We start from the raw sequence: 144,179 nt of genomic DNA on the forward strand, positions 1-144,179 counted from the left end.
TTGTGGACTGCGTTAGAAGCAAAGTATCAAGCGGAGACTGCAGGGAGCAAGAAATTTTTGGTGGCGAAGTTTATGGACTTCAAGATGACGAATGATAAACCTGTTGTTGATCAATTTCTTGAATTTCAACAGATCATTAATGAGATTCTTGTTGAAGGTATGGTCATTGATGAGACGTTTCAAGTATCTGCGGTAATTGAGAAGTTACCATCTTCTTGGTCTGAATACAAGAAAAAGCTAAGACATGAAACTGGCGAGATCAACATGGTTGAATTAGGAAAGAAAATTCAAGTGGAAGAGATGATGTGCACCAAGGATAAGAACGTGTCTTCTGCAAGGGACATGAGTAACAAAGCTCATATGACTGAACACAGATCTTCCAAAGCTGGAAAAGGTGAGAGTAACAATCGTAACTCTAAGCGTGGTCCTCCCAAGAAAGGTATGTTTCTAAAACCAGAGTCTAGCATTACTAAAATTAAGGATGCTTGTTATGCGTGTGGAGTTACTGGCCATATGGCAGTTCACTGTAGATATCGTAAGGACAAAAAGGATAGTGCTAACTTGGTTGAAAAGAACAATGACGAGTTTTATGCAGTAGTGTCTGAAGTTAATTTGGTGACCAATGTGATGGACTGGTGGGTAGACTCTGGATCTACCAAGCATGTTTGTGGGAACAGAGATATGTTCACCTCCTACCAGAGGGTTAGGAGAAGGCGAGAAACTCTATATGGGTAACTCATCTGCATCAGAGGTTGCAGGAAAAGGAAAGGTCGGTCTGAAACTCACATCTGGAAAGACTCTCACATTGAATGAAGTTCTTCATGTTCCAGACATCTGCAAAAATATTGTTTCTTGTTCTATTTTAGATGATAAGGGTTTTAAAGTTTCAATTGAGTCTGGAAAACTTATAGTAACTAAGGGCAATGATTATGTGGGCAAGGGTTATAAGACTGGGGGTCTTTATAAACTTAATGTAACCTGTCCTGAAGTGAAATTGAATGACTCTTCTTGTTACATGTGTGTGTCATCGAATGTTTGGCATGGTAGACTTGGTCATGTAAATTACAAATCAATGCATAAACTGGCTAGCGTAGGCTGCATACCTAAATTCACTTTAGATAAAAGTCATAAGTGTGATATTTGCGTAGAATCTAAGCATGCTAAGAAATCATTCAGTAAGAATGTCCAGAGAAACACTAAACCCTTAGAGTTAATCCATTCAGACCTAGTTGACATGAAGTCAGTTCAAACTTGTAAATAACTATTAGGGCCAAATATTCGCAAAACCTGCTGTGTTCATGGACCTTAAACATCAGGTTGTACCCTGGGTACTGGCATGAAACCCTGCAAATGATCGAATAAGTAAGAAACATATAATTGTTGGAGAAAATGAGTTTTAATTAAAAGATTTTATGGTCTTGGTATGGTTTGATCTAATGACCTAAGGGTCTAAGGATACTCACTCATTTTTGGGTGAATGAAGTGGAACCTTTAGTCCCACATTGTGGAAAACTAAAGAGGAGCTCCACTATATAATCATACACTTATGTATGAATTGTAAAACGTGGGTGGAGCGGGTGAGCAAAAATACATATTTTGACCCATGCGATATGCGCGTATACCATGCACCAAGTCCCTTTCCTACACGGATTTATTTTTGGGAGAATTTTTTCTTTAGGAATTTAATTTCAAAATTATTTTTTAAGAGTTTTATTTGTGGGAAATTCCTTTTACGAGTTTTACTTGTTTTTGAAGAAAACAAAAACCTAACTTGATTTGCAAGTATCTCATCCTATAAATATGACTCGAAATTCTGTTTTAAAAACACACACAAGCAGCGACTATCTTTAGGTCAACTTTTCTTTTTCTTCTTATATTTTGTGCGGCGTTTTACTTCCATCCCTGTTGCTGAGTTCAAGAGTGGGTAACTTGCGTTGTGCTAACTCAAGTTATATCGGGCAGTCTTATCCTGGACACATCTTCGCACGTTGGGGTTTAGCATTACTTCAGAGTATACCCGCGAACTAATGTGCTAAGGACAGCTTGTTGAACCTGTGATTCTGACCTCATCAATTTGTTCGTGGTAGAGTTGTTTGATACTGTTCTTTATATTTATTGTTTGATACATCTGACGTTTCTTCTATTGTTGCAATATTCCAACAATAATTTCATGTCATCTAAACCTCAGGTAAATAAAAATTACCTTTTATATTCTATGTCAACCACACCATAAGCCATCAGATGTTGTGCCATATTAGGACTAGCCAACTGGGTGAAGCCTCGAGGGCTAAGAATGAAGTCAGTATGATCACCCTCACCGTGATCGGTGACTACAATCGTCATACCGGCCGTGGTGCATAGCTGCGGTATGGTGCATCTTACCTAATTCATTTGTAAAAGAAACAATTTGAAGCTGATTATATCGTATTTCGATTTGGATCCGACTGTTTGATCCCCCAGTCCCCAGCCAGGGATGTTCAAGTTAATACAGTACCTGATAACAAGCACCACAGCGGCTGCCGTTTCTGTACAAGTTAGATAATATTTTAAGAGACAAGCGAGACAGTATGTGTTTTACAAATCCTATGGGTTAGAAAATCAGTCTTTCGCAATTGTTACTACATCAAAATTTGGAGCGAAAATGGAAGTATAGGCCGAGTAACTATTTTTCAAAATTTTGCGGTAATTTAGTTCATGCATACACTAACTACTAAGGGGTAAAAAGATGAAACAGAGAGTGAGATGATCACGTACTTGGAGTTCCTAAGCAATCAGGGCTACCATAATAAGTTGCCCTAGAACAAGTGAAGGTATCTTGGGAGATACACGGTGAAGGTAAAAGTATCATCATCACTATAGTAATAAACAAAACGAAGGAAGCGAAAGTAAAACTAATTGGCTGAGCCATGGCTAGTGGACGGTGAATGTGATGAGCTAATTATAGAAACAATGAAGACGTAAGAGATGGATAGCTTGAGAGAATTAAGAGAGGAATGGTGTGAGGAAGAGAAGACATGACAAAACCCATATTTATAAGTGACAGAAAAAGAGGGATGGAAGTGATGACTGATGAGTATGAGTATGATACATTGATACCTACCAACCTTTTCTTCCACTAAGGTTTGATTCCACGAGAGAACTGAAAGTGAGGTGGAGTTGTGAATGAACATGAACACATCCTTGTTTGACTCTTTTTGAATGTAAGCAGCCTTGGGACAATTTGACATGTTTAGGATTGTTTATATTTATTTATTTTTTTGGTTGGAATAAATAAAATATTTGAGGTTTTAGTGGAACATTCTAAGGTAATTAATAGCAAATAAAATATCTGAGATTTTAGTGGTAGAATTAAAGTTCTTTTAGTGTATTGCATTTTTCTTTTTTCGTCACAAGGGACGAATAACCAACCAAGCCGGACATGTAACAAGGAACTGGTTTAAGAGAGGGCGCCAAATTTTCTTGCCGTTGTGAACTCTTGTTATGTGTACCGTACATGCAAAAATCCATGGTCTACCGTACATGCAGTCCCAAATCCCAATACCTAGTTTTTGTGACAACTGACACGTATGTCTTGGTCACATTCCATTATATTTTCGTACTAGTATTTTACTTTATTTTCCTGTGGGTCTTTGGTTGTCAAAACAAATGTCTTATACAAGAGAATAAGAAGATATTATGAATGGGATAAAGAGAAGAGTTTGGTGAGATTTCATTAAAACACTTTATCATAAACCTTAATCAAATAAGTCATGAAAATTAAGATAAGAAGAAGATTCAAGATTCAATGTAAGGAGGCACCGGAGGTAGGGATATATTTGGTTGTACCCATGGACGTCGCAAGAAGAAGAGAGCATCAAGGAACGGTGCCACGTCAAGACATCTAAGATCACACATCACCAACAGCCACGTGTTGGACCAAAGGCTTATCCGACAACGCAAGAGCTAGGGAGTACTCAACGAGGAGATGTACGGGGAGCACAATAGCAACTCAGAAAAGCACTTTATCAGATCTCGAGACAGATCAGAATCGGACGAACGAGAGAAAGCATAGCTAACACCGAGGCTACGCCTACATTAACATCTATCTAGAGCGTGCAGGTTGCCCCAACCACCCGCATTAAATGCTACACGCATAGAATACGTGTCAACACTTCTATAGGGAAGGCTAGGGCAAACGATCGTCACATTAGAGTACCGTTAGACATCATCGGGACGTGACAAAGATAACCATCGGGATCGGCACATTAACCAAGACGATAGGGAATTGCAATCCCATAGAGGAAGGTCCCATGCAAGGAGCCTATAAATACCCAAGTCCACCAAGGGAGAGGGGGTCGACCAAATTTTAGGAGAGAGAACTATTGTAAGAAAAGAAAGAAATTGTAAGAGTAAGTATGAGTTTTATCTACATTCCCCTATCATCGTTCCCTACTCAGAGTCATTCGACTATCATTTGTAACCTTACCTGATACATAGTGAAAAGCCATACCACCGTGGATGTAGTGTTGAACCACGTAAATTATCGTCTCTTTTACATTCCACATTTACTGTTTTAATATATCTTTTTTATGCATCGTTTGAATCATAATAGATACATCAATGGTGCGAAACGAGGACGAGCCCAAAGGCTCAGAGTTTCCAATATAAGTTTTAAACACTGTTTCATATTTAATTTAAGCATTATAGTAAACTGCAAACTTCGATTATGGACACGATGCTATCATCGTTACATCTGTGTTCACAATTTGGCGCTAGAAACAGGGACTCTTCCATCCCGGTAAAAGATTTATCTTTCCCTGTGAACTCTTTTTATCACTCAACACTGTTTTTCAATACAGACTTTGGGTGAGAAACCAGCAAGAAAGACCGATTTAAAAGAATTTGGAGCGAAACAAAACTTTTTCATCATAAAAACCTGCAAAGTTGAGAGATCGGCTCAAAATGCAAAAGTAGTTGGATTTATCACCGACAAAAACCTTCGAATCCAGTTTTTTGTTTACAGAAACCCTTGGATCTATTTTCTCTTGCAAAATATCTTTAGATCTATTCCCAGATCAGTGTGTTGAAAAAATCGTCAGACTTATGTTTTCAAAATGACCTTCACTTTGGCAGATCCGTGATATGGTTGTGTTTTGGATCAGCCCAACAAAAAAATATAATTTCGTTCTTTCTTACATCACCATTATCCTTATGACTAACAAAACTCTTGTGGATATGTCTTCTCTGCCAACAATTTATTTTTGCAGAACATGGACAAAACAAAGGATGTAGGAAAAGTTAAAGCAGCGTCAAAGGAAACCCCGAGGACCACACCGGTTGTAACCCGCAACAAGCAAAAGGGTGAAAAGCTCAAAGCAACAAGCAAAATACTGGATGGAGCGGAAAGTACCACACCTCTAGATGCCAATGCAATAGCAGCGGTGACCTTCAAAGTTGCAGCAACCAAAGCCGGTGCTGCAAAAGTAGTAGCAGCAACCCGAACGAACAACGAGAGGGAGTTGCGGAATCAACGATGCAACAACCTATATATGGGATGCCACTCACTGATGAGCAGAACCAACCGCTACTGACTGTCCAACCCCTGTTAATGGCGAACCAGCCGACACCACAACTTATGGAGATTCATACCTTACCCACCAATCCGCAGATCCCTCTGATCCAGACTGTAGATGGAGATCATACTATAGCCGCTGGCGGACAAGCGCAGATAGAGACCCCGAACCAAGGATCAAACCATTCCATCCAGCTAGTAGCAGAGCTCGAAGAGTTGAAAAGGAATAAGAAGATATATGCGGATGTTGTAGCGCAGCTTGCACGAGAGAATCAATAACTCAAGGATAAGATCTCTCATAGTGCAGAAGTAGAAAACCAACATGATAAGGCGAATTCCAAAGAACCACTGCCAAATCGTAACCGAAGGATGATAGTGGCCAACATCAACAACCCCAAGCCACTGAATCGACGTGTTGCAGGAGGGAATAGATTGACCGACCCCGATTATGTGCCCAAAGATTTAGGCTACTTCGATAGTGAAACCCGAAGATCAGGACGGTCGGCTATGAGGAATGAGCATTTTTTTTTCGCAATGGAGAGTCTTCGTGCAAAAATGATGGCGGAGATCAAGAAGTTGAAGATGAAGCAAAGAGGAGGAAGGTTAGAAGAAGTAATTAGAGAAGCCGTTACTACAGCACTGACCGCACATCTGGCGAGAGCCCTCATCCCTCCAAAGTGCCTGATCCCAGCATTTGAATGTTACGATGGAGATAGCGACCCCACTGCTCACCTTCGTTACTATAATCGGATTATGGCCCGATGGTATCGAGACGACGTGGTCCTATGAAGATATTTCCCCTCTAGCCTGAAAGGGCCAGCATTATCTTGGTTTGGTAACTTAACGCCCAATTCCATCGGTTCCTACAGTCGACTTACATAGGTATTCTTGGAGACTTACATGTACAACAAGACTGTCAACGCAGGAATGGACAAACTCTTCTCACTAGCGGTCGCTTTCAAAGAGACGATCAGAGAATACACAGATAGGTGGCACAAGATCTGTCAAGCAATAGGGAACGTAGATCCGGTAGTTAGCATCAATTGTTACAAGTGGGGACTGGATAGGATGAGACCATTGTTCGTTGAGATTCATGGAAGTATTCCAACAACCGAAGGAAATCTTCGGGTGATGATAGGTGTCTAAAACACCTTAATTTTTATCTATTGTTTATGCTTTCTTTGCAAAGGTTTCTTGTAAATTATGTATTTTATGTTTAATTTTGAGTTTTAGGTACTTTGGAGCAAAAGAAAAAGAAAAGTCGCTTAAAAGGGGCTAAAGTGTCATTTCATGTGCAACTGCTGTTGGAGGCGACCTATTTCTCATTATTTACTTTTATTTCTTCATCTCTATCTGAAAGGCATGTCGGATTTAGTGATTCAAGTTTTGTCTGAAAAGTATGGTAACCTTAGTGATGCATAAAAATTGAAAAAAAGAAGTGAATATGAGAGGTAAGTTATGGCTGCTCGACAAACTACTAAAAGCACCCAGAAAAGTATTAAGGGCACCCCCAGAAGTGGTCCAGGGGAGTTGATAAAGGCACCCCAGGAGTTTTCACTATTTACACCCCAAAAGTCATCTTTGTACCCCACAAATTGTTATTTGCTCCCAGGAGCAAAAAAAGTGAATATGGGTGATTTCTTCAACGCAGTTGGGATGGATAATCACCGAAGATAAAAACAGAGTCGGAAATACACTTTGGGTTCTGTTGAGAAGATTTGGACCTTTGCACTGAGATTCAACCGGTCAAATGGATTACAGTTATCCGGCAACGACTTAACAGGAATGGTATGTGTGTTGGAATTGATTGGATTTGGCTACAATGTGGATTTGAACAAAACAGGGGAAGAAATATCCACGGGTCTCCGTTAGTTCGAGTTTGGAAAATTACGTGGAGAGTTTCCAGGGTTCTACGTTCTGATTACATTGTTATCTAATTAACAAGGAAGAATGACGTGTATTGGATCTACAAGAAGAGCAAATCTCGGTATAATTGGAATGTTTCCATGAAACAGGAAGGTGGAGATAATCCAATAGTTAGATTTTTGGAAGTTCATGGTGAAGTAAGGAGAGAATATCTTCTCAAAGGATTTGAAGAATTTTAGTTGAAAAGAAGAAATACGCGTGAAGAAAAGAGAGGAAAATTATGTGACTTGGCCAAGAAAAAAGAAGAAGATATTTTTGGAGATTACTAGCCCTAAAGGGTGTTGTTGTGTATAAAAAGGAGTTGTTCGAGTCCCAAAGGAGATACAGAGAGCCTAGGAGAGAATGGATACTGCAAAATCGAAAAATTACAAGTTTCAAAAATATTTCCTACTGCTGCAAAAACTCAAGAACACGAAGAATATATCATGTCCGAAACAGCCGCAGAACAATATAGTTTTTCAACCACAGAAGGGGTATATCGTTCTTCAGTCAGTAAAGAAAGATCTTCAGCCATTGTGCCGTGTAATAGCTAAGCTGCTCAATTCAGTAGATGAGTACCTTTAGCGACTGAGAATCATTGTAAGAAGATTTCTATTATTTTTAATACAATGAATAATCAACTTTTCTCCAAATTTCGATCCATGAGTAGCTAAATCTCTTTTCTAGGGTTTTGGAAGAAGCTATTTTTGATGCGTAATTTTTAGTAATTATTTTCTTTGAAAAAAATACTCCAATATTGTGCTTTTTAAATTATTAAAAATTTTCTCTTCTTTATATGCTTCGTGAAAATTTTTTTGGGTAGTTTAGATACCGTTCTTTTATAAGCGAAGGAAAATTTGGCCTTAGAATAGCGACGAAAGTCATAAAAAAAAAGTTTGTATTGTTATATCTTCCAAAGTATGAGATTGGATTCTAAACTGTTTTGAGTAAAATAGGAGTATTTTGTCAAAGAAATTGTTATTGAATTTACAAATAGTGGAAGTAGTGGAATCCAAAACTCTAGAATCATCTCTCCTTGACAAACCAAAAATCAATTTTAATTAGTTTGTCTTAGTATTTTCTTTAGTTAATCTTAAACCAAATCTTCAAAAGAGTTCGAGAATCGAATCCTTTTCTTACCACTTGTAAAACTATATCAGTTTTTGGCGCCGTCGACGCGGACTTGCCTTTAGGTTAGGTTTTAGACTTTTATTATTTTTTCTTCTTTATAGTTTAGTTTTTATTTAATTTTATTTGATTTTACTTGGGTATTTTTTTGTTTTTATTATGCAGGTAATATTCTATATTTATTGTGGAATTGCCTACTAAAAGAGGTAAGTAACAAAACCCAAATTTTATTACTTTTTTTTAAGTTTTATTTCCTTTTTGTGTATACCTATTTTATTCTATTTTTGAAAAACAAAAAAAAAAATACACGTGCACACACCAATTGCATTATTCGTGTGGCACCGATTCTAGGAAAACACGTTGTTTAGTACGGTGAACCCTTTGGGCGTTATCATCTGAAACACCACAAACCTCATCCCAGTACCTGTCACCAGTCTTTAACTGTAGGTATATTTTGCTGTAGGTAACCCAAGCTTACCTAAATTAGTGAACCCCAGCATTTTCATGTGCACGATTTTCTTGCTTCACTAGTATTTTTGCTTGTGTATGCGCCGTTGGAAACGAGTAGGAAATAGACTTAAGGAAAATGACCTTTTTAATTTGACTCCGACCCAATACACGGATATAGGTGGTAATTCTATTTTTATCGACATGGTTAGTGATGATGAAGCTCCACCGACCAAAACCCTTAGAGAAAGGATGAACCCATCTAGAGTGGTATGTGACCCAGGAGTTGTTTTACCGGCCATTACCGTTAAGTTTTACATTAAACCTGGGACATTTAGCATGCTTAGAAAATTTAGGGGAATAGAGAATGAAAACCCATATACCCATATAAGAGACTTCAAGATGATTTGTGACACAATGAATTATACGAACGTCACCAAAGATGGGCTTAGGTTGCGTTTGTTTTCTTTTTCCCTAGAATATAGAGCCAATGAGTGGTACCATTTGATTCCCTCTAAAACAATCACCACCTGGGATGGTCTCATAGAGGCGTTTGTTAAGAAGTTCTACCCACACCACAAGACTGCTGCTGTTAGGCAATCTATCCAAACCTTTAAGCAGAAAATAGGTGAGAGCCTACACAATTATGTAGAAAGGTTTAATGATTTGTTATACCAATGCCCACATCATGGATTTGAGAAAGGCTACATGGCCCAAATTTTATATGAGGGCCTTGATAGTGAAACCCGAATGCAGGTAGAAACAATGAATGGTGGAGAATTTACCCATCAAGACCCAGATGAATGTTTTGACGAGTTCATCAAGTTAGATGAAAAGACTCGTCAATGGGATTCAATGAGGGAGCCTGAAATAACTAGTAACCCTATCCATAGGGTCAATAGAGTTGATAATGGGTCTGATATCCTTAGGGGTCTAGAGGCCTTAGAAATGAACCAAAGGTCCAACCAAACTATGAGATGTAATAGTGAGCCCAGAAACTATCCATGTACTATTTGTGGTGATCAAAGTCATATTGGACCTCATTGTCCCCTGTTTTACCCTGGTGAAACTACCCGTGACCAGGTTAGTGTCCTACATGGTGGCATGAACTCTAAATATGAGGGTCGACCTAAGTTTGATCCCTATTCTAGTACCTATAACCCAGGTTGGAGACATAACACTAATTTCTCGTGGTCTAAAGGTGCCCAACAGGGTGTCCCTTCAGGCAACCTACCACCAGGTTTTGCTAGGAACCAAGCTCAAGTCCAAGATCCGAGTCCAGTTGATAAAAAGGTGTCATCTCTAGAGGAATTTGAATCTCTTTATTGAACAAAGTGTTATAAACAATGCTGAGGCTACCAAAAATATTAACCTTTTAAGTCAGAGGTTTGATAACTTTGGTATGAATTTTGATGACTTTGTCCTGACGAGTCAACGGTACCAACAAAATAGCGACCGAGCAATTAGTAACTTAGAGACACAGATAAGTCAACTTTCAAGTAGGCTAAATGATAGGGAGAATGGGATATTTCCTAGCCAACCGACTCCGAATCCGAAAGGAGTTAACCAGGTTAATAGGTCAGGTAGTTCTAACCACAACGAACATGTCAAAGCAGTTATCACCCTTAGGAGTGGTAAAATATTATAGAACTCGGTAGAACCACCTAAGGACAAGAGTCCAGCTGAAAAAGATACTGAAGATGATCAACTTCTTCTAAAGACCCTAATGAGCCTGAGAGTGCCAAGAGTCCATGTGAGAAAGCTACCCCTGAGAGAGTGTATATACCACCTGCACCATTTCCTCAGAGACTCGCTAAGAAAAAGCCTAGTACTTATGTTGAAATCCTAGACATCTTTAAGCAAGTTAAGATCAACCTGCCCTTGTTAGATGCAATTAAACATGTACCAGCTATGGCCAAGTTCTTAAAAGAGATGTGCACCGCCAAGAGAGACGCGAGTCTCCATAAAAAGGCGTTTTTGACCCAACAAGTTAATTCTATAATTTCACAAAAGTACCCGGTCAAATTTAAAGATCCTGGTTGTCCTACTTTCACAAGTGTTATAGGTAGCCAGAAGATAGAAAATGCTCTTTTAGATCTTGGGGCTAGTGTGAATCTTTTATGTTCTCGGTATATGAACAACTTGGACTAGGTGAGATGAAACCAACTAGGATAACACTACAGTTAGCCGATAGGTCAGTCAAAATCCTACGTGGAATTATTGAAGATGTTTTGGTTCATGTAGAAAACTTTATCTATCCAGTTGACTTTGTGATTTTGGACACTCAACCTGTCTCTAGTCAAGATATCAATATCCCAATCATCCTAGGTCATCCGTTTCTAGCCACTACAAATGCAATCATACATTGTAAAACTGGCCTAGTGGAATTTTCCTTTGGGAATCAGAAAATCTCGGTGAACGTTTTTAAGGCGTTACAAGCCGCACCGAACCCGAACACTATGAGTTTATTTGCATGAATGATTCTCTAGTTGAGAATACCTTTACCACCAACAGTTTTAGCGATCCTTTAGAGGCGTGCTTGGCCCACTTTGGAGCCTACTATGGTGAGGATAGTCATTTTGAAGAAGTTAATGTGTTGTTAGATTCTGCGCCAGTAATGAATTATAGTAAATGGCAGCGTAAACCAGAACCTCTTCCGCCGACCATAGATAAACCCCTTTCATCATCAGTTAAGACCCCCACCCTTGAATTAAAGACTCTACCAGATACACTGAAATATGTATTTCTTGGTAGTGAAAATACTCTTCCTTCCATAATTGCCTCTGACTTAGAGCCCGATCAGGAAAGTAGACTAGTTAGTGTTCTTCGTGAGCACAAGACTGCAATAGGGTGGACTATAGCAGATTTGAAAGGAATTATTCATGCTGATTGTATGCACCACATCTACCTAGAAGAAGGTTCCAAAACCTCAAGAGAAATACATAGACGTTTGAATCCTAATATGAAGGAAGTTGGTCGCACTGAGGTTCTCAAGTTGTTAGATGCGGGTATCATATACCCTATTTCTGATAGTAAATGGGTCAGCCATGTCCAGGTTGTCCCAAAGAAGTCTGGGATTATGGTGGTTGCGAATGAGAACAATGAATTGATACCTACCCATGTTACCACCGGGTGGAGAGTATGTATATACTACCGTAAGATGAACTCAGCCTCTAGGAAAGACCACTTTACACTACCATTCATCAACCAGATGTTAGAAAGATTAGCTGGACACAACCATTATTGTTTCTTAGATGGATACTCTGGTTATAACCAAATCCTTATAGCACCGGAGGACCAAGAGAAAACAACCTTCACATGTCCATTTGGTACTTTTGCTTACAGGCGTATGCCTTTTGGGTTGTGTAATGCACCCGCAACATTCCAATGTTGCATGCTAAGTATCTTTTCGGACATGTTCGAGCGATTTCTTGAGGTCTTTATGGACGATTTTTCGGTTTTTGGTTCCTCATTCGTTGAGTGCTTGCACCACCTTAAACTAGTTCTAGAACGTTGTAAAGAAAATAACTTAGTCCTTAATTGGGAAAAGTGTCATTTTATGGTTAAATCTGGAATAGTGTTAGCACATGTGGTGTCCTCTTAGGGAATAGAAGTTGATAAACCCAAGGTTGACCTAATTTCAAAATTAAGACCACCTAAGAATATAATAGATGTTAGATCTTTCCTTGGCCATGCTGGATTTTATCGTCGTTTCATCAAAGACTTTAGCAAGATTGCCTTACCTTTGTCGAACCTACTTGATAAAGATACTTCCTTTGTGTTTGATGAAGCATGTGTTTCAGCTTTTGAGAAGCTTAAATTATTATTGACTTCTGCCCCTATCATCCAACCACCCGATTGGAACCTCCCATTTGAACTCATGTGGGATGCGTCCGATTATGTGGTTGGTGCTGTCCTTGGCCAACGACGTGATAAAGCACCTAGTGTGATTTATTATGCTAGTAGGACCCTAAACGATGCCCAGTTGAATTACACAACCACTAAGAAAGAAATGTTAGCCATCGTTTTTGCTTTGGAGAAATTTAGATCATATCTCCTAGGGTCTAAGGTCATAGTTTATTCTGATCATGCCGCACTCAAATATCTCCTTTCAAAGAAGGACTCGAAACCACAGCTGATTAGATGGGTATTGTTGTTCCAAGAATTTACTCTAGATATTCGTGATAAGAAAGGGTCTGAAAATGTAGTAGCTGACCAGTTATTCGTATCCTTGATGAGACTAGAGATGATGAGAGACCGATCCATGACACGTTCCCTGTTGAACAGTTATTTTCCATCTCTGTGTTACCCTGGTTTGCTGATATTGTCAATCATTTGGTAACTGGTCAAATGCACGACCATTGGTCTAACTAGGATAGAGCTAAATTCTTGTCTGAGGTAAAATACTTTTCCTGGGATGATCCGTACTTATTCAAATATTGCCCTGATCATATCATCCGTCGTTGTATTCTTGACAACGAAATATCCAGTGTCCTGACTTTTTGTCATTCTAGAGCTTGTGGGGGTCACTTTAGTTCTAAGAAAACATGTTCGAAGGTTTTTCAATTCGGTCTTTATTTGTCAACATTGTTTAAGGACTCCCACCTATTTTGTCAAAGTTGTGAAAGATGTCAAAAGTTAGGAAAGATGATCCGACGTTATATGATGCCACTTAGTACTATATTAATAATAGAAATATTTGATGTGTGGGGTATAGATTTTATGGGTCCTTTTGTCAATTCTTATGGCAACTTTACATCTTATTAGCTGTTGACTATGTGTCTAAGTGGGTAGAAGCAATCGCTACCCAGACAAATGATCGCCACGTTGTGATCAAGTTTGTTAGAGACAATATTTTTTCTCGATTTGGTATGCCTAGAGCAATCATTAGTGATGGAGGTTCCCATTTTTGTAATCGGTCTTTTGAGGCGCTCATGAAGAAATGCTCCATTACCCATAAGGTTTCCATACCTTACCACCCACAAACTTGTGGCCAAGTTGAAGTGTCTAATAGGCAGATTAAACAGATTTTAGAAAAGACCGTAAACCCTATCCGAAAGGATTGATCTTTGCGCTTAGTAGAAGCATTGTGGGCTTACCGAACCGCTTTTAAGGCTCCACTTGGGATGTCTCCGTATAGACTTGTCTTCGGCAAAGCCTGCCACTTGCCTGTAGAATTAGAACACAGATCTTATTGGGCCATTAAACGGCTAAACTTTGACCTATCTACTGCTGGTGATCACCGTAGACTGCAACTCAATGAGTTAGAAGAAACTCGTAATGATTTTTACCAGAGTGCGAAAATTTACAAGGAGAAAACAAAAATATTTCATGATAAATCAATTATTCGATTGAAATTTGAACAAGGTCAAAAAGTTCTCCTTTACAATTCTCGTTTACATCTTTTCCCTGGTAAATTGAGGTCTAGGTGGACCGAACCATACTTTGTCAAAATTGTTTCTCCTCATGGTGCAGTTGAAGTTGAAAATCCTAAGAACAGAGAAACTTTCAAGGTTAACGGTCTACGGTTGAAACCATCCTTGGAGTTACCCAGTCATGCAATAGAAGAATCGGAGTTGAGAGATCCTGTCTACCAGGATTAATTTTTACGGGTAACAAAGTCTGGCTGAAGACAATAAACTTAGCGTTGTAGGGAGGCAACCCATACATGGTGATGTTAAGGTCCCTCTGGAGGACCCTGCTGTTGTTGTACATTAGTTTTGTTTTTGCTTTTATTTTTGTCTTATTCCCCATTGAAGGATTGCTACGCTTCATCCAGGTACTATCTTTCTGACTTCTCTGTTTACTGTTTCCTCTTGTTACTTATATTTTTTGGTACTACACTTTCATTTTGAAACATTGAGGACAATGTTAGATTTAAGTTTGGGGTTGAGGGAAAAACTTTGAGTTAGTTTTTAATAATTTTTAAAAATAAAATTAAACTCCAGAGCCTAGAAGTTTATGCCTATTAAGGATGGCACTAACCAATCTAAGTGGATGGAAGCATCTTGGTTGTAGGAGTTGAGGAACCAATTTGAGTAGATGGAAAAATCTAAAAAGTCTATTCATAAAAGCACAGAGCTCAGGTGTTAGAAAAACAAACATGGTAGTTACGCCATATGTCGTTGAATCCTTTTCACTTCTGATTTTTGTTTTCTTTTGAAAATATGTTTCTCTAATTGATTGGGTGGGGCTCATGAATCAAGTTGTTACCACTGCTAGGGCGAAATAGAGTAATTTAGATACAAAAAAAAAAATGAGACCAGACCATCAGACCAACCGGAATAAATTCAATAAAGTCGACCACTGGTACCCGTGTATATGCCAGCTGAGTTGACCTAGAGTTAGGATTATCGACCACTGGTTCCCTTGTATATGCCAGTATGTTGATATTAGTCCAGACCAGTATCTCAGTCCATTAGGATAGGTTCGTTTTGGCAGTGGCCTTCAGACAGATATGGGAAACACCGTTCACCTTAGTCAACATCAGATCCATCTACGTTTTTCTTTACATCCATCTTATTAATCTATCCATGTGATTGGTTGACTCCGGTTATGATGTCCAGAAACTATCTGAGTAGAGCTCTGTCACTTATATATGAATTTTAGTATGCTTGAGTGCAAACTCGTGTACGTCAATTGAAATTTCGTATCAGGGTACTTCCTCCTGTATCCAATGAGAGTATGCCAACCAAGGATATTCTTTAATGCCTTCCAAGGTTCTGTGTAGATAGCTAGGGTCTGGAGTAAAGGTTTGTGGGTAAACCTCTTGTAAACCCACCCGAGACTATAACTCGGCCACTAGGGCCACCTGGGGGTTTAAAGGCTTGTTATACGTGCTAAATGTGACCGTATCCTCAACGAGATGGAGTTTTATATTTTGAAATTAGTTTAGTTTGATTTTATTGAGGACTAACAAAGTCTAAGTGTGGGCGAATTTGATAGGTGTCTAAAACACCCTAATTTTTATCTATTGTTTATGCTTCCTTTGCAAAGTTTTCTTGTAAATTATGTATGTTATGTTTAATTTTGAGTTTTAGGTACTTTGGAGAAAAAGAAGAAGAAATGTCTCTTAAAATGGGCTAGAGGTGACCTATTTCTCATTATTTACTTTTATTTCTTCATCTCTATCTGAAAGGCATGTCGGCTTTAGTGATGCATGGCAACCTTAGTGATGTATAAAAATTGAAGAAAAGAAGTGAATATGAGAGGTAAGAGATGGTTGCTCGAGAAACTACTAAAAGCACCCATAAAGTATTAAAAGCACCCTCAGAAGTGGCCCAGAGGAGTTGATAAAGGCACCCCAGGAGTTTTCACTATTTACATCCCAAAAGTCATATTTGTACACCACAAATTGCTATTCACACCCCCAGGAACAGCTAAATGTACCCCAAATTGCTAAAGGGACACCATAGTCGGATAGGGGGCATTCACTTTCTTCCTCGTTTGAACCTGAAAATTGGCGGGAAAATCAAATCTCAACTGGCAGAATTAGGGTTCATGATCTGGAGGAGTAATAGTGAGACTAAATCGCTGAAAATCATTGGGTATCTTCCTTTGGGCTAAACAGGGTTGGTAATAACTTTTTATCTGTCTAGAATTGGTTGTTTGATCGGGAAATTTTGTTACTGTCATTGGCAGAGTTGAGTTCGAATTTTGGCCGAGAGCTAATGAGATTCAATCGCAAGATTTAGTTTAATTGGGTCTGTTAAGGTTAAACAGGGAGGATATGGGTGATTTCTTCAATGCAGTTGGGATGGATAATCACCAAAGATAAAAATAGAGTCGGAAATACACTATGGATTATTCGAGAAGATTTGGACCTTTGCACTGAGATTCAACCGGTCAAATGGATTACAGTTATCCTGTAACAACTTAACAGGAATGGTATGTGTGCTGGAATTGATTGGATTTGGCTACAATGTGGATTTGAACAAAACAGGGGAAGAAATATCCACGGTTCTCCGTTAGTTCGAGTTTGGAAAGTTACGTGGAGAGTTTCTAAGGTTCTACAATATGATTACATTGTTATCTAATTAACAAGGAAGAATGACGTGTATTGGAGCAAAAAGAAGAGCAAATCTCGGTATAATTGGAATGTTTCCATGAAACAGGAAGGTGGAGATAGTCCGGTATTTGGATTTTTGGAAGTTCGTGGTGAAGTAAGGAGAGAATATCTTCTCAAAGGATTTGAAGAATTTTAGTTAAAAAGAAGAAATACGCGTGAAGAAAAGAGAGGAAAATTATGTGACTTGGCCGGGAAAAAAAGAAGAAGATATTTTTGGAGATTACTTGCCCTAAAGGGTGTTGCTGTGTATAAAAAGGAGTTGTTCGAGTCCCAAAGGAGATACGGAGATCCTAGGAGAGAATGGATACTGCAGAATCGAAAAATCACAAGTTTCAGAAATATTTCCTACTGCTGCAAAACTCAAGAACACGAAGAACATAGCCTGTCCGAAACAGTCGCAGAACAATATCGTTTTTCAACCACATAAGGGGTATATCGTTCTTCAGTCAGTAAAGAAAGATCTTCAGCCACTATGTCGTGTAATAGCTAAGCTGCTCAATTCAGTAGCTGAATACCTTTAGCGACTGGGAATCATTGTAAGCAGATTTCTATTATTTTTAATACAATGAATAATCAATTTTTCTCCAAATTTCGATCCATGAGTAGCTAAATCTCTTTTCTAGGGTTTTGGAAGAAGCTATTTTTGATGCGTAATTTTTTGTAATTATTTTCTTTGACAAAAATATTCCAATACTGTGCTTTTTAAATTATTAAAAATTTTCTCTTCTTTATATGCTTCGTGAAAATTGTTTTGGGTAGTTTAGATACCGTTCTTTTATAAGCGAAGGAAAATTAGGCCTTAGAATAGCGACGAAAGTCATAAAAAAAGAGTTTGTATTGTTATATCTTCCAAAGCATGAGATTGGGTTCGAAACTGTTTTGAGTAAAATATGAGTATTTTGTCAAAGAAATTGTTATTGAATTTACAAATAGTGGACGTAGTGGAATCCAAAACCCTAGAATCATCTCTCCTTGATAAACCAAAAATCAATTTTAATTAGTTTGTCTTAGTATTTTCTTTAGTTAACCTTAAACCAAATCTTCAAAACAGTCCGAGAATCGAATCATTTTCTTACCACTTGTAATACTATATCAGGTGATCATCGAAAAGCACGCCAGGTTGGAGGAAATCCAGCGAGACAATCATAGAGCGCAGATGCAAAAGTCTCATCGTACAAACTCAGTGGAGCAAGCCAGCGGGTCAAAGAGAACCAATTCGACCGAACGCTTCAACGAAGATAAAAGAGGACGAAAAGATGATCATCGGCGCAACAATCAGAAGTTTGAAAATCAGGTTTACACGAAGATTAACAACATCTACGCTCGCATCTTAAGGGAGATCAAGGACCGAACCAATATCGAATGGCCATGGTCCAACGGAAAGTAACCACCAAGATCCGAGAAATCAAGGGACTATTGCGAGTACCACTGCTTCAACGGTCACCCAACAGAAAAGTGCAAGAATCTCAAGATAATAATCCAGAAGTTGATTGACGCTGGAGATCTCAAGCAATATGTTCAAAAGCCAGAACCCGAAGAAAGGACCATAGAAGCAAGCAAGTCCACTTGCCTGAGAATGACCAAACAATCAACACAATATCTTGCTCAGAGCCTAGCGGTCCATCACTAACTGATCAAATAGGAAATAGATTGAGAAAAAAATTTGATTACTATTGTGAATTATACAAGATCGATGGATAATAAGTAGATGGACACGAGGATTGGGTGAATGCACCGCTGACTTTCTCTGCTGACGATGTTGAGGAAGACATGGAAGACCATAATGATCCTCTGGTGCTCACGCTACCCGTCTCAGTATGGACCATAAAGAAGATCTTTATCGATGGAGGGAATTCAGTCAATTTCTTATTCTATGATAACTTCAAACGAATGAAGTTGAACGATGAGCACCTGATGTCTTCTTACTACACTATTTATGGGTTCAACGGAGCAGCTACAAAGCCTCTAGAGGATATTGTCTTGGAAGTCAAGGCTGGACCGATGAAGGTCAGCACCATATTCAGTGTAGTATATGCACCTTCCCCCTATAATGCCATCATCGGGTGAAGATGGGTGTACAATATCAAAGGAGAGGCTGCAACGTATCACCAATACCTTATATTTCCAACACCCGAAGGGGAAATGGAAATCAAAGGCGATCAAGTTACATCACAGGAATGCCAGGCTCTCCAAAATCAACTCAACAATGAGCAGGAAGAGCAACGCAATGCCCGAAGGGGCAAAAACAAAGCAACAACGAAAGACAAGGCGATTGACCTGTATCTTGAAGAAATTTTAGGAAAAAGCCTAACAAAGAGTAGCATAGTTCTAGCTACCGAAGAAGGTGCCTCGGGGGAAAAGAAGGCCGAAGAATCCACCAAATAGCAATTAAAGAACGTCCCTCTCCTAGGGGAACCGAAGCCTACATTCACACCGGTGTAACTCACCAAGGAGATCAACATAGGAATAGAAAAGGATCCTAAGATGATCAAGATAGGGACTTTGATGGATAAAGATCGAGAAGAAGCACTAATCAAACTACTCAAGTAGTACGCGGACATTTTCGCATGGAAACTAGGAGATATGCCACGAATCGATCCAAAAATCATACAACACGAACTTCTAATAAAGCCGGGCACAAACCCCTTCAGGAAGAAGTTGTGCAAGGTAGCACCAGAATATCATTAAGCATTTGAGAAAGAGCTTAACAAACTTATGGAAGAAGATTCATAAAGGAAGTTAGGTATCCCACCTGGATCTCGAACATGGTCATCGTACCAAAGAAGAACGGTGGGGTAAGGATATGCATCGACTTCACCAATCTCAACAAAGCGATCCCAAAGGATATCTATCAGCTCCCAAGCATCGACCAATTGGTGGAAGCCGTAGAAGGACACGAAGAACTGTCGTTCATGGATGGATACTCTAGTTACAATCATATAGCCCTGGCAGAAGAAGATCAACAACACACATCATTCTTCACTCCACACGGACTCTACTGCTACACTCGCATGCCCTTAGGACTGAGGAATGCAGGGGAAACATACTATAGGATGGTTGATGCAATCTTCAAACCATGGATCGGGAAAACCTTATAGGTTTATGTTGATAATATGCTCGTAAAAATTAAGCTGCGATAGGATCACCTTCAGGACTTGAGAGATATCTTCAATGCAATGAGGAAATATAGCATGAAAGTGAACCAGGAAAAGTACACCTTCGGTGTCACATTGATGAGTGCCAAATAATGTATATATTTGCACCTTTTTATTGGCATTTAACTCATCATTTGTGCACTAACGCTCCATTTTATCCCATATTCTGTGTTTTCGTTGTTTTAAAGAATAAATACTTTTCTCAATTAATTTTGCATTTTTAGGTACTAAATAAAGCCTGGTTAACTCACGGAGCGAAAAGAGCACAGAAACGGCAAAGACTCCCGCAGAAAAGCAGCGAAGATTGATGTTTGCAAGAGCCGAATCAATTAAAAGTGGGCTTGAAGAGGAAGAATTGTTCTTAAAGAAGATATGGGCTTGGCATACCTAAGGCCCAAAACCCTTACCCAAATCCATTTCCATTATCCATACCCATTTCCATGAGAGCCGTCAGATTGGATCCATCTCATCATCCAACGGCCACCTCATCATTGTGCATCAAAATCCAAAGCTCCTGTCAAACACCATAGTACCTAACTCCATCTGAAGCCGTCAGTTTTGTTGTATCTCATAATCCAACGGTCGCTACATACCTCTCCATCGTAGCCGTTCGATTCAATCTATATGGGATCATCCAACGCTCTTTACTCGCTGTGCATCAAAATTCGCTACTCCCGCTCAACACGCAAACGCCAAACACCTACACCACAAAACAAACAGCCCCTAACCCATTCTTCATCGACCTCTTCTCCTCTTCTCCCCAAATTCCTATCTTCCCTATCACCTGCAACTTTCGCGACCACCATCTCCTGCCATCACTGCCACCACCAGACCTCGAACCACACCACCACCACAACCACCCGACAACTCCACCATATCTCTACCTAGCCTAGGTGTTTCATCAAATTCACATCCCACTGACCTAGGGTGTGGAGTTGATGAGACGACTCGAGCTAGGGTTCACAGTTCACAAAGAAGAGCAGCAAAAGCAGCAGAACAAGTGGGAAGAACGGAAGAAGGTATGGGTCGAGGTGAAATCGCAAGTGGGTACGTCAATTTAAAATCCCCAAATCAAATTTTAGGTTTTCAAAAATTAGGGTTTAGAAATTTGGGGATTCTGCACTATAAATAGAACATGGTGTTTGTAATGTTAGTGGTATGCCTGGGCTAGCCAGAGCACCAATAGTGTTAGTTTTAGGTTTTTACTTTTTTTTTTTGTTTCAGTTCTAATTTTAATTCACAGTTCATATTCTAAGTTGTTCTGCTAGGGTTAGATGAAACCCTAATTTGCTATTTGTTGTTCATGTTCATGATAATAACCTTGTTATGCTTAATTGTTTAGGATGGAATTTAGTCTTAGGACTTCAACACTTAAATTTCACAGTGTATATAATGCATCCATTGTAGTTAGATTTATTCGGTGTTGTAGAACTGCAACTCATACTTAACAGTATATATGAACCTTTTGATTAGTTGTACCTTGAAAAGACAGTTAATGCTTAGGAGGATTATCTTAGTTGTGATTGAATCATCCATATCAGATTGACCTTAGATATATAGAGGATTGGCATCCCTTTCATTATCAGTAATAAGGACAAGGTTAGTGTTAGGATCAGAACAAGTAATGTAAATTAGTGGTGGACTCAAAGGCCCTAGTATAATTCCCATTGTTTAGCTCTTGTCACTGCCACTTTAGGAAATTAGTTAGGAAAACACAAAGAAATAGCATTACACCCTCCTTGTCCCTGAGGACAAACCCCTTCTTACCTCACTCACTACAACTGATCCTGTATACTTGCAGGTCTAATTTGTAGGTTCTTTTAAAACCACACCAAGTTTTTGGCGCCGCTGCCGGGGACTTGGCTGCTGTGTGGTTGAAGCTTTGTGTATCTTGCTTTGTTGTTTTCTGTTTTCCTTGCTTTTCATCTTAGTTTTTCTTTACTTAGCTAACTTACTGTGCATTTAGTGTAAGCATATTTGCTGTTTTTCCTGTAACTGCATTTTAGTTTCTCATCTGTAGCTGCACCTGCATCTCATATTCTTAGCTGCATAGTCTTGATGTTTCTTGCATATTATTTGCATTATATCATCTTGCAGTCTTCACTACATCATTTTCTTGCATCTATTCATCCCATGCTTCTATTGCATTCTGGTAGCATATTCTTTGTTGTTTACAAAAAATAATTTCATTTCATTTAGCATAACTTTTAAATACATTTGCATCATTCCTTCATAACCTGCTGTTTCTTTCACCTTCATCTCACTTGCTCCATCTCACTCCTGTCACTGATTGCATCTTCTTTATCCTTGCTCTATTGTTCACTGCATAATTGTCACTACTTGCATCTTCTTTTGTTGTTGCATTTTGCTCTACTTGCATCCTGTTACATCTTGCATCCCCTTCATTACATACTCTTCATCTGTCATTTGCACTGTCAACTTGTTCTTGCACTGTTTTTCACTCCATCTTAGCAGTGCATCTCCATTCTTAACTCTTAAGCTGATCTTGGTCCTTCTCTTCTGCTGTTGGGCCAAAGACCATGACCTGTTGCTGTTGTGGGCTGTGAGCTAGCTTACTGCCACTGAAGAGGTGATCCTGCTGCTGTTGGAGTTGAAAGATTGAACAACGCCCAACTTGGCTGTGCAACAAAAGAAAAGGGGATAAAAGCCCAACTGGGCTTCCCTCCAAAAACAAGTAAGACTGAACCCATTAGCAAAGCCCAAATGGGCCTTCTTTATTGTCTGTTGGGTTTATATTTTTTCTGGGCTTGTAATATTATTTTAAACCCAACAGTGGGCTTGTGTTTTTGGACTTTTGGGCTTGTAATTTTAATTGGACTGTGGGCTTATAACTTTGAACATTAACTAGGCCTTGTATCCAAAACATCAACTTTGGAACTTTGAGAACAGTGGGCTTAAAATCTTTGAAAATCTACCAAGTCCTATCAAGTTTTCCAATTTCAAAAACTCTTGTTGGGCTCCTCACTTTCCAAATAACCTGTTGGGCCTCCTGAAGACTACTGGGCTATGCTTGGGGACCTGTTAAAATACCAACTGAGCCTGTTCAAACTTCATCCAAATTCACAGCTGTAGGCTGTTTTTCAAACTTCTAGTGGGTTGTGCATTCTCCCACCAATGTGGGCTTGCTCCCAATTTTAAAACCAAATTTGCTCCCAATAACCAAAAATTTTCTCCCACATTCAAACCAATTTTTCTTTTCAAAACCCAACAAATCCAAAAAATTTCAAAACCCATCAAAACCAAATTTTTCTGAAAACAATGGGCGAGTATGTGAATAAACCCCGTAGTCTCCATGAATACATGTACTCTAACAGAATAAGTCAGTTATCATGTATCGTCTTACCCCAGTTTGATGGCCCATTTGAACTAAACGCAAGCATGATACAAATACTTCCTATATTTCGAGGGTTCGATTCTGAGAATCCCTATAATCATGTAAGAGAGTTTGAACAAATTGTCCGGGCTATACAACCTGACTATATGTTTGAAGACTCTTTGAAATTGCGTTTTTTTACATTTTCTTTAAAGGAAAGGGCTAAAACATGGTTTTACAGTTTGAGACCGCAGTCAATCACCACTTGGGACCAACTCACAAATCAATTTGTCAAAAAGTTCTTTCCCCATCATAGGACCATCTCTATTCGTCAAAGTATTAATTGTTTTGTCCAGTTAGATGGAGAGACGCTTTTTGATTATTTTGAACGGTTTAATGATTTGTTGTTTGAGTGTCCTCACCATGGCCTTGAGAAGTGGAGACTGGTCGCCATTCTTTATGAGGGACTAGACTTTAAGTCTCGAGCCTTGGTTGAATCTATGTGTAATGGTGAGTTCATTGATAAAACTGTGGACGATGCATGGTCATTTCTAGCTGAAGTTGCAGAGAAAACCCATCAGTGGAAAACCTATAGGGAAACTAGGACCATGCCACATGATATGGGTAATCACCATGAGTCAGATGTTGATTTTCCCAATGAGCTTAATTATGGATATAGCGTTTCATACCCTATTGCTGAAAATGTCAATCCATATTCACCTATTTTAGAGGCAGATGTATGGACGAAAAACACTAATGATTTTGACAAAGTAGGATTTTTATGTATTTGTGATGATGATGGTGATGATGATGTTATGTTAGAAGAACATGTCTATGCTGAAAATGTTATGGAACCTTTGGGTTCAAATACATTAGGCTTTTCTACCCCGACCTTCATGAATGATGTTTCTTCTAGTATTTCATATACATGTGATGAGGCTACTGATTTAGATATTGTGCAGTTATCCTGTGAAGAGCATGACTTAGGTAATGTTGAACCTTCTGTTGACACTAATGATCCTATGCATGAAAATATAGTTGATGTGTCTGATTCCATACTTAAGCCACAATATATTGCTTCTTTTGATGCTGATTTGGATATTTCGGATAACCATGATTCTGAATTTGGACTTGTGCAATTGTTTTGTGATGATAAGCATGCTACACAACTTGATTATGACTTAGAAAATGCTGATGTGACTGATAATATTGGTACTCTTGATCTCATGCATGTGAGAAACTTAGATGTCACCTTCCTACTTAAGTCACAATCTGATAGCCTTCCACCCAACCTAGATTTGGTTTGTAACAATATTGTAAAACCAACTTTTCTGAGAATACCTAATCTAGGCCTGGAACTGTGTGCCTTCCAAGTCCTCTTGGACTATTTTGCATCTAAATACAATACCTTTAAGGAGCCACAGTTGGAATACGCATGTTTGCCCGTCCCTAGCAAAGTCCATTTCGAGTTAGAACTTGTGCATGATGAACCCCCAAAACTGCGAGATTTTGTATCCAATAGTATATCTAGTATAAAATCCAGATTTAGGGGTAGCTCATTTGGTTTTTCACTCTCACTCGCATTTCAGTCCAACTATAGTTGTTTGAAACTGTCTATGTTTCAACACTTTGTCTTTTGGGTTGATCCTCAACTCTTTAGACTTTATGTATATAGTGAATTTTTTGCATATAATCCGGTAGGTAGTTTTTAGTGGAATTTTATGTTTCTTTTTCTTTATATTTTGCTACTCCATGGTGATCGCGGCTGAAATATGTTGGATTCTAACCATGAATAATGGAGTTCGGTTATTTCTTTCGTCAAATCGGGTATTCTCTTTCCTTTCTCTCAAAACTCAACATGTTCTTCTGATATGTCCAAGTTATAAATATGTTTATCTTTAGAAACATTGAGGACAGTGTTTAGTTTAGGTTTGGGGGTGAAAAGTAGATACTTTGATAACATGCTATAATTGAAAACAGAACTCTTTCTTTTTGAAAAAAAAAATGAAAAAATCAAAAAATCAAAATAAAAAATTAAAAAATTCGAAAAAAAAACATAAAAATGGAGCTCATTTACCTTGAAATGTTGACTCTTGTGCATATATGTAAACATAAGGATTCTTAGTCTAGATATTTAGGCACCCCGATTCTAGCACAATTCACATAGTGATAAGAAACTTGCACGCGCACGATCTACCAATACATGTATAGCCTCATCCTTGAGGTGTTTTATCGGAAGTCACGATTGCTAATCACTTGAGAATACTGAACCAAACTTGACTAGCTTGTTCTTTGGTTGGTTGGTTGGGATAGAAGGTGGAGGTTACATTAATAAAGACAACCATCGAATTTAACTGGGTGCATCAAAAAGGGCTACCTCTTGCAAAGTGTCATGTAATTTTTTGTTTCTTTTTGCTTATGTATCAAAAGAGTTACCATGTTGTAAATATTATTTTTTTTTCAAAAAAAAAAAAAACGATGTTTATATTCAGAAAAATATCAAAAAAAATCAAGTATTTATCAATTCCATCCTCTCTTGTTCCAAAAATAAAAGAGAGTAGTCAATGTAAATAAGAGTCATGTAAAGAGTCATCTTTTGTGTTTTTGTGTTATAAGCAAGGAAGGGTGTATGCCATTGATGTACAACGCGAGTGATTGTGAAATACCTCCAACTCATTCACAATTCTCGTAAAGTCCGGACAGCTAGCTAGATTTCGACCTCGGTTCTTAGCTTGAGAAACTATCTCTTGGTGATTAGTAGTCATAACATCCGATCTTTCTTTACACATGTGTAGATACACTTTACACTCTTATGACATGTCTTTATTTGTTATCAGTGCTAGGATTGTGCCTTTGATAGCTAGATTGACATCTCAATTTTGTTGTGAGCTTCTACTGTCTTGCACATGTCACATTTCATGGAATCTAAGCTTATATTTTGTCCTAGAACTTTGTAGGTACGTTCTAAGCAAACCTTCACGAGACTTCAACTCGTCCACTAGGGACACTTAGTGGTTTAAAAGGCTTATTGCATTCGCTAAATGCAATCGAGAGACCAGCGACAATGGTATAGGTAGGATTTCCTTAGTTTTGTTTTACTTGAGGACAAGTAAAATTCAGGTTTGGGGGTATTTGATGAGTGCCAAATATTGTATATATTTGCACCTTTTTATTGGCATTTAACTCATCATTTGTGCACTAACGCTCCATTTTATCCCATATTCTGTGTTTTCGTTGTTTTCAAGAATAAATACTTTTCTCAATTAATTTTGCATTTTTAGGTACTAAATAAAGCCTGGTTAACTCACGGAGCGAAAAGAGCAAAGAAACGGCAAAGACTCCCGCAGAAAGGCAGCGAAGATTGATGTTTGCAAGAGCCGGATCAATTAAAAGTGGGCTTGAAGAGGAAGAATTGTTCTTAAAGAAGATATGGGCTTGGCATACCCAAGGCCCAAAACCCTTACCCAAATCCATTTCCATTATCCATACCCATTTCCATGAGAGCCGTCAGATTGGATCCATCTCATCATCCAACGGCCACCTCATCATTGTGCATCAAAATCCGAAGTTCCTGTCAAACACCATAGTACCTAACTCCATCTGAAGCCGTCAGTTTTGTTGTATCTCATAATCCAACGGTCGCTACATACCTCTCCATCGTAGCCGTTCGATTCAATGTATATGGGATCATCCAACGCTCTTTCTTCGTTGTGCATCAAAGTTCGCTACTCCCGCTCAACACCCAAATGCCAAACACCTACGCCACAAACCAAACATCCCCTAACCCATTCTTCATCGACCTCTTCTCCTCTTCTCCCCAAATTCCTCTCTTCCCTATCACCTGCAACTTCCGCGACCACCATCTCCTGCCATCACTGCCACCACCAGACCTCGAACCACACCACCACAACAACCACCCGACAACTCCACCATCTCTCTACCTAGCCTAGGTGTTTTCACATCCCACTGACCTAGGGTGTGGAGTTGATGAGACGACTCGAGCTAGGGTTCACAGTTCACAAAGAAGAGCAGCAAAAGCAGCATAACAAGTGGTAAGAACAGAAGAAGGTATGGGTCGAGGTGAAATCGCAAGTGGGTACGTCAAATTGAAAATCCCCAAATCAAATTTTAGGTTTTCAAAAATTAGGGTTTAGAAATTTGGGGATTCTGCACTATAAATAGAACATGGTGTTTGTAATGTTAGGGGTATGCCTGGGCTAGCCAGAGCACCAATAGTGTTAGTTTTAGGTTTTTACTTTTTTTTTTGTTTCAGTTCTAATTTTAATTCACAGTTCATGTTCTAAGTTGTTCTGCTAGGGTTAGATGAAACCCTAATTTTCTATTTGTTGTTCATGTTCATGATAATAACCTTGTTATGCTTAATTGTTTAGGACGGAATTTAGTCTTAGGACTTCAACACTTAACTTTCACAGTGTATGTAATGCATCCATTGTAGTTAGATTTATTCGGTGTTGTAGAACTGCAACTCATACTTAACAGTATATATGAACCTTTTGATTAGATGTACCTTGAAAAGACAGTTAATGCTTAGGAGGACTATCTTAGTTGTGATTGAATCATCCATATCAGATTGACCTTAGATATGTAGAGGATTGACATCCCTTTCATTATCAGTTGTAAGGACAAGGTTAGTGTTAGGATCAGAACAAGTAATGTAAATTAGTGGTGGACTCAAAGGCCCTAGTATACTTCCCATTGTTTAGCTCTTGTCACTGCCACTTTAGGAAATTAGTTAGGAAAACACAAAGAAATAGCATTACACCCTCCTTGTCCCTGAGGACAAACCCCTTCTTACCTCACTCACTACAACTGACCATGTATACTTGCAGGTCTAAGTTGTAGGTTCTTTTAAAACCACACCACACATCAGGAAAGTTCCTCAGATATTTGGTGATGAAGAGGGGCATCAAAGTCGATCCCGCTAAAATACAGACCATTGTGGAAATGTCATCCCCAAAATTTTTGAAGGAAGTCCAAAAACTCAACGGATCCATAGCGACACTCGGGAGATTCATTGCTAGATCATCGGACAAATACAAGGATTTCTTCAACATCCTCAAGAAAGAAAACAAGTTCGCTACTCCCGCTCAACACCCAAATGCCAAACACCTACGCCACAAACCAAACAGCCCCTAACCCATTCTTCATCGACCTCTTCTCCTCTTCTCCCCAAATTCCTCTCTTCCCTATCACCTGCAACTTCCGCGACCACCATCTCCTGCCATCACTGCCACCACCAGACCTCGAACCACACCACCACAACAACCACCCGACAACTCCACCATCTCTCTACCTAGCCTAGGTGTTTTCACATCCCACTGACCTAGGGTGTGGAGTTGATGAGACGACTCGAGCTAGGGTTCACAGTTCACAAAGAAGAGCAGCAAAAGCAGCATAACAAGTGGAAAGAACAGAAGAAGGTATGGGTCGAGGTGAAATCGCAAGTGGGTACGTCAAATTGAAATTCCCCAAATCAAATTTTAGGTTTTCAAAAATTAGGTTTTAGAAATTTGGGGATTCTGCACTATAAATAGAACATGGTGTTTGTAATGTTAGGGGTATGCCTGGGCTAGCCAGAGCACCAATAGTGTTAGTTTTAGGTTTTTACTTTTTTTTTGTTTCAGTTCTAATTTTAATTCACAGTTCATGTTCTAAGTTGTTCTGCTAGGGTTAGATGAAACCCTAATTTTCTATTTGTTGTTCATGTTCATGATAATAACCTTGTTATGCTTAATTGTTTAGGATGGAATTTAGTCTTAGGACTTCAACACTTAACTTTCACAGTGTATGTAATGCATCCATTGTAGTTAGATTTATTCGGTGTTGTAGAACTGCAACTCATACTTAACAGTATATATGAACCTTTTGATTAGATGTACCTTGAAAAGACAGTTAATGCTTAGGAGGACTATCTTACTTGTGATTGAATCATCCATATCAGATTGACCTTAGATATGTAAAGGATTGACATCCCTTTCATTATCAGTTGTAAGGACAAGGTTAGTGTTAGGATCAGAACAAGTAATGTAAATTAGTGGTGGACTCAAAGGCCCTAGTATACTTCCCATTGTTTAGCTCTTGTCACTGCCACTTTAGGAAATTAGTTAGGAAAACACAAAGAAATAGCATTACACCCTCCTTGTCCCTGAGGACAAACCCCTTCTTACCTCACTCACTACAACTGACCATGTATACTTGCAGGTCTAAGTTGTAGGTTCTTTTAAAACCACACCACACATCAGGAAAGTTCCTCAGATATTTGGTGATGAAGAGGGGCATCAAAGTCGATCCCGCTAAAATCCAGGCCATTGTGGAAATGTCATCCCCAAAATTTTTGAAGGAAGTCCAAAAACTCAACGGATCCATAGCGACACTCGGGAGATTCATTGCTAGATCATCGGACAAATACAAGGATTTCTTCAACATCCTCAAGAAAGAAAACAAGTTCGCTACTCCCGCTCAACACCCAAATGCCAAACACCTACGCCACAAACCAAACAGCCCCTAACCCATTCTTCATCGACCTCTTCTCCTCTTCTCCCCAAATTCCTCTCTTCCCTATCACCTGCAACTTCCGCGACCACCATCTCCTGCCATCACTGCCACCACCAGACCTCGAACCACACCACCACAACAACCACCCGACAACTCCACCATCTCTCTACCTAGCCTAGGTGTTTTCACATCCCACTGACCTAGGGTGTGGAGTTGATGAGACGACTCGAGCTAGGGTTCACAGTTCACAAAGAAGAGCAGCAAAAGCAGCATAACAAGTGGGAAGAACAGAAGAAGGTATGGGTCGAGGTGAAATAGCAAGTGGGTACGTCAAATTGAAAATCCCCAAATCAAATTTTAGGTTTTCAAAAATTAGGGTTTAGAAATTTGGGGATTCTGCACTATAAATAGAACATGGTGTTTGTAATGTTAGGGGTATGCCTGGGCTAGCCAGAGCACCAATAGTGTTAGTTTTAGGTTTTTACTTTTTTTTTTTGTTTCAGTTCTAATTTTAATTCACAGTTCATGTTCTAAGTTGTTCTGCTAGGGTTAGATGAAACCCTAATTTTCTATTTGTTGTTCATGTTCATGATAATAACCTTGTTATGCTTAATTGTTTAGGATGGAATTTAGTCTTAGGACTTCAACACTTAACTTTCACAGTGTATGTAATGCATCCATTGTAGTTAGATTTATTCGGTGTTGTAGAACTGCAACTCATACTTAACAGTATATATGAACCTTTTGATTAGATGTACCTTGAAAAGACAGTTAATGCTTAGGAGGACTATCTTAGTTGTGATTGAATCATCCATATCAGATTGACCTTAGATATGTAGAGGATTGACATCCCTTTCATTATCAGTTGTAAGGACAAGGTTAGTTTTAGGATCAGAACAAGTAATGTAAATTAGTGGTGGACTCAAAGGCCCTAGTATACTTCCCATTGTTTAGCTCTTGTCACTGCCACTTTAGGAAATTAGTTAGGAAAACACAAAGAAATAGCATTACACCCTCCTTGTCCCTGAGGACAAACCCCTTCTTACCTCACTCACTACAACTGACCATGTATACTTGCAGGTCTAAGTTGTAGGTTCTTTTAAAACCACACCACACATCAGGAAAGTTCCTCAGATATTTGGTGATGAAGAGGGGCATCAAAGTCGATCCCGCTAAAATACAGACCATTGTGGAAATGTCATCCCCAAAATTTTTGAAGGAAGTCCAAAAACTCAACGGATCCATAGCGACACTCGGGAGATTCATTGCTAGATCATCGGACAAATACAAGGATTTCTTCAACATCCTCAAGAAAGAAAACAAGTTCGCTACTCCCGCTCAACACCCAAATGCCAAACACCTACGCCACAAACCAAACAGCCCCTAACCCATTCTTCATCGACCTCTTCTCCTCTTCTCCCCAAATTCCTCTCTTCCCTATCACCTGCAACTTCCGCGACCACCATCTCCTGCCATCACTGCCACCACCAGACCTCGAACCACACCACCACAACAACCACCCGACAACTCCACCATCTCTCTACCTAGCCTAGGTGTTTTCACATCCCACTGACCTAGGGTGTGGAGTTGATGAGACGACTCGAGCTAGGGTTCACAGTTCACAAAGAAGAGCAGCAAAAGCAGCATAACAAGTGGGAAGAACAGAAGAAGGTATGGGTCGAGGTGAAATAGCAAGTGGGTACGTCAAATTGAAAATCCCCAAATCAAATTTTAGGTTTTCAAAAATTAGGGTTTAGAAATTTGGGGATTCTGCACTATAAATAGAACATGGTGTTTGTAATGTTAGGGGTATGCCTGGGCTAGCCAGAGCACCAATAGTGTTAGTTTTAGGTTTTTACTTTTTTGTTTCAGTTCTAATTTTAATTCACAGTTCATGTTCTAAGTTGTTCTGCTAGGGTTAGATGAAACCCTAATTTTCTATTTGTTGTTCATGTTCATGATAATAACCTTGTTATGCTTAATTGTTTAGGATGGAATTTAGTCTTAGGACTTCAACACTTAACTTTCACAGTGTATGTAATGCATCCATTGTAGTTAGATTTATTCGGTGTTGTAGAACTGCAACTCATACTTAACAGTATATATGAACCTTTTGATTAGATGTACCTTGAAAAGACAGTTAATGCTTAGGAGGACTATCTTAGTTGTGATTGAATCATCCATATCAGATTGACCTTAGATATGTAGAGGATTGACATCCCTTTCATTATCAGTTGTAAGGACAAGGTTAGTTTTAGGATCAGAACAAGTAATGTAAATTAGTGGTGGACTCAAAGGCCCTAGTATACTTCCCATTGTTTAGCTCTTGTCACTGCCACTTTAGGAAATTAGTTAGGAAAACACAAAGAAATAGCATTACACCCTCCTTGTCCCTGAGGACAAACCCCTTCTTACCTCACTCACTACAACTGACCATGTATACTTGCAGGTCTAAGTTGTAGGTTCTTTTAAAACCACACCACACATCAGGAAAGTTCCTCGGATATTTGGTAATGAAGAGGGGCATCAAAGTCGATCCCTCTAAAATCCAGGCCATTGTGGAAATGTCATCCCCAAAATTTTTGAAGGAAGTCCAAAAACTCAACGGATCCATAGCGACACTCGGGAGATTCATTGCTAGATCATCGGACAAATACAAGGATTTCTTCAACATCCTCAAGAAAGAAAACAAGTTTGCATGGACCGCTGAGTGTGAAGAATCTTTCCAGAAGATCAAAGAATATTTGGCAACGATCCCGATCCTCCAAAAACCTGAACCCGATGAGGTGTTGGAACTATATATAGATGCAACCGAAGATGCAGTCAATGTTGTACTGGTCAGAACCAACACGAAGGTGGAGCAGCCGATATATTACGTCATCAAAACTCTCAATGCATCAGAGAGAAACTACACCAAGATAGATCAACTTATACTAGCATTAGTATGAGCGACGTAGAAGCTAAGAACCTACTTCTTGACTCACTATGTTCGTATCCCAAGCAAAGCCCCGCTAGAATCTGTTCTCAAAAACGAAGGAAAGGTGGGAAGAATAGCAAAGTGGAATACGCAGTTACAACAATTTGACATCATACACGAGATTCAAACCGCCCAAAAGTCACAAGTTTTCGCAGACTTCCTAGCAGATCTACCTCTAGATAACGGCGAAGAAGTGAAGGGCATACCAGGGGTAGACGAAGATGGAAAGGACCCGATCGATGTGCTCGAACCTTGCAGCCAACGAAGGTGGGAAGTCTTCGTCGATGGATCCAGGAACAAGGAAGGTGCAGGGATAGGGATCGTTATCACAACACCCACTGGTGATAGTATGGTGTATACGCTGAGGCTGGAATTTGAAGGACATACCAACAACATTGTTGAATATGAGGTTGTGGTACATGCTCTCCGATTAATAATGGAGTTGGGAATAACAGACGTGCGCTTAACAAGCGATTCACAACTGGTCATCCGACAGATAGAGATGGAGTACAACACCTATGATGAGACTCTCTCAACGTACATGGCTCTGGTCCAAACTATAGCATCGCAAGTTCCAAACATTAAGTTCCGACATCTGTGTAGGAAGAACAATATACATGACGATGCCTTATCTTACATATCGTCAATGCTGAGAGACAAGAATATTAAATCCATCAGAATAGCAAGAGAATATACCAGCCTTCGATCACTTCATTCCAAACCGTCGCTGCAACAAACCATGAAGGCGGTGTAGGATAAGATATTGTTGAAGACGACGTAGGGGAAGATATTTCCGAAGACTTCGTCGAAGATGATGTCCTAACAAGAGAGAACGAGGACGAAGATTTTAGCAGCGAAGAAGATTGGAGAAACGATGCCCGCTGACGTGAAGCAAGCTATAAAAGTGCAATCAAAGGCAGGAAGATACGAGCTTCGTGGTGGAACCCTGTACAAGAAATCATTCCTCGGACCCCTACTACGCTGCTTATCCAGGGAGGAGGGTCATCGTATCCTGAAGGACATTCGTTATGGAGACGCAGGCAATCATAGCGGGATGAGATCGTTTGTCGACAAAGCTAAAACGCAAGGATATTACTGGCCGCAGATGATATAATACGCTGCTAGGATGTCTAGACAATGCGAAGAATGTCAGCGGTTCGCCAAAAGGATTCACGCCCCAGCAACGGAGTTAAATTCAGTAGGAAGCCCCTGTCCCTTTGCAAAGTGGGGAATCAACATCGTCGGACCATTGGTCGAAGGGACATGAAAAAGGCGATTCTTAATAGTAGCTACAGACTACTTCAGCAAATGGGTAGAAGCCAAAGCTCTAGCCAGAATCAAAGATGTAGATGTATTCACTTTTATCTTTCAGAATATCATTTGCAGGTTTGGCATTCCCGCAGAAATTATTTCCGACAACGGCAAGAAGCTACAAGGAAAGAACATTGACATGCTCTTTGATACATTCAAGATCAGGAAGAACAAGTCTACTTTCATCTACCCTCAGAATAATGGACAAGCCGAAGCTACAAACAAGACCATCACCCTCTTTTCAAGAAAACGTTGGATGAACATAAAGGCCGATGGTGCGAGCAACTACACAATAGCTTGTGGTCATACCGGACCACAAGAAGATCAGCAACCATAGAATCTCCTTTTCTTATCACCCACGGAGCAGAAGCAGTCATCCCAACAGAGATAATCATACCTACGACAAACACTGAAGCATGGAAAAAGAACCTCACAGCGGATATGATGTTATAAAGGCTCGATGACCTAGAAGAAAGAAGGGAAACAGCATTGCAAAGAATGGAGAACTATCAGCGTAGGCTAGAAAGGGAATACAATAAAAAGGTTAAACTTAGGAATTTTATAGAAGGACAGTATGTGTTACGGACTATACCGCAATATCAACGAGAGAAGAAATAGGGTAAGTTAGCACCAACATGGGGAGGGACATTTATAATACATGATATCGCAGGGAAGGGATCGTACTACTTGCAAAATACCTCAAGCCGTACTATCCTTGAAGCAACGCAGCTCTGAACCTGCGTGAAGAATACCAGAAGAAGAAGACAGCAAACCCGCTCGACATGGTTCTATCTCTGGCCGAGGAATAACAGACCTCATCATATCAATCAAACAAGAACTCTTTTTACCATACTATTCGCAAAAAACGAAGAGATCGATAACGATCCCTTATTTACATTTATATTGGGGAAAGTACCCACATACAATCTCTTAGGACTCCCCTATCAGCGTCTATAAGTGTATGACCATGGGGAAAGATTCCAGTAGAAAGAGATACCCAACCTAACACAAGGCAGCGGTTCGGTGGAATGGGTGTATGGAAATATTTCAATAACACACCACATATCCGAGAACGTTGCATGAGCCCCCACCGTTAGGTAATCCTCTGATCCAGGATTGGACGACGGGGTGACAAGTCCCAAAAAAAATAATGAAGGTACATACCTTCGTTATTTCACAACACACTCATCGTCAATTTTCATTGTCATATTTTGATAAGTAAATCAAAATATATAAAGTAATGATGCAGGAAAACCGAAGTTGTACATAACTAAGAAAAACTGATGATCCATTTCATAAAAATTGACTACAAGTTCGGGGAGATGAGCAAGAAATACAAGAAACATACAAAAAATAGCCCGAAGCTACATAATCAACAATGATCAAATTTATACCCCAGCATCAAGGATCTAACTTTTTCCCGAAGGCTCATCACGATCAGGGGGTCGTTCTTTTTGAGAAGAAGGAACTCTCCCCCAGAGGATGGATCATAGGTAGATTTAAAAGGTTCGGGTACAGGATGGCACTTATACCTCTTGGTGATACCATGCTCTTTCAAAAGACTCTGCTATATCTGAGCCAACGTCTTGTTAATTTCCAAAGCCAGTTGACGACGAGCCTCGTGCGTGATAAAAGTGGTCATAAGCTCGGACTGAGTCAATAATGATGTCAACCGCTCCACTTCCTTTGCTGACTCCTTCACGGACACATCCCGAGACCCAACTAACCATTCAAAGTACTTGGTTTTCCCTTGTTGTTTAACTAGCTTAGATTGAGTCTTTTCAAACTTCTCATTTGCAAGGCCAAGTTGTCTCTCGAGCTCTGAAACAAAAGAAAACAAACGGTCAGATAAACGAAATAAGCAGCTATCCACGACCAAACGAACATATATCAGCCGAAGTCATTTCAAATTCATTTCCTACTGCATCCCGAGCCTTGTCAAGAAAATTGTACCCATCGGAAAGTTTCTTATAATTGAGCCGAAGGTTTTCGAGTTCATATTGGAACTGATCTAACTCTACATGCTTCATGGAATCCAAATAATGAAGACGATTGACTTCATTATTCATCTCTTCGATCCCTTTGGTAATTCTATACATATTAACTTCTAAGTCCTTCTCTGACTCCACCAAACGAGCAACGTCGACACGAGAAGTAGTTAAAGCTTTGCTAAGAGCATGCACCTCCGCTCTAGCATCGTCCTTTTCTCGAATAATCCGTTGTATATAATCTCGAACTTCGGGGTCATGGGACGAACGTGTTTGACGAAGCTCTACTTCTAAATCTGTTACTTTGGCTTCTAACCGAGAAGCAGTATCACGAGCCTCATAGAGATTTTTACGAGTTCACAACAAAGCACCGTTGAACTACGACGATCGGCGGTGATTGTATTTTGCATTTCGACCATCTGCTCACGTTGTTCTCGATACCGATCTGACATCTGATTATACTCTTCGGCCCGAGAATTCCACTTGTTAGATGCTTCTAATATTTGCGCTACTAACTCCTTAATACATGAAGACTGACGAGACCTATCACTCCGAAGCCACACTACCTCTTCGGTACCACCCACTGAAGACAGGTCCGACTAACTCAAAAAGAACACTAAGAATGCGAAGGTGGAAGAAAAGAGAAAGGACAAACCTTTAGATGATGAAGTGTTAGCACGATACTTCTCCAAGTATCCACGAAGAAAAGCCACCTCTTGACGAAGAAGTTCCTCAACAGCACCATCATGCTGCTTCCCGTTCAGTTGTTCCTTCAGCTCCAATATCTCTTTGTCCTTGCCCACGAGAGATTCCTGAGCATTGAACATCTCATCATCCCTCTGACGTAGCTTCGCCTCCATCTTGAGTGCCTTAGCTCTGAAGAGCTGGTATAAAGTGTGGTTGCAATGCTCGCTCCGTGCCAACTACCACAATTAGGGGAAAAGTAAGAATTATTAACAACGGGAAAACTGTACTACTTCGACATGGGACGAGAACGACATCTTACCTCGAGAATACGCTACTGAGGAAAGCCATATTGATATCTATCAGCTATGACCATCATCTCAGAGATAGAAGAAGGAGGAGTGGTCAAGAAACCAGACGGGACCTCGCATCTAAGTTTTGCTGCCAAACTTCGTTGACCTTATCCAGGGAAGATAGCTCCATGTTACGACGGGTGAAAGCATCAGAATCCCTCTCACCAGGAACGACAGGGGAAGGGCAAGGCACCTTCATAGACCTTTCTTTTTTAACCAGTCGAAGGTCTCATCATCTCCGCCACGTATAACAGCATTCACAAATCCTTCGGAAGATGTACCAACAGTGGTTTCCTCACCAAGGGAGGCGCCATTACCTGCAGAGATGCCTCCACCCGCAGCGGTATCCTATCCCTTTGCTTCCTTAGTAGCACGAAGTTCGGCATCCTCGCCATCAGAACTCTCCTCCTCTTCGACTACTTTTTCCCCATCGTCCTCGGACACAACCTCCCAATCATCCTAGAAAACAACAATGAAAAATTCGAAGCTATCCCGATAACAACACCAATATCAACCTGACCACCAGCGGAGTGGATCTTACCGAAGGAGAACTCCTGGTTCGGCTCCGAGATATTCATCGGCTCGGGAATTGCTGATTGGAGATCACATTCTTCATTTCTTCGACGAAGGGAAGGACCGCCCTCGGGATCATCCATGAAATCATCATTATGCCCCATAGGAGCAACCTCTTCTTCAGTGTCCTCATTATTATCAAGAGTAGTCTTAGTTAGTTCTTCATCATCGTTCTCTTCCTCATATTCATCATCAAAGTCTTCTTCGTTACCCACCGGACTGGTAACTTCAGGAATCCCCGTCTCTTCAACCTCCACAATGGAAGATTCAACGGGACCAATCTTCTTCTTCCTCGAAGACTACAAGCAAGCACACATCAATCTATGATTAGGGGAAAACACATACACCACGTTATGTTAAATCATACCTTGACAGTAGTGGTACCCTTCGAGGGAAGAACAGTCTCGGAACCTTCTTCATCACCAACATCATCGGACTCAACAGCTTCAAAGGTATAATCAAAGTTCATACCGGTGGATCCCAAGGACAAAACTCACCGTAGCGGGATGGGGCACCGTCACGAGGTTTAATTTGTGGAGTAGGTTTCCACCCATGCTGACCAGGGATCCAACCATGGGCCCAAGGACCGATAACTTCAATAGGCGTAGCATGCCACTCATAGTCATGATCACGATGATGGCGCTCCTTAGGGAGGAAGAGCTCTGGCTTATCAGTCTTCTCAGTTCCAGGAACGAAGTGTAGCTTTGAGTCACTCACTTCACTCAGAAGACGAACCTCGCCATGGGGAGCAGCCATCGTGGAAGACCAACACTCCACCGCTTTCGATTCCTACTATTAACATTGTCTCCAAAAGAAGCATTAAAATTCTCCGGGGTGTACCAACTCTTATCCTCGGGGTCAGGTGTATAGCACTTCATCATCGTCTCACCCTTGCTCTGAAGATAACACTCACGAAGGGTTTGTAGATAGTTCCCACTCAACTGAACCACTGAGCGGCAGTGGATATGAGAAGTAGAACCCTCACGACGTGTCAGAACATCGTACTAGAACGAATCTCCTCACTTATACAACAGAAGCATCAAACCCTCTTAAAAAGTCCCGACGTTCGTCAACAGATGCTGGGATTCATACTTGTAATTCTTTATCATGTCATAAGTGAGATCGTCACCTTGATTGTAGAAATGAACATCAAAATGCTCATAATTGTGCCTCAATTTAAACTCTTCGAGGTCAATATGACTAAATAAACAGGATCTCGCTTCTTCTTCTTCGGAGCAGAAGCAGTTCGTACCAAAGGGGCAACCCAGAATACGTTGCCTTACTCGATGATGGTTTCTTCAGGGGACTCATATCCGAAGACTTTCTCTTCGTTGCAGGTTTCCTAGACAGGTCCAGATATTTCTTCGACGAAGGAACCTTTAACGAAGCCTTGGATTTCTGAAAAGATGAAGGGTTAGGAGGAGCAATGGAGCGGATAGGTTGAGCCTCCAGCTGTTCCGAACGTTATGAAGAGGACCTGCCCGCTGGACGATCAACTGCATAATGAGAGCATCTTGATTGACCCCCCCTCTTTTGAGAAGCATCCTTCGGATCAGATGACGATGAGTTTTTACGAGGACGAAAATCCGATTAAGAAGATCTTTGCGGCGGACCTTTAGGCAGAGATATATAAGGACTTCTAGTTGATGGAGATCTATAAGGACTCAACGGCGGAGATCTGAAAGGGCTATTTCTACGATCATTACCTGCCACGGTTACCTGATAGGGGCATCAAAGAGAAACGAAGATCAGAAAATAAATTTGTGATCATCATTTTGCATCAAGAACACTATTAAAGCATATGAAAAGCAAAACCCAGAAATAATCAAATCACATGACTCCAGATTTTGTGATGAAGAACAGGGGAAAGTATATAATATCATGTTCTCCATCAAAAAACCTAGAAGCATCGAAAATAGAAGCGAAGTAGATTAAATCATGAAAATAACAGTAAAGATCAGCCTACCTTCAATAATGGCGAAATCAGGGGATTAAAGAAAGGAATCACCGATCAAACACACTCAGATATAAGAATGTTCTCAGGAAATGATCAGTACGAGGTAAGATTAATATGAGCAGAAGTGAAGAACAAAAGGAGAAATCACTTATGCGCTCAGTAATGAAGTCAAGATAAATGCTTCTCGGAGGACAAAAGGAAAGACAGAATGAGAATGAGAAAGGGGATAGAATTTGTTTCACCTATACCTTCTCTCATATTTATAACCGCAATAAATAGGGATGAAAACCTCCCCGAAACTCGAGGAGAAGTTATTGCTAGGAGTGAAAAACGTGCCCCAAAATCTAGGGGAAGTTATTGCGGAAAAATGTGGAGAAAAGGGGCAAATTGTATACACATAAAAACAGACATGTGCTGGTAATTGTATATGTGGACGTCGCAAGAAGAAGAGATAATCAAGGAATGATTCCACGTCAAGACATCTAAGATCACACATCACTAACAGCCATGTGTTTGACCAAAGGCTTATCCGACGAAGCAACGGCTATGGAGTACTCAACGAGGAGATGTACGAGGAGCACAATAGCAACTCAGAAAGACACTTTATCAGATCCCGAGGCGGATTCTAATCGGACGAACGAGAGAAAGCATAGCTGACACTGAGATGACACCTGCATTAACAGCTGTCTAGAGCGTGCAGATTGCCCTAACCACCCGCATTAAATACTACACGCATAGAGTACGTGTTAACACTTTTATAGGGAAGGATAGGGCAAACGATCGTCACACTAGGGTATCGTTGGACATCGTCGCGCTGTGACAAAGATAAACATCGGGATCTGCACATTAACCAAGACGATAAGGAACAACAGTTCCATAGAGGAGGGTCCCATGCAAGGAGCCTATAAATACCCAACTCCACCAAGGGAGAAGGGGTCGACCAAATTTTAGGATAAATAACTATTGTAAGAAAAGAGAGAAATTGTAAGAGTAAGTATGAGTTTTATCTACATTCTCATATCATCGTTCCCTACTCAGAGTCATTCGACTATCATTTGTAACCTTACCTGATACATAGTGAAAAACCATACCCCCGTGGATATAGGCCTTAGTGCTGAACCACGTAAATCATCGTCTCTTTTACATTCCGCATTTACTGTTTTAATATATCTTTGTTATGCATCGTTTGAATCGTCATAGATACATCAATGGTGTGAAACGAGGACGAGCCCGTAATTTTAAACACCATTTCATATTTAATTTAAGCATTATATTAATTTTATTAACACTGCGAACTTTGATTATGGACACGATGTTATCATCGTTACATCTGTGTTCATAGTGTTAATTGCCACATTTGTTAAGTGATTTTGAGGCTTCCCTCGGTGATCTTATATCTATATACCTTAACCTTAAACCTCTACCCGCCTGTTTGTTTGGAGGAAATTGGATCACTTTCCTATGAATATAATTTTATTCTCATGTTTGGTAAATAACAATCAAGGGTGTCTAGGAATATGATTCTTAAAAAGTAAGGAACGAAACATGCCATAAAAGTTATTTTCCCTGACTTAACCATTGATCCTCTCACTACTCAAAATTAAGATTCTTATTCTAATTTTATGCACGTATTTGGAGGAAAAAAATTGTATGCAATAATTTTAATACCGATTAAAATCTCGTAAAAATCCAGCGAGCATATCCAAGAATTAAAAATAAAAAAATAGATTCTATCATTCGGTGTCTTTCATTAAAATCTTATTTCACGTGTCCAAAGAAGCTACATGGGATGTCTTATGGGGTTTTCCATAGTTGGTGTATTATAACCACGACCAATTGTATATTCTTTTTGTCATAATTGGCTTGTTGGTAAAAATTAGATACATAGGGGAAAATCTTAAATTATTATTCACTAGTTTTCTTTTGAGTTCGGAGACGATGGATTTAGATTCTAGAGTTTAAGAACGATGGTTATTTGGTATTACATCTGATGATGTGTTATTTTTTACTAAGTGATGAAAAGTGAAGCTCATGTGGACTTTTAGCTTTTGTTTTGGTCGAGTATTAAAGAAAACACTGCACATATATATTACCATCCCTATTTATTCCATTTTTTAATTCTAGCTACTTAATATTACTAATTTGATAATAGCAGTTTGCAGATCACATTATTATCTTGAGATTTGAGACACTTTGAGTGTTTAGGAAGAATAATCTTTTGTTCTCTTAATAGACTACTAATTTAATTCAAGTATTTCAGTTATGATTTCATTTAAACATTCTCTACGAAATCATTTGTAGAGTCTAGTGAGCAAAAGATTTAGTAGCAATTTCAGAGAATGAGTCGAGACTTCAGCAAAAATATTAATACAACAACAAGTTCACTATTTAATTAAAAAACTCACTAAAAAATCTGGATTCACATCTAACTCTAGTCACAATTGTTGTGGTATGTATTTTAAAATATAATATCGTAGCACTATGTAAAATTAAACAAGTTGGTGTGCCGGTAAAGTTTTGGACCTCCATACTTGTGAGCAACGTTCAAGTCTCACCCATATCTACTATTCAATTCCCATATTATACAATTAAATAGGGTGCGAGCTGGTCTTGAGAAGTCACACGATTCCGGAACTTATTTATTTTTGTTGTTTGCCAACTTAGAACTTTGAACTCAGAACCATTGTTCTCTAACCAATACTATTAATTTTAGTTTTTATTGTGAATGTATTTTTATCTGTTGGGAATAATTTTATACATGCAATTAATCAAAAATAATTTTTTCATTGATCTTATTTAATTTCCTTACTGTAAAAATGGTTTTCTGGAAGATATGAATATACAATGTTTTGAACCATTTTGTATGATTCTGTGCAAGTGTAAAAAGAGTAAAAGTTGGTTCTATTTCTCATGGTGCAGATAAATGAACAACAGAGCGGTTACTTTATCCCATATAGTTCCTAGTAAAATTTATGCTAGCACAATATTTAGAGACAAAATCGGGAGACACCTTAAAAAGAGTGACCTGATACATGATTTTTATGTTTGAAATTTGTACTGAGTGATATTTGACTTGTTTTATTTGTTTCCAATAATTTTAAGGTGTTTGTTTCTATTATGGAGAACGAAATGAAGCATGTTACTGATACCAACGAACCCTTCAAGTTCGAAGCGATTCATTTCATAAGATGTTCACTCACAATGATGTAGTTGCACTTGATTGTGTCATATGTTCATCCTGGATCTGTAACTGCCAATGATACTAATACCTTTGTTGCTGGTTCTGTTGCTAATGATCCTTCTTGTGCAGGTAATGCTAAATAAAACCCATATTGCTAAGGGAAACCAGAAAGTGATTGACAAAAGGATCGATTATGATTTTGGATGAAGAGATTCTATCTTTAATGTTTTATCTGATGATTTGTATGAATATTACTATGCTTTTGAAATTTCTAAAGATGTTTGAATGCTCTACAGAGGAAAAAGAAATGATGTCGATGAAGAAGCTGGGTATATGAAAATAAACTGTAAGCATATGAACTTTCAGATGTTAAATGATAAATCTGTTGTTGCATAGGCTCATGAGCTACAGAAAATTGCTCTGAAATTTTTACCAAGGTATAAAAATTCAAGTAGATGTAATGATTGATATATTGCCACCAAAACCTATAAAAACCTTTGTAATATTCTACGTCATAAATGTAAAGAATTTTCTCTTGGAAGTTTGATTATCTAGCTCAGGGTTGAAGAAGAAGCCAGGAAAAAGATAAAAAGATAAAGATTCTTATTGTTTCCAACTATAAAAGTTAGACTCGGATAATTTTAAAAAAACCAAAGGAAAAAAAATGAAGCCTCACCAAAACCACAAGAATTGAAAATAATCAAAACAAGAACCAAATACCCATCAAGAAAAGAACAAAATTCTAATTCTGATTTTATTTGTTATACCTGTCATAAATCAAGCCATAGTTGGCATTTCGAAATTCGAAAAACGTACGAGTACTATTCAGATTCGTAAAAGTCAAATCCGGTCAACGTCTCATGATTCGGCTATAAATCAGAACGACATACGTATATGTACAATTTGTTTTTGAGACATGAATTCAGAACACAAAATCCGGCGCATACTAAATGATGAGAAAACACATTTTAATACGAGCTTATAGATTGGGTGACAAGATGTTATGATTTTATTGTCTATATATATGATATCTACACAAATATACGATAATTAAGGCGTGGAGTTGTGGTGTGATATAAGGATATAAACAAAGAGCTTGTGGTTCTTTGAATCTCCTTGGTACTAGTTTTTGGAAAATTTGGAATAAACAAAGGAATGGAATGTTTGGGCTTATAGTTGGATTAATAAGGCATTTGGAATATGCACCTAAGAGCTTGTTGGAGTTCAAATGATATCCAAATGTGTCCGGATTAATACGATGAATTCTTACACGGAACGCACAATTCACGTATGATTCGAAAACTTCAAAAAATACATGTATTAGGTTCGGAGTTGCATTTGGATGAAAGTATTATCTGGGACCGATTGATATAGAAAAATTTGTGAATAGTTCGGAGAATTGCTAACTAGGCTCCAGGAGTAACAAAGGAAAATATAGTGTACAAGCTAATGTTGCAGGAGGTTAATATCCATGGTTTAATTCCTAAAGATTTTTATGGTTGGTGGTGGATTGACAGTTCTGCTTCCTAATATGCTTTGTAAATAATGGTAAATAAATTCATTCACTCGGACTTATTAAGATTTGATTTAGATCTAATTCTAGTTTAACTAGAAAATATGTAAAGGATGATAACAATATTAGGAGAAATTAATGCCCAGGATTCCACCATTAATCATATTCAATTGGCGCATATCATGATTTTTAACAATTCTTGCTCTTTTATTGACTTTATTTCTTTACCAAGGGTAGATTTTTAAAATATTATTTGTATATAATAATCATGGCGCATCAAAAACTCTAAGTCTAAGCATACACCATCAAATAAAATCACAATTAATTAAGTGAAAATCATAAATCAACTAAAATAAGTGCAAAAAGTCATAACGAATCAAACATAGTTACCAACTAATTGTGAAATATGGTTTCCTCCATTGTCCCAGTGATGGGGTTAAGCTCATCATTCTCAAAACACTTCCAAAGATTGATACATGGCTCAAAAATTGTTTAAAAGATGAAAAGAAAATAAAAAATCAATAAAACAAAGTAACTGCAACGTTTATAAGCGTTGCAAATGAACTATTACAGAGAAAATAAGACAGTGACATAAATGACGGTCTTATGTTGCCGTTGTTTCAACCACGGTTTCTTTGACAGACTGTTGTCGTAAAATGTTCTTTGTGTTGTTCACTGCAGCAGTAGAGAAAAAATTCTGCAACTTCCTCTGCAGCGATTTTCTTCGCTCTACAGCTCCCCCAAACTCCCGATGATCATTTTGTGAGCCCACAATACCTATTTATACACCACATCCTTCAATTAATACGAGAATATCTTTGATTTACCTCATATTTTCCTCCGCTTCGAAGCGACGGAATATTCTTTTATCTTCTCTGTTTTACGCGTTTGGGTTGTCAAAACTTTCTCAAAAGATATATTGGGGTATAAGGAAAACATGTTCTGTCTATCTCTCCACGTAACATCCATATTTAGAATCAATAGAATATTCTCGCTCTTGTTTCATCGAAATAAGCTCTTTCGGACCCAATCCAATTACCAATCACGTTCTGATTTAACATGTCAAAACCAATCCAATTCCTAAAAAAAATATGCGAAATATCTCTCAAGTCTAAGCCAAAAAAGTTTGCAGGTTAGAAATATAGTTTCCTGCCAATTTTAAGTTTCAAACAAAGAAGAAGGGTGCCCCTATCAATTCTCGGGGTGTCTTTAGCGCGGTTGGGTCCGTTAGTAAATTTTGGGGTGCATTTAGTAACTTTTTCCGAGTATCTTTAACAATTTTTTAGCCAATTTTTCACACACGTTTATTTCTTGAAAATACCTACAAATACACAAAGTAGCAAAATAAGTACAAAACACGCTGACAATATAGATAATTGAGATCAAAGTATCACTTCATATCAATATTGTTTCCAAAGGTCATTTTCGTGGAACTGGTATGACGGAATTGAAGCTTCCTTCTGATAGGATACTCATACTGAAAAGATGTTCTTCACATGCCAAAAATGAGAACAAACCTGTTTATGGTTATCTTCTCAGCAAGGTTTGGTTGTATCAAAATGTTGGGTTTGATAGTTGACATTATAACCAAAAATAATATATTGTAGGAAAGAGTTATGTTACTTATGGTTTTTAACTTGAATATTAAAATGAATAATATTGATTCGTTTGCGTATATGGCCAGCAATTTTAATGTTCCGCATAGTAGGCGCTTTGTCATATAAAAAAGAAGACAAAACTAGTGAAAGAAATGAGCATGCTTGGTTTCTTTCCTAATTTTTCATTGGATCTTTTAGAGAAATGTAAATTTTTTAAAGAAAAAATAACCAACACTTTGCATAAATCTGTTATTAAAAAATATGGACCTCTTAGATTTATAATACACCCTTATTTATGTGGAATATGATGGTATCCCAACCAAAATTAAAAAAGATATATCATGACGTTCGTTGGTGATTACTCTAATTTAAAAATATATTTATTTGTTGAATGAAGCTATTGAAAAGTTTACAGTTTTTATTGCTGAAGTTGAAAATCAATTTGTTAGGAAAATTAAGAGATTTCGTGGTGATAAATGTTTTGAATATGATTATGCCCTTTTACTAAAATATATCAAAGAAATAAGCTCCTTATAATCCTAAGATGGGTGGAAAATCTAAAAGAAAGAGCCGTACTCTTACGAAATAAATTGTTGCTTGCCTGTTTAGTTCTGGTGTTGTTTCTCATTGGTGGGACGAATGTTTGTTTGTTAAATATTTATTATTTTGAATCATATTCTAAGTTCAAAGACCAGAAATTCTCCTTACGAAATTTGAAGAAATAGAAAATTTATCTATCATTTTAGAATATGAGATTGTATAGCTTATGTTAAACCTGATCCTAAAAAGAGACGAGTTTGAAAATAGAGGGTATGAATATATTTTTGTTGGTTATGCTCAAAATAATAAAACTTATTGATTTTTTCGATATTCATAATAAAGTTATTAAATATATTGATCTTGATTTATGTGGAAAAGAATTTACTTTTAAATCTAGAAACTGTGGGGGTTATTTTAATTCTATTGAATCCAATGTTGAACTCAAATTATAAAAGCATAAAAATGAAGCGTTAAAGGATACTGAACTCAAATTGTGGGTGTAGCAAAAGAGGTAGCTAGGACTGAGAGAGATGTCAGTTCTGACTTTTATTTTTTTACTGTATAGGAAAAACCTTTTGGTTTACAAGAGGTACAGATTTGTTGTCAGGGTAGGATAGGAAGAACCTCTTTTTTTTTTTTATACTATAAAGGATAAATGAGAGATAATCTAGGAAGCACTGACATGCCACTTCTCTAGTAACCGATACGCATGCGACGCTCTATGGAAATGGATCATACAGTCAATCCTTACTACAGTATTTGTTTCTTTAAATCTTTTACAAAAAACGCTTGTGCTAGAATTCGAAAGAAACTTGAACCTATCGCATGATTCCACTCTTACCTTGCCACTAAACCATGTGCCTTTTTTGTGTTTGTTGGTGTGTACTTGATACATATAATAATTATACTATAAACTAATCATACACTTTTATCATGTCACAGTTAGCATAATCCAAAATTTTTATATGTATATACGTGTTTGTGTCTTGGTATTTTAAGATATTGACGATCCTCGCGTGCGTGTCATGTTGTGTCCGTGTCGGTGCTTCCCAGGAGATAATAGACTTCTTTAATACTTATTATCTTGTTATATATTAACTTTAGTTTGTGTTTTAATTGTTGTTGATCATAATCTTCTCACGGACAAAATGGATTTAAAACGTTTTTTTTTGTATGGTGAATAAGAAAAGAAAGTTTATATGGACCAACATGAAGGTTTTGTAATTCATGGATAAAAACACAAAGCACGTAAGCTAGATAAGTACATTTATGATCTAAAACAAGCTTATAAACAATGACATGAAAAATTTAATAGTTCAACGATTTCAAATAGTTTCAGAATTAATGAAGGTGTAAAATGCATCTACAATAAAACTGAGAATGGTACGTCTACTATTATTTGCTTATGCGTAGATGATTTGTATATATTTGGTTTCAATTTATCAGCCGAAAGCATTTTGAATCAAATTTTGACTTAATAGACTTAATTGAAGCTGGTGTAACTTGCGAATCAGTATTACTAAAACTGATAATGGGTTGTTTATTTTTGGATCAATCTCACTACATTGATATTATTATAAAGAAGTAAACTTATTTTTGATTGTAAACTTTTTTGTACTTCTTTTTATTCTAGTGTTAAATTATTTAAGAATACTGGAGATGAAATTAGACAATCTGATTACGTTAGTATTATTTGGTAGTCTTTGTTATGCAATTGATTATACTAGACCAGACATTGCATATGTTGTTGTATTTCTTCGATGATAAAAAAGACTTCCGGCGGGAATTGGACTTTGCTTTCAGTCTTCGATGATAAAAAAGACTTCTGGCGGGAATTGGACTTTGCTTTCATTCCTCTCTTCACCGAAAATAGAGAAATGGGGGTTGTGCAGGTTCTCCGATAATATTCCTTGCGTGGTACATTATGTTATCATTGAAAGGGTTATTGGTTACACTACCAAATGAAGGTTGAGTTTGTAACTTATAATGAATATAGCTCTTAATTTAAAAACGAGAGATTTAGCTATATGAATATTGTGAAGGCATGACTATCTTCTTTAAGAAGTAAACAATATTTTAGCAATTAATAACTAATTTTTCAATTATATAAGTCACAATATATTATTAAACTCTGATGGTCTGAAGTATTGTATGTTGTTCAAATTAATAATCATTGTTGTTCTTTCTCCCAATGCATCCACTGAGTGTCTGCCCGAATGATTTGTCTTCGGTGCTCGTGCTTCCCTTACCTTAATTGGTTTGAGTTGTTAGTTCTATTTGAGACGGTTACTGAGTGTTCGGCAACACATGATGACGTATGAATGGTGTTTGGTTCTTATGTGGTGGCTGGCTCTCCACTTTATGTGGCAAAAGGTAAGCCCCGAATACCTCCTCCCGGAACCGCCACAACATGTGAACCCACGCCGGTTGGGGAGTTGGCTAACATACTTTCCCCATGTCGAAAAAAGTAAACCCATATCTCATAAAACGGCAAGGATTAACTGTGCTTGTGTCCTGCACAGCCTGTACTTATCCAGCATAAAAGAAGAAGTTGTGACAGAAGCCAACGTAAAAACTTAGCCATATCATCATGAGATGAAACCCAAAAGATACTATGATAGGCGTTATCCTCTTTACGTCGCGTAATGCTGGGGAAAAAAAACGGAGGCGATCGATCCTCTTGTGCATGTTGGTTTTCATTTCTAGCCTACCCAACATGTTTGGGGCAAAAAGGTCGCATTTTCCATTTTCCGGGTTCTACTCCCATCAGGCCAACCTAACGCAGGCAACAAGTAGGTTCAAGTTTCCAACTAAATTTCAAATACGTGTACACCGCATATTGAAACACATTTACTTTCATATCTCTCCCTTATTTTGGATTTTGGTAAGGTAGAGAGGGAGACAATTAGTGGTGGGGTTAAAAGTTAAAACTTATCATAACACTACCAGTAAACAGCAACAACCAAAACACCATGAGAAGGGGTTTTCGTTTTCATCATCTCCAAAACCCAACAACAACACTATGGCCAAAAAAGGGCAGTGCAAAGGTGTAATGAGAAGTAAACCCGAAGCAGTAGAAACCAACCACTACACTCATCACTAATAAACAGATGTCACTTTGCCCTTGTTTTTGCGGCAAAATTCTACTTCAATAACTGATTGGGGAGAGTCATCATAGCCATAAAAAGCACATTCGTAAGATATTTAACTCTCAAGATGCTGCTGGATATCACAATGAACGATCCGGGTTAGCTAAGAAGAAGCAAAAAAGGAAGTAGCAAGTAATGGGAGCCAAATGATTAAGAAATTAAGATTGATGTCAAAGTTCATTCAAAATATGAAACATGTCAGCTAGTTACCATATCTTTCTCGGACACGACACGCTTTAATGATTATATATGTAGTGAGCACACATTGCATTCAAAACTTCCATACAAAATATCGTTGAAACTAGAAAGATATAGAAATGGACAATTTTTCTAAACATACGTTGGTTTATTGGAATGTAACATCTCATCGCGAGGTAGTATAAACTTTATCATACATGGAAACAATTTTTACCCTTTGAATCAATTTCACAATGAGGACTATAGAGCACAACATCAACCACCTTGCTACTCATCAACACTATCACCTCGCTGAGTTGTGTGAACACTTAATAAGCAGTTCACGTTCTAGGTGAGACATCAGTCAACAGTATCCATGGTCTATTTTCTGGTAACGTAATACCCTTAAATAAGCTGAGCCTTTTTTAGGTCAGAAATGACTCCACGGTCTTCGCGGCCTCTTTCGTTGTACAACACCTGCAGGGAACAAGGATACAGAATGTCATTGGATTTTACAACCACAGCAAACTAAGTGTTTTTTTGTTTTGTTTTGTTTTGTTTTTTTTGGACACAATCAGCTGGACACAGCAACTTAAGTTTATTGTCCCTCCTAATACCTTATCGATGAGACCGTACTCAACGGCTTCAGTGGGACTGAAATATTTTGGTCGCTGGATATCCTCTTCAATCTGTTCAGCTGTTTTGCCTGTATGTCTTGCATAGAGTTTGACCTGAAAAATGAAGATGAAAACAAAATAAGTTGGGGGAAAACAACTACATATACGAATCTATATCGAGGTTTATTGAATTGGCTACCATCGTAAACCAAGGTTTCCTATTGGTGTCTGAGAGCAGAACTGTTGAGTCATTCTTTCTAGATTGACTAAAATGGGAGTAGACATTCATGTAAAATCTCATATTGTGATTATTCTCAAATGTTTGTAGATAGAACTACAATGTTTATAGATTGCTTTCCCTAACTGTCAGTTTGTTGAGAAGTTTGGTGCATGGGTTCAATCAGCATAAGAAGATGCATCAATGGATGATATCGTTCAACAGAATCAGAGAAAAGAAATATATAGCTTAGCTGACCAAAAATACAAAGAGTGAGGACGAGGCTTGAAAGAGGCAGCAATTGTGATGATCCGGCTAATATCGAAAAAGATTCAATTTAACTCGTGTCTTTCCAATGTTTATCGAATATAGCAAGCAGATTACAAAAGATAAAAAAGATGAGTAAAATACGCCCCAATCAATCTATGTAGCCCTGTAAAGAATGTCCGTTACTAAAAAGATAAGCTCAAAAGTAAACTTATCTAAATCTATCTATCTAAACTGTAGAGCACTTTTCAGATCAAAGTGCTCAGAATTTCTGAACTGTAAACTTATCTAACCATAACTGATTTTAATACCCGGACCTCAGAATTTCTAAAGATGTTCATTGGTTTTATTGCACTGCTCAATAGAATTTTTCTGCCTTGAGAAAACCGGGATCCAAACAAAGAGCGTTGATACTAGCTATGGACCCTTTATCTGCTTGGGATCTGCTAGAATATCCTCTTGATTGATAAGATTCAATGGCAGGGAAGATGTTGGTGATCAAGTGATATTCATTCAAGTAAGACACCAGCCATTATTGCTGCATTTCTAATGATGATGACAAATGAGTATGGTCCACTTCCTCTCTCATTCAGATCTCTAGATGTTTCCGGGGTACATCTGAGAATCTATTAAACGTCGGACGTACCAGCTTACTAAAGTAAAAGAGTAGTGCTTTTACGTGCACTTGTATCCATCTATTCCTTCTGCGGGTATTAACTAGGGCTGGCTTGAACTTTCCTTTGTTTCTGATTGTAAGCTTTCTAGCTTGACAAATGTATGTAGAGGTGGCATTCATAAATTTCTACAGGATAACTAAAGGGTGTAATAATAAGATCTTCCGGAAAGATTGGTGTATCCAGAAAAAATCATATCTAGAAATCAGTGGCCAGTAAATAAGCTGTGATTATATAAGTGATGTGGATGTCTTACCAACTCTGTCTTAACGTTTTTTACTTCCTTTCTTGCAAGCTCAATGTCTGACGCCTGACCTTGAAACCTTGCAATTGGCTGAAAAAAAAAAGGATGTTACAATTAATAACAGATTGTTAAGTAGGAACAGAACTTAAATTATCTGTTAATATGCAATCGCAAAGACCAAAGACATGCAAGAATTTAGGATTTTAACAGGTAATAGATAGAAGAGACCTGTTTCATCATAATTGTTGATGAAGGAAGAGCAGAACGGTTTCCTTTGGCACCTGCAGCTAAAAGCAGTGCAGCTTCTCCCCATGCATTACCAACACAAAGTGTGAAAATAGGTGGTTTAACATATCTGAAAAGTGGAACACGATCAGTCTCCATCGCAGATCGGTGTATAACAAAAAGAAAGAAAAAAACACAAAAAGTAGGCATATCCTAGAGGACCTAGACAAACTATTAATCTGAGTAATTTCACATAAAACTTCTCAAGGAAGTTGTAAGCAGAGAGTTTAGTGGAAAATATTTCATTGTACCACATAGATAAAAAAAGTTCTCGAGCACAATTATCAAGAGCTAAGGCAAAGTGAATGATTAAAAAGAACAAAGGGCAAGCTGGTATTGACCTCATAACATCGTAGATTGCAAATGCCTCTGTCTCATAACCTAACTTTTCTCCCCCCTGGATTAAAATGAAGAAAAGAACATAAATAACTGTCCAGAATACTAACACTAACTATATAAAATCGAATAACAAATGATGTCACATAGCATCTCACACTTACTGAAGCAATATGTAGGAAATGTAAAAGAAGTGATCCAGTGAAACTAACTAATATTTTTCTCAGGAATTTAAGCATTTCTAATAAAAACACCAACTTCGTACCACTGACTTGTAAAAGGGTAGTTTAGAAAAAGCTTATTCTAGTAGTTCATAAAACGACATACGGTTTCAAAATGACTAAATCATGTTTAGAGAGCTTGAATCATGATGCTTCAATTGGCACATAAAACCTCATTTGAGTTTTAGATATAGGTAGTTACTGCAAAAGAATGAGCACATAAGTACAAGTTACGGTTAATTTGTTCCACAGATACCGAAAAGCTTTCTGATCTTCAACACTTGCCATTTCTCTATCCAAAATGCATACTTGAACTCTACTACAACACAGAAAACTCTAATGTTAAGTAGACAAGAATACCTTGGTTGTACCAGTTGAGTTTATGTAAAGGTATATTGGCTTCTTATCATCCTCATACTGAAGATACAGAAATTCTGCAAGAATCAACTCAGTCACAGAAGGAACAAGCGACATGCCCATGTACACAATTCGATTCTTGTACAAGTACGATGCTAGATCTGGAGGTGGTTGTTCCCATGCATTTCCTCTAAGAAATGGAATAACCTGTTAAAAGGATAACAAAGAAAAAAGCCTGTGTAAGATTACAGTAACTACTGGCTAATTTTAAAGCTGTTATAGCTTCTGTGTTCAGAAACGCATATAGCTGGAGGTTATTATCATCATTGCTTACGCTTCATCGATATAGAAGCCGTCAAGTCATAAATCCCATGGAAAATAAATACCCCCACAAAGTAATAGGGAAAGCAGATTCTTAAGACTAATCACTAAGGGCCCATACATACATAAATATATGTGCTTAAAGTCCCCAATTACAAGACACGAGCATAATCGTGTGAAATAGCTTTGCAGCTTCATACAAGCTCAAATTATTGTACATACATCGGAAAAAAAAATATTTCATTTTCTATCTATACACTTAGATTCAGGGCTCAGAAAAGTAGAGAGCTAAAAGCTACGATCATTCTTTCAGTTGGAGGTACACTATGTTGTCTATGAATCTTCCACATACAAACCACAACCGAGAAAGTCCTAAGACTAGTTGCTCATGGCTTAAACATAACCAGGAGAAATTGCTGTCAAGTTTCACATTGGTATTCTCTGATTCACTAACAAGAGTTATATCGTACATCCAAGAAAATCATTTGTATACTAAACATTAGCTAAGATGCAAAAGCAATACCTCATTAACAAATTCAAAACCCTAGAAAAAACAATTATATATCAAAACAAATGATTGTTATTACCATGGTGACAACACCTCTTTTCCCACGAGAACCAGTAGATAATGGATTAAGAGAAACAGGACGAATTTTCTGACCAGAGAAATCAGTAGATATACTTCCTCCAACAAATGGGACACTGAAATTGCTCTTTAAAGAAGTAGCTTTTGCTGAGATTCTGTTAGAGAAATTTAGGCTTCTTTTTGTTGAAATGGGTTTTACTACCGTTCGTGTATCAATCACAAATCTTGAAGAAGACATTGTTGAAATCTCCATGGCTGAGAGAAGAAAGGATTTTACAGCATCAGCTAAAAAAACAAACTGAATAGAGTTTGGAGGGTGAAGGATAAGAAGAGGAGGGCCAGTTTCCTAACTTGCACTTTCACCAGACCTGGTTGCCTTGGGCAATTTTGTCATTTTGTGGTGCCCTTTATAATAACGGGGTGTACTTAGAAAGGTCCCAGCACAGGGTTCTCCGACCTTCATATACCCTTTGCATTGGGCGCACACGCTACTTTTAAGTATAGACGAATAAAGTAAACCAGAGAGGGAAGCAGAATTTAGGGTGACAAGGATGGAAGCTCTGATAGCAAGCTATGGCGATGATTCATCTTCATCGTCGGACCAGGATATCTCACCTCCAACAAGCCCTAGTTCTCTTCATAATTCAAATTCTGAAGAATTACAAGCAAAATCGGAACCAGTGCGTCTTCCACCACCTCCACTAGCTCTACTCAACTCTCCAAACCCTCTAGGTAAACCCCAGATTTATTAATCAGTCATACCCATTGTTTTTATGGACCTAATTAGTGTTTTTTTTCCTTTTATGTGTTAATTTATCTGAAATTTTGTTTATTGATTTTCAGATTATATGGAGATTGGTCAAGGAAGTCGAGTTAGGAATTTTCCACATATTGAAGGGAATTATGTTCTTCATGTTTTTATCCCAGGTTTTCTTTCTTTACTGCTTAAACTTATCATTCTTGTCTTTAGTACTGTTCTTGATTCAATTCTAGTCAAAATGTACACCTGTTTTAACAATGTATGATTTTTTTTTAAAGGCTATATATGGTGCCATCCAATTCGATTCGGAAAAACTGTTGATACATAAGGATTCCACTGTTTACTTGGTCTTTTAATTAACCTTGGATTCTTCAGTAGGCGGAGTTATTCAGTTTATTGTTGAATCTTGTTGTTTTCCTAGTAACCTATTATTTGTTGTTGTGGAGGTGTTGTTGATGTTATTAACCATGCTATGTCTTGTTTGAGCTCGGCTTTCTGATGAAGTCCTCTACTATCCTGATTCTGACTTTAATAATAGATAAAAATACCGTGCTAAAACCGTCCCCAAACTAAAAAAATAAAAAATGCATCATAGGGTTTGAATTATGTTGATATCAGTTCACACTCTGTAGGATTATATGCTGCATTGAGTGTACCAATTTTTCGTTTTAATGGGATGAAAGAGCTTACTTAGATGCATCTTTAACGAGTATAGGATAAACTGCAGCAAACATGACCTACTGCTGACCTTAGACTTTCTTTCTGCCCTTGAGCTCTTATAAACAAAGTTTTCCTGGCTGGGGTATACTTTAAACTACAGAGATATCATATTGCTTTTTACCTAAATTATTGGTGTACTTTTTACCTCTGACACCTGCATGCTGTATAATTCTTTCAAACTCATTACTTTTACCTTTATCATGTATTCAGTAACCTAAATTATTGGTTTTGCAGTATATATACCACCTACACCAATGAAAAACCTCGCACTATTCCTGAAGAGAATTGCGAAAGTGGTTCCTGACCTCCATGTTGTTGACGTTGACATCCCACTTAGCAACCTATGCAAAGACGATCAAAAGCTTGAACAGGTTGCTCTTGGAAGGGAGTTCCACATAAGTTTGGGAAGAACTGTTCCTGTCCGAGTTCACCAAATAGATTCCATTTTGACAATGCTGCGTCAGAAATTTTCATTGCCAAAGCAGTAAGGTCCTCGCTTGCATGTTATTTCAATTTTGTAGGTCTATACCACTTGTACTGGTTCTATAGCATGGTTTCTTTATTTTTAATTGTTTTAACATGTATTGGATAGATTTTAGCAAGTGGGAGGTTTTTGTCAATGACGAACAAACAAGGTCCTTTCTTGCAATGGAAGTCGTTGCAGGAGGTTTAGCCGAGGTATGGAGTACAATTAGTGCATTTAAATATTCCTTTTTTACCCTATTTAAGCGGTAACTTACAAGTTTCAGTTGCTTTCAGGTAACTAGGCAAATTCAGTCCGTCAATGAGATTTATAGGTTTCACAATCTTCCAGAATTCTTTAAGGTTAAGACTTTTCTATCATCTTTTCTTCTTCATGAACCTGGTCTGCAGAACCTTATTCTCATGAAATCACAAATAGTCAATATTTTCGTGCTTGATTTGTCTGCTTTGATTGTAACAAATAAATAAAGTATTGATTGTTGATTGCAGGATCCTCGCCCACGTATCTCACTGTTATGGGCTTCAGGTAATGTCAGTGATCTACTCAAGAGAAGGGTAACGGAAGTTCTCTCTGCAGGTACAATGTCCCAAAGTAAACGTATATTTACTTGCAAATTCAAAGGTATCAAATGTAGGATTGGTCATAAGCAGTATAAAATTTGTAATGGAAAACCCTAAATTCTAGACTTCTGTAACATCAAACTTGCATTATATTTCAGTATATTTGCATTATATTTCAGTATATTATTCGTGTCCATACTACTTTCAGTTTGGGCCATGACTTTCAAAGCTCATTGTAGGCAAATTTTGGAGAAAAAAAAAACAATAGAAAGCACATACAGTAAATCCGTGTTTGTGGTTAAAAGGGGACATTGTGTGGCTGGATTTAGAACAAATAGTAAGTGTTGAAAAATTGCGGTCTTTGCTGATTTGTATGTTTTAGCTTTGATATGCAATGCATCTTTATATCTGTGATCCAAATGAATTCGTATTCACTGTCACACGAAACGAAGGACAAAAACTTATCTCTCTATTTCTCCGCGTTCATTTTGAAAACATAGTTTCCGAGTGCAATCTTTGACATCGCTTCGGTATCCTAAAAGAACCGGTGATTTGCATGGTTCTTAGAGAAATGACTTTTCTAGATTGGTCATTCCATCTTTCAATGAAGTTTTTCTGGAAAATAAAAATTCAAGACTTTTCCAAGAAAATTTTAACATATGTACCTTTTACTTTGAGTTTGATTTTCCCTAACAAATACAGTATAAAATAAAAACATAATTTAGTGATTAATCTGAAAGTTCTCAGAATATAGTGAGAACATTTTAGTATCGACATATCTGTATAATCACAGAACTTTGAGCTTATAAACACTATGACCTGAATACGTAGTTTCAGAGGATGGTACATTACTACATAACGTAAAGTTAAAATGAAAAAAGACATGTATATTCATGGTGTCATCTGGTTTGAACCTCGTCCTGGACTGCATTATTCGGCCTGAATGAATGAGATGCTATGAATTGAACAATCCGCTGAAAATAGTTCCCGTTCTCTGAGTTGTTTAACCTTCTCAGAGCAACTAACGCAATTTTTTCAATCCACCAATAATACCAACCAAGAACAGCACTACAGAAGAACAGTAAAAGAAATATCTTTATACACCCGCTAAATGATGCAATAAAGCACACACCACACCCAAAGGCGGTTGCCATTGATATAACAGCGAGTCGAAGCCAAGCTTTGAGAGGAAATCTACTCGTGAGCAGTGAAATTATGATTAGAGAAGTAAAAAACCCTACTGTGTTGAACACCATGAACAATATGAAGCAAAGATGCTCATACACCATAACGGCTTTTCCTGCGTGGTGCATCGTATATCCCAAGGCAGTACTGTTTGCAGTAATAGTGCTATTATTGTCATGTTTGTGATCTTGCCAAACACCACCTGGTGGGTTAATTCCACCTTGGTAAGTGATAGTGGCTATGAGAACAGCAACAACCATTAAAGCATTTCGTGTTTCACTGGTCGAGTTTTCAATTTCTCCAAAGATCTCCTTGGAGAAATCTTTCAGTACTTTTGTTGCCCGAGACATAATCGGTTCTTGTATAGGAATGGTAACATGATCTTGATGAACTGTGGGTACATCTTGACTGGAAATTACCGGCGTCGGAGGTATGGCTCCACCAACTTGTTGATCATTAGGGATAATGTCTCTGGATCTCTCAGCACCGGCGTTACGAAGAGTTTCTCTGATTTCTATATCATGTATCTCACATGAACTGCTAAGCAAGAGATCAAATATATCCGAGGCCGTCAGGTTGAGGGAGTTTTTTGCATTGACTTGGAGCCGATTAACAGTTGCTTGGTTTAGCAACAAATATTCTATGATCTGAAACATATCGTTTGAAACCCATGTCAGGTTAAAAAGAACTCCTGATGAAAAAGAATTACCAAGTGTTATTATAGCAGGTGGTACTATACCTGATAATGCCTCTTAGAGATAGCCAAATGCAACAAAGTGTTACCACCCCGATCTTTGGCGTTCAAGAGTTCATCATCATCGACACTCTCCAACAAGACTTTCAGTGCTTCGAACTGGTTGTTCTTTATGCAAAGATGAAGAACAGTTTCGTTTCTTGCAGTCACTTGTCGAACACAATCAGAAGAACAAGCAGAATTTATCAGCTCACGGATAACACCAATTCTCCCTTTGATGACTGCACAATGAAGAGCAGTTCTTCCTTCTATATCTTTATGACAACATAAATTACAAGAGCCAACAACTTGATTATTTGTTAACATTAACAGTTCTTTTACAATCTCAACGTATCCATTAGCTGAAGCTACATGAATCGGACTAGACCCGTCTTTATTGACTTCTGTTGCAAATCTCGGCTTCAGTCTTATAACCTCTTTCGCAAATTCGGTTTTCCCCGCTAGCACTGCTATATCTAGTGGCGTCTCCGAACACAAGGGAACTTTTTCGAGGATTAGTCGATCTTCGGTAAGTAATTCTTCTAAAAGCTCTAAGTTCCCTGTTTGAGCTGCATCAAACAATCTTTGATCCATTTGGGAGTGAAGAAGATATGATGTTAAGGCAATGGGGAAGTTTATATAGAACATATATGAAGCTAAAGGGTTGACAATTAGCTGGTAACATTGTTCCAGTGAGCTAAAAGACAGTGACAAAGGAAGTTTACATAGTAGAAAAGTATATTAGTTATTTTTAGGTTGTGTAAGACCATTGTGTTTTTGAAGTGTCAAAGAATCTTGGAGAAATGAAAGGTCATTCTTACTTTAAATTAGTTGTATAATAGTCTTTCTCTATCTTCCTCACCGCCCATTTAACTTCCTGGAAATTACTAGCTATTAGTATGACTTTGGGTTCCGAAAATGCTTGCTAAATGTCGTCTGTTTGAAGATCATAACAAAAAGTCATACATGTTTAAATACATAGAAAAGCTGATCAATCAGTCAGATGCTTGATGGCTTAGTATAGAGTACAGTAGCGTCTGAAATTAATTCTATTAACTAGACATTTCCATGGCTTCTTCTTCTCTTTTACAACTCGAATCCATTTTGACATAAATGGAATTCCAATAGGGAAGACAACCACAATCACATTAAACATAATCCCTAACTTACCATTTGGTGTAATTGTGAACATCGTAATACTGTAAGTAAAACCCATTGCCCAAATGCATATTTGCAACTCTAATCTCAAAGGAAAACCACAAGTGAGAATGTGAATCATGAAAAGAGAAACATAGAACCCAGCTGAATTGAAAAACAGAAATATCCCAAATGATATTGCATCACTTCAACTCAAAATTGATACCCCTGGTGCATATCCACTCGTATTCGTACTGACGTAATTGCTGCTGCCAATAGCGGTTTGATTACTAGCGTTCCCAGAGTCTTGCCAAACACCTCCTGGAGGACTAAGACCAGCTTGGTACGTTGCCGTTGCGATTAATACGACTATAACTAATAAAGCATTTCTCGCGTCACTTGGAGAATCTCTTCCTCTTTGAAACTTGAAGAATCCAACCAAACGATCTAATGGAGATTCGGCCACTGTTATTTCTGCCTGATTGTTAGTATAATTTTCAAGAATCTGAAGATCGAGGACTTGACCTATCTCCTGAGCTCTCTTTGCTCCTGCTTGACGAAGCATTGCTTCTATATCTCTATCATTTGGTTCCATGGGAAGAATCAGTAGATAGTCAAGAGCTGTGAGATTGCTTTTGTTCATCAAGTTCACCTCCAATGGCGTACAACTAGGAGCCTTCATAAGCAACAGTTCTACTGCCTACATTGTCAAAATTATATTGGTTTCATTTCAATAATTTGATTATGCAAACAAGACATCAAACTCACTCAGCCAATAATCCAATCACCAATTGCTGACACTCTTTATGTAAGCAAACTTAGATTATGAGCCTACAACAAACATGTATAGTAATTCTAGAATGTAAAATACTTGCCTCTCGTTGTTTCGATGATGCTGCAAGGTGTAGAACCGTGTTACCTTCTTGATCCTTCTTATTCAATATTTCCCCCTTGTTCAGCCGCCTGAGCATGTCCACCATAATTTTTAAAGCTTCAAACTGGTTGTTCTTTACTGCGAGATGGAGAGCTGTTTCTTCTCGAATTGCAACATCTTCAACGGATTCTTCACAACACGAAATCAGTTCATTTATAACTCCAATTCTGCCTTTCACAGTTGCATAATGAAGAGGTGTGCTTCTTTCTCTACCCTTCAAACGACAATGATCCCGGTTGACCATCAGTAGCTCCTTCACTATCTCAACATGCCCATTTGCCGCAGCCAAGTGAACTGGACCAAATCCGTTCTGGTTTAGTTCTCCAACGAATTCAGGTTTCAATCTTATCATCTCTTTTACAAACTGAAGATTCCCACATATGGAGACAACATGTAAAGGTGTCTCTGCAGAAGCCAAAGCAGCAGAGTGGAGCATAAGAGGGTCTTCGTTGAGCAATTGATGCAGGTGAACTACATTATCGGTCAGAGCAGCCGTATACAATCTCTCGTCCATGACTCCTACACCGTGGTTGAGAGCCACGAGTTACCGGCTCTTCACATGTTCTGTAAGAGAGAGAGATGGAGGCACATAGTTGAATGAAACATTCAAACTTCAAAAGTCTTCCGCTTCAATTTTTGTATTAAAATCTGCTGGCAATTTTACCAGAAGATATGATAATGTTTTTAATACAGCAAGATATATTTTTTATTATTGGTTTATTTGACTTCAATGCCAAAACTCAAACGAAACAAGTAATGGGTGGAAAGAATCATTCAAGGAAATCAAGGTTCTCCATGATCTGTTCAAGAATTGTACGACTTCCATAAAAAAAAAAAGGCAATGTTGAAACTTGAAAGAGAATATCTAGTTAAAAACCTAGTTAGCAATTCGGAATTCGGTAAACGTACAGAACGGCAAACGTACGAGTATTATACGGTTTTGTAAAATCCATATTCGTTCCAAAATTCGGTCAACGGGGCGTGATTCATCAGTAATTCGGAACGGCATACGTACATGTATAATTCGATTTATAAATGTGAGTTCGGCTCTGAAAATTCGGTATCTATATATAACAAATAATTTGCATTTATAAGGTCATTGACCAATTCATATACATATGTGTGAGTTGTTTAAAAAAAAAAAATATGATGATATTAATAATATATACAACATTAGTCATTCAAGAGGACATGGTATAGTGGTTTAGATGCTTGGTTAGTGAGTTTGAAATCTCTCTCACCTTCACCTTCAAATTTCTTCAGTTCATAAAAATTACAATAACGTCTAATATTGGGTCGTGTATGCTCGGGAGGCAGTAAAGCCCAAAAAATGGGGCCTTTAAAAATGTAAAGTGAAAACTACAGGGAGACCCATTTTACAGATTCTTCCCACTATGAAACCCACGCTCATAAATTTTCAGGCGCGCGCCCATTTTCTAGGGTAAAATATCTCTCACACCCAGAATTTCTAAAATTAAGTTTCGGTCTTTTCTGTTCTTCTAACCTTCAATCTCTCGTATCCCATTATCACTGCGCCTCCCCCTTCCTCTCCTCTGAACTATTTTTTCTGACTTCGTCTGGTAATGGTGGTGGTGGTAATGGAGATTGGGTGGTAGTGATTGAGATTGAGGAGGAAAAGATGAAGAATCAGATGGGAAAATCATTACGGTGGTGTCTTGATTGGGTCTGAATTTTGAGAACAAATCAATTAGGTGAAGAAAGGTGTTGCGTTGATGCTGTGGAATTGAATCATGGGTTATTGATTGTTTGAATCATGAGTTTTAGTGTGAATTTGTATCTTGAGGTTTGGTCAAGGAAGTGGAGATTTATATTGGTTGAATTGGCTAGTCGTTTAGTTATGGTCTTAAATTGGGATTCGCTGGTATTAGCTCTGTGAGTGTTACAACTAATTGAAGAAGAAATTCGAATGTGCTGGTTCAATTGGTTTCACCTATGGCCAGCAAAATTGGTGAAATTAATTATGCTAAACAAGGGAGTTTTCACGGGTTTTTACAGTGGAATGTATCAAGTCCATACAAGATGTAGTCGTAATTGGAGGTTTAGGGGGAACTTTTTAGACAATAAGAGAAGAAGATTGTTTCTGTGATGATTTTGATGCGTCTATATATTTCGGTTGTTGTTGGAATTGATGTGCAGTTCCTCTCCATTGTCAGTGACGTACATCAAGTGTTCGAGAAAAAGCATGACCGACCAGTTATTGAAGAATGGGGGTCAGCAATAACACAAGGTAAGGCCGTAGGAACACTATGCATACGTATATTGAAGAATGGTTTATTGGCTTGTGTTCTCATGACATAATTATGTTTTCTAAAATGAAACCAACCAATCATTATGTTGTGTATGTTGATTAAACGGGATGGCAGAGGCCCCATTACATAACATGTTTGTTTAATTCTTTATTTGCTTACCGAATGTTGTAATTGTTCATATGGATAAAATGTTGCTTATGTTTAAATCTTGTATGAACGTACTTAGAATTTGGATTAGCGGGAGTTTTGATTAATTTGATTGAATTGGTTAGTCGGTTACTTATGGTCTTAATGCTGGAAGATGTTGGAAGGAAGTTGAGATGATGTTAACAGTGGTTGAAGATCGAAAAAAAGTTGTGCTGCAGGTGTTATGCATCTAAAAAAATATGTTGCATAATTTGTTATGCAGTCCCGAAAATGGTTGCATAACACGTAATGCAGCTATTATTGTAGGTGGATGACAAGTTATGAAACCTTTTTTTTTTGCATAACTTGTTATGCAGTACAGAGAATGGTTGCATAACACGTTATGCAGCTACTTTTTGTTAGTATTGAAATCAACAAAAAAAAGGTTGCATAACACGTTATGCACTTATAATAATATCTGCATAACATGTTATGCATTCGAGAAAATGGATGCATAACCTGTTATGCATCCGAAAATATGATTGTATAATGCGTTAGGCATCGAGAAAATTGTTGCACAATTTTTTATGCATCGAGAAAATAGATGCATAACCTGATATGCATCCGTAAATATGGATGCATACTGCATTATGCATCAATCTTTTTTATGTACGCACTAAAATCAACCAAAACAATGGTTGATAACTTGTTATAGATGCATAACTTTGTTATCCAAATGCATAATTTGTTATGCAGTGGAGAAAATGGTTGCATAATTCGTTATGCGTCTGCAGAATGTGTTATGCATCTTTTTTTGTGGCTGCATAATGTTTATGTATCAAGTTTTCGAAAATTTTGCATAAAATGATGATCACCTCCGATTTTTTCGTGAAAAACAAAAATTTTATATTCTTGTTTGTACTCGTTGCGTAGCTCTCTTAAAAAGATTTCCAACGATATAAAATTTGTAAAATTCCAAGGCGCGAATTTTTAGATATGTTATATCCAAGTTACATTGCCAATTATACCCCCGATGCATAACCTGTCATGCGGATGCATAATCCGTCATGCATACATTTTTAATAATTCCATATAATTATGGGTGTCACGGAAATAATTATGGGTGTCATGGTACCTAAAATTAATTGTGGGCTTGACAATGAGAATATTACTTTTTTTCGGTCTCCCCTAATTCTCCCAAATGTAAAAGCTAAAGAATTTCTGGCGAATTAAGCGAACGTATCATTCGGGATACGTAAAGTTCGTGAATAATCCGGGAATGCCACATAATACGCGTCTCGGGTTCGGAGTTGCAAACGTACGCTAATAAGACGGTAAAATTCGTGATACGATTCGCGAACTTACTAACTAGGGTTAAAAACTCCCAAAGAAGAACCGAGGTTATAGTGAAAGCGGAAAGACTACACATTCAATGGCCAAATCTTGTACTGTATGTACTTTGACATTTATAACTTCATACCCACCGAGTTGCAACTCTTACTGATAAAAGTCATTGTCTGTTTTAGCCATAAATACCATCGGGATAATTTATCAAGGACACCCGCATCAGAAACATACCGTACCAAAAGACAAAAATACAAGCATTTTGAACAATTAAAGAACCAGGTTAAGAGTTGATTAACAAAGAAATCTATCTAATACAAATTCATCTTCTACATCCAATAGAATTAGAACGTCCTTTATCATAACAAATACTCCTGGGAACTTTTGTATGAAGTATGGAGAGTATACTGCACTGAGACAAATTTTACTCATAAAAAATCAAGGTTCCAGAAACGGGTCACGGCCCAGGTCACAGGTACTAGGCGTGACCGTTATAACGTGTTTTGACGGGTGTGAGCACGTTTTGGGTCAAAAACGCGTTATATAGGAATAAAACGCGTTTTTTTGACGTTTTTTTAAAATAACGGGTGTGATAACGGTTAAATAAGAAAAATAAATAATTTGTGATCTGAATTTCCTATGTAACGGTAATTACAGCTGTGAAAACGGTTACAACGGGTCTAAATAACGTTGTTATTACGTTTTTTCATTTTTTTTGGTTTAATTTATTTATTTGATTTTTTATTTATTTGTTTATGGGTTTTTAACATACAAATTTATGGATATCTAGTAAAATTCACAACCCTAAGTCTATGACTTATAACAATGCATTGTAGTTATCGTCTACCGACAATATTTATACACGCATACTATCACTATCCACTTGATATGTTCAAGTTGTCACTCGAATAGTTCAATGCATTCCCCAATATTTCAATAATGCATATTCGGATTCAAAAGCAGACAAAACTTTGCTGTCAAATAATACTCCTAGGCTCTTAGCTACTTGCTACAAGACTAACCAACAAGGAATGCAACAGGAAGAGAGTCAGAGACTAGCTAGAGAAAAAGAGAGTGAGAGAGGGAAGTCAGGGAGTCGATTTATCTTTTTATTTTGCATTTGGAGGTGTGTACAGTATATGCTACATGTGGTCTGTACTTTAGAGTTCAGACTCAAAAGTTAAAGAAATAAAACAAAAAAAAAAAGTAAAAAGAGTAGTTGGTTTCATGATCAAAGACATAGCTAGCCTGTGCTTATATACGCAGGCAACGAGATTCCAAATGTTTCAAGAATATTTTGATTTTCTAGCTATTATGTCTTCTTGCCCAAAGGAATGCTTTAAAAGGACAAGAAGAGAATTGAAATGAAATCAATACCTCTGGTTCTCTGCTTCTCTGCTTCTTGCTCAAAGGAATGCTTTACATTTTGAATTTCTCAAATACAAGTTTAAGAGGTAATATTAATTATTTTTTGTAGATTTTTCATTCAATTAGAGATATAATTTATTAATACGTTATTAATTTATTTATTATCGTTTTTTTCTTTCATGATGTTAGAGTAGTGAATATAGATGTTTGAGAAATATCGATGTTTTTTTCTTTCATGATGTTTGAGAAATATTTAAGAAATGTTAAGTGAAGAAATGTTTCATTCTATTAACGTATATTTACTTAATAAATGTTTCATTTTTATCTAAGAAATGTTTTAAGAAATATAGATTTTTTGTTCATTTTATTATCATTTATTTAAGAAATGTTTTAATAAATGTTAATATTCATAATTAAATAGTCCATCAACTTGAATCAGTTGGCACGTAAAAAATCATTGTTTCTTTATAAAAAAAAATGGCATGATGAATTGATATATGTCACTTATTGCTATGTGAAATTTCCTACTTACAGAATATAATGGAAGGATCAACATCTGCAAAACGAGATGTTTTTCATGCATATTGTACTGTAATGAGTGATGGTAAAAAGTTGAAGTGTAATTTTTGTGAAAAAGAAGTGTCTGCGGGAATTTCGCGTTTCAAAATGCATTTGGCACAACAAAGAGGTACAATTACTCCCTGCATGCATGTGCCACCTGAGATTAAAAATTTAGCAAAAGTATGGGTGCAAGACAGAAACAAAGCAAAACAGCAACGAGTACCAGAAACTGAATATGAAGATACAGAAATTCAAGATATGTATGAAAATGAACCGTGGAACTCTGTGCATGATATAGATGAAGAAGAACAAGCGCCGGTAACACAAAAGAAAATGGGCGGGTTATCGAAGTTGAAGAACCTTTTTGGACGAAAAAGTAAGAATACTAATGCCGGAGAAGGTACATCACAGCGTCCACAGGCCTCTATGGACATACCTAGTTCTTCAATGCGTACACCACACCAAGCACCTAGGATGTCTGTAGATATGGGAGGACAATATAATACTAATAGGGATTCTCAACCTAGCATGGCGAATTTTGGGAGAAGTAAAACATGCCGGGAAAAAGTTGATTCTTCTGTTGGACGTTTTTTCTATGCTAATGATATTCCCTTCAATGTGGACAAATCAACTCAGTACCACGAGGCATTCAATGCAGTTGCAAATTTCGGAAAATCATACAGAGCTCCGTCTTCCTATAAGTTGTCGAACCCATTATTAAGGCAGGAAAAACAAAGGATTCAGAAGGATGTGGTGTCGGTCCAACGAAATTATTGGAGAGAGTATGGGTGTACACTCATGTCAGATGGTTGGAAAAACAAAAATAACCATACGATTGTAAACTTCTTAGTTTACAGTGGCCATGGGACAGCATTTTTGAAAAGCGTTGACATCGAGCATAATCGGTTGACAGCAGAGTATTTGATGAGTTTGTTCAGACCGGTTATAGAAGATATTGGTCCGACAAATATTGTTCAAATAGTAACTGATCAAGGATCCCAATTCAAAGCCGCAGGTAACTATTACAACTTAATTTAATTACAGTTGTTTATTTTTATATATTATTAATTCATTTCTCATTTTGTTTTAATAGGTATGAGATTGGCCATAGAGTATGATACATTTTTTTGGGTACCTTGTGCAGCTCATGTGTTGGATTTAATGTTGGAAGATACTGAAAAGTTCCCCTTTGTTACAGGTGTGATTTCAGAAGCTAGAAAAATCAGTAAATTTATTTATAATCATGGTTGGGTTCTTGCTAGATTCAGACAACATTCTGGGGGACGCAATCTATTGCGCCCTGGCTTAACAAGGTTTGCGACAAATTTTATCGCAATCAAAAGTATCATTGATCAACGTAATGCAATCGAGAGTCTTTTTGTAGACCAAGAATTTGTGAACTCGCCAGAAGGAAAAACTCGTACGGCTAAAGATGTGAAAAACATTATTTTGAATGAGATGTTTTGGCACACATGCCAAAATGCATGCATGATGGTTGGTCCTTTATTGAAAATGATCCGTTTCTTGGATTCAGATAAACCTACCATGGGTTATTTGTTTCATGCACTTGCTACATGTGTGGAAACTATAGAAAGGGGTTTGGGTAAAACTCGAAATAATTCTATTGTAGGTGTGATTAACCGACGATGGAAAGATCAGTTGAGTTCTCCTCTTCATGCTGCAGCGCATTTTCTGAATCCATATTATATCTACAACCCAGCAGCCAATCTCATCAACAATGAAATTTCTCAGCCCCAAATTTGTCTCAGTGAAGTTATATCAAAAATGATTAGTAGCCCTCAAGAACAAGCGACATGCATGCTAGAGGTGTGAATTTTTATTAACAATTAATTTCGTAATTATATGAATTTCTATTCACAGTTTTTGATATTTTTAGGCGGGAAGAATGCAAATGATGCAAGGCCAATTTGCATCACCATCAGCAAGATTGGCTGCTCTGCAAGGTGATCCTGTAAGCTGGTGGTTGTCATACGGTGCTCAGTTTCCATCACTCCAGAGGATCGCGGTAAAGATACTAAGCCAGACAAACACATCGTCTGGATCCGAGAGGAATTGGAGTGTGTTTGAAAGAATTCACACCAAACTACGCAACCGTTTAGTTTCGTCAAGAATAAACGATTTGGTATATGTTTAGTACAATTTAAGATTGGAGCAGCAAAGAGTTCAAGGTAAAGCAAAGCGACATAACATCGATGTCCACGATGTTCATAGCCTGCTGACAGATGAAAATATGCTTGATTGGATAGCAGGGGATGATGAAACACCAGTTTTACCTCAGGAAGAACATTGGTTAAATGAATTGGAAGAGGAAGCAACTAATAATCCAGAGCCTCTCCCTCCACCATACGAATGGCATGATCCAGAAGTTGAAATCTCATATCAAAGGTTGCCAGTGAGTAACTTTGTTTATGACTTTGGTAACCTAACATTTGGAGACAATACACAAGGTCATGAAAATGAAAATCCCATATATAATTCTCATTACACTGAAGATAGTCCAGAAGAAGATACCCGAGGAATTAATGAAGAGTATAATTCCAATATTAATATCAATAATGAAGTAGATAATCGTAATGATAATGAGGAAGAAGACTATGGTTATGAAGATGACGATACTGTTAACTACGACAGCCAAATGCATTACGCGAACCAATATGAGGCGGAGGAAGAGGAGGAGGAATCAACCGAGAATCGTCGAGAAAACAGAAAATACTTGAATAAGTCGGAAAAAAAATGACGGTACAAGTTGGTTTGTCTAAGTTTAAAATTTCAAGCACTACTGTCACTAGGTTACTTATTGTAAGTTTATAAAATTTGAAGTGTTTAATGATTATTTATGAAATTTTAGTTGTAAGTTTGAAATTAAAAATTGTATAAGAATTTCTCCAACTCAAAATTTTTTTTCCTTAAAAACGGGTTTAACCGGTATGAAAACGGAGAATACGGTGTGAAAAACGTGTGTTAAAATGTTATTTAGAAGAAAAAAACTGAAATATTAATTTTAGAAAAACGGTAATCACAGGTGTGAAAACGGTTATAACAGGTCTAAATAACGTCATTTTTTCCTATTTATCGGTGTTATTTAGGTAAACGTGTTGGTGAGCCTCACGGGCACGGTATATGGGCGTGAGCGTTATAACGGACGTTTTTTCGGAAAAAACGGCCGTTTTTCAAACCTTGTAAAAAATAATACTCCAAGCCATGAACCACTAATTATTTCTTCCAAGCCATCTAACTTAACTAATCAAACTCTGATAAAGTATAGAACTGCCAGGAATCGCTTCTAAGAGAAAATAGTTTATAGCTGGAAAACAATCTATTATAATCAGTTCTTATTCGAACTGCTGGGTAAGAAGGCAAGCTAGCTCTTAATTAAATTTTAAAAACAGAGCAGAACTTTTTACCCTGTGATTTTTTTAAAAAGAAAATAGTACCGACGAAAAATCAGACAGTCCTAAGCTTCATCTCCTTGAACTATAGCATGTAATCAAGTTTAAGTGCTTATAGTCCTGGAATAGATTCAAGGTTTAACTTCTCAGAAGCCGGAGCTTCGGTGCCATTACTACTATCCAGTAGTTTGGGTTTCTCCGCGGCTTCGAGATTTTGTAAGTACAAGTAGGATGCAGTTCGGTTTGCGGAAGGCGGAGGGTTAGTTATCCTACTCGCCAGGAAACGACGAATTATGCCTCTGAGGAATGGAGCCATGGTGTCAGGTTCATGTTCCAGGTAATACATGATTCCTCCCATGCATAAACAGAAGAGTGCCACCTGCAAAGATCAAGAGGCCATCAGATTCCGGAGATTTTTGTTGTTTGTTTGTTCGTTCATAGACTCATGTTTATTCAACACCAGAACACATGGACATAGCACTTTAATTGGTCTGTAATTTCAGAGACCAAACATGCAATGTTTAGGTTTCAGTTAGGTTTTGGATAAATATACACTTCAAGCTTAAATTTTCTTGCCAGTATGATTTCCGGAGAAGGTGGTTGTAATTACCTCGGCATTCTTGATATCTGGGAGGAAATGTCTATTCACTAAGATATACCATAATGAGTCACCAGCTCTTGGAAGAACATATAGAGCCAGTTCTCCACGTCTAGCTTTTTTCTCTAAGAGTACAGAAAGGGCGGCAAAACCACCGGCCAACCAGTACACAAATTTGTGGTCCTTCACTGCAACCTTTCTATGCAGACATATGACTCCCTGCATATACAAATAATTCATTAGGAACACAACTAAAGAGAAACAGCATGTAAAAGATAATAACTAGCTGTTCACCTGGAAGATCCCAACAAAACTAGACAAGAATGTGGTGGAGCGAACAGCACCTTTCACAGCAAGCCAGCAGGTTCGAGCAGGGGAGTCCATAAACTAGGCACAAAACACAAGCAGAATCATTCAGAAGCATGGAGCTTTTAATGAAAGAAGAAGGCCTAATATGCATCTATGGCTCAACCTAAGCAACAAGGGAGCTGTGGTTGAAATGGATGTAAAAAATTAACCGTGTCTAATTGTCTTAAACTTCCTGCTAATTAAAAGGAAAACGCAAATCCCATCCAGTATACAAACAATTTGTGCCAGTGTAATTGAATAGTTGAACCAGATATAGAGAATAATATGTAGAGAACTCTCTATGTTTGATAATCACCCTGGAAACATGGATATAATTTGCTTCCTAAGATTTGATGAAGGACACCAGTGACATTCAAAAGCAGTACCAAAACCTTGTGTTGTCAGGGCAAATATTCAATTCGATAAAGAATTTAAAGAGAAGAAACAACAGATATTGAGAGGTCTGACATATATGATGTACCTTTTGCAGGCGGAGAACAACGAAGGGCACAAATGTCAATGAAAAATAAAGTGGAAACGTTTTTCTAAAAGTCGCTGATGCAGCTTTAGCATTGTGCTGTAAACAAGAATTTGTATCTGGATGAATCATCGAACAAGGGATAATTGAGGGGAACTCCTGTATCTTCAAAGAGCTAGATGCCTTGCTGTTAGATAAGTAAGCAGAGAGAGAAACAACATCTATGGGGGAACCTCTACAGCTGTCTCTTACGGCCTTATATATAGGCTTTGCAACAGGCCCAGTCTTTTGAATGAAATCTTGATATGATTTTGGCAGGCTCTCCGGTCGCATTACAAAGGCATACATGACCTGGAAGGAATTTGTTAGTCAACAACTACAATTACCACTGTCTACTAATGAAACAGAAACATATATTGCACAAAATATACTCATGGTAAATCTACACACTTTTCAATAAATCAAATGCAGCATGCACTTGACTCAAGAGTGAGTGTAATGCGCACCAAACATCTGTGTACATAACTAATCCAGGTTGCGATGAACAGATGTTGTTTGATAAATTCGTATGTATCTCAATCATAAGACTTTACCCATATAACTATGTCAACTTTGTCACACAGCAAACAATACTAGAGCTTTTTGAGTTTTTTCACCTGGCCACATGCTAAAGCAAACAGTAACGAATCCCCGTGACTCCAATGGCTTCCCCAAAGATGGAACTTATTTTTAGATTTTGCAGAATTATACGCGCACTGAGGAGGAAAATATATATATCTTATTAGAATTGATAAAGAGTATATCAACTTAGACCCTTGCTATCAACTAAGTTGGAAAATTTTATTTTTACCTGTCCAAGCCTGGCTAAAAGATATAAAGCAAGGGTACGCCTCCTGCTTGGATCATCTAACGCTAGAATAGACAATCCTGCAACTGAACCTGCTAAAATTCTGCTCCATCATGCCCTTTAACTAAGTCATGAATATCGAAGAGGAAACATCATGCAAGAACAGTAAAAAACAATTCTATTGAATTTGGAGACACGTGAGAATAGCGAGAGGGAAATTTGAAAAATATATGAAACTTACGCATTGAAAGGCGTCTCTTTCTTTCTGAACTTTCTTAATAAACATCTAAGAAGATGATAAGATCCAGTAAACCCACCAAACAATAACCCAATGCGACATGCTTCTTCTCTTACTATCAAATCTTTTTCCGACACGAGTTGCTGCAGGTAGAAGGTATTAGAGTCGGATGCTAATGGAACCATGCTTATTAAGTTAAGATAAACAATGACTGAAATAAAGTTCTACTTAGCGAATGGTAACCAAAACGACCCTAAGCATTAGGCAGCCATCATAAAGGAGAATGGGGAATTCAGTCTTATCTGTCATTTTAACCCAGTTAGAATATTATCTCCAAAATGGTACAACCTTACAGGGTCCTTCCAGAGAATCTCAACTATATCCACATCTAATCTCTCTCCAGTTCTAAATTGGTTAGATAATTGTCTAGTGAAGTTGTTCGAGCTATCTTTGAGATTCATCACCAATAAATTTTAGGTTTTTTGCCGTATTAAATTTTTAGAATCTACCTTAAAACCCCAATTGACACTATCCTCAATCTATTAACAGCGAACGACTATTCATTTATAAATCAAAATTCTTCCTAATGCTTAAAACCCATTACGATTCCGTACAAAAACAACCTTAAAAACCTGAATTTTTCAACTAACTACTTAAGATACGATCAGAAGAAGAATATAACCCATTAACAACCCTAAACCTCAAAATTTGAAATAGAATCAATGAAATTACAGAAGGAAATGAGTAAATGAAAGTTAGACAAACCTTAAGATCAAGAAGAGAAGAATAAGATTGTCTTCTAGCAAGTTTAAAAGCCCTAAGAAGAATACCAATACCAACTCTAACACCATAAGATAACAGAAAAGTTTGACAAAGATTTCCAATAGCATGAGCTATACAAGATTCATCGGCATGTTCACATGGTGGTGCACATTCATGTAATCCACGATTTCTTCTTTGTCTTCTCTGTAACTCTTCAATTGCTTCTCGTAATCGATCTTCTGCTTCACGAAGACGATCTTCAGCTAAGATATTATTATTATTATCTGGTGGTGTTGCTTCTGGAGATGGAGATGGGGGGTCTGATTTTGCGAATGAAGAGAAAGCTGATTTTGAGAGAAACGCCATGGATTTTCAACAATATATTTTGATGTCTAGGGTTTCTCTCTCATTTCTGCTGCATCCAATTGAGGATGGATGAAGAAGAAAATGAACAAAACGGGAAAATTGAAGAAAGAGAGGAAAATCGTAATAAATGCGTTATCAGGTAAAGAAGAAGAACATTGAAACTGACTGGAGAGGGTCCACACCCACTGTCCTCACCATCTATGCCTCACTTTAAGGATGTAATTTAGTTGTGGGGGTGGGAATAGACATCCAAATAGCCAATGGTATTACGATGGAAACAATAATCGAGCCAAATCTATGGTCCTTTTTGATCCGCAAATAATTTGGTGTCTACAAGATAATTTTTGGGTAAAGAGCTACAATGCTCCGATTTGGGAGGGCCATCTTCAAAAATGCCCCGGGTTTTTGAAAGAAGTTGAACCCCCAATCCGTCCACTTTTCCATCCAAAACAGTTAAGTAGTAAATTTGACACATACATGATTTCTCACATGTGAAAAAAAGACATTTTTGGTTCCAAAATTAATGGAAATGATTAGTCGTCACAACCGCCACAACCACCATCGATATCCCGTCGTTGCAGGCACCTGAACCGCCACCGACAACAACAGCAACAACAAGCATCGCCAGTACTACAACTTCTGCCACCACTGTTGCAGCCATCACCATGACCTCCACAGCCACCATTTTTACCACCGCCTCTGCCACCACCATCGTCATCGTCGGCGGCGCTGCCACCACAACCACCACCACCACCCCACCACCACCACCCCCGCCCTAAAACCTTGAACCCTTGATCCTGAACCCTAAAACCCTTAACACTGAAGGATTATCATTGTATTTTTCTCACATGTATGCCAAACTTAACTTGCTTGGATGGAAAAGCTAACGAATTGAGACATTTTAACCTTTTTGAAAATTCGCAACATTTCCGCAACCATGCCTCCCAAATTGGGGCATTTTGGCTATTTTTTCATAATTTTACCATTATGTTATAAGTAATTGTATATGTTTTTCGTGTGAAATCCATCATTCTCAAAATGATTTGTCGTTTTTAAATCTAAAATTTAGATTGTGTTCATGTCCCACCAATAATAGCTTGGTGTAGTAATACTCATTGGCTTCCATATCATGATCAGGATTGGGTAGCATTGATGCGGACAAGATGACGCAGATGCGATGTGAACACGAATAAATTTTCAAAAAATTAAGACGAGGACATGTAGTCAAATTGCTACAAATACAGAGTTATGAGGTCGTAGCATGTTTGCCTGCTCTGACACCAATTGAAAACGCGGGGTACAACAACCGCGCCCAATTATTTCGTTCGGCAATCTGTATGGACTAAACTCCAATACAATTCCGAGAGTAACAACTTAATGAAACTCACACAGTAAAGATATTAAAGAACTTTATCTCTTTCTCGGCACAATCAGTAAATCTAACAGATAGAAATCCGTAAACCTGATTGTTATGAGAATAACTCGGATGGTACCAAAGACCAATGTCCGAGTGTCAATCAAGTTCTATCCAACAAAAAGGTCGGATTTATCAACTGCGATTGAACAACACACAACCTGTGATATTTCAATTAAATAAAGAAAATATAATGCGGAAAAGAAATAACAAAGACACCAGAAATTTTGTTAACGAGGAAACCGCAAATGTGAAAAAATCCCGGGACCTAGTCCAGATTTGAACACCACACTATATTAAGCCGCTACGGACTCTAGCCTACTACAAGTTAACTTCCGACTGGAACGTAGTTGATTCCTAACCAAGTCTCACACCGATTAAGGTACAGTCGCGTTCCTTACGTCTCTGATCCCAGCAGGATACTACGCACTTGATTTCCTTAGATGATCTCACCCACAACTAAGAGTTGCTACGACCCAAACGAAGACTTGTAAACAAATTTGTCTCCCACAGATATGTTTATTCTGGTTGTTGTTTCTGTCTTTAGATAAATCAAGGTGGCACAGGAAACTCAGCTAATAATCCGGTTGTATACTCCGAAGAGCATCCTAGAAATATTAGTCATCTCACAATAACATAACTGATTAACAGAATAAGTTATTGCGGAATCACATGAGTCTGAGACGAAGAACTGTTGTGTTTACTTTTTATATCTTACCTATCGGAGATAAATCTCTAGTAAATCTTAGAGAAGATAAAACTCAATTTGATAGAAAAAGTAAGATCAAAATACGCAACTACAGAGAAAATAGTTGGATCAGGCTTCACGAATCCCAAATGAAGTCTTCAAGTCGTTAACCTAATAATGGTTTTGGAAAACCCTAGATTAATAGAGAATCGACTCTAGTTTGCAACTAGGACACACGGGAGTGTTGGGATTAGGTTTCCCAGATGCTAGCACTCTCCCTTATATAGTCTTTCAAATCAGGGTTGCTTACAATCAAAGGTAAGATAGCTTAGTAACAAAACAATTGATATTCACCGTTAGATGAACTCTTGATTTAAAATTCAAGCTAAATCTTCTTAGAAACTAAGCAATCAATATCCACCATTAGATGGTATTAGCTTGATACACACAAATAAAATATCTAAATATATTTAGATATGGATGAACCGTAAACGTGTATAACCATTAGCTCAATAATAGTTAACCGAAGTTAGCCACATGAACACTTATAGTTTAGCCGTATTCATCTAAAACTTCTAGATCAAATATGATAACCAATCAATCATGATAGATAATCAAATGAATCTAAATGTGATTTAAGAGAGTTGTTCAAATGTTCACTATCTCATATAAATATCCGTGAACGATTTGAAACATATCCGGTTTGGTTTGTAGTTGTACAAAGTACTTAATAACCAATTCATGAACATAATGTCACGTTTTGCAAAACAAGTTCGCATATCTTATTTCATTAAAAAGTTCCAGGGACTTTAGTTCACAAACGAACCTGACATGAATGAAGACTACACAAAATTCTGGGATTTGAAACAGATGTAGCCGTTAGGAAATGGGGTTGTAACGGCTTTCGCCTGTTTCAAAAGTGGGTGTTAATTTGTCGTAAAGGCAATGCAGCCGTTACGAATTCTGGATTGTAACGGGGGTAGTAACAGCTGATGGACGTTACGAAATGCCACGTAATAACAGCCGAGGGCCCTTACGAATTGTTTGCAACAACATAGTCGTAACAGGCGCAAGCCGTTACAAATGGCATATTAGTAACGCGCTCTTGCCGTTACTACGTGGCAATTTGAAACAGCTTGAAGCCATTACGAACTTTTTTTGTAATACCAAAAAAATTACTGCTAGTCAACATTGACCAGGTCAATGCCGACTGGCAGTTCATTTTCTGCCGGAAACAAGCCGGAATTCTAAATTCAATGCCTGTATACATCCATCATCCACACTCAACAACAATTTCTTCAATCTATTCATATCACTTTCATTCATTTCAGATTTATATTACAAAAGAACTGAACAGATAGATAAATTACAAAAGAACTAAAATTTCTCAAGTTTCAATTTTTTTTTTTTTTGTTAAGTATCAAATTTCTAAGGGAATACATGGAAGGTTCCAATTACATAGAAACTTACTAACTGCCTACAAAACTTGAATACATGGAACTTACAAATCTTAGCTGCTTTGTTCTCCATCCTTTCTGATGATTCAAATAAACGCAACTAAGCTTTATACCCCTTTGCAGGCTTGCTTTGTTGAAAGCTTGAGCATCAGAAAACTCGATGTAGGCAATCCTGCGAAATACAACATGCAGCATTATTATGACAAGTAAACTGAAAGAAATAATGTTCAAAAAACGCAGTTCACGTAAATGCAAACAACCAATAAATACGTGGGTGTAACACCAATTTGTTTTGTTTCTTAGATGTTGGTAGTAAGGTATACTTAGAGCAGAAGATATACTAGAAGGGAGAAGTTATTGCTGCAGGGAAATAAGAGAAGTACTTACCATGTAATATAGCAGGTACATATGTTGATGCCAACCCCCTCGCAGGTATAAACTGAAGGTCAAAACCACATTTTATAAGCAATCTCTAGGTTAACTTGAAACAAATATGAACTTCTCTGTGCTCACAGTAGCACTACCTGATATCTCTAGTGAGAACAGCATTTCCGATTGTCTTCCTATTTCTTTAAGCTCCAAAACACCTGTATCCACTCCAACTGCTTCTGAAAGGATTTAGAAGCATACATTAGATGCATTACAAATAAATACAGTTCAGAAGGAGACAAGTATTCAGTATACCCTGCTTCATAAGATTCCATCAAGCCAAGGTAGTAAAAAGTAGTTGGAGTGGTTAAATTTCCAAAAGCATACGTAGTACATGAGAAAGAGAACTTGGAACCAATTGCTAAAGGAAATAGTTTACGTAAGTAAAGAAGTTTAGCATCTTTACTTGAAATAGATGGAAACATCCTCCTCAGTTAATGTACTTTCAGCGGGAAAAGTCCATAAGCTTCATAAGTTGGCACTATCTTTGGTCCTGCAACCTACCAAAGATAATAAGCTCTCTCACCGGAACTGATTACACAATTGTAAGAAACAGAAAATCAATAACTTGTAATCGAGAAGGTTCACAAAGGATGATGCCAAGCCCACTGCAGTTCACTTCCCACCAAATTTACTAAGTTCATTGAAACTTCCTACATAGAAACTTACAAAGTTCATAGAAACTATCTACATTAAAACTTACAAAAATTGCTAAGGGATTTTCCAACCTTTCTGATCTCATAACAGAGCATCGTTCAATTAACATGCAAACCGAACAATGACAAACAATGGTTATATACTATAAGGGAATGCACTCAAACATCATTCAGCTAGCTAGTTATAATATTAATTATCCATGTTTCAAACGCTCCATCCAATAATAGTAAAATTTGCATAAAAATAGAAGTAGGTTCATCTGATTAGTTAAAGAATTAAAACTAGTCCCACCAAAGCCTTCCAAATGGCCTGAAATACAAGCAGCCATGTAAAATTAGGTATCACTTTAGTATTCTGTTATAAACATATCGAGATGTCCCCATCAGTTTCAAAACCAACAATATGGAATTTAAGCAAATTACAGGCAGAGAAACCAGCTTTACCTCTTGTCCATCAGGGTTAACTTCTTTGACTTCACGTGTGAGGGAATCAAGAATGGTATCAGGATCAGCCACGATCAACTTGAATGCCTAATAAACAATAAAATATCAGAATAAACTACACCAAATCTATATAAACTCCTGGATATATTACATTGATAAAATTGAATACTTGAGCAGATAAGTCGAAATATAAAGAGATGCAATTCTAAGTAGCCTGACAAGTGACAATCGTAGAGACAGTTTCGCATTCCTCAAACAAAAAATTCATACTGCAAGGAGATCAACTTCTAGTGTACTTTGAGATTTGCCAATTCAGCAATTGAAAGAGTAAAAGATACAGAAGAAATAGTGTTATAGTCTATAGAAACATACCTTATCACCAGGTAGTGTACTAGCACCAGTAATCGTAATGTCCTGCTTTTTTCCAGTACCCTTGTCAGTAGCGGCAACAGATAAAATACCATTTGCATCAATGTCAAACTTGACTTCAATCTGAGGGGCACCGCGTGGGGCTGGAGGAACACCATCTAGACGGAAGCTTCTGAGTGACCTATTGTCTCTCATAAACTCTCTTTCACCTTGTAGTACATTTATGTCAACACTTGTCTGTCCATCTGAAGCTGTAGAGAACACCTCTGATTTTGAAGTGGGCAATGTGCTATTTCTCAGGATGATCTTGGTCATCACACCTCCCAGTGTTTCCAGTCCAAGAGACAATGGTGAGACATCCAGGAGAACAATGTCACTCACATCCCCAGAAAAAACACTAGCCTGGTTCAAAAAATCAAGAAACAGTTGAGTATCCCAGTATTTGTGGATTTATGTTGTCACTCGCATGAGTATATATCAACTATGACAAGAAAAAATCTAAAACTAACCTGAACTGCAGCACCAAGAGCAACAACTTCATCAGGATTCACTGTAACATTTGGGTCTTTACCAGTCAATGATTTAACAAGCTCCTGGACAGCTGGGATACGTGTGGATCCACCAACAAGGATCACCTTATCCGAGTCTTTGAAACTGAGCTTTGCATCTTTCAGAGAGTTCTGAACTGGAACTTTCAGTCTAAGAAAGTTGTTTCCAAGAGAAGACAGGAGTTAGAGCTACGAAAGTCTCACAGCCAGATGCGTCAAAATACTTCTGGTGATGAATAAAGGAGATTACATACCGATCAAGAAGGTCTGAGCACAACTCCTCGAACTTGGCCCTTGTAAGAGTGGTCTCGATGTGCTTGGGACCATCAGTTGTTGCAGTAATGAAAGGCAAACTGCAAAGCAGAACGGATACACAACAGTAAGCTTACACATGTACATCACAAATGAAAGCCTGCACCAACCTTGTCGAAGTTATCACCTCCTAAATGAGTATCTCCAGAGGTAGATAACACCTCAAATACTCCATCACCAACTTCGAGAACTACAACAGAGGCAGAGAAGCGTATTCAATATAAGCTTGTTTAAAACACTGATGCTCAAGAAAAACTTGGAGTCTGACTCTCAAGCCTTTGAACATTCAGCAACACCTCAAAAGCATCAACACACTTAAACCATAGATAACTGCTCATCAAAGTGTCCATTTTAACATCTAACTAGCCTATTTCTAAATTAGGCATCTTCAAAAAGCCTGAAAACTGAAAAAACTACATCTAAAACAATATTTGGTAATACATGCACTCATATGACACAATGAATTGCACAAAAATAAACTTCAAAATTCGAATGAAGTACCTGAAACATCAAAGGTACCACCACCAAGATCGAACACTAGAATTGTTTCATTGTTTTTCTTCTCAAACCCATAGGCCAATGAAGCAGAAGTTGGCTCGTCGATGATACGAAGAACCTCTAAACCAACAATTGTTCCAGCATCCTTTATTGTTGTCCTTTGAGAGTCATTGAAGTGGGCAGGTACTGTAACAACAGCTTTTGTAACTTTGTCATTCAAAAACTTTGATGCATCATCCAAGTTTTCACAAGACCTGTAAGCAAAAAGATGTAAGCACTATTTAAAACAATATTTGGTAATACATGCACTCATATGACACAATGAATTGCACAAAAATAAACTTCAAAATTCGAATGAAGTACCTGAAACATCAAAGGTACCACCACCAAGATCGAACACTAGAATTGTTTCATTGTTTTTCTTCTCAAACCCATAGGCCAATGAAGCAGAAGTTGGCTCGTCGATGATACGAAGAACCTCTAAACCAACAATTGTTCCAGCATCCTTTATTGTTGTCCTTTGAGAGTCATTGAAGTGGGCAGGTACTGTAACAACAGCTTTTGTAACTTTGTCATTCAAAAACTTTGATGCATCATCCAAGTTTTCACAAGACCTGTAAGCAAAAAGATGTAAGCACTATTTCATCAAAATGCAAGACCAAAAAGAACAGAACACTAAGCTAGTAACAATACCTTCGAGAGTGAGAAGCTTTCCCCTGTGTTTCACTCTAATTTTTCCAATACTTGGACAAGCCTCTACAGAACCAATAATAATCACCCAATTAATCAATTAATAAACGAGTAAAAATCAAAGAATTCTGGAGAATTACAGAGCTGGAACCTGGATTCTCCAAAATATGACCATCAATATAAATCTGAACATGAACCAATTCCTTAAAATTTCCTTGTCTTTCAACATCCAAAATAACCCTTTGAAATTCAAACAAAATCACAAAAACAAATCTAAAATAAAAATTGATCAAACAAACACTAAATGATACAGATTAGAGAGTTAGGGTTTTGGAACCCGAGCTTGACAAGCGCCTTCGTCAAATTTTGGTAACAAATAATTCGGATGTAACTGAAAAAGGTAAGATAGCTCGACGTCATAATCGATTAGATCTGCAAAAATGTATGTAGAAATAAAATCTTAATAGATGAATTCCTTATTCAATTTCCTACGAATCAATTATCAAATCAAAAGAAACCCTAATTATAGCTTCAGGTTACCTTTTTAGCGGATTCTGGATCCACCACTCGAATCAGTATCACTGCCAACAATTATTCTTCGATCAACTCCTTTTGCTCTCGATCACTAAACCTTCATCTTGCCTCTCAAATCACATAGAAGAAAAAGAAGAGAAAACAGAAAACGAGTTGAGAATGAAAACCGATATCTTCTAGGTTGGAAGAACAAAGAGACCTACAAGGAAAAATCAAGGAAAGAAAAAGAAACTGAATCGAAGGATGTTCTTCTGGGTTGGGTAGAGAGAATGAGAGAGCAACAGAGAGTAAGAGGGACGATGAGGCGGAGAAAAAGAGATAAGATGTAGTAATGTGGAGTGGGAATGAAATCTAGGGTTTTATGATTGAGATGCATCTCGAGAATAGAATGAGGGGTGGAGATATTATCTTAGGTATACACGGTGTAGATGAAAGGCTAGAAAGCGCGCATGTGAATGGCACACGCACATACTCCAGGTGTTACGATCCATGTGTGACCAAGCGTGCGATTGGCACGCCTATTAAAAATTTAGTAACGACCTTCTACGTATTCTGAAAATTTCGTAATGGCTACTGGCTGTTACAATATTTTCGTAAGGGCCATTTGTAACAGAAATTTCGTAACGCCGGTAAGCCGTTACGAATTCCTGTTAAGAAACCGGGAATTTGGTGTAGTGGAAAAGTCATACTTACCGATTTTAGAACCTAAACATTGTGTTCGCAAACAGAGTACACGATCCACAGTTTCGGACTTTGGCCTAGTCTTGTCGTTCGCATACAGAGTACGAGAACCACAGTTCCAGACTTAGACTTGTCTAGTCGTTCACAAATAGAGTATGCGAACCACAGTTTTAGACCTTTCATAGGTAAACCCGTCCGCAAACAAGAGTTCCGGACCTGAACTAGAACTTCACAGTTAGCATACAAAGTATATAACCTGTGTTATACCCATACATTGGTAGTAGTTCTAAACTCTTATTTAGCTATTGAAACATCTTTAGAATACAACAATGGTAATCTTACACAAACCACTGGCTTCAAGTAATTTTCAAGTGATTAATTGATCAATACGAAACTTCCCAAGTTAACATAAAATGATTGTCTCACACAAATCATGTAAGATGTTTAAGGTAATTTTCACATGATCGTCTTGACTTAATATTTACTTTCCAACAAATAAATTATTTCCAACTAAACTCGTCAAGCAGATGATGTACTTAGCTAAAGCTAATAGCTTCCAACACGTATTTTGAGAAATATATAAACGAGATAAACTCGGCACGGAATCAAATGTATAATATAAAAGTTTACATAGCTATACGACTTAGTCTCTTTAGAAGGTAAAATAGAATAGTTTCTGATTAATAGATAAGTTTTGGTCTCCACATACCTTTGTTGATAAAGTTCCTCCAAGTTATTTAGTAGATCTTCTTCTTCAATTGGTGAACGCCGTGAAGTCTAAAGCTCCACTACACATTTTTATCCTAATCCGAGACATAGCTATAAGTATACTAGAAATCAAGTATATAGTTTTGATCAACTAAACTTGACAAACAATCTTGAGATGGCAATGCTTGCGAGTTCGACCGAGCAGTGCTCTAACAAAATGCTTATCCAGTTTCATAAACCATTTATTGATATCTCGTCATTTAGCGGATCTTTGGTGTGGAAGTACTTAGTTTGCAAAATTATAACCCATAAAGTATAATTCTCTGTAATTATTCTCCAAGCCACTTATGCCAAGAGAGCTTCTTCATTTAATTGAAAAGTATCTTTGAATCCAGAAACACCAAGTTTTTTTGGATTACAAATGAATCTCCAAGACTTTAAGAAAACCTTTATTCCTTGTTTTTTTAATCCACCAAAAATCTTCAATAGTTTTTCTTGGCATTTTGAAGCAGCTCCTATGATCCCAATTTTCCATTGCACCCAACACAACCTGAATTTGTGTGAATTTTTCTACTTGATTTATAAGATTTTATTGCCAATTTCCAGTCTACTATGAACTTTTTCAACAAATAATTTTTTGCTTTCATTCTTATTTCTTTCTAGAAATAGAGGTAGTCCAAGGTTTCTTTTTTTTGTTTGAAGTATGCTTATCAAATCATTACTTGTTTGTCTTGGCCTACACTTGTTGATAAAAATACTTGACTTGTGAAATTCATGACTTGTCCAGATGTTGTATTGAAATATTGAATAATCTGCATAGGGTTTCTCACTTGCTGCATGTTAGCCCTGTAGAAAGTAAGCAGTCATCCGCAATTAAAACATGATTTATATGAGCAATTTTTTCATGGTTGAATTCCTTCAATCATTTTCATATTTTTTTATTAATTTATATAACATTCTTCAGAATCTATTTATACACAAGTATGGTGAAATAGGATCTCCTTGGCATAAGCCTCTAGATGGATTAAAGACTTACAAAGAAATCCATTTAGGAGTATTGCAATAAAAGAGAACCATAAGAATGAGAACTTCACTTACAATATCCCAACAATTTGAAGAACTTACAGGTCCCTTCAAATTTCTCTTCCAATCTTTGAAACAACGTCGGCATCAATCCTCCGGAGATAAAGAACCTCGAGTCTCATGATTACAACGTTCTAATGCAGCATCTATTTCCTTTGCTGGTTCATGTGGCGACTTCCCTACCTAGAGATCTGTGAGTTGCACTTCACCGGATAAGTATTTTCTTCGAAGTCATGTGCACGAAGGTCATTAACAGAGAACATATTTTAAAAGGCAAGTCTAGTGGAAGCAATGTGTGTACTGGAAAAACATTTTCCTCCATCATTTTTTGTAATTAGCATTCACATGATGGTGCATCTAGCGGATGAAGAACTAATCTGCGGTCCTGTCATATTTAGGTGGAGGTAACTACCACAACTTACTTTGTTAGTTAGAAATATCATGTTTTTCTGTCAAAACATCCATGCATATTTTCTTGTTGTTTTCTTTTGTTATTGTAGGGGTAGTCCATGTTCTGTTGTGAATACATAAGCTAAGATATCATATTAATCTAGCTATCACTCTAATTTTATTTTCTTAAGTTGCAATGTACATACACTAGATGTCTTAGAGCATAGCTAGCATTGACATGTCTGTAAATACATAATCTATGTAGATTTTGAACAGTGAATCGAATCAATACATGCTAGGTTGCCAAGTGTTTCGGTACTGCCATATTTGATGTGCATTGATATTCAGCGAAAGATGTCTAATTTAAACTTGTACCGAGGAACGTATAAGCAACTAACTTCAATAATGTAAATGACTTTTCAAGTTTTACATATATATAACTTGTAGTGAGGAACATTTTGTTGTTTTAAAATTTTATGAGACGAACATGATCAGGCTTGTTTGTAAATACATAAATCTATGTAGATTTTGAACAACGAATCGAATCAATACATGCTAGGTTGCCAAGTGTTTGGGTACTACCACATTTTATGTGCATTGATATTCCGCGAAAGATGCTAGGAACACTTTGTTGTTTTAGAATTTTATGAGCCAAACATGATCAAGCTTTCTAATTTATAACTTGTTTAGTTGGCGATACTGAACTTCATTACTAGATCTAATTAACTTTTTGTCACTGATTTCTGCAGGTTAATGAAAGGTTTCAAAGGATTGGTGCGCAATAAATGATACATTGACGGGTGCATTGCAAGAGGCTATACGCTGCGAGAAGCTAGCTTATACCGTATGGAAGACATATCAAAAGATGGTGATGGTACTCATAAACATACTCGACAGGCCTTTCCGGATGATGATGTCGAGTTTTCTGATGAGATGCCTTTAAGTAATATTAAGGACATTATTATAAATCAAGTGCGGTTTGAACAAGCTCGCAGATGGATACTTTCTAAGTATATAGGAATCGATGAATGGCAAAGGTAAAAGTATTAGTTTTACATTGAGGTTATTGATCTAATACTGCTTGAATTTTTATATAATTGTAGAAATTATGAATGTCTATGTTAACCACGCCAAGTCTCATAGTCATAGAAATCATTCGTCCAACCAGACCACAAATACTTTTCATTTATGGTTGCGCGATGAGGTAATGTGTTGGGTTTTCAAGATTGGTTTGTATTAAAATCAATTGTTGTTTTGGTTATGCAATTAAATTGAACATGATCTTTTACAATTGTTAGAAACCAATGAAACTGATTCAGTTCTTTGGCGACTCGTGCAAGGACCTCTCTTCAAAGCACAATCATATGCAAAATACCAAGTCAATGGATTTACTTTATCCCCACAAGATTGTGATGTGAAGTGGGTATCACAAAACAGTGGTGTGTCGATGAAAGCTATTACAAGTCATAAAGCTAAGTCGATGGACATAAATTACAAAGAAGTTGAAATTACCTATTATGAAGTCATTAAAGAGATCATCAATTTGAATTACTTGGAATTTGAAAACAATATTCTATTGTGATTGGGTCAGAGTTGAAGATAAAACTAATGGGTGCCAAGTTGATGCAAACTCAAGTGTAATAAAGGTTAACTTGTCCAAGCTGAAAAGTATCAACAGAGTGGTTGATGAGCCGTTTATCCTCGCATCTGAAGCAACCCAAGTGTTCTACTCAACGGATCTTTCTCCACGGGGATAGTCTGTGGTGTTGCATTCATTTCAGAAGTTAACGTCCACAGTAGATAAGCTTGAATTTCCCACAGCTTATCAGTCAGCTCTTACTGATAATGAGAGTTTAGAAAATCTTATTTGTGTTGATTCTGTAGTTTAAAGGATTTGTGATTGAGCTCTTTTTCTGAATCGTTTGTTTTGATGACTTGCACTATCTTAATACTTTCTATTTATTTAAGAAGTTTTCTCTGTTTTCTCTATTTTGATGTTCCTTTTTATCCTTGTTTTCACCTGCGAGATCTTAATCTTTCACATTTGGTATTTTACAGGTTATTATGGCAGCATCAGTGGAGGTCGATGAATATGGACTACCAATTTCTGCCAATGCAACAAAAGTAGGCCACAAGAAGGGCGCATTGGTTCGTACCCATGTTCATATTTCGTACAAAACCTGGAGGAAAGTGCCTGATAAGTACAAGGAAGATGTTTGGACTGAACTTAAGGTACAAAATTTACCTTATGACATGATTTTTGCTCTACTTCTTAGTTACTTTATTTGAATGATTACACATTTAGGAACCCACTGATTACTTATGTATTTTCAGAGATCATTTGATTTACCTGAGACCTCCAAGCGCATTATGTTAAAGGGGATGTCTGATCCATGGAGGAGATTCAAGTCTGAGTTGAGAATCGACTATTATGATATATATGGTACTCATGAAAAAAGGATCGCGCTTACGAATACTCCTCCAGGTGTCAAATCAGAGGACTGGATAAAATTATGTGAACATGAGAACAATGACTCGGTCCAACAAAATAGAGCTTCTAATAAGAGGAAAAGAGAACGATATGACTACTCTCATACCTCCGGCCGCAAACTTCATTGTTTGGTGACAGCTGAATTGGTAGGTTTTTCATTTCAATGATGCAACTTACCTCATACCTCAAACTGTTGTGTGATTCATACTCATTGTATTTGTAAATGCAGGTGGCTGCGAACCCTGAAGTACAAATCAGTACCTCTGATGTGTGGATTAAAGCTCACTCACAAGAGGGTGGGGTAATTCTACCTAATGCGCGACCGTACTATGTGATTTAGATTAATTTCAGTTATATGTAGTCTTCTTTAACTATATATATATACTAGTTAGTGATCAGTATTATAAGCAAGTGATTATTATATATGCTCAACACTATAGGAACAACTTACTAAGGTGCTAGAAGGCATCAAGGAAAAACTCGATGCAGGTACTCCGGTAGAAGAAACTTGTGGAGTGACCGAGTTGTTTGGGAAGGATTCAAGAGGACGTGTTTGTGTTGTAGGTCATGTTTCTCGTATGCAAGTTGAACTCCCTGCTCCTGCTCGTGCTAAATTAGCTGAACTGAAGTCTAAATATGGAGTTATTACCAACAAGGTGGAAGACTTAGGTGGAAAGATGGGAGTTCTTATTGAAGGATTTAAAACATTATGCTACACAATGAAGGATATTCAAGTTGCAATGCCGTCAGTTGTTGGCTCGAACATGTGTAACACTTCACGTGGTCAGAACTGTTAACAAGGTCATGATGGTTCACCTCAATCAGGTTCAGTTGCTCACACAGGCTCACCTAGTCATGTCATACCACTAGATACTCACACAAGTTCACCTAGTCATGCCATATCACTAGCTCGATCAGCAGTTGGTGATATCCAGTAGTGTTCAATGGCGAACATGGAGGGTGATATAATTGCAACTAGTAAATTTTGTAATGGTGTTTTAGCACTTATGGCTCACGGCTCACCTGTTCCTGCTACTCATTTGAAGGTGTTGCTCGACGACATTCTCCTGTCAGATGAAAAAACCGTGAAAGCTAACACGTTTGCACCGACTTTTAGAGATGTTGGAATTGGAGATTCTATGGTTGATCCAAAGAGGTCCATCGCATATGATTAAGATGACTTCACTACTTTTTTGGAGATAAGCTATGAAGTTTTTCATGGATATCTTAGCCATCTTGCATCACTTATATAAATGTCTAGCTAACACATGGCTTTAGTCTTTTTTTTTTTTTGCTTCTGTTCACACTTTTGTATGTATGTTGAACTCACTAATATGCATACCCTTATGCATTTGTGCATGAGGAAGAGTCTTATCCTATTGTTCTTAAGGAAGACTTACATGCAGTTCCACTTGATACAATAGTAGGGTTTCATTCCTTAGCGTATCTGAGTTTCCTATTTGCCTTGAATAATCTTTTCTGTAATGGAGATGTGAACTGCAGTTGATGTTTCGTATTTGTTAAACATGTTCTTGGTTTAACCATTCACGTATATGCCGAGCTTTGATTATATGTTGGATGTGCCTTTTCGAAGAAAAAAAATGGTAGATGTCTAGGCTTCCAACACAAAACCAATGGACACTGAGTGGCTCCTTTGTACTATCCTGAGCATGACTACTAGAATTATGGTCAACGTAAGACAACTAATTCCAACAGGTTTACTACGTACTATGATGATCATGATGAATAATTTGGTTAGTGCTTATTGTTTTAAATCATGCAACTTATTGTTGTATAACAGTTTTTACCTTGTAACGTTACTTGTTTCTTTGTATTTGGTTACTATGAAATTATAACTTTTTGGGTGTGACTCAATTCAGTTAGTTGAATTATCTATGTTATTCTCATCCAAAACCACATATCTATATCTCTACTGAAGAACTTATATCTTAGTTTTTGATGTTTAAACATGGGCCCAAGGTCTGAGAATAATCCAGGAAAAACTCACTACTCACTGGTATATCATATTTTGAAAAAAATTTCTTCGTAATGTTGGTTGTGACATGGATGGTATCTCATAAATGGGATATTCACTGTGCAGGTTCTCTTGGGTATCAAATATTCTGAGTTAGATCTTCTGGATAAAGTTGAGGATGTAAAATATGAGAAGAGCATTGTTAATGATACTTATATGTGTTGCTTTTTTGTTGTTACTTGTCATTAGTTGAAAATAAAACAACTTAGGAAATGACTCTATGTTTGCTTAGTTACATCTTTTCCCATTCTTTATAAACTGCAGAGCACACCCTTGTATGCTTGATTATCTAAGTTCTCCCCTCTATGTTCAATATACACAAATGGTGTGGTGTAGAAAATTTTACTTGAATGATGTGTTTTACTGGGAAACCTGCAGCGAAACTCTATTTTAGACAGTAAATACTGTTTTGCAGGAAAACTAATTTTGACCAGGCCAAAATAGACCTGACACTATTTTTTTTGATGTTGCAAAATTAGTACCAGAACTATTTTAGCCGGTTCGGATAAAATTGTTTGTTCTTAAAAAAAAACTGGTTCCAAATTTCGTAACTGATTGAAACTATTGCTACGTGTCAATTTCGCAACTGTTTCAAATTGTTGTGACGTTTTTGGGTTGCAACAGTTTGAAACTGTTGCAACTGAAAATTCGCAACGGCTTAAGTGTCGTTGCGAAAAATTGCAACATCGACTTTCATAACAGATTCGAACTGTTGCAACCCTTCTTTGCAACTGAAGTATGTTGTTACTAAACGCTAAAAATGGTGTAATGAGAGTGTCAGAGGAGCTGAGGTTGATCTCCCTCTCTCCATGGACGGTCACATATGTCAGCTGGAGACCGTATTATTGCGTGTGGGTCCCTTTGTTGAGCATGTGCAGCTCAAGAGAAGTTATCTACGTTTTTGGATAAATGTGTACAGTTCAGGCCCAATTTACTAGCTGTGAGTATGTTTGAGACGCTGATAAAGAGGCATGAGGCCTATGAGGCTTGTCCCTAAGTATTGTACTTGCATAAGACTCTTCTGACGAGATGGCTCAGCTCGGATGAGACCACCTGAGATTTAGCCTATGCAGCTGAGGTTGTCTGAGATTTGACCGACGCGTCTGGAGTTTTCTGAGATTTGGTTGACGCGTCTTGAGCAGTCTGAAATTTGGCTGACGCGTCTGGAGCCGTCTGAGATTTGGATAATACGTATGGAGCCGTCTGAGACTTTGCTGACGCGTTTGAGGCCGTCAGAGATTTGACTGAGGGGTTTAAGACCGTCTGATATTTAGCTGACGGGTTTGATACTGCCAGAGATTTTTCCAAAGGGATGGAGTCTATTCAAGACTTGGCCAACACGATAAAATCTCTCTGAAGTCAGCTGGGACATGTTTGTGAGAGAAAAGAAGGATTGCATGCCTGATAATGTCTCTACGAGACCTCGGCTCACTTGTCTTTGACCAGAGTTTCTTGCATAGATATGCTAGGAATCAATTGTGTTCGTATATATGGGGCCGACATGGCCAGTGTATCTCGGAAGGGTGTTCTATGAGTCTGTCGAAAATGCCCAGAGGCAGAATAACCAGCATATCTCGCGAGGATGTCCTATGAATTATTCTGAAGCCTTAGTAAGTCGAGTCAGAGCCTAGAGTATACATGACCAGTGTATCTCGCGATGATGTACTAGGAATCAGTCCTTGATCTCAAATAGGATGAGTCATGCTTACAGGAGACATGTATGTCTCTGCTCTGGGTCATAATTCCACCGGTGACGTTTTTACGCATCTACAGAACCTACATGACCAATAGTATCTCGTCGAGGATATATACTAGGAATCATGGCATGACAATCAGCCGCGTCTCGCGAAGACATGCTGGAATTGTGGTTGTTCTGGTTCATAAGTCCGCTAGGGACGTTTTACGCTCTACAGAACCTACGTGACCAACAGTATCTCATCGAGGATGTGTGCTAGGAATCACGACATCACGACCAGCAGTGTCTCGTGGGGACGTATACTAAAATTCGTGGCTATGGGTTCCTTGAGGACCAAGGGCTTAATCTCTCACGTGAGAGGTGAGTTTCTTTTGTGGTCTTGAAATGACACTTTTTCCCCTTATCCAAATTTCACCATCTACACCTACAAGACATGTTCTTGTGAATTCGTATCTTAAAATGTAGATTATATATAAGACTTATTTTTATTGGAATTAGGTCCGTGTACAGTTCCGATACATACTAGGTTGTTCTTGGATATTGATTTTTGAGATCGTCCAAGAAACCTGTTTACAATCAGGTACACAGATCCTTTATATTGATATGTACTTGTTGATTGTAACGAGTAAGACATCCCCAAATTCAAATACAGAACAAGGTACCCATTAAGCAACTAGAGTTTCATATAAGTGGAATTGATAAAACAAATTTGAACAACAAAGCTAGGGTTTCAAATGATGGAGAAGAACTAAAGAAGCGTGATGAACTTTAAAGTTTAAACCAGTGTCTTGTTGGTGGTACCGTCGTGCACTATTATTAATGATATGGTTTGATGGAGGTCGTATATGAATTTGATATTGATAGATGATGCGGTGGTGGTGTCTTATGAAGAGAAAAAGAAGAAAAATAAGTGTTTAATGGTTTTAGGTTAAATTGATTGAAGGATTAAGATTAGATTTTATATTCAATTCAATTAATAATGGCTATAATGTAAGACAGTTTTATTCGGTTCGACTCGTCCTATTTTCACCTCATACCGTAAACCGAGCCAACGAATCAAGCGGTTCTCCTTTTAAATACTGCCACTGGTTGGATGAACTGTTCGCCTCGGTTTAATAGGTTTCGACCCGGTTTGTTGGTCCGGCCGGTTTTCTATGCTCCCCTAGCCACCGATTTGTTCGGTGGGAAAAAACTTTAGAATCTTGCTTTAGACAACACTTTTGGCTCGCCGAATTGCGTTATCCCTTTTTCTTTTCATATCCAGGTGACAACTTTTAATTGGTTCCTGAAGTTACCCCATCCACTTATACTCGAATCCAATAATTGCAACATTTTGTTTCTCATAGAATCAATGTCAGCCGCAGATCAAAAGGATTGAATCACAGTGTTTCAGTACTATTATACTACTGTATACAACAAAAATAATTTAAATAAACCCTAAAGGAAAGTGATAACATGAGCACACATTCACTCATTTCACTGAAATAGAGTGAGAAGGGCAGAGACTGAGGGAGATGCTGTGATTCTTGTGAATAACGAAACACAGTTCGATAAAATTAACAATGGCTGTTTTTTCTCCACCTTCTTCAACTCATTTCTCAACAATCTCTGCAACTACAACTTTTTCTTCAAAAACCCGTTTCACTTCTTCAAAACCTTATCTTCATTTCCCATCAAAACTATCAAAGAAAAATCTTTACTTGTTATCCACTAAAATAAGTGAGAATGAAGCTGTTGTAGTTGAACAAGTAGAGAAAGTAGTAGTAGAAGAGGAAATTAAAAAGGAGGAACCTGAAGTGAGTATTAAAGAAGAAGAACCTTCTATAGGATCTAATGGTGGTGTTTCAGCAGCAGTGACTACTACTTCTTCAGTTGAAGAACCAGTTGTTTTGAAATTTACTAACCCAAAATGGGTTTCAGGAACTTGGGATTTGAAACAGTTTCAGAAAAATGGGGAAACTGATTGGGATGCTGTTATTGATGCTGGTGAGTTTTTCTGCTGTGGTTTGTTTTGGGTTTTTCAGATTTATGGCCTCAACTCTTTAGCTATTGCAACTTTTTGGTGGTGACTTTTGGGATTGGATTTCTTAATTTGTACTTGCAATTCACTGAAAGTGGGTCTAGTTTCACAATTGGGATCTAAAATGAAAACAATGTCATGGAAAATCACCAACATTATAGGTGTTAGAATTTTGTGATTTCTATATTGTTATAGGGAACTGAAGAAGGGAATGTGGAATTAGTTATCCTTATCTAGTTGTGAGTTTACTGAGATGTGGATATAGGCAGAACCATAACCAAAATATAGCATTTTCATGCAAATAGCTGATCATTGTTATAGACCTTGTTACTGTAATTGGTAGTGTCACTGTCTCGAACTAGATAATGTCTATCTTGAGTGAATTAATTGTCCAAGTTACAGTTGCTATGCTTGTGATTGTATTGAAGAATGAATGATCTCTATGATTGCTACTATCCTTGCTGTCATGCTTCTACTAGTTGTGAAATTGCATCGTTTTGGCGAGGTTACCTTTGTTAGAGTGTATGTATCGGATGATTCAGTTTATGTTTGTATTAGATGATATTAGTTCGTTATCACTTGTCACGATATTCTTGGCTAGATAGGTCTTCCATTACTTGAAGAGTTCAAAATTGAGATTAGTAACTGCAAGAGAAGTGTCATCGCTGTAGTCACTTTCTTTTCATTTTGTACAATATTTTCACCTTGTCTAACATTTGACTCTGCTCCTTGTGGCTCTTTATCCACCACTTCACTTTGTGTTACTTAAAGTTAGTCTCTTTATCCACCAATTCTTTTTAGCATCGTCATGAAAACATAAACTAAATAGTTTTTTTTTTTTTGAAGTTTTCATTTCTTTGTTTTGTTAGTTCTGATTTCTGTTCATTTGAAATGGCAAACTGTAAGTTTATATGGTATAATTTGCTTGAATGTAGCATGCGTTTCTTATATATCTGTTTTTCCTTGATCATCTTGCTAATCCTTTTCAGAGGTTAGGAGACGAAAGTGGCTTGAAGACAATCCAGAAACATCTAGTAATGATGATCCTGTAGTTTTTGACACCTCCATAATTCCATGGTGGTCATGGGTCAAGAGATTCCATCTTCCTGAAGCCGAGAAACTAAATGGTTGGTTCACGCTCCTCCTCATCTTTTGATCTTTTAATTGTATATTTTCAAAATGGATTTTTGTGCTAAAAATTACTGCATTGAAAATGTATTTTACAGGCCGTGCTGCCATGGTAGGATTCTTCATGGCTTATTTCGTAGATAGCTTGACTGGGGTAGGTCTTGTTGATCAAATGGGAAACTTCTTCTGCAAAACACTTTTATTAGCAGCTGTAGTTGGAGTTCTCGCAATTCGAAAGAATGAAGATGTAGATAACTTAAAGAAACTTTGGGAGGAAACAACTTTCTACGACAAGCAATGGCAAGCGACGTGGCAGGATGATTCCCCTAGCGGGTCCAAGAAAAAATAACCGACTTGAAAGTTTGTGAGTTTGTTGATCAGCGCAACAATTGATGTTTTTTTTCTTCTTCTCACGGATAAATATCTCATTGTAGTGTCTCAGATATAGAAAGAATGACAATTCTCAGACAACTGTTTGTTCTTTCCCTCAAATTGTATTTCTAATGTTTATGGAAACTTATTGTGTATCTTTCTATTGTAGACTTGTAACGTCTTGAATGTACTCGTCATTGAACACTGAATTTCGTTCTTACAATCGATACAAGATTTAGATTGTATCTTACAGTTGTGACGACAGTTGTAGGTTGTGAAAGTGCGAATTAAGATGCAAGGATTTGCGGTCATTTCTTTTGTTTGTTCCTCGTTTTGGTGGTTCAATTGATGTTTCCTAGTTCTCAACTTCCCATCTCGTACTGCTGAATCAAGTTAAGGTGCTTTGATTCGTGACAGAAACTATTTAGAAGATAGACTGTGAATATAGTTTTATTTCAAAAATTTGTGTTAACAGAATCTAATTACATAGTTTTTCTAAATTTTTTTCGACCAAGGGCTTGAGTTTTGTTCTTCCCATGAAGCTCTCCACTGTTTATAATAATATGTAGCTTCATCGGCTAGCTTCTGTAAGTTGCCGAAGTCCTCCTTTTTTCTGAAAGCCATTATACCGATAAGTGTAATGAAAAGTCCTGTCTTGCAGACGAAATTTCCCGCTTGTCCGACCATGTCAAGACCAGTTAGAACATCGACTGTATATGCCATGAAGAATCCCATCATTGCTGCCCGACCTGTGAAAAAATAGCAGAAGAACAAGAAATTCAGACCAGAAGCTGCATTAAGGAGAGTCTTGAAACTGATTTAAATTCAGTTTTTAGGTTTTTGTTAAGGTCTAAGTTTAACCATTAAGCAGCTCTGCTTCTGGCAAATGTGACCTCATAATCCATGCCCACCAAGGTATGATAGAACTCAGGAAAACAACTGGTTCTTCATTTGTTGCTGTCTCTGGATACATTTCTAGAAACTTTCTTCTTGCTTCTGCAGCACCAATACGGTCGTCAAAATGTTAAAATGAAATCTGATCGATTAGAACATTGACACTCCATTGAAGGAGATTAGCTTTGAAACTGGTCTAACTACGGTTTGACATGTCTATAAAAAACCTCACCTGCAAGAATGACACCATCCCAGTCCATCTTCCCGTTTTTTACAAAACAATTCAGATCCCAAGTACCCTTTTTCCATCTCTCGTCGTGAAACCTTGGAACAGTAGATTCATTTTCTGTTTCTTTCACCGGTTCCTGTGTGTTACCTGCTGAACCATTTTCTTTAAACAATTCTTTTTCTCGAGGGTCTAATAACTTGGCGGCACTCTTGTTTTCGACATTAACTGTGACAACATGGGTTTTCTGTTCAGTTACCAAGGTGCATCTAGGTCTTGCTAGAGATTGATGTTTCTTAGTGAACCAGTGAGAGCTAGAAGTTATTTGCAGAGATGAAGAAGTTATGGCGATTGATACCATTTTCTTAGATGAATGTCCGAAGTTCTTTCTTCCCACTTTCTTTAAGGAACTACTTGTTGGTTAAAAATGGAAGGATAATGTGGGATAAAACTTTGCCCATGCTTCCAGATTTAAGATGCTTATCCTTCTGCACTTTTTACTGTCATTCAGTCATGGGCATCGTCATTGTCTTTTTGAAAACAAGACAAGATCTGCATGGCAAAACCGCAAAAGTATTTGCATACAATCAGCAAGATGAGACAGACAGAGACAGAGAGATTAAAGATTGATTCAACAATGTAGAAAATTAAAATTGAAATTTCATTTATGACTTATCCATTGGGTGCCTTTATGCAACTTGGGCTGTATAACAACAATAGAATAATCACTTCCCATAAAACCTCCTCCATTTCCTAATGACTAAACTCCTCTAAGTTCTATAGCACTAATGAAAGTAAATAAACAGAAAAGACAACAACACCAAGGTATGAAACTTCCTTCCTTCATATTCTAAGATGTGCTCTGTTACTAACATCTTTTCTGAAGAAAGAGAAACGAACTTATGCTTCCCACCCCCTTAAAAGGGTGGCTCGGGCCACACGATTGACACCTAATGTGAAGGCACCCATACGAAGGTTGCAGTTGTGAGTCTTACACATTGACTTGATATTACCGAATGCTCTGGTCATGTACTTCTGCAGTTCATGATTCACTTTCTCCTCATCCCACATAAAACCTTGAATGTTCTGAAATTCGAAAAACAGATTAGTCTCACCATTAATAGATGGATAGATGAGCGAGACATGTATAAGTAGATATTTAAAGTAGATATTTAGGTCACGAAAAGTGATTTGATTAATGGTAAACAAAAAGAATCACTAAGATCGTGTTATGTCACATTATTTTACCTGAACCCATTCGAAATAGCTGACTGTCACACCACCAGCATTGGCATAAATATCAGGGAGAATAACCACTACTTTCTTGGATAAAATCTGCAGTAAAAAGGATATTTGTAAGGTTAGCCAAATTTTCCTTTGAAATGACAAAACCAATGTCATCGTACTTACCTCATCAGCTTCAGGATCTGTGGGATGATTTGCTGCTTCAATGATGAATTTGGCCTTTACTTCCGCAGCATTATCCCTTTAAGTGGTCAAAATGTACAAGTAAGAACGAGGGTGGACGGTCTAATAATATCTAAAATTGCGCAAAAGGATATAACCTTAAACAGGCAGTAGATTAATGTATAAAATTGATAAATACGCCAAAGCCTATTTTTTAAATTGGTATTTACTTTCTATCTTACGAAACAACTAGCAAAATGAGTATTCCTTGCGAACCCAGCATGATCAAGTACGAGTGTCTAACAACCTAGGAGTCTTTAACTACCGCAAAATCATTATATTTCTCATAAAACTAAAAAGGAAGTCAACTTCAATGACATTCCAAGAGACATGATTATCAATGAAACTTAAACAATGAAAAAGAGGTTTGCGTAGAGAAGAACAAACTTGTTTAGGACTCCCCCTAAAGCACAAGGAATGAGAACATCACAATCATAAACGAGTAACTCCTCCGGATCCATGACATCTCCTCCACCGAAGCTCTTTAGAGTGCCAGTTTCTTCTTTGTGTGCGAGCAATGATGGGATATCAATACCGTTCGAATTCTTAATAGCTCCAGTTATGTCACTTACTGCAACAATCTTACCACCTCTTTCATGTATGAGCTTTGCTGCCCAAGAGCCAACATTGCCAAAACCCTAGAAAATGTTGAAAATATTAATCTTCCCCGACTTAGTTTAGATGAACTTTAAAAATATCAAATGGGTCGCGACTGAAACAACCAGTGACAGCGAAATAGAAATAAAGTAATACTGGTTTCACCTGGATAACAAATTTCAAGTCTTTAATACTCTGCCCATGCTCTGCAAGTAGAGCCTCGGTGGCAAAGACCACCCCACGACCCGTGGCAGCGTCTCTTCCTAAGGATCCGCCAAGATCCTACATTCAGATGAAAGGTTAATAACGATTTCAGATTCCACAAGGAATCAACTTGATGTAACACAACCCCCAACAAGATTAGACTTTTTATAACTTGAGAAGGCTTACAATGGGTTTCCCAGTAACAACGGCGGGTGAATGTCCATGAAATTTAGAGTATTCATCCAACATCCAAGCCATTGTCTGACCAAAATGGTAAACAAAATGAACATAAGGTTTTATAGAACAGAAAATACTTTTAGAAGATTCTCATTCAACTGATCCACTCATGGCTACCTGAGCATTAGTTCCCATATCAGGGGCAGGAACATCAGTATGAATTCCAATAAGATCATGGATCTTTTGAGTAAAGACACGAGTAAGACGCTCTAGTTCAGATTTGGACAGGTCCCTTGGGCTGCAACCAATTCCACCCTTTGCTCCACCGTAAGGGGTATCTGCCACGGCGGTCTTCCATGTCATCAGTTGAGCCAGAGCATTTACCTCATCGTGGTCAACCTTGAAGCAAAAATAATTAACTACTTGTTACCAGATATGAGAAAAGCATAATCAAATACAAAGTTACGTCAAGTATATGGGTGAAACCAATGAACATGTCTATCTCGCATCATAATAGACAGATAAGAAAAGTTGCAGCTACAGTGAAAAGTTGAAACTATACTAAGATGTACACAAAAACAATTACTCTCTGATACATATCAAGAGTAGCACTATGAAATGTTTAAATTTTTTTTCTTTTTTGTTCAAATCAATAGAACACAATAGTTAATTAAAAACCGTAAAACACAATGAAAAAAATCTAAGATGCACAATTTACATAAACGACAAAATACAAGAATATTTCAAAAACAGCTGCAGGTTAAATGGAAACCGTTCTAAGATGGGTACATACAGTCACTTGCCAATAGCAACCCAGCCAGAAGTAGTATTCGGTTTACTTAAATGGAATATATTCAGATCATTAGAACCATGAAAACCCAACGACTCTTTAAGATTATAATAAAAGCAAACGACAAAACATAGACACTTTCCCAGACAATTGTCACTTTGGGGTGGGGGGTACAAGTACGGTACTCAACAACATCAAACCAAGAGCCGTATCAGTTTTACAATAAATGATTATTCTGTTCAGAACATTGAAAACTGACTCCGAAGAATCGTTAAAATGTACAATTAAAGTAAACGACAAAATACAATCATATATGGAAAACATTGCAGCTTCAAAGGAAATCAAAGTAAGACGGGTACAAATTCAATTAGTCGGCAACATGAATGAAAGAGTACAGAGGTAACTTCAGCTTAAATGAAACACTCTGTTAAACTGATTGGAGCATAACACGTTCTAAGAAACCGTTACCCACCACAACAACTCACGAAGATGCACAATTTATAAACGACAAATATGCATCGTATCCTAAGACGACATACTATGGTTGGATAACAGCGTACAATCAAGCATCTATAAATATTAGAACATGTAGGCCTCCGAAGAACCGTTAGAACTTCACCGATTCATTAAGGTTTACCATTTACGTAAACGACAAAACACAATCATATTTGAAAAAAAAAATTGCAGCTTTAAAGGAAACAGACACCAAGACGGGTAAAATCCAATTAGCCACCATCATAAATCCATGAGTAGTATCATGTTCAGCTAGTATAAAACATTCCATTCCATTAAATTGATTGGAACATAATACATTCTAAAAAAAAAACGTTGAACCCCCAATGACTCATAACGATAAACAATGTACGTAAACGACAAAAAGCAAACACGATCCAGAAGCATACAGAGCGTATCTTTAACAACATACTATAACAGTTTAACTACGTACAATTAAGCATGCATAAATACTTCAAGAACTCAATATAACTGCTAAAACCCCAAAACCAAAAGCATGTTAGAATTTTCCACTTAAAGCTTTACATAGAAAGCAAGTTCAGCAATATCTTCATATGAAAAATCTTTTTAGTACCCGAAAACTAAACTCCGCATAGATCAAAATAAAATACTAGTAGTCATGAGACTTCTCTTTTAATAAACAAATAAGATCTTAAAGTAATAATATAAAAACAATAGAAATAAAAAACCTTTCTTTAGATCTCAAAATGAAAATCTATTCTTAGTAAATTAATTTTATTTACAAAGAACTGCCACTGAAAACAGTAGGATCCAAGTATCAAGCAATTTCACTTGAATAGCAAACAACAAAACAGAGAAAATCAATGCAACAGTAAGAAGAACAAATCAACTATTAATATGATTCATAATCCGATCTGAAATCCACACAATTGAGAATCTAAACGAGCTAAAACCCTAATGAGATTTAGATCAAATTGTAAAAGCATCAACATGCAAACCAAGATTAAATAAAATACAAGTGATAAGAAATCGTAAGAAATTATATACCTCCGGATGATAACGAATCCCTCCTTTCATTGGTCCACGAGCATTATCATGTTGAACTCTGAATCCAACATAAGAAACTAAAGTTCCATCATCTTTTGGTATTGTACATTCAACCTGTCAAAAACCACAAAAAAGGAAGAAAAAAAACTTTTAAAACCCTTTTCAATAACAAAAAGTACAACAATCGAATTATAAAACTATTGTAAAGATCATATACTTTGATTTCTCTGAAAGGGATCATGAGACTCTTTTCCAATTTAGAATCCAAACCAAGGATCCTCGCCGCATGGCGAAAGTTACGGTTAGTAGCTGCTAGAGCATTCATTGTAGGGGATAGAGAGAAACTGAAATGATAGAAACGAAGAGAAATTTGATTTGGTTTGGTGAAGTAAACAAGAGAGAAATACAGGATTAAAAAGGTTTTGAAGGCACAATGAGTGTATTTATAGAGAGAAAACGATCCTACTGTCCTACACAAGAGAGGTGGAAGCTATGCAGGATCAGGTCAGGTTGTGTACAACCAAAATATTAATTTTTTGAAACCGACTCTTGACACTTTCTTTGAAAAAACATGACATTGGAAAAGTACACAATCACCCTTTGGTAGATGAAGTTGTTTGTTTGTTTCAAGTCTTGACGTACCTCTCTACCAGTGAAGTTGTTTGTTATTGAAGTCCTAAATTACTAACATAGCCTGGGGAAGGAAAGAAGTGGAGTTGTAAATTGGGCCAGGCCAACACGTTTATGGCACCGTACAAATCCAAATCCAAATCCAAATCCAAATCCAAATCCAAAATCCTTTCCAGTAGTAAGTACTAGGTCGACTAGAGAATATTTCCTACGTTTATGGCACTGTACATGTTAAAATTAGAGCACAACACGTTAGCTTAGTGTGTTGTGTTGTGCCAGACAACTAGGCACATCTGCACGGCATAACACGTGTAAGTACACGGCACATCAAAGCACGACACGCGAAGAAAGCATGCCAAATCATGCATGAAATAGAACACAATACATCATATTTCATGCATATTTCGCAAAACATATCTTTATTTTATCGAGTTTTTGACATTTTATTTTCGTTATGCTGATTAATTTCTTTAATATTACATATACTAACTAAAATATCTAAAAAATATTTACTTGGATAAACATAAGATAAGTAAACTAGCACAACACATCACGATTATTTTTCCGGCACAACACAACACACCATTTAACACAGCACAACACATCACATCACGTATGAATCTCTGGCACAGCCCGACCCAGCACGTCTGAATCTCTGACACAACCCAGCACAACACGTAGCACCCTAAACACGTGACTTCGTGGATTGGGTTGTGCCGGGCTGGCACGTTTTACACCTCTAGAAAGAAAGTTAATACTTTATCGATGTCTTTCTTCTATGGGTAAAGTATTTGGTTGTGGCGAGTTTCGATTTTAAATGACTGATATCATTACCCAATAATTATTTTATGGGGGTATATATGGATCATTCCTAGTCCTGGCTTTGTCACTGACTCACTTGTTATTAGCTAGTCCAATAAGGTATCTCAACTAATATTTGCTCATTGTGCTCGTGATGAAGATGTTGATGTCCTAGTGAAATAATGACAAATATCAGGTGGCACACCCAAACTAAGTTGCCAAAAATGTGTATCAAATGTTGATCATACCGAAAGCAACCTCCTATTGGAGGGCTAACAATTTGTGATGTCTCTATCTATGTATTTGAGCCAAAACTTTTCCTCATAATTAGGCATCTCTATCTTCCACTTTGAGCGCGCAATAGTCCCAACTCCACAGGTCTTTTTGTCTTTTTCGCAAAAGTCATTGAAGATTTTTAAAGGGTAGTTAAACGAGAGTTCCGTAGATTTCATAGTTTTTTTATTTGAGTGACTTTGTTTCTCTAAAAATGTATAAATTTTTAGTGATTTTCTGAGAGTATTTTAGAGAATCTCTGTGACTTGTAGAGACAAAAAAAAATGAGATTTGTAAAGAGTCTCTGTAATTTGTAGAGACAAAAAAATGTAACATCTGATCAAAAGTTCAAAACATCTACTGGTTTTTTTATTAAGCACATTATAAGTGAATACCTAATACAATATGTTTACATTGTCGGAATAAATTTCATCGTTGTCCTGTGCACAAATTTGCGTTCTCTTTATTTCACTCATCTCACAATTTATTTCTTATGCTATCTGGCAGCTGGTTAGCATCTTCTCGCTTGGATTACTGTGCAAATGGTCATTCCTTAGTCATCAACTCAAATCAAAATAGATTAAAAAAAATGGTTCTACTCTCAAAAACATATATTCCTCAAATTTCCAAATCTCCCAAAATATCAATTATTGGGGAGAGCTTTCTACCATGCCTATTTTCATAAAAGTATCTTCCAAAATTCCTGAATACAACAAATCATTGACTTTCAATTTTTCTTCGAATAATAGGGGTGTTGGAATGACTCTTATAAAATTCTGATCCAATAATATAGAGTCTTAGAAAATTTAAATGACTTAAAAAAAATCTCTATCCAATACGAAAAAATATTAGGAAACTCTCCAAACACCCCTATGGACTAACTGTAGATCATTCAACTACCCTGTTAGATTCATTGAGAATTTGAGAGTCAAGAGTTGGAGCTTCTTTAAAACGTAGCCGTCTTTTCCATTTTACCGTCCCCTTTTCTGTAGAATCATGTAAATATCAGGGGTAAAATAGGAATGTATGCATCGGAATGGTCAAGCAATATGAGTCGTGGATTCCAGGATAAACAACATGATAATATATTCACAGTCACTATGTTTGATATTACACCAGCAGAGCGTTCAACGTAGATATCGATAAGTGTGATAAGATTTACAATTGGCCGGTAGGTATGAAAGGATGCAAGATATTTATTGTATACGGATGCATGTCTTTTTATCTCCTATATTGTTATCTTCATTAGCCTAAACTGATGTGGCTTTCGACACGTAGTGATGTGCGAAATTAAACACAGATTCGGGATGCCGCGTATGTCAATTTGGTGTGCAAATTTAGTGAGCGATTATCTAGCAGTAATAAAATTCTACCCAAAAAGAAAAAACTTGTAATAAAAAACTTCATGTTTTGAGTCAAAATTATTTATTATTGCGAATCATACGGCCTTGGGTTCCGTTTTACAATACGAGTTTTAGGCAACAATTTGTCCCGATTTTAGAGCATTTTAGAGCGGGATCAGATCTTGTTTTTAGCACGTTCGAGATAGATTGTAATAGAGGGTGAGAGTTTTACTTTTTTTTTTTTTTTTGACACATATGATTTTAGACCTTTATTTTGATTAAATTCATATCTAACAGTAGGTCCTATAAAATAGGAAGGGTGTCAAAATAAATATGAAGGTCTTAGACAAAGTTTTATTTAAATTTTAGACCTTGGGAATGATCTCCATGCATTTTCTAAACCAATAGGAAAAAAGGAATCACTTTTATCTTATCCAAAAAAAACAAATCCTAAGACTAAGACCCCACACTACTGGAAATGGTTCATGAGAAACACATTATTCTTTTTACTACATACTAGGAAACACCCGTGCCTTAACGGCACGGGATTGGTGTTGTGCAACTGTCTAGTGCGACTTTTTGGTTTTTTCCCCTGTCTCTTCTCTCGGTTATGGTTCGGTACAGTCACCAGTGACGTTTTTTTTGTCCTTGTCTCTCCTCAGTGGTGAATGGGTATTTATTGTCCAGAATTCTTTCTTAGAAGCTCTAATCTTTGTTCAACATAGGACTTAAAAGTACACATTCTCGTTTCCGAAAAAGAATAGTTATTGTTTTTGTGGATTTGGTTGTTTTTAGGCTAAAATCAAACAGTGATATTTTAGGAACGAAGATAGTATTTATTATCCATTAAATGATAGGTTAGTCATGTTTATTATCAATTAAATGATATGTTTTTTTTTATCAGATTTTAGTATATGTTATAGTAGTCTCCAAATGTAATATATGAGGTGTGGATATGTTAACACGTCACCATTTTAGTTACAGTTCATTCAATATATACCATGTCTTCAGGGTGATGGATTTACACTTTTGTTTCATTTCACATTACATATATTAGAGCAGGCTAATATTCAATGATAATAAATCTCAACTGGTATCCTCGAGTTTATACTTTGGATTCAATATATATATACTTGCGGGCACGGATGAATTCGCTATAGACACCTCCCTATTTGGTGGCACTGGCTGCTAAATGCATTATCTTAGTTTTCTTTAATTTTCAATTATCACAACTTAACTCATTATGGCTATATAACCATGGCTCATGAATGCATTTGGAACAACCGGAAACTATTCAAGGTAAGCAAGAGAAAATTAATAATCTTGCAGCTAAGGGTTAACGGGGAAAGAGCAAAATCTTGGGAGTATATGTCTTTGGAGTCCTCTGAAAGAAATCATCAAGGATTATTCAGTAAGCCAAATCTTATTTCAATGGGACACGATTCACACGAAGTTTCACTGCAATAACTCCTATTATTCAGTTTTGATGGCTTTTTTAAGATTTCTTTAATCCTGTGTACATATCATAACTATTTTTTTCTCTTTTTTTTTCTTCTAAAATTGGAGATTTATTGAAGAAAAAAAAGACTGTACAAAGTGTTACAGGATTGAGATTCAAATGATAAAAAAAAATCAGGTGAGTCAAACGATAGGAGACTTAGTCACGGTGGTTTCCATGAAAACAAACTATCCCAGTTGAACATACAATCACCGAAAGAAGTTATATAATCTGAAAATAAATTATTTTTCTTTTAATATATATCCTTCCCTTTTCTAAAAAAAAAGGAGAGAGATATAACAAAGATTCTTGTTTCTGGAATCATTCTCCGACAACGTGAGTCCCAACTTTACAGCTTGTCTAATGACATACTGAAAATAAATGATGGGAATGTAGACGCAAGGCACAAACTCTTCTTTTTCTACTTGTCATCTCTCCAATCGTCCACATAATAAGTTATCCTTTGGTTTGGGATGACATATTCTCTGTTCCGGTTTCTCTCCATATTCTTTTGCGAGGTTAGTTAACTCCATCCATGAATATGTAATACTTTCATGTGGACCAGAGAGAAGAGGTTGATTGATTTAGATGTTAGCAGTAAACTAACCTACAAACTAATTAAGTTGTAAAATCATGTATCAACCAAGCACCCGAAGAACAAATAATTTTGTCAGAATTATACTTTCTTAATCTAATTTTTTCCATATTTACCTTGTGCTTGGGACAACAACAAAATATAACAACCTGCATAGTGTTCTTCCCCCAAGAACGGGCGAGTCCCATTACCATTAAAAACTCTAATCTCTTTTCTAAATTTTTGCCTCTCTTATCTTCTACGAAATATTCCTCATGCTTCGATAAATAGATCAAATTGATCAGAGGTATTAATAAATAAACCAAATAAGTTATTAGAGAATACAATATTAATTATAACTACATAAGATAGTAGTAATAACAATTTTAGAACATAATTGTCATGAATAGCAACTGAACTGGGCAAGAAAATAGATAACAAAGACTCGTATCATATATAATCATCGAAACACCTTTGTTTTTACCACAAAATGTACAAAACTCGGTGCATGCTACCTTGTTAAAAAAATGTATGGTGAAGAGTCACATTAGATTATATGATCATCCGAAACACCAATACATAGTTGGAAATTTTGTAAGTCAACTGATAGCTTCATCTTTGTGGCTAGATGTCATATTAATGAAGTGGCCACTATAATTTCCCCGTAAGGATAATGTAACTACCAATTCTCTAATACATACCGCGTGCTGGAAAAATATTTACATGTAGAATATTTTCATTGCAAGGAGAAGTGCAATTACCAATTCTAATACATACCGAGAGTTAAAAGAAACTCTACGGGCAGAATATCATTACATACATAGATAATTGGATTACAACAACGGTTTAATCGTTTCACTTAGAACAAACTAAGGACCTTTACATACATTAGCATAGACCTCTCTTCTTCATCGGAACCCTATTATAGCAATAATGGTAATTGTTGCTGTTGACACTCGATATTTACTAACTTCTTCAATCCATCAAAAAGTTACAAAACAAAAAATGTTAAAAATATTTACCTTCTCATCATCTAAACTCTCGGTCACTTTTTTTTTTTTTAATATCAGTTTCCCAATAGCAGGCAAACAATGCTCGTCATATCTTGTTTAAGAAAAAAAAAAGGTGTGAGCATAAACGTCCATCAAAGCATAACACCCACAATCATAGTTCAATTCTTCGAATGTGCAAATCACTTAACATAAATAGGAGCCATAAGCACTAAGCAGACAGATAAATGGATATCTGAATTTTCACTTCTACCTTTTACAATTGGCCATATATATAAAATAAAGTAAAAGCATATGTCCTCTCACTTTCTGATGCATTTTCACAAACAGTATGGAAAAATTCTTCTTAGTTCACTTACTTATTTCTAAGAATGGTAAATTCATAAATATTTCTTTTATTGAGTTTGCACCTTCGAAACATGTTCCCTCCATTGATAATCTTAAATCAGCTGTAACAACTGTAACAAAACACGAATCCACAAAAATTAAGGAATTTAGTCATCCACATATTGATTTTGTAACAATTGTCAAGAAGAATTAACCTAATTTTATAACTAAGGGAACAAAATTGTAAATATTAAGAATTATAAAAGAAAATAAAATTAATTGATTCATTACCTTACCAAGAATAATTGTCGCAGCTACGAATCATACATATCTACCAAATTAAAGAATCCACCATGAAAGGAAAAAATAAGCCAAATTTTAGCAGTATTGGGATGATTTACAAAAGAATCTGTAGAGCGAATACAGTGGACAAAAGAAAAAAAGACAATTTTGAAATTATGTTTCTCATTGAAAAGTAGAAATGAAGTAACGAGTCTTGACAATTCCCTAATTAGTGCGATAAGATAGATGCTACTAAACCTAACCAACGGGAACCCAAAAAGGAAAAAAAAAAAAGGAAAAACAATTTTCAGAATAATATTCAATAAACCTGGCTAACACACAAAAAAAAAGGACCCATTTTTATGAATCAAACGAAGGGGCAACGAATTCTTTCACTGAACTGGAGAAATATTAATACAAAAAAGAAGAAAATTTTCGTCTGTTTCTTTGGAGCACAAAAAAATCAACCTAGTGATTAACCGAAATATAGATTGGACATACCTTCACAATCCGGTGGTATCTGTAATGGCTGTATTATCTTCTCTTTAAGTGCCTGATATTCACGGATCCAAAATAATATATTTGGATCCCTAATTAGTGTGATACGATAGATGCTACTAAACCTAACAGACGGGAACCCAAAAAGGAAAAAAAATGAAAAAAAAACAATTTTCAGAATAATATTCAATAAACCTGTCTAACACACACAAAAAAAGAGGACCCGTTTTTATGAATCAAACGAAGCAGCAACGAATGCTTTCACTGAATTGGATAAATATTAATACAAAAGAGAAGAAAAATTTCGTTTGTTTCTTTGGAGCACAAAAAAATCAACCTAGTGATTAACCGAAATATAGATTGGACATACCTTCACAATCCCGTGGTATCTGTAATGGTTGTATTATCTCCTCTTTAAGTGCCTGATATTCACGGATCCAAAATAATATATTTGTTAACATCTTTCATTAGGTGCCTAGTAACTGTCTTTTAAATGCCTAAATATGAGATCCTCATTAACATAAAAAAAATAATATATTTGTTAATATTTTCCATTTAACTAAACCATAACCGTCCTTTAAATGCCGAAATCTTTGTATATCCAAACTACACATTAGTTGCTTGATTTGGACCGTTCTTTATGGGTCCAAATTATAGAGAGCCGTCGATGTAGTAAAACACCATTATCCCTAAATTATCTATATAGTTGTTCGATCTGGACCGTCCTTTATGTGTCCCAACTATAAAGAACCGTCGATGTAGGAAAACACCATTGTGCCTTATAATATAGATATATAAGGCTGCACAAGAACCGAACCGGAACCGATGAACCGGACTTGAACCAGAAGAAAAGAACCGGAACCGGACCGGTACCGGGGAAGCCGGTACATGGAACGGGAATGGTTTTCAGAACCGTTTGCATATGAGTACAGGTACCGGTTCCAACCTTATTCCCGGCCTGTCCCGGACTGAAATACCGGTTAGATTTGATCCACTGTTTAGACTTATCTTAGCCGTTGAAGATAGATTTTTATACTTAACCTATTTACTTATTCTCATCTCATTCTATGGAGGAATTGGTGAAAAATAATTGAAGTTAGGGTTTGAAGATGTGAAGCTCAACGTGTGTGGAAGAGGATGATTCAAGGGATTTGAGTAATAAAATTTACAGGGTCTTGGTAGGTGTTGTATCAAGAGCAACACCTATGATGAACTATATGTAGGGTTTTTCTAAGTCAATTATTGGGTCTTGTTATAACCCAATATTGTTTCTTTAGTCATCTAATTATTGAATCTGTTCTCAAATTTGATTTCCTTCTCTTGGTTTTTGCTGATTCTGTTCATGTTGTTGTTATTTTTTTACTAGCAAGAAGATGCGGAGTTCGTGTTGCTGTGGGTGATAGGTTTAAATTAGATCGATTAGGCTTTGATAGATTAGGCTTTATATATGAGTTGGTAACTTGTAGGAGTCTCGGAGATAACATATGGGTGAAGATGTATCTGTAACTCAATTGGAACATGGAAGAGATGATTATGATGCTTTTGGTTTGATGATGAATCCATAGAAGAATTCACATACTAGGATTTAATTTGAATTAGAAATTTAGAATAGTCTCGTAGATTTTGTTGTCTCTTGATTTTTTTGAATACACAAAAAAGTGTGAATTTTATTGTCATTCAATACTTATCAAAATTATCTGTTAAATTGATTACTCATTGTATCTGTATTGGGTTTCGGATTTTGGACATTTTTCATTTGAGATGGAGACATAACTGCAGTGGATAAAAATCCGGTACCGGAGGTACAGGTACAGCTCCAGGTATAAGGACAGGTACCGGTCCTCAAAATGAGGTACCAGCCAATACCAAGTACAGGGACCGGTTTCATAAGAGAACCGGGCCGTACCGGACCATGTGCAGCCTTACATATATATATATATAAACCCACAAATAAGGATCTAAATAAAAACTCCACGTAGGATTTGTAGCACCCGTTGTTGGAGATGCTCTATAGAGGATGAATCTTTTTTATTTTTATCACACGTAGGGTTTTTAGACCCCAATTAACATAAATTCATCTCCAATAGTTGGATCCTACAAACTAGAAGTGATGGGAAATAAATATGAAGGTGTTAAAGAAAGTCTTATTTATGTCTTCACTTGCACATCCACATCATATTTTTAATTATTTTATATTTTTACAAATTAGTTAAAGTAAAAACAAACGGTTAAGATTTTATCATATAAAATATTTTAAGGATTAAACCTTTCATTATTGGAGATAGTTTTTTAACCATGAAGGAATATTTAGAAGGCACGATTGGGGGATACTCAAAAAAAAATAAAAAAAAATAAACATTATGAAGTACCCCTAATCCAAGTGTGTTTGGGGATACTTCAAATAAGAAGGATTTTGGAGATTTGTGTGATATGAGAAGGTGCTTAAATTGATTTTAATGACTCCTAACTGCAACCTTTGGCAGACAATCAAACTTTCATATATGAAAAAACCCCAAACCAAATCCCAATTCAAATACTAAGTCAATCAAATTTTTCATTTACAGAGCCAAAGTCGGTATTGTATTCATCCGACAAAACAATACCGAGTGAACTATCGGTATTGTATTCATCCGACAAAACAATACCGAGTGAACTGTCTGTATTGTATTCGTCCGACAAAACAATACCTACTGTCGGTATTGTATTCATCCAACAAAACAATACAAACTTTTAACCTGCTACTTAAATTCAAATTCAAAATTTTATTTAAATACAATTTCAACTTTTTTATTATAACCTAGATGGTGTTGATTCAAATCATTTTGATTATCAAAATTTGCATCGCTACTCGAAATGATTTTTTGATAACCTAAATCAGAAATTATTCATCATGATTTGTATAATTTTTATGATGGAGAAGAAAAGTGAAAAAATAGGTTTTTAGTTTTTCTTTTTAATTTTTATTAGGGTAAGGATAATATGGTTATTTCACACCTAAAAAAAAGGACCCCTTAACCAAAATACAACCCCATTTAACTTTGAGTATCCCCTAATTTGTGAAGGTATCCCCCAATTGCGCCTTCTATATTTACTATATGTGTAAAATCTCCTAAATAAAAGTCTTAATTAGACTTCCACATAGGATTTTTTACTCCCACTGTTGGAGATGCTCTAAGGGTGTAAAGTAAACATTGCATTCAAATGCGAACAGGGCACTCGATATCCGAATCCAAAAGTTTCGTATAATATGCGAATTCAATTTAAAATCTGAACGTACATAATTTTTGTATTTTTACTTCGAATTTGTATTCGAACTTTTATCAAATCATAAAAAAATAAAACAATAAAAAGTTTATATTATTGCAAAATATTAATATGACATAATAAAAATTACTAGAATGACGATATTTATAAATGTATATTAGTAAACATAAAAAAAAAAAGTGTCCCCATCCTTGTAGACTCAACTTTTTGAGAACTCTTAAATCAACTCTAGGTAAGGTATTTATCAATTCCCAAGATTCATCTTCATGGATTCAGTTGCTTCTTTTGCAACTGTGTACACTAAATCTATATGCACCTAAATGCGCAATAAAGAATGGTTTGGTAAAAGAAAGAGACTGCAGATTGCCTCCATAAATCAAGCGTTAATGAAATGAAAAGAAACCAATGGCTGTATTACTAATTATGGCTCACAAATTTCTAGAATTATCCTCTCAGCAAAAGAAGCACAAGCAGCCTATCAAACAAAAACAAGATAGTATCAATCTACAAGCATGTCGTAAAAAGCTTAGCTACGGTCGCTATACAACGAATATCAGAGTATTATCCTGCAATTGGTTGCTCCTCCCACTACCCTGAAAGAAATATCCTCTATCCCCACCATATCACCTGAACCCATCGGTGTAGCAGCAATCTCTGTTGACTGTCGGCCAGTGCTAGATGCCTTTAAAAGCTTCCCAAAATGCACTTCTTGTTGTAGGGATAGGTTACGAGCACAACATCTCCTAGACACCTAGATTGGTTCAGCTGCAGACGTATATGATGACCTTCTTGCATCCATTACAGGCGTAGTAAACCTCTAGCCGTATCTGATGACCTTCTTGCATCCATTACAAGCGTACCTTTAACCCCGTTGATTAAACCTGATAGAGAACTCAGGCCCATCACAGTTGGCACTATCTGGCGCAGATTTTTCTCCAAACTTGCATCATCTTCTATGTAAGGAAATGAAGGCATATCTAGGAGACCCTCAATCTGGGGTTGAAGGTATATTGCATTTCGTTTAATCGACTTCTTGATTTAAAAAGGGATGACAGTACTATGTTAATGTTTGATTTATGATAATATTTGATATATCAACAAGATCAAAAGCATTTGAGAAATCGATGAGAAACATTGGCATGATATTGTCATCCCCTTTTAAATCAGGAAGCCAATTGACGAAATGCAAGATACCTTCTCTGCCACAGGGGATACCAACCCCAAATTGATGGTTGAGGAGGTTACGAGAATTAAGGGATAAATAGACCAACAATCAATCATTATAAACGCAACAACTTCTACAAACAACACCTCACAGAGCATTCTTATGCAAACCAGGAATTACTCTGATCTCTTTTTTTTCTCTGCTTCTCTCCCTAATACCACCTCTAAATCTCTTTTATGTGACTGAAACAGCCTTGGAATGGCCACTCATTTGGGTTTAGTCAAAGAACGTTCGTGCTCAACCTCTCGCAACTCACACTCAAAATCCTAAATCTACCCGTCCCTTCACCCAAATGAAGGTATCTACATGTACTTTCCGGATGTTTTCTTCTTGAGCATGATACATTATATCACGGTGCTTTTTAAGATGATTGTTAGTGGTGTATTGAGGTCCATATATACCCGAACTACGAATATCTTAGAACGTTTTTTATCGTCTTATCTTTGCACATTACTTTTAGTGCTGCTTTTCCTACGATTTCCGGTTTCTCGGCATAATTTTTAAGTGAAATAACGAATAATTATTATTCTTAGTGAATTTGTGAACAAATAACACAATTCTTAAGGAATTTGGACCTAAGAGAACATTTATAAGAAAGTTATATCTTGTCATAGATATGTTGAAATAGAAAAACCAATCTTAGTAGTAGACGTACCTTGACCATCGAGTCTGATGGTCATTTAATCAGATCCGACGTAAGAATGAGGTTGTTGAAGTGTAGCAGGATTAGAAGTAATGTGGTTGTTGGCACTAGAATCAACTTGTCAGGATTTCAACAAGAATGTTAGTTGAAGCCAATATACTAACTCTTGGTTGAGAATATGAAGGAAAATAAGATCCAACAGATATAGATAGTTACCTCCTAAGTTATATTGAAACGTCTCGTACCTCTACGATTAGGACTTTGACCACCACGAAAAACTGGATCATAAGTAGATTGATAATTATCAGTAATACTAGATGCTTTGTCACATTATCAAGAGTGACTTATATGTAGCAAACACAATTATTTATCCAATCACCAGTTAGCTGTGTAACTCAGAACTAGAAATAGGAGGATAATTAACATACTTTAATCGAACCAAAAAAGGGAATATAGTCAATATTGACGCCAGAATTTGTGGTAACAACAATTTCATTATAAAAATCCTAGAATTAGCAACAACTAGTTGACTGACAGGAATATCATAGATTATTAAATACTACATGATAAGTTATCAATAAAAACAAAAAAAACTAAAAATATTGGAGCCAAAAATTTGATAAAAGTTGACTTAAAATGAATTGATCAAGAAAAACCAAGAAATAATCAAAACCTAGAAAACCCTAATTAGTTTTCTAGTCTAATACTATAGTTACATTGGTATTCAGTTAGAAAAAAAAAACAAAATGATTACCGATGAGAATTCTCTACTATATACAGAGCAACTACTGTGGTGGTCGCATTTTATAACTACAACATAGGAAGGAACTATATGGTATGTTTTTTCTTTATACTGTGGTAGATAACAAAGTCTTGGCGCGCGAATACTCTGATTATTCCCATAGCCAAGGTTTGCCCAGAAACCCTATTTGGCCGAGCCTTGGCTATTCATAGTGCTTGTTCATGGATACAAAGAGAACCTATAACTAACGTAATATACCAATAAAAAGTTCGATGTGTTGACAACTTGCCAACTGTTAGCTAATATATCAACAAACAAAACAATATATATGTCCCACAGTAGGACATTCCATGAAATTTAATACTTTTATTTGATAAATGAAAAATTTTACGAGAAGAAAAGAAAGAGAAACATAAAACCAAAATCACCCGAACTGAACCTAAGAAGTAAGAAAATAAAGGTGCATTTTGACTTTATCTCTTGTTGGAAAAGACAACTTAGAGTTGCATCTAATTCATCCAATACTATTAGATGTACCCCTACTTTAAATTTTCCATTTTTATTGTTAACTTTTTTGTTCGAGACAATGCTTACAAAATATCCGGAAATATACTGATATACTCTTACATTGTATTTTGACCTTTACTCCTACTAACAAATGTTCTACATAATTAACCATTATTTATAAGGAATTACCCAAAAACTATACATGTACTATGATTCTAAATTCCTAATAGTCTTTAAATGAACCGCTGAGATAATTTTCCAATTACAATAATTATAAATAAGTGGTTTTTTAAACAGGTATGGTAAGATAGTAGGGATATTATTGAAAAGAAAGAAAGAGATAGTTTGTACTGACCTCGAATTATTCCTACGAATAACGATTATGGACAAAGATAATTATTTGGACCTCGGTTTCCCGATTATAAATAAAAATCATAATCAAACTTGATCAAGTTCGATAAAATAAATTTTATTAATTAATCAAAATTGTCTACAATAATAACTTTGCAGACTCTTAAATAGACCCGGGAAAAAAACATAACTTGTGCAACAAGAAAGGATGAAAACAACCCAAAACTGACTCAAACCCTAATTTGCTATTTTTGACAAATTTAAGGTTATCTAAAATAATGAAAGTAATATATAATTAAAACTCTATGCCACAAACGACAACCCAAACGGACTCCTAATGATGAATTTATTATGAAAACAAAAACTTTCCTAAAACGGCATTTTGAGGCCTTAAACGATAGATTTTGACTAAATTTTGAAGACCATGCGACAAGGTGGCATGTCTTGATCGTTTTCCCGTTTCCCAACAATTTAGACCAGACTTGAGCTAAATTACAAGACTCCTGTTTTTAGCCTTCAAATAGGTTATAACTTACTAATCTGCATCATTCTCCCGAGGTTGAGATAAATTCGCCCTCGAATTTTGTTGATCTTCGTCATCTGAATTATCTCCCAATATGACACCAAGCGTTTGACATTAAAAACATCAGAAGTACGAATATGGCTAGGAAGCTTTAGCTTATAAGCATTTTGGTTAATTTTAGCAATAATTTATACCGGACCAATCTTACGTGTCTTCAATTTGTTATATTCACCCATAGAGAAACGATCATTTGTAAATATTGCCCACACAAAATCTCCCTACTTCAAAATTCACCTATTTGCGCTTCAAATCTGCCGCCTGCTTATATTTCTCATTAGCCCGAATTAACTGTTCTTCAACCAACTTATGAACTTGTTGCAATGTGGACACGCTCTTCGGCTCTGGATTCAATTCTCTTCAATCACGAACAAGTGCTAAATCTACTGATGCTCATGGGTTGTAGCCATAAACATCCTCAAAAAGACTCATATCCAGACTACGATTCACTGGGCGATTAAATGCAAACTCAGCTTAACAACGTTTTTGATCCCAACTCTTCAGATTTTCTCCGACATCGTAGTGTATCACCCAATGAACGATCCACAACTTTTGTTTGTCCATCACTTTGAGGATGATATACGCTACTGAAGTTAAACCTTGTATTGCTAACTTCCATAAAGTCTTCGAGAAATAACTAAGGAATCTTGTATCCCTGTTATTAACAATTGACTAAGGTAACCCATGCATATGATATACGTCATCGAAGAACAATTAAGCTACCTCCAGTATATTTGTATTCTTGTTGCACGCAATGAAATGCACCATTTTTGAAAAACGATCAACAACTACAAATACTGAATTATGTCCCCTCTAAGTTCGAGGTAAACCCAAAACAAAATCCATGATCAAATCTCTCCAAGGTTGACTTGGAACTTTCAATGGCATACATAAACCAGCATTAGACGCTTTTCCCTTCGATATTTGACAGATTCGACATATATCCACAAATCTTCTAACCTCAGGTCTCATTGTAAGACAGTAATAATACTTCGAAGCAAGTCGAAAAGTTTTGTCTCTATCCAATTGTCCTTTGTCATATAATTGTTTTAAAATCTTCACTCGAAGACTAGAATTTGGAATACATAACTGATTTTCTTTGAAGAGAAAATCATCATGCATATGGTAGTCACTTCTCGCTCCCGTATTGAGAACATTCACAATCCCTGTGAAATATGGATCATTTTTAATAAGATCATGGTATGAATCAAAATATAATGCCTCATTTCTCATAGTGTTGAGCAACAAACTCCTGCGACTTAAAGCATCAACAACTTGATTATGTGATCCAGCCTTGTGTTTCAGCACAAAAGTGAAATCTTGTAGATAGCCAGCCTACAATGCATAAAAGAGAGATTTTTTTAACCATTGATGTACTTCAAAGAATCATGATCAGAAAACATCACAAATTCGTTATGAACAAGATAATGTCGCAAATGCTTCAAAGCCTAAACTATTACATAGAACTCCACATCGTAGGTACTATAGTTGACTCGAAACAGCTCATATCGCTACCTTTGATGCGTCATAGTATAAATGGATTGCTTCAAAGGCCTCATCAGCTCCTAGCATTAATAGCGGTGCAGTAATCAGCTTTGTTTTGACAGCTTCAAAGGCCTCATCAGCTTCATCAAACCATGAAAACATCTCTCCTTTCATGCATTCAGTGATCGTCGTCGTAATGGTACTCAAGTGGGGGATAAAATACCGGTAAAAAGAAGCAAAACCATAGAAACTCCTTACCTCGTGCAAAGTAATAGGTTTAGTCCAATTTCTCACAGCTTCAACCTTAGACTCGTTTACTTTTATCTCGTCCTTGGTCACAACATAACCGAGAAATAAAACTTGATTTGCAATTAGGGAACATTTTTTAATGGTTGCAAACAGTTTCTCCCTTTGTAACAAAGAAAGCACTTCTCGAAGATGCTGGACATGCAAGTCCATATTGGCACTATAAACGAGAATATTATCAAAATAAACAACCCCAAAAGTACCGGTGAAAGGTCTCATCACTTGATTCATTGGGGCATAGGTCAAACCGGATGGCATAAGCATCCACTCATATAAACCCTCTCGAGGTTTGAAAGCAGTCCTGCACTCATTACCTTCACGAATCCTTATTCGATGGTAATCACTTTTCAAGTCTAACTTGTTGAACACCTTCGCTCCACTCAACTGATCTAATAAGTCATCCCATCTTGGGATAGGAAAACGACATTTGACTCTGATTTTGTTGATTGCATGACTGTCAACACACATCCTCCACGTATCATCTTTATTCGGGATCAGTAAGCCCGGTACTGCACATGGTCTAAGACTCTGTCGGATCAATCCATTTTGTAACAAGTCTTCAACTTGGTGACGGAGTTCTTCACGCTCTTTAGGACACATTCTGTAATGCGCTTTGTTTGGCAAGCTTGATCCATGTACTAGATCAATAAGATGCTAAATATCCCATAACGGTGGTAACTCTTCGGGTAATTCATTAGAAAAGACATCTACAAAATTTTCAATTAAAGGTTGAGCTGTAATGGGGATACTACTTTCGGCATGTTCTTCTTTGCCAATCAACGCATATAATTCACTTGCATCTTCTATCTGTCTTCAGATTGCGTGAATGATAAGAGACTGGTAGCTTCTCTGGTAGATGGTTTATGAACAATCTCTTTACTGGGCACAAGTACTATACAGACGTCGTCCCATAAAAAATTGTAGGTATTTTTACAACCATCATGACTATTTTTTTTGTCAAACTTCCATGGACGACCCAACAACAAGTAACATGCATCCGCTAGTCACATCACACCAAGCTTTATCTTCGTATTTGTTACCAATCAAAAAAAAAAAATCACACAACATTTGTTTGCTCAACTGCATCATGAAGGTAATTGGAGGAGGCGGTTTATATTAGAACATGCAATTGGGGGATACATAAACTAATTGGGAGATATTTCATTGTAGCTGCCGGCATGGTTTTTCAATGTCGGCAATCCGTCGACCATGCCGATTTCATTGAAAAACCATGCCGACAGCTACAGTAAAAATATCCCCCAATTAATTAATGTATCCCCCAATTAATTATTCTTGTTCTTATATTACCCCTGTTTGGCTTAGTTTTTTATAGTGAATTTAGTTCTGCAGTCTACTTGTTTTTCTTCTATCTGTGGAAAAAAAGTTGACACACTATCCCATGCGATATCCAATTCTCTTTCTTTGAAAAATTTGTATCACTCTCTTTCCCATTTTTTCCTCCTCTTCCTAAAATTTGTTGCCGTAGAGAAAAGCTCCCAAGCATCTGCGTAAATCTCGTTTTCATCATGGATCATTTGTTTAATTTCTCCAAGGTTTTTTCAAAACCAAATTACTCAAGATTTATAAGGATTTTGTAAATCTAATCTAGGGGATTATTTGCGGAAGAAAGATATGGACCCTGAAAATGATGCTATTAGTAAACCTCAGTTACAGATTTACAAATGTACCTAAAACTCCAAAATATTAATTCTCATATTCAAATCCGAATACAGTCTGATATCAAATTTATAGGGACATTAATTAAATAGCACCCCCTGTGCCAATATGATGCTTGAGAATGCCCCTGCTGTCTCTGAATCTCAGCCTTCTTTCCTGCATCAGAATTCGAACATTTTTGGTAAACATACATGGTTATTATTGTTTCATTTTTGGAAGAGTCAATTTCATTTTGTTATTATTTTTTAATTTTATGGAATGAAAGTAAATATACATGGTTAACAACTTCACATATATAAAAACGAAGGAAAGATAAACTTTATCCAAATTCAAAAAAAAAGAACAAGAAAAGAACAAAAACTGAGAAGATGTAAAACGTACTTTCTCTTCCTTCGATCGACTGATACATTTCTGCTATCAACCTTCTGTAAGGAAGATCCGGGTGGCATGGCGTAGTGCATAGGAGTGTGGGAAGGAGGACCAGCAGGAGCGGGACCACCAACAGATGGAGCTTGCATTAGCATACAAGGTGGGGGAGGAAGAGAGGGGGGAGGAGCAACAGGTTCAGGAAGCGGACGTGGAACAATATGCTTTAAACGATTGTTCCGATAGTTCTTCCAAAAAAAAAATTGTTGCCTATGTGCCAACTCCTACATATTCAAAATAATGGAAAATGTATTTACCATAGTGCCCATTTTCACTAGGAAAAGGTTTAATCTTGGGCTTGTGTAGATATGATATAGGGTTGCAAGGCAGACTTCTTCCGTATATTCATTTTCGTTGATAATTCTACCCTTCTTAAATTCTAAATGTACTAAATGCTGAAGATAGATGCAAACAAAAGATATCATAGAGGAGAAAGTTTGGTAATAAACCTTGTTTCCAGGATGCGCCATTGCATTGCGGAAATTTGCATTTTGAAGAAGTTCAAGAAAGTACAAGCAATGTGGGTACCTGAATTAGTGTAGCAATTCAGGCATCTAACATGACAAAGACGATCAAAATAAAAATAGTTGCATACTAATAAAACTATAAAAAACATGCGACTTTGAAGTTTGAAAGTAGCTCATAATCTCACATTATGAACTTTAAGTACTCTGGTTGCTGCCAATATTTAAGGTATTTCAAATAACCAATGAAAGCTTCATCCTCGAAGTACCGATTTTGAGCTAGATCTGCATTAACATTATAAGCAATTAACCATGAAAAGTTGAAAAACAGAAATCATAATGAGTAACTAGTGATATAATCACAAACGTAGTAAACTGATGCCAATTCGTGAAGAAAAAAATATTGATGTCACAAAATTGAATCAATTGTATCCTAAATTTGGGCAACATTTTAACAAGTTTGCAGATACTTCATGAAGTTTTTTCTCTAAACCTGAAAGTATAAAAGTACAACATATCTATCAACAAAGTGACACTCAAAGCCTTTCCTTACAGTGAATGTAGGTGGGATTAGCTAAACACTGAATAAACTCCAATTCAAGGAGAAAACGTTGACGTCCATCATCAGGATCCTTGTATACATTTCCTGGCCTGGAAACAATAGTTAAAAAGGAAATGCCAGAATTGTAAAATATTGAACCAATACAATTTTAAGTGTACAGCATAGAGGAAACAGTTAGGATACCCATTTATTTAACAAAAATGGTATAGACAGAAGGAATCAAAAGATTCAACAATACATGTGTGTCTTAACAAGTACGAAGTGATCCAAAGAAGAAAGAGTGGGCACTTGCCTGGGTGAGGTTAAAGCTCCATCATTGCTCTCTTTGTCCGAAGTCATTGCAAACACCAAAAGACCTGTCCGTACATGTAAAACAAGTATTCAGATAAAAAAATAGAAATTAGATAACTGGATGACCACGCTTTATCTTTATTAATGAGTTAATCATCAATGTATATCCATAAACAATATCAGCCAGGTAAACTATAGATAGTTACGTTAAATCTTCGGAATGGCATCATTGACGTATTCTAATTAAATTTGAGTCTATGCTGTTCTTCCTCCAGACTAACAACAGCTCAACTTGCAGGGTACTTGTCAATTTACAGAACATGATTTACTAAATGGTTATAATCCTTGTACGAATAAATGGAACTGCACTTTGCACTATCTTCATTTTTTACATGTGCATGAACAATCTCATAGGTTTCCTCTAGAATGAACCTGCTGAAACCGCAATTAGCCAGCTATCTTTTGCAAATACGGCATACCCACAGTAAATACATAATAAGTAGTAAAACATTAGACTCTAACAGGAAAGTCTTAGAATATCTCAATGTGATAAATTCTTAAAATCATGTCCTGACAAAACAAATTACCAGTTTTAAAACATTCTTTCACTTCTGTAATACTAGTGGCAGGCACGTGGAATGCACAAAAACTTCAGAACGCAATTTCATTATGTTCACTTGTTTTGGACCAATAAGCTATAAGTAAAAAATTTCATTCAATAATTTCTCAATTGAAAGTATCCATTTACACAATTAATTTGCTCTCACATGTGTTTTCCATAATTCTCAATATCCATAATAGTCAAGTTTGCTGGATGGTTCTAGAACAAATGCCGTTAATGATTACTGCATTTGCATACAAAGTCGCACTTGCCTGATGATTCTAGGACTCCAGCAATAATACCATGTTTCTATAATTATCAAAACAAAGGAACCCAAATTGATTAAGAAGCCAGTAGAGTAATAGAATCGAACATAAAAGACAAACCATAAATTCGTTACTTTCTTGTACTGTTTGCTAAAATTTAAACTCTAATGTTAGCGAGTTCGGGTACTACTCTCTAGTATCTCCCTGTTAAGATATTCAACAGTGAGTATTAAGATACTCAATGGTGATTTCTCCTATGCAAAAGCTACTTTGTGATATATCTAAACCTTTTATGAATCCTTAACTCAGCTATATGCAGAAATGCTCTAGCAACTGCCGAAGTCGATATAACAAGTCAAATTCGTTAATGAACATCTTATAGTTAAATTTAAATAGAAATGTACCTTAAATACTACACCCAAACTCGTCTAAACCCATTGAAACCAAAGAATAAGCTGTTTGACATTTCCACAAATTTAAATAGAAATATACCTTAAAGGTCATAAACTTAACAGTGTCATGAGATTCACATTTAGGTGCGGATTTGAACCCATCAAACTATGAGGATGTAGCAGTTTCTTAACAACTCATCTTGTAAATGGAATTCATTAAAATCTGTTCATAATCCAAAATATTAATAGATATGCTTTGCTAGCAAAAATTTTCCACTGCGAGGCTTCCTAATATGCAATCATAAACAAATTTATTATTTATGTGTCGATTACTTAGTCTGTGGTATAGGCAAAAAGGCAAAACCTTTTCATTTGAATTTGTCATAATAAGTGAGTGGTCTTAATCGTTGCATGTTTCTTGACAGGAGTGACCTTCACTAGTACTATCTCCTTGGGTAACTCGTCCTTGAGTAATCTATGATAGCCTATTAAATGTTGCAATCACAAACAAATTCAATATTTAGAACGTGTCACTCTGTGTCTCTATATTTAGCCAAACCCTGACTGTGAAGATACCCACCAAATCGCAGGGGACATCTGGCAATGCACTACAGCATTGAGTGGTATCTTGGATGGGGCTGTCTAATGCAGTATTTTGGAAGACACCACACTAGAAATCAAATATAGCAAAGATGTCATCTACTCGATCGGGATAAGTAATTCCCATAAGATGATTACCATACAGGAAAGGTACCAAATCTAGGTAAGTAGTTCCAAAATATTCCCATACACACAGAAGTAAAACTACCAAAACCCTTGAAATTCTCAAACTGATGCCTAGAAGATAATCATACAAGGAATAGGCTTTTTCTACAAATTCAATCAGCCAATTTACAGCTAAATCTAGTACATTCATTCTGTTTCAGAAACCCTAATTGTTTACTCAGAATTTCTATAAATCTCCATGTCGACGGAACTACAACTTACCAAAACCCCTAAAAATTTCAAACTGATGCCTGAACTTCACATGGATAAAGTAATTGAAAGAATTAAAAGAAAACCATTTCAAATCGAAGGTACCACAAAAGTAAAACTACCCAAACCCCTAAAAGTCTCAAACTGATTACCAAACTTTACATGAATGAAGTAAATAAAACAGCTTAAAAGAATCCACAAAATTAAATCAAACCTACCTGTAGCTATGGTGATCCCCTTTAACATAAAACATAAACATTTGAATCAGAGAATAGGTTGTAATTTCCCATTGTCTTTTGATGTTTTGATTTAAGGGGTTTGGTTTGTTCTTTTTCGTTTTAGAGATCAACTGTTTTCTCTAAAGTGTAAGTGTCAATGGGCTAGGTTACCCTTTCAGTCTTTAGAAATTACATAAACCGCGGTGTTATTAGTGGTGTGTCTCGTCGGAGAGAATAAAATCGGTTTCCTCAAAGTACAATTTTATTCCCATGTTGTGATTGTTGTAAATAAAAAGCATAGAGCGAGAATTAGGGGTGTAAATAATACCCGAAAATACTCGGCCTGCCTGTATCCGCCCGAGCCCGCCTGTACCCCAAAGCCTGTTATGGCCCGTCATGGACCACCCGGCGTGGCCTGGATTAATTTATTGGGCGGTCTCGGGCTTTGCGATTAATTATGATGCCCGACCTGATACCCGGCCTGGTGCCCGGCCTGAAAGCCTTCTATGTGCCATTAATCATTTAATATCCTCTTAAAAAGACTTAAAAGTTATAATTTTATAATTGTTAATTTTGTGTCAAGAAAAATAAAATATATAATTGTTTTTTACTTATAATTAACCTTTTCAAAACATTAATGGTAATATATTTTCTTATTAGAAAGTTTATTGTACTCTAATTAATTATTTATTATAGGCTAAAATTAAAAAATTGTCAGTGTAATTTAAATATAAAATAATACTATCACTTACGATATGCGATGTTGGAAAGGAAAGGATATTGTATTTAATACCGTTCATTTGAAAATTTAAACTTAAAAAAAAAAATTCAAAATAGTGGCCTGTCCGGCCCGATCTGGCCTGCCCGTATAAAAAGCGGGCTTTGGGCGGTCTTTGGGTAGCAAATTATCTACTTGTGCCCGGCCTGAATTTTTTTACGGGCTCACAAATATTAAGCCTGGCCTGCCCGGCCCGTCTTAGTTTTTGGGTCGGGCGGCCCGGCCTGCCCGAATTTACACCCCTAGCGAGAATCGAGATTATGAATAAGAAACCCCAAAAGTACGGGAATTCAAAGGCAGTGGGTTTAGATTTTCCACTTCTTGTGTGTTTAGTCGGAGGGAATGAAGTCAGTTACCTAGGAATACAATTATATTCGTATGTTTGGTCAGGGGCGGATCTATGTTGTGACTAGAGCTGGCTTAAGTCCAAAAAAAGCTTCCATTTTGTAGTGCAATTGTATTTGGTTACACAAAATCAAGTCTAAACAACAGGTTTAAGCCAGCCCAAGTCAAACCAATTGGTTTTCGAGCCACCCCAACACTCATTTTCTGGTTCTGCCACTATGTTTGGTAAACATGAATAGAGGGCGGTTAGGAATATGATACTAAAAAATAAGAGAATTCAAAACCCATAAGGATGACGGGCTTAGAATTTCCCATCAACAGGGAATGTGATTCATCTAAATACGCCTAAAAGTTTAGTAAAGGGATAGTGGGCATGCGTGCTACCTTCGACTCCTAATAAAGATAAATCTCATGTTGTTTAAACTTTCGTCAGATGAATGGAAGGCTGATGAGATTTGTTCTTGAAGCGAAAATGGGAATATACAATAACATCAACCAAGCTTTTCGTCCCGAAGAAGTTGGGGTAGGCTAGAATTGAAACATATGTCCAAGTTACCGAAACCAAAAAAAAAAAAAGTAAAAGTAAAAAAGTAATGCTACCAACAATGTTAGTAGTAATACATATACTAACTATATTAGTAAGCTTAGGGGCCGAAGTCTTAAGCTCTAAGTCCTTGATCCTGGTCGTTGATAGTGTCCTAGCATTTAACGGTATCCCTAAGAAAATCTTAGCCAAACTTCATAGGTCATGATTCTGGTACGTGGATCACTACCTTCGACGCATATTTATTCGAAGCCAGCTCTTTGGACACATTTTACTCGTTTAACTTTCCTTTCACTGCTTCTTCCCATGTTAATCTTGGTGGATCAATGGGTTTTTTCTTTTTTCTTTTTACGACAAGACTTATGATAAGTGCGTATTGGTTCATTCTGAGGTCTCTGTTTGAGATGTCCAAACCATCTCAGCCGTTGTTGAATAAGTTATATGAAAAAGAAAAACATGTATAATATTAAAATCCAAAATCTCAGCACTGGTAAAAGGAACTTACGAAACAAAACAAAACAAAATTTGTGAGATAAAATAACCATTAAAAACATCTCTCAAAAAACATCATGAGGTTAAAGTTTATTTCACCATTTTTGGATTATACCGCACGTATACTCACCTGAATCAAGTTAGCAGTGCCAGATAACTTATTCAGAAGATCTAATCAGCTAGTAAAGCTAGTATTTTACGTAGAGAGGCCAAATTTATCAATTATATTTAAGTAAGAGGTTCTATTTCATCATCTTCATCATTTGAAAAGGATAGGGTACCAAGTACACTACCAAATTTTTTGTTTTGGAATATGTATGGATAAACTTGTTACAATCATTAAGTATAGATCAACATAAAAGATCCTTGTACCTGATTTAAAACAAGTTCCTTGGATGTCTCAAAAAGTAATATATATGAATAAACCTAATATGTACCCGGAATGTACAGGAAATGATCTCCAACAACAACAAGTCTTGTAATCTATATTTCAAGATAAAAACTCACAAGAGCAAGTCTTGTAGGTTTTATACAGTTTGAGCTTAAAAATTATCTAGGTTGTTCAACGTTCTACTTGTGATATTACTATTACAAAGACAAACAACATAATGTGAAAAAGAAATAACACAAGACACCATAAAGTTATTAATGAGTAAACTGCAATATTGTATAAAACTCTTGTGATCTAGTCCAGTTTGAACATTGTTTTTATTAAGCCGCTATAAACACTAGCCTACTATCATGCTTCAGACTAAAATGTAGTTGAGGCCGAATTAAACCTTTAAGCAATTCAACTTCAGTCGTGCTCCTTACATCTCTAGATCCAACGTGATCCTACGTACTTGATTCCCCTAGATGATGTTCTTTACATCCCTAGGAGTAGTTTGAGCCTAAGTGAAGATATTAAGTTATTCTGCCTTTAACAGATAGCCTATTGATTCTTTCAAAAAGATATATGATCAAGGTAACAGAAATATGTATGATTATGAGGAATCCTCAAGGTAAAGAAGATATCAAGCAAACCTCAATAACTCACTTTAAAAAGTTATAAAGACGCCTAATTGGTTCTACCTCACTAAATCAATGTAACAGATCCAGGACTTGTGGAATTACAAAATCTAAGACGAAGAGTATTTTGTAATTTTATTCAATCTTATTCCCCAATTGATAAATCTTGAATGGTCGTATAACAGAAAAGACGAATCTTTAGAATAGATAAGAATTACGATTATCAAAATAAGATTCCGGATATCAAGAATTATCAGGTACACGATAGTCAGAAAGGGCTTCATGAATCCCTTAGTAAAGACTTTAAAAGTTGCAATCTAATATCATTTTACAAATAAACCCAAGTCTTTAGAGGATGACTCTATCTGCAACTAGGACACAAAGGTTCCAGGATTGGTATTCTAATTTGTAGAGAGTTCTCTATTTATAAGGATGAAAAAGGCTAGGTAGCTTATAATCAAAGTTGAGTTTGTTAACTAGTTTCCATATTTACGAATTATTTTGACACCAAGTAAGCTAAGCTTCTCAATATAGATTGATCATGCAAGCATATGAGTAGTTTGTATTGAATTACAAAGAAGAATATGCAACCTTGTGTTCATCGATAAAAGCTCTGTGCACCAAAATCTTAGCCCAAGTACAGCAACTAAGTTGTCGTGAACCGTCAAGCATACATGAAGTTCAATAATTATCAAATACTAAATCAGTTCGTGAACTGTTCAAAACAGTTTTTGAACAATTTGTCTTCTCTCAGTGAATTTTTTTTTATATCCATAAGTTCGGGAACTGTCCAAATCAATTCATATACTTGAGCTACAAAATGTATCCAGAAACCTCTTAAAGCCAACAAGTTTGTGAACAGACCAAATCAGTTAGTTTATTTGTGGATTTAAAAGTATCCAGGAACATCTCAAAATCAACCAGTTCGTGTACGTGAGTTTATAAGAGAATAATTCATAAAATGTTATTATCTATAAGTTCCAAGTTCGTGTACTGACCAAATCAGCTCGTGAACATAAAAACTAACTTGATATCTCCTATGAGCTTTTTACGCAATTACGATATGTTAAACAATAAATTGCTCTCAAACTATTATGCGATAAGTTATTTATGTTTTAAATTTATAATTTGATATTTATCAAGTACTAGCTTGAGCTCGAGATTTCTGATGGTTCTGGAAAGTGGTAAATAAACAGTTCGCTAAGACTTGAAAAGATTTGATTTTAAACCTATTTATTTAACACTAAATTGTTGTAAATTCACTGTGTCGTATAAGTGGTATACTGGAATACTGGTATTATGTTGGAACAACCAATCTTAATTTCCCAAGTGCTCTTGTATACAAACTATATACCTAACAGTTATGTACTAATCACTTAGATATATAATTGTTAAGGCACTAAGTTAATAGTAGTGAGTACTAAGTGGGGTTCTGTTCTCTGTATGAGAATCTTAAAGGTCATAAAGAAGCTTAAGGGTCATAACTTAATAAGAAAGGGAGCATTGTATTATTACTAGTTCGGTCGTATATTACAATCCGTCGGGCATCACCCTTTTATAGGCCCTTATGCATGAGAAAAACAAAGTACAATAAAGACACGTAGATAAATGTGTGTCTTCATCATTTCTATACACCTGACCTATAAATGGTGTGTCATCCACACATGGTGACACGTCATATAACACTCCCTCTTGGATGACCACCATTCTAAATATGCTGTATCGTTAAAACCTTACCGGTAAAATCCGATGGGACAAAATCCGGTCGAAGAAAAAAAGAGTACAACAATGATGTTTTAGAACAGTGTTGGACACGCATATGCTGCCTCGTTAAAACCTTGACAAGGAAAACCCAATGGGAAAAAACCTTGACTAGGAAAAAGAGTACATCGCGTTATAGTCCACAACTCCCCCTCAACAAAATCCCCGTTAATTTGTCTGTTTGTATATGTGGCCCATTCTGATCCCGTAAACCAGCTTCTGGAAGTGTTTTGTCGGTAATGATTTGGTGAAGAGATCAGCATAATTCTCACAAGATTGTATCTTTTGGATCTCAATCTTGTTGTTCTTCTGGAGGTGGTGAGCGTAAAATAGTTTTGGTGAAATATGCTTTATCCTATCACCTTTGATGTAGCCTTCTTTAATTTGTTTTATGCAAGCTGAGTTGTCTTCACAAATTATTGATGGAGCACTGGTAATGGACGGTAGACCATAAGAGCTTTTGATATGCTCGACTAATGATCGCAGCCACACACATTCTCGACTCCTTTCATGTAGAGAAATTATTTCAGAGTGGTTGGAGGAGGTAGATGGCATGCTCTGCTTACAAGATCGCCATGAAAATGCCGTGCCGCCGCTTGTAAAGATATCCTGTTTGAGAAATTGCTTTGTGGGGGTCTGAAAGATAACCGACATCTGTGTAACCCTTAATCTTCGAGCAGTTCTCTGCGTCCTTTGAGTAGAATATTCCCATGTCCGTAGTGCCACGCAGATAGCGGAAAATGTGTTTTACTCCAGACCAATGTCTCTTTGTTGGCGCAGAACTGTACCTGGCTAAGAGATTCACAGCAAAAGAAATGTCTGGTCTAGTACACTGAGCTAAATACAATAACCCACCGATGGCACTTAAGTATGGTACTTCTTGACCAAGGAGTGTTTCGCTTTCTTCTTTGGGGCGAAATGGATCTCTTTTGGGATCAAGAGATCTCACAACCATTGGAGTGCTGAGCGGATACGATTTGTCCATATTAAAGCGTTTGAGAAGTTTCTCTATATACGCTGACTGATGGACAAGAATTCCACCCTCATAATGCTCAAGTTGTAGACCAAGACAAAACTTTGGTTTACCGAGATCTTTCATCTCGAACTCCTTCTTCAAGCATTTTTGTGCTTTGGAGAGTTCACCGAGAGTTCCAATAAGATTGATGTCATCTACATATACAACAATTATGGCAAACCCAGTGTTTGCATTTTTAATGAAAATACATGGGCATATAGGATTGTTCACATAACACTGACTTAACAAGTATTCACTCAGACGATTATACTACATCCGTCCAGATTGTTTCAAACCATACAAGGCTCGATTTAATTTTAGTGAATACATATGACATGGTTTATCTGCTGGCAGCTGAAAACCTTCAGGGATTTTCATATAGATATTTGTATCCAGTTTTCCATACATATATGCAGTAACCACGTCCATTAGATGCATGCCGAGTCCTTCACGGACTACCAGACTAATCAAATACCTAAAGGTAATTGCATCCATAACAGGTGAATATGTTTCCTCGTAATCAATCCCTGGCCTTTGTGAGAAACCTTGTGGCACTAGTCTTGCTTTATAGCGAACGATTTCATTTTTCTCATTTCGCTTGCGCACAAAAACCCATTTACAGCCAACCGGGATCACATTGTCCGGTGTTCGGACTGCAGTACCAAAAACATTGCGCTTAGCGAGAGAAAGTAATTCTGCTTGGATTGCCTTTTTCCATTTTGGCCAATCTTCCCTTTGACGACATTCCTCTATAGAGTGTGGTTCCACACCATCATCATCCAAGGCAATGTCAGTAGCTACTGTAAATGAAAATATGTCGTCAACAATCATTGTACTTCGATCCCAAACTTCTCTATTGCATGCATAATTAATAGAGGCTTCCTCATTTTGAGGTTCCATTGTCTCCGTCGAGACATTCTCCTCGTTAGGAGATCCATTTTCAGAGAGTTTGGATCCTTCTTTAATAGTCTCCTCAAAAACACTATTAGTCAATGATTGGAATTGGCTTTTCCTCTTTCGAGGAGCAGAATCCTTTGATCCAACTGGTCGTCCACGCTTACGGCGTGCCTCAGACGACTTGTTTGCTACCACATCCACAAACTGTCGAACAGGAACGTCAATGCGTGATGGAGCATTTTTAGCTGGCACATCTACTTTCATTATTTTTGCTGTATCTGTAAATGCATCAGGAATTTGATTTTCAATATTTTGAAGATGTAAAATCTTCTGCACCTCAGTTTCACACTGGCTTGTGCGTACATCAAGATGAGACAATTCTGGTGTATACCAGGATAATTCACGCCGTTCTTCAGGCGGTAACTTTCCTACCCCTAACGGTGGGAAGACTGTCTCATCAAAATGACAATCTGCAAATCTAGCCGTAAAAACATCCCCTGTTAATGGTTCAAGATATCGAATTATAGATGGCGAGTCAAATCCAACATATATCCCAAGTCGACGTTGTGGGCCAAACTTGGTCCGCTGTGATGGTGCAATAGGAACATAAACAGCACAACCAAAAATACGCAAGTGAGATATGTCTGGTGGATGACCTAACACAAGGTCTATAGCGCACCAGTGCAGCAGCGTGCAAAATTGCATGTCCCCAAGCAGAAACATGGAGCTGAGTTTTCATAAGCATAGGTCGGGCAATGAGTTGCAGGTGTTTAATGAATGATTCTGCTAAATCATTCTGTGTATGCACATGAGAAACAAGATGCTCAACCTCAATGCCTAACGACATGTAATATGCATCAAATGCCTTTGAAGAAAACTCCGCTGCACCATCAAGCCGAATGGACTTGATAGAATAATCAGGAAAATGAGCACGTAATTTAATAATTTGGGCAAGGAGCCGAGCAAATGCTAAATTACGTGTCGAAAGTAAACAAACATGTGACCACCTAGCAGAAGCATCGATCAGAACCATAAAATACTGAAAGGGTCCACTGTAGGGATGTATTGGACCACATATATCACCTTGTATTCTTTGCAAGAAAGTAGGCGATTCCAGAACCACTTTTGTCAAGGATGGTTTCGTAATCAGTTTCGCCAAAGAACAAGCAGTACAACCAAGTTCTTTGTTAAGCAGAAGTTTCTGCAAAGGATGTCCTTGAACAATTCTACTCATCATAGTATAACCTGGGTGTCCAAGTCGATTGTGCCACAACACAAATGTATTCGGGTCATAAAAATTTCGAACTACAACCGAATAAGATTCAACTTTTCGAATCTTTGTATGGTACAACCCAGAAGCGAGAGCTGGAAGCCTCTCAACAATATGCTTTCTGTTAAGCGATGTAATATACAAGTACTCCTTATTGTTCTCATCAACCGTTTTAATATGGTATCCATTACTGCGTATATATTTAAAACTCAACAGATTCCTATGGGATCCGGAGGAATATAACGCATCATTGATAGTGATTATGGTACCACATGGTAATGAGACACAAGCTTTACCAGCACCTTCTATAAGGTTAGCTGAACCACTGATGGTAGTGATACTATCCTTGAACCTTTTCAAGGTTACGAAGTACTTAGTACTTCGAAATATTGAATTTGTCGTCCCACTATCAACAAGATAAAATTCACCATCGAGATTGCTTTCAGAGTCCATACCCTTTCATATACATAGAGAAGGTATAAGATAGTTCCACAAAATAATTTTAGAAACACACGTATATTACATACATTCATACATATTACACAAATACAAGCCCAAAAATTAGTACAAGCCAAAAATACCAAAAATAGGTAAGTACAAAATAAGGTAACACACTAAAAACGGGATATTACAACTTTAATTTACACTAAACAACCCATCAACAAACTGGTCAAGAGCAGTCTGGTATCCATTGCCCTCAAAATCGAGTAGGTAGTCAGAAACCTCTAACTTTGGAGATTCAGTGGAAATATTGCGTTCTGCCAAGTTCATCTCAACATTTGCTTCCCTTTTCTTGTGAGGCTCACATAGATCAGCGCGACATCATTTATACCAATGGTCTTTAGAACCACAGCGATAACAACCCTCGTCATTTTTCTTGGGGGGATTCTCAGATTTCTTTTGAGAATTGGAAGTCGATCCCTTCCCTTTATCTTGCTTCGCTCCCACATTTTTGTTATACGGATGGCTGTTGGCATTTCTATGCCTATAGCCTCCGCGTTTACGCTTCTTTCCACGATAACCCTGCTTACCACGATCATGTCCATGTCCAGAATACGATGCCCTATTTACTTCGGGCACCGGAGCAGAACCACAAGGACGGGACTCGTGATTTTTAATTAACAATTCGTTATTCTGCTGATCCACGAGAAGACATCATATAAGATCAGAATACCGTGTAAAACGGCGTTCCCGATATAACTGCTGAAGTACAATATGCGAAGCATGAAATGTGCCTAACGTCTTCTCTAGCTTGGATTCTTCTGACAACGGCTCACCGCACATCTCAAATTGAGCAGCAATTTTATGCAATTCAAAATTGTAAGACGATACAGATTCTGAAACCTCAGATGAATCCATTGGTCACGAATTTTTGGCAGGGTGACCACTTTAAAATGGTCATATTTCCCTTTTATGGTACTCCATAACTTTTGAGGTTCTCTACAGTATGCTACCTCATGTTTCAGGGTTGGGGAGAGGTGACGGCACAAGTAAGCTACAGCTCTAGCGCGTTCGTCTGATGTACAATCTCCTCCAATGATCGTATGACCAAGTTTATTCGCTTCCAGATGCAGCTCTGCATCGAGCGCCTATGAGAGATAGTTTTCACCGGAGTCCTCAAGTGGCATAAAATCCAGACTAACTAAATTCGACGACATTTTAAAAGAAATGTGATAGAAATGTCAAACCTGCCGGAATGGAGCCTGAAAATGATCGGAACAGACGACCACTCCTTTAGCTTGATTGAATACTGGAACACCACGTACACACCGAGCTATTTCGTGCTGATAACGTGTTATAAATTCACTATGTCGTATAAGTGGTATACTTGAATACTGGTATTATGTTAGAACAATCAATCTTAATTTCCCAAGTGCTCTTGTATACAAACTATATACCTAACAGTTATGTACTAATCACTTAGATATATAATTGTTAAGGCACTAAGTTAATAGTAGTGAGTACTAAGTGGGGTTCTGTTCTCTGTATGATAATTTTAAATGTCATAAAGAAGCTTAAGGGTCATAACTTAATAAGAAAGGGAGCATTGTATTATTACTAGTTCGGTCATATATTACAATCCGTCGGGCATCACCCTTTTATAGGCCCTTATGTATGAGAAAAACAAAGTACAATAAAGACACGTAAATAAATGTGTGTCTTCATCATTTCTAGACACCTGACCTATAAATGGTGTGTCATCCATACATGGTGACACGTCATATAACATAAATAAAAAACTCAATTGAAAGTGATATCAAGATTTTTAAAACAACCAACACTCTGAATTCCACTACTATTCATGATTGAATGGTACTGTAAGGATTTCAAAATTCTGGTTACCATTAACTCCTCTTATATCTCAATTCACTAAAAATCAAAATAATTTCAAATATTATCTGTCATCATTAAGCATAGATTATCAACTGATTTAGCAAAGCACGCCCTTTCAAATTTAATGAAAAATAATATCATGTAATGGAATTAAAACTCTGCACAAGCAGTGATTGACTGAATCAGTAATAGAACTAGAACAAATAAAATAATTTAAAAAATATTACATATCAATCATGTGTAAATAGCTTCCACCATTTTCTTGGTAACATGAGAATTACCTCATCATGGTAAACGGCCTCTCAAAATATTGATTCGTAGACCGAAGTGTTTGAAAAGAAGAGAAAGGAGAAAATAATAGAAAAAAAGAAACTGTAATGTTTATAGACGCTGCAGAATAATGTTACAGAAAACAGTTAATAAGACGGCTGAATGAACGACCGTTTTTTTTTTAATGAAAAGGTAACCGATTGTAAATGATGGTCTTCAACTGTCTGTTCTTCGTGTTCTTCTTGCTGGTGATTGAAAAAGCGGGAGTCTAACAACCACACCCAATATTTCTCTTAACAATCTGTATGGACTAACTCCAATATAATTCTGAGAGCACCAACTAATAAAGCGAGCTCAATCAAGAAATATATCAAAGAGTTATATCTCTGTTTCTTAATGTAATCAGTAAATCAAACAGATAGAAATTCGTGAGCCTGATTAATATAAGAAACAACTTGGACGGTATCAAAAACCAATATCCAAGTGTCAATCAATTTAATCAACAACCAAATATTGGATTCACAATTAATTGAACTTACGCACAACCTGTGATATTTCAATTATATAAACAAATATAACGCTACCCTAGCGAAAAAGAAATAACACAGAAACCAGAAATTTTGTTAACGAGGAAACCGCAAATGCAGAAAAACCCTGGGACCTAGTCCATATTTGAACACCACACTGTATTAATCCGCTACAGACACTAGCCTAATACCAAGTTAACTTCGGACTGGAATGTTGTTGAGCCTTAACCAATCTCACACTAATCACGGTACAGTTGCGTTCCTTACGCCTCTTGAACCACGTCGGACTCTGTGCACTTGATTCCCTTAGCTGATCTCACCTACAACTAAGAGTTGCTACGACCCAAAGTCGAAGACTTGATAAACAAATCTGTCTCACACAGAAAAGTCTATTGAATTGATAAATCTGTCTCCCACATATATACCTATGAGTTTTGTTCCGTATTTTGATAAATAAAGGTGAACAGGAACCAATTGATAAACCAGACTTATATTCCCGGAGAACAGCCTAGTATTATCAATCACCTCACAATAATCTTAATCGATTAACAAAACAAGATATTGTGGAATCACAAACGATGAGACGAAGATGTTTGTGACTACTTTTCAATCTTGCCTATCGGAGAATAAATATCGAGCAAATCTTAAAGAAGATAATACTCAATCACGATAGAAAACAACAAGATCAGAACACGCAACTACAGAGAAAATAGTTGGGTCTGGCTTCACAATCCCAATGAAGTCTTCAAGTCGTTAACCTACAGGGTTTCGTGAAAAACCTAAGGTTAAAGGAGAATCGAATCTAGTCGCAACTAATATCACACTAGAGGTGTGGGGATTAGGTTTCCAAATTTCTAGACTTCTCCTTTATATATATAGTTGTTTGAGGGTGAAAATGGTTTCTGTTGATTTCGGTAATTTCGGGCATGTGGGTGAGAAACGAGTCTAAACCCTAAACAATGTACTGCAAGGGAGTACTTTAGATTCAAGGATCAATCTGTAAAAATCCATCCTAAACCAAGAAATGGACGTTCCAGACTTGCTTCGGTCACAAAGAGGAGGAGAAGGGTTGGTTTTGGGGAGGGAAGCCAAGAGAGTGTTGAGACCAGAATAGTTGATTCTGGAAGAGTAGTTGTTTTGTGACTTGCATCAGAAAGTGGGAAGCTAACAGATGGGAAAGCTAGAAAACGTTTTCTGAGTGTTGTATGCTCCTGACCAGAACTTGTTGTTCGGTGGAAATAGGTAATGCTTATTTATACAAGTCGAAGTGAAACGTACTCTAGTCTCATGGAAAACGGGTGAGTAAATGGGAGGAGGTGGTAACCGGTAACGCTTGGAATTGATGGTCCATAAAAGAAAGCGTTTCACCATTAATCCCTGTATTTACTAACCGCCTCATCCTTATGACACTTTCTTATAACGAGCGTAGTGTACGCCGCACGCTGTAAACCGCCAAACCAATACCCAATGAGCATCCCCAAGTTTGTGACATGTGTTGATGTCTCGAGTGTTTTTGTGGAAAACATGTAGCATGTTGTTGTTTTCTGGCAAGTTGAGCTTGGGAGACTTGCCGGCTCGGTGGTTACCTTCAACGGTCGAGATTTTGCATCTTAAGAGGAAGGTAGCCGTTGATTATTGCAACCTTTCGTTTGGTAGCCAGTGGAATGAAAGTATGATCAATATGTCTTTAATATGGCCCAGTTTAAGCGCGTCCAAAAGTTAGGGTTTTAGCTTTGTTTAGGCGCGACCAAACTAGGGCCAAAGGTTTCCATGCGTTAGCTGGTAACCTTGGACGTCTAAGATCTGCATCTTAGATGAAAAAGTGGTCGTTAATTGTTGCAGGCCTTCGTATTGGTAGCCGTATAGGGAAGGCCTGCATGGTATGGCGCGCAAGGTGATTGGCATGCCATTGGCACATGTGGCATGGCATACCTTGGCGCGGTTTGGCGTGGCTAAAACTAGGGTTTTGGCCAAAAGGTTACCATATGTTGTTTGGCGACCTTGGACGGCTAGGATTTGTATCTAGGATGGAAGGGTGGCCGTTGATCGTCGCACGCCTTCGTTTTGGTAGCCGCATGGGGAAGGCCGGCATGATATGGCGCGACAAGGTGGTTGGCATGCCATTGGCACATGTGGCATGGCATGACTTGGCGCGGTTTGGCGTGGCCAAAACTAGGGTTTTGGGCCAAAGGTTACCATGCGTTGTTTGGCGACCTTGGACGGTTAGGATTTCTATCCAGGATGGAAGGGTGGTCGTTGATCGTCGGACGCTTTCGTTTTGGTATCCGCATAGGGAAGGCCGGCATGGTATGGTACGGCAAGGTGGTTGGCATGCCATTGGCACATATGGCATGGCATGCCTTGGAACGGTTTGGCGTGTCCAAAACTAGGGTTTTGGGCCGAAGGTTACCATGCGTTGTTTGGCGACCTTGGACGGCTAGGATTTGCATCCAGGATGGAAGGGTGGCCCTTGATCGTCGCACTCCTTCGTTTTGGTAGCCGTATAGGGAAGGCCGACATTGTATGGTGCGACAAGGTGGTTGGAATGCCATTGGCACATGTGGCATGGCATGCCTTGGCGCGGTTTGGCGTGGCCAAAACTAGGGTTTTGGGCCAAAGGTTACCATGCGTTGTTTGGCGACCTTGGACGAATAGGATTTGCATCCAGGATGGAAGGGTAGCCGTTGATCGTCGCACGCCTTCGTTTTGGTAGCCGCATAGGGAAGGCCGACATTTTATGGTGCGGCAAGGTGGTGGGCGTGCCATTGGCACATGTGGCATGGCATGTCTTGGCGCGGCTTGGCGTGGCCAAAACTAGGGTTTTGGGCCAAAGGTTACCATGCGTTGTTTGGCGACCTTGGACGGCTAGGATTTGCATCTAGGAAGGAAGGGTGGCCGTTGATCGTCGCACGCCTTCGTTTTGGTAGCCGCATAAGGAAGGCCGGCATGGTGTGGCGCATCAAGGTGGTTGGCATTCCATTGGCACATGTGGCATAGCATGCCTTGGCAGGGTTTGGCGTGGCCAAAACTAGGGTTTTGGGCCAAAGGTTACCATGTGTTGTTTGGCGACCTTGGACGGCTAGGATTTGCATCTAGGATGGAATGATGGCCGTTGATCGTCGCACACCTTCATTTTGGTAGCCGCATGGGGAAGGCCGGCATGGTGGGGTCAAGGCAAGGTGCGATTGGCTTGGCATGGCGGGGAGAAGGGTTTGGCATGCAATTGGCGCATGGTGCGGCTAGCATGGTTGGGGCCAAGGCAAGGCGCGATTGGATTGGCATGGTGATAGACACATTTTTGTGTCCGATTTGTCTCGATTCTATATATTGTTAGGGCTTATTTTTGTACTTATTATGGTGTTTTATTTATTTGTAGGTATTTTTGACCAATAAACATTTTTGGAAAAAATTGGCTCGAAAAGTTATCAGAAAGCACCCGGAGGAAACTTGCTATTCGGACCCCCGGTTTGGATAAGGGGCACCCCCAGGAAACCCCTTAAGGCATCTGCTAAAGGCACCCCTACTCTGGATAGGGGGCGCCCCCTTTCTTCACAAATTCGAATTTCAAATTTGGCGGGAAGCTCCATTATTACCTGCGTGAAGTTGGGAGCATCAGTTGGACGTGAAATAACGAGATTCAATGGCTGATTTTTGTTGGGTTGGACTTCCTAGAGCATAACAGGGTTGGTATAGGTGATTGGATCGAATGAATTGGGTTAGATCGACTTGGAGAAGGAAACAGAGGTGTTGTGGTCACGGGTTGTTGTTGGAATATTTTTTTCGACAATTCAGGGAGATTAAAGGCTAGAAAAGCTTCCCCAACATTCGTAGTTATCTAATAAAGAGTTTGGAAGTATTGGAAGAGGTCAAATATGCGTGAATAGAGTTTGGCATGAAGAAAACTCCGAAACTTGCTGTGGAGATAAACTAAGATTTTGGGGGAGATTTAATCGAGATGTGGCCTATAAAAGGAGAGGGGATAAGTCACATAAGGGGGACGAATCCTTTCAGAGAAGTTTAGAACACCATAGAGCTCCAGAGATCGAGTTGCAGGAAAATACCGTATTCTGCTGCTGCTGCTGAAGAGGAAGAACACGAAGAACATTGACGCACAAGCAACTGTCGCAGAAAACTATCGTTGTTTCACAGCAGAACCTATGTGTCGTTCATCACAGCGGTTGCATTAGGCCTTTAACTACTATTTCGCCCTGTAACAGTGATTCTGCAACACCAATACACTGTTGCAAACAGTCCGTGTTATTACTTTTCACTCTTTTAATCATCTTTTGAGCAACAAACACATATTTTGAGACCATGATTAATATGAGGAGCTAAACCCCATTGCCGAGGCGATAGAGGAAGCTATTTTTCCAACAAAAAGTGGTATATTCTATTTTATCTTTTTATTTGCAATAATTATATGATTATTTGTCTTGAACTATTATTGAATATGATTTTTATTTGAGTGATTGTGATTTATTTTGATGGAGTATGCTTCGTTTTAAGACTTTTGATGATTCATACTTGGTATTTACAATTATTACTTTTGAAAATCTACTTGTTGCAATATTTTAGAATCAAATTAAACGAGAAAATTGCATAAATATAAGTATTGGTTTAATCACTTTGAACTTGGAAAATAGTGGAATCTTAGCCTCAGTGTTTCTTTTAGTATTGATATCATCGTTGATTGAGTTTTCTATAATTTTTAGTGAGTTTTCTATTTTAATATTATAATTTAAGTCTAATTAATATCTTTCACAAGTCTGAGAATGTAACCACTTTTACCACTATCTACAAATCACATGAATTTTTGGCACCGCCGAGGCGGACTTGTTTTTAGGGTTTTAGATTTTTTTTTTTATTTTTTTTTGTCCTTTTTTATGTTTTCGGGTATTTATCTTGTGTCTACAGGTTCTGGATCATAAAGAAAATTGAGCCAAAGAATTTGGTGATTTCATAAAGACTTGGAGCTAAAGATTAAAGCAAAATGAACAGAAAAGAAGACAATTTTATTTTAGACAATTTTAGTTTAGGGTTTGTTTATTTTCTTTTAGAAAAAAAAACTGTATTAGGGTTTATTATTTCTGTAATTTTTCTTTACTTTTTTTGGACTTTTGGACTTTTGGGCTTTGGGACATTATTTTTTTTATTACCCTACGGAAGGGTACTTTAAATATAAACTGTTTGCAGAGAAGGAGGACAATTACGATATTGTCTCTGCACCTTGGGTTCGTACACTAGACATCGGAGTCAGTGGCCCGAGTTGACTACAACCGATTCATCCACCGTCTGGAACGGGAGGTAAGATTCTAAGCACTCGCGAATCCTCTGTCAGCGAGTTACTGGACTCCTTCGTATGCATATATGTTGAGGACTGAATACAGACATTTATTTTTCTAGTAAAGGGCAAGGCCTGGCCATACAAGATAAGGGTTTGGATTTCATCGCCGTTTTCTTCTTGCCCATTTAGGAACACGTAACCTACGCGAATCTAAGCCTAAAATTTTGACTAGAACGAGACTGATAGGGTAACGAGTTTAACAGGAAAGTCATTCGAAAAATATTGGTTACTCTTTTAAGCATACTTCGAAGTTCTTGACGGTTTCTGTAAGTTGAATGCGTGACTGCGCCGCCTTGTAATACCGGTGAGGCCTTGGGTATCAAAATTCCACCGAGCTTTCCTCGCCTCTATTCAACTTACGTTAACTCAGATTGATTCCATAGGGGTTTCCTTAAATTGTAATTAATTCCCGTTCGAAGGATTAGAAGCTGGTCTAGAAACAATCTAAGTGGAACCATCATGGTTTTTGTTTGCTAGAAATCAATAGGTTTGATTTGGTTGAGTCGGCCTTGATCTGTGTTTGCTTACCCTTCCAATTTAGAAAATTCTATTGTATGCCTAAACGTAAAATAGACGCACTAGGTAGATTTGTTAAAGAGAAACCTAGTAGTTCGAAGCGTCTCGATTACCTTAATCTAGAAAGTCCGACTTTTGAAAAGTCTGTTTTTGAACGTCCTTTGACTGAGGAGAGAATCCCTGTTGCTCCGATAGTGCCAGAAATGGCAATTTTGAAAGCTTTGTTGAATCCAACTAGGACTACTTGTCCTTCGTGTATTAAGTTAGATGAAACGGAGGCACCCTATGAACTGAAACCTGGGACCTTACAGATGCTCCCAATCTTTTTAGGGAAAGAAAATGAAAACCCTTATTACCATGTTAGGGATTTTGAGGAAATTTGTAGTACTCTAAGAATTAGAGGCTTAGATGATGATGCTTTGAAACTTAGGTTATTCCCATTTTCCATGAAAGATAAGGCCAAGTCGTGGCTATATAGTTTGGACTCCGAGTCAATTGAGACATATGAACAACTTACATCTGCCTTTTTCAATAAGTTTTTCCTTAGGCACACAACATCGTCTATTAGGACGCAAATATGCACATTTTCACAACAAGAGGGAGAATCTTTATATAGGTATTTGGAAAGGTTCAATGATTTATTATCCCAGTGTCCTCATCATGGTTTAGAAAAGGTTAGGCTAGTTCAGATCCTTTATGAGGGTTTAGATTATTCCACAACGACCATGGTTGAGTCTCTATGCACTGGTGGATTTGAAAACAAACTGTTGATGCGGCGATGGAATTTTTTAATGAAATCGCCGAAAAAACCCAGCAATGGGAAAATAGTAGGGCACCCCAGAAAACAATTCTTTTAAGTAGAGGAAACGTTAATAGGGTAGAAGGATGATATGAATCAGATGCCAAAATTGCTGCTATAGCAAAAAGGTTAGAAGCCTTAGAAGTGGGCCAGACTAGTGGTAGAGTGGAGCCTTTTTGGGAAGGCCAGAATATTGAAGAGCAGACCAATGCTCTTTATAATAACACTAGATTTGATAACCGTCAAAAGATTGACCCATATTCAGAAACCTATAATCCTGGTTGGAGAAACCATCCGAACCTTTCGTGGTCTAAGGGCCAAAGTCAAGGTCAGTTTAGTAATTCTAATGCTCCCCCAGGTTTTGGCTATACTAAGAATCCTTCAGGACTAGCTCAGTTTCAGAATCAGTCAGCTAAGAAAATCCTAAGTTTAGAGGAATCTCCCGCCTTGTTAACTCAACAAACTTCAAAATTTCAGTTATCCATAGAACAGAGTCTACAAGCTAGTAACAAGATAGGACAAGAAAATAGTCAGGCTATTTCTGAGTTAAAAACCCAGGTTGGTCTGATAAGTGAGTCTTTGAAAGAAAAAGGTAAGTTTCCTAGTCAAACACAACCCAACCCTAAAGGAGTTCATGAATTAGGTGTAAAACCATCGAATCAATTGAATGCTGTTAGAACCCTTAGAAGTGGTAGAGTTGTAGGCAATAAGGTAACCATGCCCGATAGTGAACATACTGTAGTTCACCCCTCAGGATCTCACCTCTCAGGACCAGTAGCTGAAGAGACTGATAAAGTTTCTGATGATGTGAATTCGGTTCCTAAAAGGTCTGATTTTATGCCTAGAGCCCCATTTCCTTAGCTATTAGTACCAACAAAGAAGGAATCGAACTTTAATGACATAGTGGAGGTTTTTAAGCAAGTTACCATAAACCTTCCCTTATTAGATGCAATTAGGCAAATTCCTGCTTATGCCAAGTTCCTTAAGGATATGTGTACGCGAAAGCGAAAACTTAGCGTCCATAAGAAAGCCTTTTTAGCTAGTCACGTAAGTTCAATCATTCAGAACACCACAACTCCAAAGTACAAAGACCCAGGTTCTCCTACCATTGCTTGCACAATAGGTAACTTCCGGGTAGAAAAAGCTTTACTTGACTTAGGAGCCAGTGTGAACTTACTGCCATTCCATGTATACTTACAGCTAGGACTTGGTGAAATGAAACCTACTCAGATGACACTGCAGTTAGCTGATAGGTCTGTTAAAATCCCTCGAGGTGTTATCGAGGATGTTCTTATTGAGGTCGACAAGTTTATTTATCCAGTGGATTTCGTGGTCCTAGATACCCAACCTGTCCCTGACCCAGAGAACCAGATACCTGTGATTTTAGGTCGCCCATTTTTAGCTACGTCTAATGCGATCATTAACTGTCGAAATGGTGTGATGAGTTTATCTTTTGGTAATATGACTATGGAGATGAACATTTTTAATGTCAGTAAGTAACCTCATGAGCTAGATGACACATGTGTTGGAGGAGGTGAACATGATAGAAGCCTTAGTTCAGGAGTCATTACCAAACATTTGTCTGAAGACCCATTAGAAAGTTGTCTATCCCATTTTGGTTTAGATTTTGACGACGATAGCACTATTGAACAGGTGAATGCTCTATTAGATTCTACCCCGTGTTAGACACTGATAGATGGAAAGCTAGGTTCGAACCGTTACCAGTTTCTGAGACTACCCTAATTCCTTCTTTAGAAGAGCCCCCAAAGTTGGACTTAAACCACTACCCGATACTCTAAAGTATGTGTTTTTAGGCCCATCTGAGACTTTACCTGTGATTGTAGCTTCCGATTTGGATAGTGATCAGGAAAGTAGGCTAGTAAATGTACTTCAAGACAATAAGGAAGCTTTAGGGTGGACTATAGCAGACATTAAGGGTATAAGTCCTACTGTGTGTATGCATCAGATTCATTTAGAGGAAGACTCCAAACCTTCTAGGGAGATGCAACGTCGACTGAACCCTAACATGAAAGAGGTAGTTCGAAAAGAGGTGCTTAAGTTGTTAGATGCGGGTATTATTTACCCAATTTCAGACAGTAAGTGGGTCAGCCCTGTTCAGGTTGTCCCCAAGAAATCAGGTATCACTGTAGTCCAGAATGATAATAATGAATTAATCCCAACCCGAGTGACCACGGGATGGCGTGTGTGTATTGACTATAGGAAATTGAACAAGGTCACAAGGAAGGATCACTTTCCCCTTCCTTTTATCGACCAAATGCTAGAGCGATTAGCTGGACATAGTCACTATTGCTTCTTAGATGGCTACTCCGGTTATAATCAGATCGTTATTGCCCCAGAAGACCAAGAGAAAACCACTTTTACCTGTCCCTTTGGTACCTTTGCGTATAGACGCATGCCTTTCGGGCTATGTAATGCCCCTGCAACTTTTCAGCGTTGTATGATGAGCATATTTTCTGATATGGTAGAACGGTTTTAGAGGTCTTTATGGATGATTTTTCAGTGTTTGGTTCATCTTTCGATGAGTGCTTGCATCATTTGACATTAGTGTTGACTAGGTGTAAGGAAAAAAATTTAGTGCTTAATTGGGAAAAATGCCATTTCATGGTTAAATCAGGAATTGTGTTAGGGCACATCGTTCTTCAAAGGGTATAGAGGTAGACAAAGCCAAAGTTGACCTTATTAAGACTTTACAGGTCCCAAAAACCGTAAAAGATATTAGGTCATTCTAGGGCATGCAGGTTTTTACCGTCGATTCATTAAGGATTTTAGCTTGATTTCTAGACCTCTTTGCAATTTGCTTGCAAAAGATGTTAAGTTTGTCTTTGATGATGCTTGTTTAGAGGCTTTTGAGAAGCTTAAAACTTTACTCACTACTGCCCCGATAGTCCAGGCACCTAACTGGAACCTACCCTTTGAATTATGTGTGATCTTCAGATTATGCTATAGGCGTTCGCTAGACACGAGAAAACAAATTACTCATGTGATTTATTATGCTAGCAAAACTCTGAATGATGCCCAAATGAACTACACAACTACCGAGAAGGAATTTAGCCATCGTGTTTGCCTTGGATAAGTTTATCCTATTATTAGGTTCTAAGATCGTAATCTATACTGATCATGCTGCTTTGAAATACCTTTTATCTAAGAAGGATACCAAACCTAGATTGATTAGATGGATCCTTTGTTAAGAATTTTTCCAGACATTAGAGACAAAAAGGGTGCAGAATGTAGTAGCAGACCACTTGTCTAGGCTAGTTGTTAGTTCCCCTATGATTCCCTTCCTATAAGGGATAGCTTTCCTGATGAACAATTGTTCTCTGTTTCCCAATCACCTTGGTATGCAAATATAGTGAATTATCTTGTTACTGGTCGAACCCCTCAACATTGGGGTAAGCAAGATCGTTCTATGTTTTTAGTCGAGGTTAAGCATTTCTTTTGGGACGATCCTTATTTGTTTAAGTATTTTCCAGACCAGATCATTAGGCGATGTGTACCTCAGAGTGACCAGTCCAGTATTCTCTCATTTTGTCATGAACATGCATGTGGGGGTAAGTTTAGTGCTAAGAAGACTGCTGCTAAGATTTTGCAGTGTGGATTTTACTGGCCTTCGTTGTTTAAAGATTCCCATAATCATTGTGAGCGTTGCCAGAAGTTAGGAACCATTTCCCGTAGAAATATGATGCCTTTGAACCCTATTTTAGTGATTGAGGTCTTTGATGTGTGGGGCATTGATTTTATGGGTCCATTTCCTATTTCGTTTGGTTATCTTTACATACTTGTCGCTGTAGACTATGTGTCTAAGTGGGTTGAGGCGGTTCCGTGTAAAACGAATGACCACAGGGTCGTAGTCCAGTTTTTGAAAGAGAATATACTTACAGTTTTGGTACGCCGCGGATATAATTAGTGATGGAGGTTCACACTTTTGTAATAGACCGTTTGCTCGTTTAATGAAACAATATGGTATTACCCACAAAGTAGCTACCCCATATCATCCCCAGACTAGTGGTCAGGTAGAGGTTTCCAATAGGAAAATTAAACGTATTCTAGAGAAAACAGTTAATCCAAACAG

General features: G+C 37.3%; 9 protein-coding genes and 2 pseudogenes across 9 annotated transcripts; 2 read left to right on the forward strand and 9 right to left on the reverse strand.

Moving 5' to 3' along the window:
* Window positions 1-50,166: 50,166 nt before the first annotated feature.
* LOC113302583 (ATP-dependent Clp protease proteolytic subunit-related protein 4, chloroplastic-like) lies at window positions 50,167-54,552 on the reverse strand. The gene is made up of 7 exons (XM_026551517.1): window positions 54,232-54,552; window positions 53,327-53,530; window positions 52,751-52,806; window positions 52,353-52,479; window positions 52,137-52,214; window positions 50,723-50,836; window positions 50,167-50,582 (listed from the first exon to the last, which is right to left on the reverse strand). The coding sequence occupies exons 1-7, from the start codon at window positions 54,481-54,483 to the stop codon at window positions 50,511-50,513; spliced, it is 903 nt and encodes a 300-aa protein (XP_026407302.1). The 5' UTR covers window positions 54,484-54,552; the 3' UTR covers window positions 50,167-50,510.
* A 187-nt stretch (window positions 54,553-54,739) lies between these two features.
* Window positions 54,740-56,932, forward strand: LOC113306581 (U6 snRNA phosphodiesterase-like). The gene is made up of 6 exons (XM_026555512.1): window positions 54,740-54,962; window positions 55,074-55,157; window positions 55,945-56,194; window positions 56,310-56,388; window positions 56,470-56,535; window positions 56,683-56,932. Exons 1-6 carry the CDS (start codon window positions 54,782-54,784, stop codon window positions 56,869-56,871), a joined length of 849 nt encoding a protein of 282 aa, XP_026411297.1. The 5' UTR covers window positions 54,740-54,781; the 3' UTR covers window positions 56,872-56,932.
* Window positions 56,933-57,458: 526 nt separating this feature from the next.
* LOC113305916 lies at window positions 57,459-61,333 on the reverse strand. Its single transcript, XM_026554905.1, has 5 exons — window positions 60,685-61,333; window positions 60,023-60,509; window positions 59,843-59,974; window positions 58,679-59,397; window positions 57,459-58,586 (listed from the first exon to the last, which is right to left on the reverse strand). The coding sequence occupies exons 1-5, from the start codon at window positions 61,255-61,257 to the stop codon at window positions 57,654-57,656; spliced, it is 2,844 nt and encodes a 947-aa protein (XP_026410690.1). The 5' UTR covers window positions 61,258-61,333; the 3' UTR covers window positions 57,459-57,653.
* An 8,360-nt stretch (window positions 61,334-69,693) lies between these two features.
* LOC113302586 lies at window positions 69,694-73,612 on the reverse strand. Its single transcript, XM_026551520.1, has 8 exons — window positions 73,097-73,612; window positions 72,335-72,474; window positions 72,097-72,196; window positions 71,903-72,001; window positions 71,250-71,597; window positions 70,715-70,807; window positions 70,433-70,639; window positions 69,694-70,201 (listed from the first exon to the last, which is right to left on the reverse strand). Exons 1-8 carry the CDS (start codon window positions 73,457-73,459, stop codon window positions 69,935-69,937), a joined length of 1,617 nt encoding a protein of 538 aa, XP_026407305.1. The 5' UTR covers window positions 73,460-73,612; the 3' UTR covers window positions 69,694-69,934.
* A 3,242-nt stretch (window positions 73,613-76,854) lies between these two features.
* On the reverse strand, window positions 76,855-81,384 carry LOC113305917 (annotated as a pseudogene).
* A 10,631-nt stretch (window positions 81,385-92,015) lies between these two features.
* On the forward strand, window positions 92,016-94,413 carry LOC113302588 (light-harvesting complex-like protein 3 isotype 2, chloroplastic). Its single transcript, XM_026551521.1, has 3 exons — window positions 92,016-92,568; window positions 93,592-93,729; window positions 93,829-94,413. The coding sequence occupies exons 1-3, from the start codon at window positions 92,145-92,147 to the stop codon at window positions 94,077-94,079; spliced, it is 813 nt and encodes a 270-aa protein (XP_026407306.1). The 5' UTR covers window positions 92,016-92,144; the 3' UTR covers window positions 94,080-94,413.
* Window positions 94,414-94,580: 167 nt separating this feature from the next.
* On the reverse strand, window positions 94,581-95,768 carry LOC113301731 (light-harvesting complex-like protein 3 isotype 1, chloroplastic). The gene is made up of 3 exons (XM_026550530.1): window positions 95,229-95,768; window positions 94,964-95,098; window positions 94,581-94,851 (listed from the first exon to the last, which is right to left on the reverse strand). Exons 1-3 carry the CDS (start codon window positions 95,581-95,583, stop codon window positions 94,598-94,600), a joined length of 744 nt encoding a protein of 247 aa, XP_026406315.1. The 5' UTR covers window positions 95,584-95,768; the 3' UTR covers window positions 94,581-94,597.
* Window positions 95,769-95,860: 92 nt separating this feature from the next.
* On the reverse strand, window positions 95,861-100,469 carry LOC113302589 (glutamate dehydrogenase 2-like). Its single transcript, XM_026551522.1, has 9 exons — window positions 100,196-100,469; window positions 99,979-100,092; window positions 97,845-98,066; window positions 97,677-97,751; window positions 97,452-97,568; window positions 97,077-97,327; window positions 96,633-96,708; window positions 96,471-96,557; window positions 95,861-96,308 (listed from the first exon to the last, which is right to left on the reverse strand). Exons 1-9 carry the CDS (start codon window positions 100,301-100,303, stop codon window positions 96,123-96,125), a joined length of 1,236 nt encoding a protein of 411 aa, XP_026407307.1. The 5' UTR covers window positions 100,304-100,469; the 3' UTR covers window positions 95,861-96,122.
* Window positions 100,470-117,950: 17,481 nt separating this feature from the next.
* On the reverse strand, window positions 117,951-122,376 carry LOC113302590 (mediator of RNA polymerase II transcription subunit 31-like). The gene is made up of 7 exons (XM_026551523.1): window positions 122,190-122,376; window positions 119,739-119,802; window positions 119,438-119,535; window positions 119,073-119,169; window positions 118,870-118,948; window positions 118,376-118,644; window positions 117,951-118,150 (listed from the first exon to the last, which is right to left on the reverse strand). The coding sequence occupies exons 1-7, from the start codon at window positions 122,215-122,217 to the stop codon at window positions 118,138-118,140; spliced, it is 648 nt and encodes a 215-aa protein (XP_026407308.1). The 5' UTR covers window positions 122,218-122,376; the 3' UTR covers window positions 117,951-118,137.
* An 8,745-nt stretch (window positions 122,377-131,121) lies between these two features.
* On the reverse strand, window positions 131,122-131,658 carry LOC113305919. Its single transcript, XM_026554907.1, has 2 exons — window positions 131,512-131,658; window positions 131,122-131,436 (listed from the first exon to the last, which is right to left on the reverse strand). The coding sequence occupies exons 1-2, from the start codon at window positions 131,656-131,658 to the stop codon at window positions 131,122-131,124; spliced, it is 462 nt and encodes a 153-aa protein (XP_026410692.1).
* An 8,199-nt stretch (window positions 131,659-139,857) lies between these two features.
* Window positions 139,858-139,957, reverse strand: LOC113307197 (annotated as a pseudogene).
* Between the last annotated feature and the right edge of the window lie 4,222 nt (window positions 139,958-144,179).

Source organism: Papaver somniferum, chromosome 8, assembly GCF_003573695.1.
Source record: "Papaver somniferum cultivar HN1 chromosome 8, ASM357369v1, whole genome shotgun sequence".
NCBI lineage: Eukaryota > Viridiplantae > Streptophyta > Magnoliopsida > Ranunculales > Papaveraceae > Papaver > Papaver somniferum.

Excerpts from the sequence above, each read along its gene's own strand:
- LOC113302583 (XM_026551517.1), bottom strand. The coding sequence starts at position 54,483 with ATGGAGATTTCAACAATGTCTTCTTCAAGATTTGTGATTGATACACGA. Across the intron at positions 53,531-54,231 it reads AAAGAGGTGTTGTCACCATG|GTTATTCCATTTCTTAGAGG; the intron begins GTAATAACAATC and ends TCCTTTTAACAG. Across the intron at positions 52,480-52,750 it reads GCAATCTACGATGTTATGAG|ATATGTTAAACCACCTATTT; the intron begins GTCAATACCAGC and ends TCCACTTTTCAG.
- LOC113306581 (XM_026555512.1), top strand. The coding sequence starts at position 54,782 with ATGGAAGCTCTGATAGCAAGCTATGGCGATGATTCATCTTCATCGTCG. Across the intron at positions 55,158-55,944 it reads TCTTCATGTTTTTATCCCAG|TATATATACCACCTACACCA; the intron begins GTTTTCTTTCTT and ends TTGGTTTTGCAG. Across the intron at positions 56,195-56,309 it reads AAATTTTCATTGCCAAAGCA|CAAGTGGGAGGTTTTTGTCA; the intron begins GTAAGGTCCTCG and ends GATAGATTTTAG.
- LOC113305916 (XM_026554905.1), bottom strand. The coding sequence starts at position 61,257 with ATGGACGAGAGATTGTATACGGCTGCTCTGACCGATAATGTAGTTCAC. Across the intron at positions 60,510-60,684 it reads CATCATCGAAACAACGAGAG|GCAGTAGAACTGTTGCTTAT; the intron begins GCAAGTATTTTA and ends TTGACAATGTAG. Across the intron at positions 58,587-58,678 it reads TCTCTAAGAGGCATTATCAG|ATCATAGAATATTTGTTGCT; the intron begins GTATAGTACCAC and ends GATATGTTTCAG.
- LOC113302586 (XM_026551520.1), bottom strand. The coding sequence starts at position 73,459 with ATGGCGTTTCTCTCAAAATCAGCTTTCTCTTCATTCGCAAAATCAGAC. Across the intron at positions 72,002-72,096 it reads TTTTAGCCAGGCTTGGACAG|TGCGCGTATAATTCTGCAAA; the intron begins GTAAAAATAAAA and ends TTTCCTCCTCAG. Across the intron at positions 70,640-70,714 it reads GTTTTGTTGGGATCTTCCAG|GGAGTCATATGTCTGCATAG; the intron begins GTGAACAGCTAG and ends TTGTATATGCAG.
- LOC113302588 (XM_026551521.1), top strand. The coding sequence starts at position 92,145 with ATGGCTGTTTTTTCTCCACCTTCTTCAACTCATTTCTCAACAATCTCT. Across the intron at positions 92,569-93,591 it reads GGATGCTGTTATTGATGCTG|AGGTTAGGAGACGAAAGTGG; the intron begins GTGAGTTTTTCT and ends AATCCTTTTCAG. Across the intron at positions 93,730-93,828 it reads TGAAGCCGAGAAACTAAATG|GCCGTGCTGCCATGGTAGGA; the intron begins GTTGGTTCACGC and ends TGTATTTTACAG.
- LOC113301731 (XM_026550530.1), bottom strand. The coding sequence starts at position 95,583 with ATGGTATCAATCGCCATAACTTCTTCATCTCTGCAAATAACTTCTAGC. Across the intron at positions 95,099-95,228 it reads GGATGGTGTCATTCTTGCAG|AAGCAAGAAGAAAGTTTCTA; the intron begins GTGAGGTTTTTT and ends TTGGTGCTGCAG. Across the intron at positions 94,852-94,963 it reads AGAAGCAGAGCTGCTTAATG|GTCGGGCAGCAATGATGGGA; the intron begins GTTAAACTTAGA and ends ATTTTTTCACAG.
- LOC113302589 (XM_026551522.1), bottom strand. The coding sequence starts at position 100,303 with ATGAATGCTCTAGCAGCTACTAACCGTAACTTTCGCCATGCGGCGAGG. Across the intron at positions 97,569-97,676 it reads TTGTTACTGGGAAACCCATT|GATCTTGGCGGATCCTTAGG; the intron begins GTAAGCCTTCTC and ends ATCTGAATGTAG. Across the intron at positions 96,309-96,470 it reads GCTATTTCGAATGGGTTCAG|AACATTCAAGGTTTTATGTG; the intron begins GTAAAATAATGT and ends TTCGAATTTCAG.
- LOC113302590 (XM_026551523.1), bottom strand. The coding sequence starts at position 122,217 with ATGTTAAAGGGGATCACCATAGCTACAG. Across the intron at positions 119,803-122,189 it reads GGGGATCACCATAGCTACAG|GTCTTTTGGTGTTTGCAATG; the intron begins GTAGGTTTGATT and ends ATGTACGGACAG. Across the intron at positions 119,536-119,738 it reads GGAGCTTTAACCTCACCCAG|GCCAGGAAATGTATACAAGG; the intron begins GCAAGTGCCCAC and ends TATTGTTTCCAG.
- LOC113305919 (XM_026554907.1), bottom strand. The coding sequence starts at position 131,658 with ATGGATTCATCTGAGGTTTCAGAATCTGTATCGTCTTACAATTTTGAA. Across the intron at positions 131,437-131,511 it reads CATTTCATGCTTCGCATATT|CAGAATAACGAATTGTTAAT; the intron begins GTACTTCAGCAG and ends CTCGTGGATCAG.